This window comes from Grampus griseus, assembly GCF_964374135.1.
Source record: "Grampus griseus genome assembly, chromosome: 18".
Classification (NCBI taxonomy): Eukaryota; Metazoa; Chordata; class Mammalia; order Artiodactyla; family Delphinidae; genus Grampus; species Grampus griseus.
In genome coordinates, this window is record NC_139012.1 from 77,528,141 (window position 1) to 77,655,269 (window position 127,129).

At 42.5% G+C, this 127,129-nt stretch overlaps 2 protein-coding genes across 3 annotated transcripts; one reads left to right on the forward strand and one right to left on the reverse strand.

The window, feature by feature from the left end:
• Positions 1 to 51,117: 51,117 nt before the first annotated feature.
• SACS (sacsin molecular chaperone) lies at positions 51,118 to 85,629 on the forward strand. 2 transcript variants are annotated; one of them, XR_014298047.1, is made up of 7 exons: positions 51,118 to 51,308; positions 53,970 to 54,081; positions 56,797 to 56,943; positions 59,003 to 60,494; positions 61,109 to 61,200; positions 70,363 to 83,626; positions 84,558 to 85,629. XR_014298047.1 is itself a non-coding variant. In XM_082675460.1 (6 exons), the coding sequence occupies exons 2-6, from the start codon at positions 54,066 to 54,068 to the stop codon at positions 81,918 to 81,920; spliced, it is 13,305 nt and encodes a 4,434-aa protein (XP_082531586.1). In that variant the 5' UTR covers positions 51,118 to 51,308; positions 53,970 to 54,065; the 3' UTR covers positions 81,921 to 85,629. The 2 variants fall into 2 exon arrangements, 1 of the variants encoding a protein (XP_082531586.1); XM_082675460.1 differs by having other exon boundaries at positions 70,363 to 85,629.
• A 1,988-nt stretch (positions 85,630 to 87,617) lies between these two features.
• SGCG (sarcoglycan gamma) lies at positions 87,618 to 119,925 on the reverse strand. The gene is made up of 8 exons (XM_082675461.1): positions 119,786 to 119,925; positions 112,982 to 113,176; positions 112,270 to 112,371; positions 110,650 to 110,737; positions 103,513 to 103,632; positions 99,922 to 99,994; positions 91,051 to 91,174; positions 87,618 to 88,699 (listed from the first exon to the last, which is right to left on the reverse strand). The coding sequence occupies exons 2-8, from the start codon at positions 113,174 to 113,176 to the stop codon at positions 88,526 to 88,528; spliced, it is 876 nt and encodes a 291-aa protein (XP_082531587.1). The 5' UTR covers positions 119,786 to 119,925; the 3' UTR covers positions 87,618 to 88,525.
• Positions 119,926 to 127,129: the final 7,204 nt, after the last annotated feature.

A 127,129-nucleotide genomic window follows, 5' to 3' on the forward strand; every position in this document is an offset into this window, starting at 1 on the left:
TTAAATGGATGGAGCCATGTTCAGCGTATATTAAGATTTAAATCCTGTGTTTCAACCATTCCACTCCTTATTACCTGCCCTAGGAAAAGAGTCACATGGACATGAAGAGGCAAGTACTGTCTTATTTTTAAATACTACAAATTGGACATCATCTTAACATCTATCAAGAAAGGAGGAGTTAAATACGCTGATTCGTCCTAACTGTGGAGTACTATGCAACAGTTAGAAAGATTGGGGTACTGGCATGAAATTTAAGACTATTTACTGACAGATTATTAGGTGGAAAAAGCAATTTGCAGGACGGGGAATCTAATTTGCGCTCTTCAGAAGACTCGATACAACGCGTTGTCATCTTTGTAGTGATACGTATTATCGAAAGGATCTAGGTTTACTCTGGAAGGAGACGCTCGGCATGATTACGGTTATTTATTCTGAGATGAGAATCTGGCGGGATGTTCGGGTTATAAAGGAAGGTTTCTTTTAGCTGTAACATTTGAGTCATTTTCAAGAAGAATGCAATGATGTTACTTGTGTAATTAAAAATTAACACTTTGAGTGTTTAAGAAAAACAAAAAGAAAGAAATATATGAAAATGTCGACTATTTGATTTTTTTCTTTGATTATTGTTGTCTTTAACCTTACTAGGTTAAGAATTGTAACTCAGATTCTAAGCCTGAAAATTCTGTATTTTATACAGCTGGTATATGGTAAGAGTCCAGTAAATAGTTTTTGGTTCAACTGCTTCTCTGTCTGTAATAGCACCTCCTCAATGTCATCATTATCTCCTCATACTGCTGATTTTATGTTTACATATATGTTTATTTGTATATATTTGGTCTCTCCCCGCTAGAATGTAAGCTCCACCTGGCAGGCCCCCCCCCCATTTGTTTACTGCTGTTTGTTTGCCGCAGCGCATGGAACAGGGCCTTACACATACAGGGTGATCAATAAATAAATAGTTGTCGAACGCACACATACGCCTAGGAAATAACCTGGAATGATTTCCACCCACTAAAAAATGCCAGCAGTGCTTTTCTGAGTGGTAGGATTATGGTTGGTTTTTATATATTCAAAATGATATATTTTTCAAGTTAAAAAGAAAAAAAAAAACCCCGAAGAGAGTGGGAGGCTGACCTGAGACAACTCCTAGTTGTATAGACTGTGTTTCGTTTTGTGGCCTCAAGAGGTTTGGGTTATTGACAACAGTGTTCCTTTTCTAAGGAGCTGATGATGTTGTAAACTGGTGTGCTTTTTTTTTTTCTTTTCTGTTTTTTAGGTGACTAGGTTGGTTTCATGCATCACTGTAAACATCGACTGTAATTTTGCCTACACAGCATCAAGTGGCAGAATTGGGTCCCTTGTAATTAAGATGTGCAAAGTTTGTACTTCTTCACTGTGACACCGTTATATTTTGAAGCGGGGACAAAAAGAGCCCAATTTTAGCTTTGTACAGAAAGCTACTTACAAGGAAGCTGTGTGGCGCTGGCCTTTGTCTCTTTGTCTATATGACTGCGCCTCAGAAGGCCTGGTTATTCTGGAACATCACAGGACTAGGAAGCTGCAGGCTTCCTAACTCACAGCTGAGCTCCAGGGACTGACTGCTGAGAAAATAGTTCAGGGAACCAGTTACAAATCTGTACGCGCCAGAGAGCAGAAAACCTTCCTCTGCCCCCTTGGGTTCTGCTGGGACTCTGACATTAAACTGACAAAGGTCAGATTCACAAGAGTAAAGCCCAGAAGTTTTGATAAGCCATGCCCCGCGCCCATGCACACTGGAGAGACTCAAGGATGAGTCGCCAAGGGGTGGTTAGAACTTGGGGCTTACACAGGCTCGTCACAAAGGACAATGGCTGTGTAGGGGTATGACGAGCAAAGGAAAATGACAAACTGTGGGAAGGTACACACCAGGGGAAGCTGAAGGGAGGTGGGCTTTCTCAAGGTGGGCTGCTAGGAGCCCAGAGTCCTCTCCGGTGATTAAGAGGAGGACTTAAAGCTTTTCTGTGTCTGCTGCTTCTCAACTGTCGTCAGTTCGAAATAACCCTTAGGCCAAAGTGGCATATTTCAGGGTGCCATAGTCTGGTCCCCCACATAGCGTGCTCTGCCCCAAACCCCTGTTCAGCTAACGTTGGCCACACACCTAGATGTCCACCGGGGCCAGAGGCTGTGGGGACTTACAGGAAACCCACAACGTGGCTGGTGCCTCTTCCCTGCCGGCCTGGTTGTACTGAGGGCCACGTGCTTATGGGAACGTAGGTCTGTTAGTTTTTTCCGATGGCCCTCGTGTTCTCACAGTTCAGGGGCTCCGTGTCCTTCTCAGGTCTTGTCATGGGATCATTTTTCTGCTGTTGTTAGAAATGTAATGGGATTTTCTAAAAATTGACCTGAAGTAACATAGGTAGTTTTTAAGGGCAAGTGTCTTGCCCCCAGGTCTAAAGTTATACTTCTCAACTTGGAAAAGTGTCTTAAAGCAGGAAGTATACAAAACTAATAACCTCTACGATTTGAACACCTAGAAGTTACTGATTATATGCCGAGCACCGTGTACTCCCACATTGGAAGGTAATATTCCCATTTCACAGATGAAAAAACTGAAAGTCATAGGTGACTTGCCTAGACCCTGACTGGTTTTACAGGGGTTGAAGCCATGTTTGCTTGCTAAGCTGCTGAAAGCAGCTATTGGGATGGAGAGAGCCCTGTACACAGGTGAGCTAACAGAGACTGGGGAAAAGGCATGAAAGCTAAGACTCCAGAATGATGAGCAGGTGCTGAGATGGAGCTGACGTCTCTCAGGTTGAATGGCCATCTCTGAGTTGATAAAAATCTGACACTCATACAGCTTTGTACGAGTTGGACGGTGCAGGTCGCGTGGGCAGAGGGGTTAGGCCCCAAGACATGGCTGGAAAGGGAGAGTGGGCCGTGGTGAAAGCCATGGCTGGGAGTCTTCCAGGAGAAGAAGCCAGAGGCCTGGTGATGCCAGCTCCTTAAAAGCCCCAGACAAGTGGCAAAGCTCCTCTGGCTAAGCTTTTGTGGTTCCAGACAAGTGGCAGACAAAAGCCCCAGACAAGTGGCAAAGCTCCTCTGGCTAAGCTTTTCTGGTTCCAGACAAGTGGCAGACAAAAGCCCCAGACAAGTGGCAAAGGCTTCTCCTCTGGCTAAGCTTTCGTGGTTCCGGGCAAGGGTGGCTCTAGATGATACTTTATTATGCTATTTCCTAGGGTCAGCTTGAGGTGAGGTGGAGATACGGTGACCTCTAACCCGTGTGCATCAACAGCCAATCATGGACCGGAACACAGAAGATCCGGAAGCCTTTGACTTCCTAACATTGTTAGGACAAAGTCTAAATCTTTTGACAACAGCATTCAAATACCATGAACGGTACCAGGAATTTAACTGAACACGTGCAGTTTCTTGCAGGTGCTGGTGCACCTGGACAGTGCAGGCGGGGGTCACGGGGGTACAGGAACCTGCAGAACGAGTGTAAAGCCACGGGGAACCACGTGCGAGTGTCATGACAGTGGAAAGGCCTGCCTTGTGCAAGCTTGTGAAGGCGCTGAAACGTCGCTGGGTGACTTCTGCAGAACCAGTATTTCACCGGGTGCTTCCTCTCAGGTGAGTAGTTGGGGCAAATGGATCAACCTTTCTGAAAACCATGTACGTCAACCTAAAGTCCAACAACAGGGAATTGGTTGAATAAATTATGGCATCGCTGTAAGAAGGGTTATAATGCAGGCATTAAAGAGGATGTTCTCAAAGAATGAAAGAGGAAAATATTCTCAGTATAATTTAAGAGGGAAAACCAGAAACAAAATTGATACATGTATAAATATAGAAATAGGATATGTATCAAAAGATGAAGAGCAGCTACATCAGATGGTAGGATGATGGGCTGTGCTTGCCATATTTTCTCAAAGAAACGCGCATTGTCTTTCTAATTATTGTAAGGCAATAACTGCTATTTAAGACAAAAAAATCTGGGTTTTGTCATTTAATTGCAAAAATGTCGCCGAATGAGTGACAGCACAAGACCATGGGATTCGGTGTAACTGGCTGCATTTGTGTGGACACAGGTGGCAGGCAAGCCCACGACCCTTCTTGCTGTCTACACAGCCCTGAAGACCACTTTTTTAAAAAAAAATATAATATTATATATATAGTATTATACTATATATAATATTATATATAGTATACTATATATAATATTATATATATTATATTATATATATAATATTATATATAATATTATATATAATACTATATACTATATATAATACTATATAGTATATACTATATACTATATATAATATATATAGTATACTATATATAATATATATAGTATACTATATATAATATTATATATAGTATACTATATATAATATTATATATAGTATACTATATATATTATATATAGTATACTATATATAATATTATATATAGTATTATAAAAATATTAGATATTATATTATATATTATAATATATATATTTTTATATACATATGCGGAGATCGGGGGCTACTCTTTGCAGTGGCTTCTCTTGTTGCGTAGCACGGGCTCTAGGCACGGGGGCTTCAACAGTTGTGGCACGCGGGCTCAGTAGTTGTGGTGCACAGGCTTAGTTGCTCCGCAGCATGTGGGATCCTCCCGGAACAGGGCTCGAACCTGTGTCCCCTGTATTGGCAGGCGGATTCTTAACCACTGTGCCAACAGGGAAGTCCCTGAAGAGCCAGTTTTGATGAATGTATCCGAGAGATACCAAAGAAGCAATTGGAGCACGTAGGCCTGGGCTGGTAGACCTGGGTGATGGCATCACTGACCCAGAAGGAGGGACAGAAGTCAGAGGGCACGGAGGTTCTCGCTTAGGGGCAGGGGCCCCGAGGAAGAGGCCACGCCACGCGGCAGTCCTCACCCAGGGGGTCTCCACCCTGAGGCAGACTCCGCATCCCTCCCCAAATGTCTTCTTGCTCCCGGGCTGACGTGACTCAGCACTGTGGCAGGTTCGGAGGGATTCCAAACCCGGCAGCAGAGTGTCAGGGAGAAGTGGGAACGATCTTACTAAAGTTTGCTCCTGATGAGGGGACACAGGACAGAATGACACCGCACAAGCTGCAGCACGGCTTCCTGGAAATTCACTAAGTCTCTCCCCCAAATTTCACTCATCATAGAAACATTTCATCTCCCCTCCCCTCCCCTGCCCCTCCTCCAGGTCTCTCGGGTCCTCTCAGCCCCGCAGCTTTCCCTCTCCTAGGATTCCTGACACCTGGAGGACCTTCCAGCTAGGTCAGCACGACCAGGCTCTTCTCTGGGCTTCTGCTACTCGCATCCCCACACCCCCTACCCGGGATATTCTTAGGGACCCACTTTCCTTGACAGGTTGGGGAGTGGGGAGTTATAAACTTAGAACTTCTCTAATAGTTCAGAGTTACGAGCAGATAACTGCGCTAGGTGAACAAGAAATTGAAGATTTCCCCAGGGGCTATGGAGCCCGCGTCTCGGTCGACATGGGCTTCATTCACCTGGGGACCATCGAAACGGTGCTGTTAGAACTGAGGGGACAGGCTGGCCTCCACCTGCCACCAAGGGCCCACGCGGCACCATGTGAGAATCAGGGAAAGGGCTCCCCAGCTCGATTTCTCCCTGATGGAAACCTGTCGTTACATGGTGATTTTGCTAGAACAAAACACTTCCTTACCATCTCCTAGGACATTATATTTATACATCTAACTCTGTGAGGCTAAGATGCCAGGGAAACACCAGGCAGTTTAGTGTCCTGAGTGCAGCCCGCACAGGGCCATTCTGCAGAGGCGGGTGGCTTTGAATCTGGAGTGATTCTGACACTGGGGGCCTGGTTGGTCTCCCCAGGGGAGAGTTCTGGAGTTTGCTGAGCTGAGTTAGAAATTCTCCTCAGAGGTAAAGCAAGCCAGAGCTTCAAAGCTCCAGCCGTTCCCAGATAAGCCTGCAGTCCAGATCCACACTGGTGAAGCAGCCTCGTCCACCGGGAACCTGGATGAGGAGGACAGTGCACCGAAGGGTGAGGGGAGGTAGGGCTGTCTGTGAAAACAGACTCTCCCGGTATTTCACATCCTCCTCTTGTAGGAAGCAAGGAGATAGATACTACCTGATCTATCGTTCCTATCGTTTTATTATTAAATAGACAGTAACAATGAAAACTTAGAGCGTTTGACAGCTGTATAGCATTTCACAGTTTACAAAGCCTTTCGAGCGAATGCTCTTTTTAACCTTCGGAAACTCCTACCCAAATCCAAATAAAACACAAAAAATTCCTTGTGAGCTAGAACCTGCAAGGCAAACAGAGCGTATTATCGTGTTTTAGCAGCAAGTGTGTGGCTGCTCTTCAATTCTAGTAGATTATGGGATTTCCAGACTGGATGTGGCCGGTCACAGTCTCTGTTTTCCACCGGGAAAATGCAACCCACAACCGACTTGTCTAAGGTCACACAGCCTTAGGTATACCAGTGTCCAAGAGAGATGATCTCCTGGTAGGCATGCCTTCCTCCTAGGTGCAACTTTGTAATGTGAACAGAAGAGATAATGCACTTACTGTCCTCTGTACCACCAGTTGAAGCGTCCAAGCCGCATTTTGCAGCATTATTGAAACCGAAGGTTGGTGATGGTCCTGTCTCTTTAAAAAGAAAAAAAAAGGCGCGCGGGGTGTGGGCGGGTAGCTGCTGACTGCGGCACGGCGTCCGGTGGCCTGGACCAGTGCGGCTGCGGTGGCAGTCACGCTGGAACCTGCTGATGGGACACAAGGACCACAAAGGCCGGGGACGCGATGCTGGCAGCCACCGGTGAGTATGTGAGGGGCCGGCCGGATGTCACGGGAGCGGGCCGGGGCCCACGAGAATGCGGGCTCCGCGGGGGATGGGTCACCAGGTCCTCTGAGAGCGGGGCTGGGACCGGGGCGCCCGGGCCCTGCGGTCGCCTTGGGAAACGCCCTTGTGAGAGGACAGAGACGCTTCTTTAAAGCTCTGTGCTGCTGTAAGTTAGGGGTTCTTTTGGCGATTCCCACTTTGGGCCGCAGCCTGCGGTTTACCGGGGAGGCTCCGACTGCAGCCTTGCTAGAGAGATCCCCGCGGCCGAGATGCTCGGAGCTCCCGGCTTTGTCATTTTAATTCCCACCCCGTCCTGTGGGTTTGCTCACAAAGGGTCTGCTGCTGTAATGCAGAGTGTGGAGCGCAGAGTGCTATTGAATAATAAAGCGGGACTCCCCAAGTGCCTTCTAGGCTAATTTATAGTAATTGTTCTCCTTTAAACAGCATGCTCGTAAATGATGCCATTTATTGCAGTTATCTTAAGTAGTAATATCTGAAAATCCTGCTTTTAGTTGAAAACATTTTACTTAGTTATTAAATTTTATCTTAATAAGTGATCATTAAATTCTTAGAGTATCCCAGTTTTAACAGAAGCAACGAAAATCTCTCACTCTTTTTCTTAAAACAAGGTTGATACCTCGGTGAAGAGTGTCGGGTTTGCTTCTAACATGTCGATAGCTTGGACTTTAATTTTTATGTAGGTTTTGTTCTCACTGTGTGAAGAAAGCCTGTTCATTTGAGTAAAAGGCAGAATGCAGGTCAAGCCCATATGCCCCCGCAGCTGAGGAGAGCTGCCCTGAAGTTATACTGAGGGGAGCTCTTACCTTTCCTCCACTGCAGATAAACGACTGACACTTAATCCCATTTTATTTGTCACTTGAAAAGCAAATCTCTCACATTGTTTTCGGAAGTTATTCCTTGATAACCAGACACGTATTAGGTTAATGCATGGTTGTCATAACCCAGTGGTTTTACTTGTGACTAACCAGCCGTCTTTCCCTAATCTTGCTGCAGTCTTCTTCACATCATGGACAAATGATACCCAGTTCCTTTTCCTCCTTCCTCCGTGGCCGTCCTTCATCCTTTCTTTACCTTCCTGGCTTTTCAGCTGGCCAATTGCCTCCTTTTCTGTGGAGGTCAAGGCTCCTTCGGTCTCCCTTTCAAACAAACCATATTCCCATATTTTCCTTGTTCCTGGCCTGGTTTGTAAGATCTTTTCCATGCTGGATATGGTGTTTTCTATTCTTCACATAATAGGAAGGAAAACCTGACTGACAGCCTTATTTTAAGACTTTCGGCTTACATCAGCAGCGTCTGGTGTATTGCTGCTTTACCCTGGATTTGCTCTCAGAAGCCTTGGGTTCAGATCTCAGCTCTGCAGCCCCTGAAAACCCACTCAGCTTCTGCGAGCCTCAGTTCCTTCCTGTGTCAGAGATAATGGCAGTTGTTCACACAATTTTCCAGGGTTGAAATGAGCCAGTGCATCTGAAGGCACCCAGCACGGTACTTGGCACAAATGTAGCTGCTTCGCGGGTGTTCTGTCATTTTCTCATTCAATCCACCCCTCCGTGAGGAAGCAGGCGAAAGAGGTTTCTCAAACATTCTTGTAAATCTAGTGATCTGAATTGTCTTTGGGCACAATGAAATGTGGATTATTTTTCCTCTTGTAAGGGCCCCCGTCTTCTTTCCTTCTATTGATTCACTGTGACTGCTGACATCCCAGAGACAGGTGGATGGAAGAAATAGAAAGCATTTCGATAGGAGAAAGAAGAGACATTTTGCTTATGTCATTAGGTGATTGATTCCTTAATGCATAGGTACGTAGGAGCCAAAAAAAGTGTTGTCAAAATTTTAAATTATCTTTTTCTAAGACTAGACATTAATAAACCACCTTGATGAAAATGGCAATAGTGTCCTTGTTGACTAAATAATCATCCTAAGATGAAGCTCAGTTTTTCACAATTCTTTCCAACAGAACAATGCAAGCTGCTGACAACATAACTGACTTTCAATTATAATACAATTACAATTAGCATACTTTCAAGATTTTCTTTCCCAAATGGAGAGCCTAGGTAAAATAACAAAAGATTTATTCATTAAGCAAAGAAGAACATCCTTCGTTTTTTGACAAGCAAAAATAAGCAAAGCATAAATTGCTGTTCACACTGGATAAGGCCATGTTTAACAGTAAGAATGTACATATAGTGTTATACAGGGATTGGGTTCTCGGTAATTCTTTGTTCGCTGTTTTACTATTTATGCTTATTATTCTGTTTTGTCATTAATTCTTTAATAAATTTTTATTTTAAAAAATCAAAAAAAATGAAGGTTTCTCATACCATTTCCCTGAAGGTATGAATGTTGAAATGATCTTTTGACCAAGTGCTTCTTCCTCAGCTCTAAGTACAAAAAATATATTCAGTACTTGCTAAGGATCTCTTATAAACGTGATGCTGGTATTTCCATGTTGCCGCAGGCATGTTCTACTGGAAGAGGAAAGGCCAATTTCCTTTTTCTGGCTCCCATCAAATCCTGTATGGTGGCAGAATTAAGGATGATATTGACTGTCCGGCCATGAGTCCAAGTGGGCGGTGCAAAAGGCGCTGATTTGAAATTGGAGCAATTCCCGTGGCGGTTCTGATCTTGGACAACCTGGGTGGCAACTGGCTTTTCGTACTGCCAATGCCGTTACTGTTTTAGTTTCTATTTTGCGTGCCTTTCTCCTGGCCACCTTTGCTTTCCTTAAACTCTGCGCTTAGCACATAGTGTCAGATGTAAGTCGAGGACGGCGCCATTGTGCCAGGACACATAAGGAAGGTGGAAGAAACACTGGCCTGGGAATCGGAGGCGTGGCTCTGCCTCGGCTGTGGCTTCTCTTTGTGCTAATGGGAGAGTCTGTTAACCTCAGCTCTGAGATAAGAGGTATGGTGTAGACAGTCTTTACATTCCTTCAAGGCCTGGTATACTCCAGTTTATCACAATTATTGATCAAATAGCACGCTTTCACGTATGTTGTCTCTCTTCATTTTCACAACAGCCTTGTGAAACAGGCAACCCATTTTGCAGATTATAGAATGTAAAATTGAAAGAGAGTGGAGCCCCGACCATTTCTTATTTGTTGAAAGAGGGGGTTGACTGGGCGGTATCTAGATTCGCTTTTCTTGCTGGATATCAGTGAGCGCTCAGATTGCCAACCCTGAGCGGTGACCCCTGCACCCTGTGTGCCCTCTCAGGGCACTAAGAGGTCATTGGCGGTGTGAAGCCCAGGATGCCACGGGGCTTCTCGGTTTTGTAAGGGGAAATCTATGGTCCACTTACAGCAACATGCCATCCAGACAAGCATTCGTCTTCAATATTCCTCTCTGGATGAGACCACGAGTCTATCCTCTAGTCAAGAAAATACGGGCTCTGCAGTTCACATATCCTTTTCACATGTTCTGAAACGACAACATTTTAAAATAAGTCAAAGCCGCCTGAATATTTTTATGGGTGGTCATTTAAACTTCATAGATCTCCTTATTTCATTAAAGTACTAAGTGCTAGAGAGGAGTTTGTATTCGAAGTTTTGGGGCATCTGGAATTTGTGCACTATTTCACCATATTAATAGAGGTTTAGTCTTTTTTTTTTAAATAAAGAAAACATTTAGGAGATGGGGGGATGTATGTATGTGTTAGTTTCTGCTGTACAGCAAAGTGAGTCATAAACATATATCCCCTCTTTTTCAGTTTTCCTCCCCATTTAGGTCACCACAGAGCACTGAGTAGAGTTCCCTGTGCTATGCAGTAGGTTCTCATTAGTTATCTATTTTACACATAGTCGTGTATATAAGTCAACCCCAATCTCCCAATTCATCCCACCCCCTCCTTGTTTTTAATGCAATGATACATTTAACCATTAAAAAAAGTCCTAACAGGGTTACCAGATAAATTACAGAAACTATTGCATAAGATAAACATAACCTAAAAAAATTATTTGTTATTTGTTTGAAATTCAAACTTAACTGGGCATATTTTTATTTGCTAAGTCTGTCAACCTTATATAAACAGAATCTTAACTGATAAATTAAATAGTTACTTTGAGCGTAAAGATATTAATTTGTTAGGTTTTTAAACTCAAAATATAAGTTATATCTAATCTTTATCAATTTTCCATAACATGCCAAACATTTCCCTGGGTTTATTTATTGATACTTTTGTTTATTAAATGTTTAAGTTCAATGATTATCCTAAGAAAATTCTGATCCTGAGGAACGTATTATGTACCTTCATTTTCCCAAGAGGCCCGGCTAGTGACTGAAAAAAAATACCTGAGACTTTAAATACATTTATTAGGAGTCAGGTAAACGCGGTTTTGAAAACGGGCTCTACATCAGACTAGCTCTGATGCTTCATCTCTTGGAGCCTCAGTTTCTCCTTAACTGGGCCTGAGAATAGCTCAGTGACCCTCTCCCCTCCCCACCTCTGGGATCAGATGACTGGTGAACAAAGTCCCTGGCAGGCTCCCAGAGAAGCACTGGTTTTCAAGTGAATGAGTGAATGTTATTTTTCCCTTCAAAAAGCTAGATAATAATAATATTAGTCAGATAATATCAAAAGAGATGTATTTCAATCATATAATCTATTTTTAATATATTATTTTTAAAAGCTTTATTGAGTTATCATTCACATACTATACAGTTCACCCATATGGCATATTACTTTTATGTAAAATTTATCTTTGAAGATAATTGAGCTTTTAAAGGTAAACCTAAGACTTCAAGGAGTTTATTCCAGTGGTAGCCCTTCCAAACCCCTGCCTCCAACAATTAGCTCTGCCTGTCGACGGACCAAAAGTTGAGGCTAGATCAACTCAATTCAAGATATGCTATGACAGTATGTGTGTCTTTTATTACCTGGAAATGGGCCAAAATGACTAAACTATTCATTCTTTATTGAATACCTTCTGTATCCATGGCCCTGCATCTGACCAAGTAGGGGGGCAAAGATGAGTTAGACGTTCTTGAGGAACTTTTTGCAAAGTGGACGAGGAAGATTTGTACAACATAGAAGGGATTTGGGACAGTAAGGGAATAATTTATACATTTTTCTTATTAAATTTGAGACAGTATTTTTTCTGCTGTACATTCTACTGGAAATCTTCAATTACACACACACACGCACACACACACACACACACACACACACACACACTGATAAGTATCCCTTACCTTTTTTTTTTGCACTCCGCAGGCCTCTCACCGCTGCGGAGCACAGGCTCCGGACGCGCAGGCTCAGCGGCCATGGCTCACGGGCCCAGCCGCTCCGCGGCAACCCGTGTCCACTGCATCGGCAGGCGGACTCTCAACCACTGCGCCACCAGGGAAGCCCTCCCTTACCTTTAACTTCACTTCTCGGCTCTGTAAAGTGCATTTTTGTAAATCTTCCATTTCAGGGATGTTTACTTGAGGTCAAATAAGGCTATAGTGACCATGACCTTTTCTACGGTAGATTGTGCCCATACAGTTCTGTTAATTGACAGCCGCCATTCTTGCTTTGCCTTACATTTTGGTCTATTGATTTATAGGGTGAATTAATCTGACTTCTCTGTTTTGCAAAGATGCCATTTTCAAGTCTGTGCTGACTCATGTTTTGTGCTGACAGCAAGCAGAGCACGACCATTATTCTGAGGGTAATTCCAGTGGAGGCTTTCTGTGGGCCCGCAGTCTGTCTATATTGGTTCCTTGTTTCTGTAACGTCAGGGACTTTCAAGGGTGAATTTTCAGCACGTCACAGAGGTTTTAGCTGCCTGTGAATATGTCTGATCAAACATGATGAAGAGTAATATTGATTTTTAATTCCCAGCTTTAGAGGAATGTGTATCCTGTTGGCAGGAGATCGCTGAAGGCAACTCTGGCTCTAGGCTTTGCTATAAATAGGTGAAAAGACTGCTTCTAGGGAAACTGAAGCTTTCTTGACAGGTAGAGCTCAGGGGTCCATGTGAACTGTGAAGGGGGCGGGGCACCCTGGACGTCCCTGCTTCCTTAAGACAGGGCCCTTCGGCACAGCGGCCGTGAGTTAAGCCCTGGGTATCCGGCCAGTTTCAATTTCAAGTAGAGCAACTCAAAGAAATATTCACCCCAGTGAGTAAGTGGAGCCAGCGTGTTTCTTTCCTGCTCCTTAAATGAGATCATATATGGTGTCAAATCCGACTGCTCTGAGGGAAGCCCAGGTTGCCACAATAGGGTGTTTTTGCTGGGAAGGTGAAGAAATCACTGGAGGGACACACTGTGCTTGTATTAGCCGTGGGCGGTGGCTTCAGGAGTCAAAGCCGAACGCGGGGATTTCACAGCTGGTCAGGGTGGACGGCCAGGCCTGTTCCCTCATAGCCATCATAGGGCACTGACTGTTTAGCCCCTGATGCGTGAGAGAACAGGGATCAGTGGGCGAGAAGAGCATGAGCATTTCCTGTCCCTTGGTGGGTTAGAGGACAGTCCATGAGCAAAAAGACTGGCATCCCGTATGTGCAGGACCGGCCTGCTGTTCATTAAGTACTTTTAGACACTGTTCAGGCTGGTGTTCATGATGACTCTGTGTGTAGATGGGGCAAGCTGTCCCGTGTCACAGTGAGGAAGGCTGGGCACGGAGAGGTTATGTGACTCCCGGGTCGTGACCTCGATTGAATTACTCTTCCCCAAAGTGATATGACAGAAGTAGCTTTCTTCCCCCTTGGGGACCCTATGGGCAGAGAAGGAAATAATATTTGAGTGTCTGTATTGTGTTAGGTACTCAATAGTGGGATTAAGGTAAGAGATGGAGTAAAGACCTTAGTTTAAGTCCCAGCATGAGATGGTACTTGACTTTTCTGGACACCAGTTTCCTGATCTGTCAAATGGAATTAATAATTTCTTACCAAATCACGAGGCTGTTATGAGACTGAAATAAGGTAGTATCTATGAAATCACTTTAACAAATTAAAGATACCATACCTCTACAAGATAACCTTACCATACTGCATTACAGTTTTACTATCAATAACAATGCAACTGGGTACAAAGTTTAGGATATCCTAATTTTCTTGGCTGTGTTAATGAAATATGTAAACACAAAATTATCATGAAAGCAGTAAAAAAAAAAAAAGACCCAGTTTTATCATATCTTGATTAATTTGATTGTCTTGTTGAGGAATTGTCAATTTATCAGTATGGATAGTTTGAATGTTGACATTTCTTATTTTTTTAAATTGCATCAGACTGCTGTTCAATCATATTAGATGCCATAAAAAGGCTACTAGCTTTTATCTTCCATGCATTATTGTAAAGGATTTATAAAAGTAAATGTGTGGTACACTGAAGCACTCAAAAATAGATGCACTATCAGATGAAGATTTATACACAAGAGAAGCATTGAACACATAAGTATAAAAATCTATATAGTGGTATTCCTATAATCAGTAAGGAACAAAACATTTCTGTAGTTTAATACAATAAAAATGAAATAGAACTAAATATATGCTTAATTATAGGCAGAGATGTGTTCATATATCTGCATAGGTAGAATGGCCACAGCACACCAAGAAATGGATGTTTGTTGAACTGAATGAACGTGTGTGTGAAAGCATGTACTGAGAATCAAGAAAGACATTTTAATATTTCTTTGTCTACATATTTTGATCTTAAATTAGTACAAAGTAATCATGAGAATAAGTAAAAGAATATATAATAAAGGCTTGTTCATTATAAATATAATAAACAATATATAATAAATAAAACAATATACATAACAATATATAATCATGAGAATAAGTAAAACAATATATAATAAAGGTTATTATATATATAATAAACAACACATAATTATTTGTGAATGTTGATGTGCTCCACACATTTCAGTATTATTATATGAAAGCAGCCTGGTTTATTGTTGAAATCCCTTACCTGGGGGTCAAGAGGTCTGCTGGGGCTCTGTCACTTCCTAGTGCCCTAGGAGGCTCTGTGATGGTGCGCATAACCTCGCTCCTTCACACTCCGCCAGCAGAGCTAACATCTCTGTAAACTAACACCGACAGGTCCCGAGGACTTCTGTCATCTTGTCCCCATCTCTATGCCTGTAGGGTGTGGGCACATCCTCTAGCCTCTTATAGCTTTGGACTCTTGACCTGTAAAATGAGGAAGCTATCTGGTCTACCTCTTTTATAACGTTGTCTTGAGGATCACATGAAACAATGCATGTAATTGTAAGGACTACACATAGGTAAGGTACTGCTGGGGAAGAAGGCATTTTCCTCTTCCCTTCTAAGTTCTGCTGGCTGGTCTAAGGATGAAATTAACATGAGACAGATTAAGATGAGAAAATCAGACAAAATTTTATTAACGTGTATACATGGACAGACCCAGGAACTGGGTAACTCGCCAAAGTGGCCGAAGCCCTCATCTTAAATACCATCCTCAGCTAGAGACGTGAGAGGAGGTTGGGAACAGGGCTTTGGGACTTGAAAGTGGAGGAAGGCAATTGACATGAAGATGGAAAAGCAAGAGGTTGGTGAACAACCGTTTACTGGGCCAGGCAGAGACAATGGGACACAGAGAAGAATGGTAACAGACAGACTTAGTGCATAATACAGCTATGTATGGTGATTCTCCCTTCCTGGAACACGTGCTCTGTGTTCTTTTAGGCAGTTCGTGGGAAGGTCAGAGGTTCTCCCTGAGGCTTTGGGGCCTTAAACATAATCAGCCTAAGTTGTATTTTTTTTGTGTGGTATGCGGGCCTCTCACTGCTGTGGCCTCTCCCGTTGCGGAGCACAGGCTCCGGACGCGCAGGCTCAGCGGCCATGGCTCACGGGCCCAGCCGCTCCACGGCATGTGGGACCCTCCCAGACCGGGGCACGAACCCACGTCCCCTGCATCAGCAGGCGGACTCTCAACCACTGCGCCACCAGGGAAGCCCCATCCTAAGTTTTTAAAAAATTTATTTTATTGAAGTATAGTCGATTTACAATGTTGTGTTAATTTCTCCTTCACAGCAAAGTGATTCAGTTATACATATACATACATATTCTTTTCCATTATGGTTTATCACAGGATATTGAATACAGTTCCCTGTGCTCTACAGTAGGACCTTGTTTATCCATCCTATAGATACTAGTTTGCACCTGCTAATCCCAACCTCCAGATCCATCCCTCTGGCACCACCCCTCCCCCTGGCCAACCACAAGTCTGTTCTCTATGTCTGTGAGTCTGTTACATAAATAAGTTCATTTGTGTCATATTTTAGATTCCACATGTAAGTGATATCATGTGGTATTTGTCTTTCTCTTTCTGACTTACTTCACTTAGTATGATAAATGGCAAATTTTGCTCCCCTACAGTACTATTATTTAAATACCACGTGCAGAATTTCATACTAATGAAGAAGGATTTATTGGCACCAAGTGGATCTTGGGAACCCCAAGGAATACTTTGAATGTTTGGGGAATAAGTTCTCAGGGAGGTTTCACAAGGGGCTGGACTCATGCCCTGATAACAGAGAGGTATTTAGGGAAGGAGTGGGTGCTGCTCAAGTAGGCACCAAAAAATGAAGCCATGCTGGGAGGGGCGACCCTGTCTGCAAATCCCTTTTCTCTCCTTGCCTCCCCTCCCTTCCTTTCCTCTTCTTTTAAAATCTTATTACGTAGACTCTGTTATTCCATCTGTGCCTCATTTTTAATGAACAGCTATTATGATAATAAATGAAAGATATTAAAAATACTACTTCAGACAGAGCTGTCATTATATACTCTTCATCATGTTATAAACACTTTCAACATTATCCCATGTAGAAGACACAATATAGTACAAATTTACATTTTATCATTTTAAAACGGAAATGCTATGCATAGGAAAGAGTATATATAAATTGGAGTCTTTGGCTCACTTTTCTTTGAGGTTGTATCTTTTTTTACTTTCAAGTTTTTTTTTTTTTTTTTGATTGTGTGACAAATATGTTCTCCTGATTTATGTAGCTTGCTTTAGGTGAACAGAAGTTCTAAATTTTAATGTGGTTTGAATGTAGCCATCTTTTCTCCTACGGTTAGGGCTTTCTATTTGTTGTTTAAGGAGTTCTTCTGTACCCTGAGGTCATAAAGATATTGGGTTATATTTCTTTCCAGAAACTTTAAGGTTTGATTTTCTCACTTATGCCCTTAATCATCTGGAATTGATACTTGTATGCAGTGTGAGGTACAGATACATTTATGTTTCCAGGTGGATAAGCGCTTGTCCGGGTAACATTTTTTGAAGGGTCCAGCTTTGCGCACTGAACTGACAAACACCTCTGTCATGTATCAAGTTTCCATTAATGCGTGGATCTGTTTCTAAGCTCTCTGCTGTTTGATTGTTCCTGTGTGAATGCCATACCAACTTAGTTATTGTTTTATATTACAGTTTGCTATTTATAAAGCAAGTCTTTCCCCTCCTGCTTCTGAAGGAGTGTCTTTATTCTTATCCCCTTGTTCTTCCATAAAACTTTTAGAATTTCAAGTTTCATTTTAAAAGGTTGGGATTTTTTTTTAAACATCTTTATTGGAGTGTAATTGCTTTACCTTGTTGTGTTAGTTGCTGCTGTACAACAAAGTGAATCAGCTATACGTATACATAGATCCCCATATCCCCTCCCTCTTGAGCCTCCCTCCCACCATCCCTATCCCACCCCTCCAGCAGTCACAAAGCACCGAGCTGATCTCCCTGTGCTATGCGGCTGCTTCCCACTAGCTATCTATTTTACATCTGGTAGTGTATATATGTCCATGCCACTCTCTCACTTCGTCCCAGCTTACCCTTTCCCCTCCCCGTGTCCTCAAGTCCATTCTCTATGTCTGCGTGGATGGACCTAGAGTCTGTCATACAGAGTGCAGTAAGTCAGAAAGAGAAAAACAAATACCATATGCTAACACATATATATGGAATCTTAAAAAAAAATGGTTGTTGTGATTTTGATTGGAATTCCTTTGAATTAAAAGATCCATCTGAGGAGAGTGGACATTTCAGTGATATTGAGCCTTCCTGCCCATCATATACATCTCTCCATTTTTAAAAGGGTGTCTTTTGTTCAAGTTTATAGCTTTTCTATCTAAAATTTTTATACAAGTTCTTTTGTTATAATTATTCCAAGGTAACTTATTTTTTCGTGCTATTATAAATGGTTGTCTTAAAAACTTCCTTTTTTAAAAAAACTTTTGGGCTTCCCTGGTGGCGCAGTGGTTGAGGGTCCGCTTGCCGATGCAGGGGACACGGGTTCGTGCCCCGGTCCGGGAAGATCCCACATGCCGCGGAGCGGCTGGGCCCGTGAGCCATGGCCGCTGAGGCTGCGCGTCCGGAGCCTGTGCTCCGCAACGGGAGAGGCCACAACAGTGAGAGGCCCGCGTACCACAAAAAAAACAAAAAACAAAAAACAAAAAACTTCTGCTGGTGTGTAGAAGTGCAATTGAACTTTATCATGAATCTTGATAAACTCTATCATTAATTCTGTTAATTTGTCTGAAATTCTTTTCGACTGTCCCATCTGTGAATGGTGATTGTTTTGTCCCCTCTTCCTCCCCCCTCCTCCTGCCCCTCTCATTTTTTTGTCTTGTCCTGGCAGTGCCTGCAGTGAAATGTTTGCTAGAAGTGGAGATAGCCCAGTGTGAGGTTTGCCCATTAAGGAAGTTCCCATCTACTTCCTATTTACTAAAAGTTTTTTGTTTTCTTTCCTTTTTTTGAGAGGGGGGTTCATTAATGGATATTGAGTTTTATCCTCTGATAAGTCCAATAAATTGGTCATAAAGTATTATCTTTATTATACTACACATGCTCCATTCAACGTCCTAATACGTATTTGGAATTTTTGCACCTATGTTCATGAGTAAGATTGGCCAGTAATTTTCCTTTTTCAGGCTGTCCCAGTCTAGTTTAGATAACTGGATTTGGGAATATTCTCAGTCTCATGACATTATTGGGGCATATTGTCTGTTTTTAGGTTCTCTGGTAGAATCTGTAGCTTTTAGAGTTGCTTGTTTATTGAATATTTGGTACATCTTACCAGTAAAGCCATCTAACCTAATGTTTTCCCCAAGGGGAGATTTTAAATATCAGTGATTGAAACTATTTCATAGGCTTGACTTATTTCTTGAATTAGTTTGGTACTTTATATTTTTCTAAGAATTTGTCCATTTTCAAAATTTGAAAATGCATTACCTTAAAGTGTTTTTTTTTGGGAATTCCCTGGTGGTCCTGTGGTTAGGACTTGGCTCTTTCACTGCCAGGGCCGGGGTTCAATCCCTCGTCAGGGAAGTAAGATCCCACAAGCCATACAGCACGGCCAAAAAAAAAGTTTTTTTTAGAAAAAATAATGTTCTCTTATCTTTTTCATTTCTGATGCATTCCAACATTTTTTTTCTTCTTTGCTTTTATCTTGATCAGTCTTGCCACAAGTTGGCCAATATTATTAGTCTTTTTAAAGAACTAACTTTTCCATTGTATCTCTGTTTTCTATTTCATTAATTCTACTCTTATCTACTCTCAACCTTATTTTCTTTGAGCTTATCCCCATTACCTTTTTTTCGAAATTCTTGAAATGGATACTTAATTTTTAGCCTTTCTTCTTTCTGAATAAAATCATTGAAGGCAATGAATGCCCCATAAATTTACTAATCCCCATTTATAATGAGGAAAGAGCAAGTCAAAGATGCAGTGTTTTTCATGGACACTTGTGTTTTCAACCAGAATTTAATAAGATTCCTTTTGTTTATTTTTAGAGCTGCCTTCTATTTGTGGAACATGGTACTGGGTTTCCTTTTATAATACATTTATTTAAGTAGAGAGTCATTTAAAGAAAAAAAAATTAAGTAAATAATCAAACAGGTGGTACACAATAGGCCAAAGATCTTCAAAGTGGTATGTTGCATCTCAAATATGAGAAATATTATGAAATGACTATAATTTGGGACTATTGTTTGGGAAACTGCTGTTCCAGTCAACACACTGCCTTCTCTCATCCACATGTGTGGTCATTGGCATATAGTTATTCAACCGCAGATGGTGAGTTCTGCGCAATTAGAGGATAAGACAGGTCCTGGGGAGATGCACACACACAAACGATCCAGTGTCTAAAAAAGGAAGATGTTCATAATAGAAGCGATATTAAAATTGAAGATTGGATTACTAGCGAGAGGTCATGAGCTGTTAGGACACGGTGATCCTTGGGACCCAGCACAGGTTCATGAAAGGCACATCTATATAATGCATTTCTCCCTTTGACAAGATTATTAGACCAAAGTGAATTATAGCTGATTCACTTTGCTGTACAGTAGAAACTAACACAACTTTGTAAAGCAACTATACTCCAATAAAAATTAATAAAAAAAGCATATTTGGATTAATTCCTATTCTCACAATTGTTGATGAGTTAAAAGTACATATACTTGTCTAGATTCATAGAATTTTAGAGGCATTGATAACTTAGAACACATGCTAATTCTCTCATTCTACAGATAAAGAAATCAATCCTGTTCTTCCACTTTATTATACGTAATGTCTCTGAATCTGAGCATTTCAAATTGAAGAGTCTAATTTTTTTTTTTTTTTTTTTTTTTTTGCGGTACACGGGCCTCTCACTGTTGTGGCCTCTCCCGTTGCGGAGCACAGGCTCTAGACGCGCAGGCTCAGCGGCCATGGCTCACGGGCCCAGCTGCTCCGCGGCATGTGGGATCTTCCCGGACCGGGGCACGAACCCGCGTCCCCTGCATCGGCAGGCGGACGCTCAACCACTGCGCCACCAGGGAAGCCCCAGAGTCCAATTTTTAAAATCCATTATCATACCAAAGGTTTCCATTCTCTTGCTACTACAATTCCTTAGTTTAATTTTAATTCTTAAATTTTAATTTAAAATCTAGAATTATTCTAATTCTTGACAGGAGGCAGTCAAATGTTTTGATATATGATTTCCTATAAAAGAATAATAAGATTTCGGATTGGTTTGTTTCCGTTAGTCTCACTCATGGTGCCTAGGAATATTTTTATTTTAGCAAGTCACTAGGGAAGTGTTTGGGGAAGGATTTGCAGTGAGTTTTGAGTTTCTTCCCTGGATTTTAATGAATCCAAGAATCTGTAGTGTTCTAAATATAGCTTAGATTATTATCTCTACATTATTTTTGTCCAAAGGGAAACATGGCTGGGTAGCAAAAACAGAATAAGAAGTCAGGAACTGGTTTTCCCATTTTCAGTCCCTCACTTTCTAGTCGAGGGCGCTGAAGTACAGCGACCCACCTTCCAGACTCGCGCTTCTGTCTCTATCAAAGAACTGCGATAATGTCTAAGAGGGCGCCTCGAAAATTATAAAGAATTTGTAACCATGATACTTGTAGGAGTGGGCAGAAAATTCAGTTTCATTCATCCCTCTGGCTTACCATTGTTTCAGCTTGTCATCTTTTTCTTCTAGTTTATTTCTTAAAATGTTAGACTGTTGCAGGCAACAATGGTTATTAAGCATATGACCAGTAAAATGTCTTCTTTTTAAAACGTAGATGTTTCATTTTCAAACATGAGCTATAATGTGTGAAGTCACAGGCTTGGATCTAGGGGTATCGTTCCTAAAAAAAGGCACATTGTGGGAAGCACATATTCCACTTGGAAGAAGCCGGGGACCTAGAGGGATGCGTAGCAATGTGCAGGTAGTGAGAACATCAAGCTAAATTAAGTGGGCATGTCTTTATTTATAGAGACGGCCTTGTGTGGTTACGATGTGTGTCTGCCGGTGGTGAGGGGAAGGCTAAGTGCCATGCTACTTGGCAGGGCTGTGGTGCAACCAGCAGTTTATAATTACAAAGTCCCTGGAGCTCAGAACCGTGGCAGTCTTCCACGAGGAACTGCATTGTCAGTGCCTTTACTTTGAGTACTTTCCCCTACCCCTTCCTTTACCCTTCCTTGATTTTTCTTTCAGGAGCCCAAAAGTGATGCCAAGATGCAGGTATCACAGGAGCAAGAAGAAAGGTGCTCGCCAAGGAGTACTGCACGTCTGCTGAGATAAGGGTGAGGAACACGGAGCCCGAGAACGTCTACATATCTTCCCCAACTTCTTCAAAAAGAAATACGGAAGATTCTCAGATGAAAATAGCTTCTCTTTGCTTTGGGGAAAAGCCAAAACCCATTAGCTAATCAATACCATTTTACCTTAAGAACATCTGTGGGTTGTTGGATCAGAGGGCGTAACGCCAAGAGGCAACACTTTGAGACTGGAGAGTCATACTTTAAGGAACACAAACACAAAACACAGCAACGCTTTCGAACATCAGATGATGAGTGGATGCTGAGGGGAAAACAGCCTTTTCACTGGCCAGGCAGAGCTGAACTGGAGTACACGCTTACAGGAAACAAAGGAAAGACTTGGAAGAAAGAAAAATATTTTCATGGTTTTCCCAGACAGATATTCCAGGCCAAGTGATAATGGAGACCAAGGATAATAGGTAAATGAGTTAATGTTTTAAGTTACAACACTTTGCACTGTGATTTTAAGGCTTATTGGGTTTTCCCATATGAAACATATGTTGCCAAAAACAAAGGAAAGCTCTTTAGAGGTAAAAGTGACTCAACCGTAGATACACTGGTTCTAATGGGAATTGTGCAGATAACACCTCAAGCTGTGGTTGACAATCACTCCTTACATTTCTCTATACGGTTTTGGATTTTGTTTCCTGGTGTGGCTCTTACGATGGACAGTTGACTAGATGTATCCTATTTTCTCTTTCGTAAAATGTATACATTGGTGCCTTTCACTGGCCATATGATTATTTAGAAAATATTAAATAACAACTGTGAAGTACTTGGAGTTGTATCAAATAAGCTGAGAGAAGAGAGAGAGCGAGCTCTCTGCTTCTCCTTTATAAACTATGACGATAAAAGGTAACATTTGCTCCTTTCCTCAAATTTAGTTGCTCTTTTATGAGAACATATTTTATAAGCTTCAGGGTTTATGCAAAAATACAGTATCGGTGTATATTTATAATTACCCCTTAAATTTCTCTGTGCTCTTCTTTTTTCTTAAGCATATAACAAAATACTCTTTCATTGATTTTTGACGGCTGTATTCAAATAGTGTGTTCAGTAATTCAAACTTTAGGGCCACAGAGACCAGGTAGGGCTTCACATCTTGTAACCCAATGATGTCAATGAATACAAAGATTTTTAAAATTTGCCTTTCCAAATTTGAAATATTGAAAAAACCCAACATTTGGTTTTTTTCTTTACCTTTTGAAAATTTTTATTCATTAGACAGAGGAAATAAGTGTCACTTTTTCAAAAGAACTTAAATCGGGATTCATTTTGTGACTGACTGTCATTCAAATGTGTGGTTCACACAGCTATAGAGACTACTTAATGGGTCTGACTTTTATTGACAAATTGCAATATTTGATTATTTCTAATATTATAAGAAGTCACCTGAGATTAATTTTCTCACTATTTCTGATGCTAAATCGTTTAAGCTTGAAAGAAGAACCCTCATGTAGCATCGTATGTGTTATATCATAGTATTTCTTTGGAGTTTTTCTTTTTTTACCTTCTAAACTGCTTCCGTGTAGTGCCTTTCTCCATGTAGTTTTGAAAGTAGATTTTTTTTCAAGTTAAAGGTGACCTCATTTTCATTCAACTTATCAGTTGGCTGATTTGTTAGAAATAATTTCATTTATAAATTTATTTTAAATAGCAGTGATAACATAGACTCATTGATGCTGGCACTAAGTATACATTTTCAACAATCAGGATTGATTTGAAGCGTCTAACATATAGTGAAAAAAACCAACAGATTGGATGATCTTTGCAGTCACTAGGTGATAAAGTCTATTTACAGCTAGAACAAAGTGTCAACTAACTTGAGAATATCTTTGCAGAGATTTACATCCTATAGGCTTTGGGTACTTTAGAATTTCCGCAGAACTTATAATTTACTTAAAGTGAAAATGTCAGTGACTGGTTACAGCAACATTTATGAATACATAGAGCAGAGTATATGGGTTGATAATCAAAGCATCAACCTATAAACACACTTTTATTAAGACACTTAAAACCTGTCTTACTAAGACCAACTATGTAAAACTTGATTGTCTGGTCTTTTTGTCCCTGGGGCAAGATACTAAGTTTTAAAGCTAAAAAGGATGCAGGGTGGGCTTGATCTCTGGAGCACTGTATCCCGAGTTCTCAGGGGCATGTGTGGGCCGTGGGCCTTGCTCTGAGCCACCGCATTAACACACACAGCTTTCCCAGGGAACTGGCTTTAGGCAAGTTTTTGGGGAAAAGAAGTTAGATTATCTATGTGATAAGCAATATAGAATGTTACGCTAAGATAAGAGCAGATATATTATTGACTATACCATCTGAACATTAAACTAAAAATTGAGTTAGTCTCACTTGTTGAAGGCTGTTTTGGGATTGGTTCCCTTCCATTGCCTTCAGGGGGACTCTGGAGTGTCAGTATGTGACAGGGCAAAGAGCAGATTCCAGGATATGGAGGGGTGGACGAGATGTGGGGAAACTGCCCCCTAGGATGCTAAGGAAACAGTTCTAGGTACAGAACTTGCTAAAGCGCTTGGTCCATTTGGGGTTGATTCAGGCTGGTGACAGTGTCTAAGAGATCCTGTCTTAGTGTCTCATTTGATGGGTGAGAAGACTGAAGTTATGTGATTTGTTCAAACTCATAAGGTTGGTTAAAGAAAAAATTATGCTGATACTTGTTAAAATGGTAAGGAAGATTTTATTTAGGACTTGACACCGATTGCAATTGTGGAGGAGATCTGGCTTAACTCATAATACAGCAAAGACATCTAGGTAGTTATAGCCAGTGAGCCGAGAGAGGGGGCCAGTGGATGGCAAATTATTAAGAGGAGGCATCCAGGGTGGGGAACCAGCTAAACTGGTTTGACAGGATACTTGCTGAAGGCAGGCCAGGGTGATAAGGTATCCAGGCTCGGGAGGAGGACTTTGGTTAGCTGCGGGGGTTAATCAGATCTCAAGGGTGAGGAGATTCTTGCTAAACTACAGCAGGATTCTTGCTAAAACTGGGCTATGCAGTTCAAAGACAGAGCCTGAGGACAAGGCCTAGCTGAAAAGAGGGCTCAGAGGAGCCTTCTGAAGTTTGGCCAAGTGGAGAGCCCTTGTCAGGTTCAAGCCCGGCCACAACTGGACCAGTGCTATCTTCCTGCAGGGTCCATCCAAGGTGTCGAGTGTCCATCCAACCAGGGGATGGCAGTGCAGCCCTTTCAATTAGGATCCTCCAGACAAACTGTTACCCATCCAAACTTGGGTCCGCTCGCCCACACGTCGTAAAGCCAGCGTACTGACCCCGCAGTTGTGGTGAAGGAAACGTGCAGCCTTTATTGCAGGCGCCAAGCAAGGAGAACAGGCAGCTCAACGCTCAAAAGACCCAAACTCCCCGATGGCTTTCAGGGAAGGCCTTTTAAAGACAGGGGGAGGGGCTTGTGGAGGGCGTGATCAGCTCGTGGACGTGCTTCTGATTGGTTGGTGGTGAAGTGATTGGGAGTCAACATCATCAACCTTCTGGTTCCAACTGGTCTGGGGTCTCCATGCGTGTGGGCAGCATGCAGTTAACTGGTGGGGATTTCAGTATCTGCAAAACAGCTCAAAGGACATGGCTCAGAATATCATCTGTAGCCCTGGAGGAGGAACTAAAGGTCCTTGACTTTGTTTAATGGCTAAACTATTATTATTTTGTCTTGCTTGACTGTTTTCCTTTCCTTCTGCGTTTTCTCACTTCTCTGATTAAATTTACTCTTTGGAACTCAGGGAAGGCCTAGGAGGCTATAGTTTTTCTACAGACAAGAGGCAGGCAGGGGACTTGGTGGGGTTGGTCTGTTCCGGGAAGACCCCATAGAGTTCTGCTCGCTACAAAAGCTCTGTCCTTAAAGTCATTCATTCAACTAACACGTGTTGGGCATTTATTATGCCTGGTCTTTAGAATATGTAAGGGAATGAAATGGATGTAGATACCGACTTTTGTGACTTTTCCTTTCTAACAGAGGAAGACAGTACACAGTAAACATAATACATAACTAAATTATATGGTACCTCATGCAATGGAACAAAAGGAACAGTGGGCAGGAAAAGGAGGTGGGAGTGCGATGGGGTGTCGTAGGAACGTGTGTCACAGTTTTAAATAGGATGCTCAGGAAAGACCTCTTGGAGATGAAATTTGAGCAAACACTTGAAGGAGGTGAGTGAATTAGTCATAAGCTATTTAGGGGAAGAATGTTCCAGACAGGGGAGCACGTGCAGATCCCGTAGGTGGGCACTGCTTGGCACGTTCCAAGAACAGGGAGGAGACTGGTGTGCTGGTGGGGAGGGACTGAGGGCCAGGGAGTCGAAGTCATGGTTGAAGAGGAAGCTGTGAAGGGGATGGAAACCCACTGCAGGGGGTTGACACGGTCTGACTTACTTTGTAAAAGGGTCCCTCTAGCTGCTGTGTGAAGGGCAGGGGTAGAGGCGGGGAAACCCATTATGGTTTGCTGTCACAACCCAGGTGAGAGATGACGGCAGTTCTGGCCAGGAGGGCTGTGTGTAGGAGGCCCTTACCTGACGGCACTATGCTGGTTCATGTGTCAGTCTGTCCAGGGAGGCTGGGAGAATGTCCTGACCACCTGGCAGTGTTGGAATGTCGTTTAAGATGAATGTCGACAACCTGATGAGGATCTTTCCAACAACCATCGGTTCCCTAACTCTCCAGTACCTCCTGGGTGTCCAGCAATTCAAGTTGATTCCAACACTAACGACCCAGAGTTAGCACAGACCCCACGGTTACAGGTTCAGTCCTGCGGGATTGCCTTCACTCGAGGTGCCAGCAGGGACGGGATCCCCGGGCTACCCCCACTACAAATTCAGGGATTCCCAGGACCCCCGCCCTCAGGTTCAGTAATTCACTAGATTGACTCAGAACCCAGAAAGCTCTTTACTTATGACTATAGTTTATTATAAAGAATACAACTCAGGAACAGCTCATGACAGAGATGCATAGGTCAAGATTTGGGGGCAGCAGGTGTGCAGAGCTCCCGGGCCCTCTCCAGGTGCACGTCCCCTCCCAGCACCTCCATGTGCTTACCAGCCTGGAAACTCCTGCAGCTTGGTGGTCGTTCCAGAGTTCCCAGCTAAGTGTCATCATGTTGGCGCGATTGATTAAATCATTGGCCGTTGGTGGTTGAAGTCGATCTCTAGTCTATCTCCCCTCCCTGGAGATCAGAACGGGTGAGAAAGTTCCTACCCTCTAATCATGTGGTTGGTTCCTGGGGTGACCATCTCCCCTCCCCACCCCCATCTGAGGCTATTTGGGGGCCCTGCCATCAGCATACAGAAAACACTCGTATCACTCAGGAAATTCCGAGAGTTTTACGAGCTCTGTGCCAGGACCCAGAGGCAAAGACCAAATATTTATTTCCTACTATTCCATAATCGAAGTAACAAAGATTCAGATGAGAGAGCAGAGGCCAGTCTTCAGGAGAGCAGGCAGATAAGCTGAGTCCAATTGTATGAAAACTAAGCCCAGACAGGGAAGAGCAGGTGCGCAGTAGAGGGCGAAGCAACCCTGCCAGCCCTGACTTCTGATGGAGTCATGGATTTGGTGGCAGTAACCCCGGAATAGAGCCAGGGAGGTAGAGTCCAAAGAAGGAACAGTGGATTAGCAATTATTCCGCACCTCCTAGGTTCCAATAGCTTGTGAGTATAAATAAGGTCAATTAATATTTACACCCATGTCTCCATGGCTTCAGAGCTTCACCTGTTGGTAAGACCTTAACCTCCATGCTCTTCTTGTTGGCTTAAATTCCTCCCCAGCTACATCTGGGTGTCCTCCAAGCGGTGACATCTCCTATGGGCCCAGGAACGAATTTGCTCACATTCTTTCCACTTGAGCCTCTTGGTCAAGGGCACTTGTCATGACCCCTGCAGCTGGTGCCTCAGTAAGACTTTATCCCAATGGAACCCTTGGGACCAAAGTACTGCCACCTGTGGATGGTAGGTCGGGAAGAGGAATGGCTTCTCCTCAAGCCCGTGCTGATTTTGTGTCCTAGGAAAGAGGCAGTGCTGCATGGACTTATTCCCATTCAGTATTTCAGGGCACTGGTCCTTCACCTTCTGTCCTCATAGGCTCCAAACCGGTCTTTCGTGTGTGGCCAGAGAGGGGAGGATGTTTCCCATCCTGTCCCTTCTGTGTCTTCTCTTTCCTCTCTTCCTTAGACACCTACCTCTGCATCCAAACACAACAAGACCAACTCAACAAGCACCCTCCCAGCTCCTTTAGGAGAAAACAAATTGTGTAATGGGAAGAGTATAAACTTTTGAGCCAGACATAACTTGGTTTGAATCCCGTTTACTAGTCATGGAGCCTTGAGTAAGTCACTTCTTTTCATAATATGGGGAAGATAATGCCTATAATAATGTTAGATCAGAGACGGTGAATGTAAGACACTTGTGTAGTACCTGATGTGGAAAAGGGCACCATTGCTCTCATCCCTCCATCCTCCAGAAACCAGCCCTGATGGCTCACCCACAGTCCAGAGCATCTGTCATCACGCAGGCGCCCCAGGAACGGTGCTGCCTCCACCATCCCAGCCTAATGAGCAGTTGCAAACCCGTCTTTCTTGTCCTTCTTGGTTGGTGGTGGGGATTTCTGTCCAGGGGCCCAGAGCAGGGTGGAGAGTGGGCCCATGGGGCAAAGGGAAAGTGTTGGTGTATGTGGAGGGGTGCTCGGGCTTTCACCCTCCTTACCTGGAATTGACAGAAATCCTGTGCTTGCCCTTGGTACCCCTCTACCTTGTGATAAAAATTTTACCATGGGAAATTTCAGGCATCCACAGAAGTAGGGGGAACTATTGCAATGAACATCCATATAGCCAATGGGCAGATTCAGTGATGATTGAAATCCACCACATTTGTTCACGACCCTCTTTTTCTTTGCGTCGGTGTGTTAAAGCGAACCCTTAGACGTCTTATTTTTCCCTGGTCTTCGTGGCAGGGCCCTGGGTATACAGCTGTGTCGGGGGGCACTTCTAAAACTGCAGGGTGGTCCTCCGAGGAGCCCCAAGGGCTGCTCCGCTCCAGGCAGTTTCCTCTGGGGGAAGGAGGGACTCGTGTACGGAGCCGCGGCAAGTTCGGTGCAGTCACCGGAAGGCACAGATGGGAGAAGAGGAACAGTCAGAGCCATAGAAACACATGTGTTATTTACCATTCATGGCAGTTGGAATCATTGCCCTTTACACACTGCTTAGGAAGGTCCCCTTCGCTGAAAAATCAACTATAGCTTCTTCTTCAGAATAGTAGAAAATTAACTTATTACCCAGCATGAAACAGGATTTTAAATTATCTCATTTACTGAATCTCCTGGGGAGGGGTGCTGGGGGAAGGAATCTCATAGAGAAGTGATAGCATAGCGTCAAATTGACTCGAGATGATTTTTTAAAATTAAGCAGTAGGCAAAACCATTTATATGTGAAACTTTAATGTAAATGGTTCTCATTTCTAGTCTGTTACGATTGAAAGCAGTAGCCATCGAAAAACAGTACAGAAACAAAACGCTGATTCTTTTCAGAGGCAAACTCAATCTGAAAGCTGCAGCACCTCCTAGACCAAGTAAGTAGGTTCTGTGGAAAAAGCCCTCCAAGAGTGAATAGGAAAATACAAAATCCCTAGAACAATCGTAGAAAATATAAAAGACAGAAAAGCTGGATAAGTGATTGCATGTGATTGTGACATCTCGCCTCTGAAGGCACAGCTAAACCATTTGACATTTTGACGTAACGTTAAATTGCTACCTGCTCCCCACTGCCCACAAAAGGGAAAAAAACAGAAAGGAGTTGACCGTTCTGACGTTGCAAGGAAGTGGTGGCGGAGTGCAGAGTCCCGAATGAACGGATTTCAGGCAGTATTTAATTTGTTCCTTTCACCTGCATGGGGAAAGGTGAAGGCAAATGTGTTTTTTAAAAGACAGTGATGTGCTACAGACCCGTCACACACGTTTACCATACCTTTATTTTTAACTAGGGAGGGCTTAGCTTAAAGCTTCAGTCGAGCCCCAGAAGGAGAGGAGAGAAGGTTTGCGAGGAGGACGCGTGTCTTGCAGATACCGTGTTAAGTACGGAGGAGGCAACTGATGGCTTCTCTGTCCACTGCTCACAGCCACTGAAAAAAGGCAAACACTGGGACGGCCATCTCTACGTCTGCACTTTACTAATAGTACCTCATCATCATATTCTTTGGATCCATAGGTCATGTTACAATAAGAGCTGATTAAGAACCCTTGTTCCCTATTCTGGAACAGGAAATTTTGACCATACATTTTTAGAGTAAATACCATGAATGTTACCCAATTTACTTACAATTATTTAGTGAAGGCTGCTCAAAGGGTTAGGTTAGGATTAGCCTAGTCTTTCAATTCATAGCATGGATTCTCCCTGGATTGAGTTGTCTCAACCTTCTGCGTCCACTCAGTTGACTGGTTAAGCCGTGCCTAGCTGTTGGTGCTTTTTTTTTTCCCACTTTAACATCTTTAAAACAGAATGTCCAGGGAAATGTGCAAAAGAGGTACCCCGATATGAGCATGGCTGCAGGGCTCTGGGAGGATGCGCAGGAAGGAGGGCGGGACAAGGCAGGAAAGGTGAGCCTGTCTCTGAAGCCTTTGAACTTGAAGCACTGAGTGTTGTTATGCTGGGGAAAGGCTCAGTCATACTTCATTATAGATCAACTCGGTGGCAACAGGAAGGATTAGTCGGAGGGGAAACGATTTGGGGCAGTGAGAAGAGCTGGGACCCTGACCTAGTGGTCTGAGTAAAAGAGGGTAAGGGCCTGAACCAACAGGAACAGATGGAGGGACTGGATTCAAAAGGTGTTGATCAGTCGTGTCAGGATGGCCGAGCGGTCTAAGGCGCCAGACTCAAAAGGTGTTGATCAGGACTGAGCACTTGGACACAGTGGCCGACTGCATGTGTAAGGAGAGGGTTTGCAGAGAATGACCAGCATTTCTTTCTTGGAATACTTGTTTTGCATCTATAATATCGTTAGATTATTTAACCAAAAAGGGAAAATATTTAGAAAACAAGAAAGTGACCAAAGGCTTACAAGACAAATACACATATAACTTTCTTTGCTAAGGACATTATGTGTTTTCTGAACTACATTCTGTTGCCCTTAATAGTTTTCCATTGATGAGTTTTTAATGTAAATTACTTAGCCATTATAGTTGTAAAGATTATGGAAATAGTGAACAATCATACGGTTTGTTTAGATTTAGATTTGGGTGAATTCTGAAAGAAAAACTGTACATTTGAATATTATTCTACCCTTTCTCTATTTAAAAATTTTGTCCCTGGTGCTTCAGAAATATTCATTTTTAGAAGCAGTCAGTAAATAGACATCTTCTTTTTCCATTTTATAACTATCTAGTTTATCCAATAAAATCCTATCAAGAGAAAATTTGAAATGGTTCGGGAAATGAGCAAAAATGTAGGATTTTAACAGATGAAGCGTCTGTTCAATTGCAGTAATCATGTAAAATTCAGTCATTTTGGTTTTTTATGGATTCATTCCCAATTTTCCTTAAAAAGCTCTCTTGACCTATTTTTAACTAGCATTTCCTTTGTGTCCCCTCCAGTAGTGGTTGCCTGCCAACTACTATCATTGTTCTCCAAACAGCAAATGCATGAAGCTGTTAGTAAACCCTTCTGTGTGAGGACGGCTGTAGCATGCTCCTCGTTTTATATAAAGCAAAGGGAAAAAAACAGAACACTGTTTTCCACAAATTCACAGATCTGTAATTTTGTGGACACAGTCTCTATGATTCATATTTTCAAGTTACTGTGGCGCTGACTCTGCACAGAGATGAAACAATGGTCAGCTTTTGAAGTGATCATTCGTTGACATTATTACTCCAAGTCCAAATATTTAGACATTAGATAAATAAGAACATGTTTTTCTATTTTTAAAAATCTTTAATGAATGTAAGCAAGAAATATTAAAAATAAAATACGACAAAATAAAAAAGATTCCATTTTTCATAAATTCATTTCTCAAATACTTCTGATCCAAAGGATGTTAGTTTAATCAAATTATGGTCTAGGGATTCTATCTGAGACGCTGCTTAACAACTAAACATAGGGGAGTGTATTTTTACACAAGTGACTCAATTGGCTATAATTAACTGAACAGAACTAGTGAATTGTGAAATCTCACCGTTTGCTGTCTATATCTCTATAGACATATAGATCTGTCTATATCTCTATTCTGTAATTCATGCTTATATATTTATCACATGTATTTACTTATTTATCTTTAATTTTTATTGAACTGTAGTTGATTTACAATGTTGTGTTAGTTTCAGATGTACAGCAAAGTGCATCAGTTATGCATATACATATATCCACCCTTTTTTAGATTCTTTTCCCATATAGGCCATTACAGAATACTGAGTCGAGTTCCCTGTGCTATACAGTATGTCCTTATTAGTTATCTATTTTATATATAGCAGCGTGTCTATGTCAATCCCAATCTCCCAGTTTATTTCTCCCCCTGCTTTTCCCCCGGTAACCATAGGTTTGTTTTCCACATCTGTGACTCTATGTCTGTCTTGTAAATAAGTTCATTTGGACCATTTTTTTAGATTCCACATATAAGTGGTATCCTATGATATTTGTCTTTGTCTGACTTTACCATATTCATTCAAAAGTGTTTTCCAGCACGTGTGTGAGGGCTTTTGTGCTGCCTACATCCAGCCAGACTATAAAATTGTCATGTGCTTGAAAACACAAGATCGTAGTTAGCTCTTAGGAGAGATTTTAGGGCACTTTTATCCCTAAAGCATGCTGACTGTGTGAGATTTTTAGAATCTCAAGCAAAGTGTTTCCCCTTTACTTCAATTCTGGGGAGCAGCATAGAATAAGGAAGTTGAATGGAAACCTGGGTTCCAGTCTTGACACTTGGCATTTGCAAGGAAATCTTAGACAAATTACTTACCATCTCTGGGTCCTGAATCCTGGTTTATAAATGTGGTTGATAATGTCTTCTTTGTAGATTTACCTGGGAATGAAATATGACAGTGGGTGTGAAAGATTCAGCATGTGGTTGGTGATAAACGAATACAAATGAGTATTGTTCTAATCGGTGGAGTATTTTTCCTTAGAGTGAACCCCAAATCTGTCTCTGGAGCCACAGCAATTTTTATACATGAAAACCATTCTCTTATTTGAACAGTAGAACATGGACCCTGGAGTCATGTTTTCCCCAGGATATAAACATCTCTATTAGCACCAATAACAACCCCATATGGGGGTATGGACAGGGTATGGGTTTGCACGGAGTGGGGTTAGATCTGGGCCCTGTGTGTGGTCTGGGGAAGTTATAACCTTTCTGAATCTCTTTTTTAAAAAAATCTGTAAAATAGAAATAAAAATGCCTCATACGGCTTCCCTGGTGGCGCAGTGGTTGAGAGTCCGCCTGCCGATGCAGGGGACACGGGTTCGTGCCCCGGTCCGGGAAGATCCCACATGCCGCGGAGCGGCTGCGCCCGTGAGCCATGGCTGCTGAGCCTGCGCGTCCGGAGCCTGTGCTCCGCAGCGGGAGAGGCCACAACAGTGAGAGGCCCGCATACCGCAAAAAAAAAAAAAAAAAAAAAAAAAAAAAAATGCCTCATAGGATTTTAGGGAAGATTAAATTAGAAGTGTTTGGTGCCCAGTAAGTGTTTCATTATGGCAGGTATTATTATTATGGGTGGTTTTGAATTTCTCACCATCCCAATGACTGCTTTAAGTGAACAGTGGTCAGTGGTCTCTGTGATACGATCTTAGAGGCGGTTAGGTGACTCATCTTCCCAAACTCTGAACCTAGTGCCCACACAGCAACAGAAATATTCTTGAGAGACAGGAATAGGCTGCACTGCCTTCCTGCTGGAAGAAGCAAGTGGGGATCAGAGGAGACTGTGCCGTGGCATCGAGAGGGATACGTCTTGTTGAGAGTTAGCCCGTGTGCGTGGTCTTCTCCGAAGAAGGTTTAAAGAGACGAAAGAAAAATAAATTCTATTTCTAAACACACACAGACACAGGGAAACGCACCTGAAGGGAATCCCAGGGCACTTTGGAGTGGGACTCCTCGTGAGCAGGGGGGATGTGGCTGGCAGGGATGCAGATCCTCGACGGCGTGAGGGATGGAGCAGATGGGAGCTGACCTTGGGCACGCTTGGGAGTAAAGATGATGAAGGAGGAAAAGGAAGAACCAGAACTCAGTCCAGACACAGAATCAACCAGGAGGGCAGTCTCTTTCCTGACGGGAACTTGAGGCGGCCGTGCTCATCCAAGAAAACCTTTAATGGAAGACACCACCGTGACGCTCAGGAACTTTCCTTTATGTTAGCACTTTCCCTTTCATTTTTTTTTTTTTTTTTTTTTTTTCTTTGCGGTACGCGGGCCTCTCACTGCTGTGGCCTCTCCCGTTGCGGAGCACAGGCTCTGGACGCGCAGGCTCAGCGGCCATGGCTCACGGGCCCAGCCGCTCTGCGGCATGTGGGATCTTCCCGGACCGGGGCAGGAACCCGTGTCCCCTGCATCGGCAGGCGGACTCTCAACCGCTGCGCCACCAGGGAATCCCTGTCACGCATTTTTATTGTATGAATAAATGCGACCCTCCCAGGTCAGCGACAGCCCTTTTCACCTCACCGTAACCCTGAGGAAGGGTCGTACAGGTGAGGAAGTGAGCTCGGAGCGGTGACATCCCTCCCATGGAAAGGTGTGAGAGCGGGGCTGCAGGTGGGGTTGGGTCTGACCATCAGTTCACCTCCACACAAGGGGTGGAGGATGGAGACAGGTGGAAAGTGAAGAAAAGCAACTTGTGTAAATAAAGGACAAAACAGAAGGAAAATTATTAACTTCCTGAAAGAAAAGCACAATATCGATAGCTGGAAGAAACAGAAAAAAGGAAGAAGTGTATTAGAGTGTATTATGGTATTCATTGCTCATACCATTTCCGTTTTTTTATGTTCAATTTAATCAGTTTTATGATGGAGTGTTTTATAGGTTTATGTCGTAAGTTTCCTACCATTGATTGTGTCTAGGGCCGAGACTCCATTAAAACACTCTAATTATTAACATGCAGTACATTTATTTTAATGAACATACTGCTATAGTCAGCTCACTCTATCTCCGTATTTTCTATAAAGCATTCCAAGAGGATGTTTAATCAAGGTCGTCATAATGGAAGAGGAATTCAGAAACCATATGTGGTTTTATTATTCCCTGAAATGGCTAATATGGCTCAAGATGTGTCACCTTTACAAACTCTGAGGGCCTGAGTCACTGTTTTCCTTTCTAATGCAAAGTTCTTTCGTATTACCCCATTGCTGTGTATAACCATGACTACACTTAAGGCCCTTCCTGGTTAATTTCGCTTTGGCAAAGCTATCTTTGAATCATCTAGGATTTTTGGCAACCAAACAACTACCTCGCATTCACATTAACAATAGATTCAAAAGCATCATGTAAAGTCTATACAATCCTATTTTCTCAAAACTTTTACAGCAGTTTAGGGAATTCGTAGTCCCTCTTTGGAAGGAGGAAAGGGAGGAATGTTCATTCAGAAACATGACATCATTTTCCAAAGCATGTTTAATGGAACTAAAAATAAAAGTTAAGGCACCGTCTCGTCTATCTCCATTTTCCTTCCTTGTGTAGAAGGGAAGAATAAGTGAGAATCTGAGATGATCATTCAGGCTTCCTGGGCCACCCCGACTCCCATCCTGAATGGGGTTTAAAGAGCCTTGCTGGATTGCTTTCACCTGTTGGCTAGAAACCAGATGCTCCAGTGGATTCTCATTCATTATGTGAAAATGCTGAGTCTAGAACCTCACCTTCAAGTTAAATGGATAATACTTTAAAAAAAAAAAAAAAAGAAGATGGGAAAAGCTAGCATCTAGGAGCTATGTTAAAAATGAGCATCTTTATAAAATAAATAAGCCATGGGGATTTAAGGTACAGCATGGTGAGTACAGTTAATAATACTGTATTGTATATTTGAAAGTTGCTAAGAGTAGATCTTAAAAGTTCTCATCACAAGAAAAAAATTGTAACTGTGTGTAGTGATAGATGTTAACTAGACTTATTGCGGTGATCATTTTGCAATATATACAAAGAGCCGATCATTATGTTGTACACCTGAAACTAATATTACATGTCACTTACACCTCAGAGAAACAAACAGAGGCATGGACTAAAATCTAATGCCTCCATTAAACAAAATTAATTTTGCTTAAATGCCAAAAACCAAAAACGAATATTAACATATTCTGTGCTAACTCCAGTTATTTTTCTTACCTGCATCAGATTGATTTATTTTCTGTCTCCTTTCATCAAATATTTTGTAGTTACTAACATCAGATAAACATGGAGATAGAAAGATGAGTAAGGCAATATTTCATAACTCAGGTCACCAAAGATGATCTTATGAGGAAGGCGGACTTGCGATGATTTAGAATAATTTCACTGAGGAATATGCAGGATGCCATGGGATCATGTAGCAAAGAAGCCCTATCCTGTTTGAGATCATACATGTTGGTGACATGACTGCATAGATTCAGTTTCCCGAAGACAGTTTTTTCCCTGTAGTTGATTGATTCTTATTTGATCACATGAGTTTGGATGGCCAAGATGGACAGGCTTAGTGGTCGTCTCAAGGGTGAATAAATAACTAAAACAGATTTTAGCTCTTAAGCACTTTTCATACATAGATATTGGAGAGGGACGCATACATTTCCTCCACTTGGAATGTTAAGTAGGTAACTGGTTGGGGCTAACAATGGCATCTTAGTGAAGTACACAGGTTTTCTTTTAGAGCAACATAGAGGGATCCAGAGGAGAGAGAGACAGAGAGAGTAGCAGAATAGAGAGAAAGATGTTTGTACCATACCAAGTCTAATTTGAGATAAACTCACGAGTGTTCCATTTTCCTTGTACACTGAGCTGAGCCTCAGTTACTTGCAATCACAAGAGTTCTAGCTGATACAACATTAGGACATTATCATTAACTAAATTCCAGACTTTATTTGTAATCACTAGTTATCCACTAGTATCATTTTCCATTCCAGGACCAATCCAGGATACCATACTATATTTACTGAGCTTTTAAAGAACACTATAAAATATGTCAAAAGCATTCAGGGATAAGATATCATAGTCAAATCATTATTATTAACCCTGCCCTTATCCAAGCTCTCAGGTTCCTTTTAATCACGGCAATATGAGATTTCAGTGCCAAATTCTTTGATGTTCTTTGTCAAAGTTATAAGCAAATATATACAATTACAAATAAAATCAAAGTTATTTCAAAAAAAAAAAAAGTTAAGGCACCGTGTCTCCATTGGCACAAAGAGAAGGGAAGTTCTGTCACTTGTCTGGCTTGTTGTATTGAACGTGGCTTGCCGGATAAGCTCTGCCTCACTGGTTGAAGCCCAGATCCTCTGTGCAAAGGATCACTGTGCGTAAGGCTTTGATGGTGGAGTTGTGGGTTCCATGGGGGAAGTCATCTAGAAGGTGAGCACCAGGCTTCCCAGCGAAGGATACTTGGGGTGCATCTGAAGGAGGAGTGGACATCGGGGAAGGAAGGGGAATACAGGCAGAGACCACGTGAGAGAGCTGGGGAGTTAATTTCAGGAGGCTGTAGCAGAGCCCAGAAGGGTAGGTGGGAGGGGTGGGGGAGAGTAAATTGGGGCGAGGGCGGGGAGTGAGAGATGAGCGTGACAAAGTAGAACTTGAATGTCCTTCTAAGGCGTTTGTATTTCATTCTGTTCCTGTATGTATCTGAGGGCAAAGATGTCAGTTCCGAACATTCTGGAAAAAGACTCAGAGCATCTTAAGAAGACGGTTAAATAGACAAACCACTGGACTCACCAGAAAAGTCAAAGTAGCCACATTCACAAATGTTTGTGCCCAGAGGGACTCTACACACTGTGGTACAGGGAATGCCTTTGCCTTCGCATCAACTACAATGTTATTATTTTTAGATATAATTCACATACCATAAAATGCACCTTTTAAAGGGTCCAACTCAGTGTTTTTAGGATATTCACCGGCAGTGGAGGCTGTGGCAGGCAGGGGGCAGGTGCTGGATGCCCCAGGAAAGCATGGAGACAAAACGAGTGGAAACCAGCAAGTCTGACTCAGGACGGTGGACTTCCCATGCTCCTTCAAGGTGAGGCGATCTGATGGAAAGCAGGAACGGGGGGAGGTTTATCAAACACAGAGGCTCAGTAACACAGGGGTAAGGAAGAGAAAGGTGACCGCAATCACCTGCCAGGCCCACAGGGCTCAGGTCCACCCAGCCAAGTAGGAACAGACCACCCTCTTTCCTTTCCTGTCTCCGGGCTTTGGCCTGTGTGGGCTCAATCGCAGCTGACTACTTGGGGGAACAAGGAGAGAAGAGAACCGCCCCCACCCCCACCCCTTCCCTCTAGGAAGGCTCTGACCACCCGCCTTAGTGTGGGGTGGTGATGGCTTCAGTGAGGAGAAAACTGACCTTCGAATGAGGATTGAAGGTTGAATTTTTACGTAATGATTTTGGCTGAACTTCTTCCAATCATAGAATTGAAATAACTTAAAGTGACCTCAGGGCTGCCATTATATTAGAGTGAGCAAAAAAGTCATAGGATCTGCCCAAATTCCCATCCCAAGGCCAAGAAAGATTACTTGCACGCAATATCACCCCTCCCCCATCCTTCAGAAAAATGTACCTTGGTATGTTACTACACGGCATCTTCTAAAATCTTATCAGTTGCACTGTTTTCTAAGATTTCTGCAGATTATTTGAACATAATTTTGCCATGTAGATTAGAGCAATGCTGCGGGCTGATCCAGTGATCACTCACAAATCCCTACGATCTTGCTGGAACCTACTATGGAGGCTTGAAGAGCTAAATAAACCTGTGGAAACTCCATATCCAGAAAGTTCCAAAAAGCAAAACGTGAATTTGCCAGGAGCCGGCAACTGCTTACAGAGCATTTACATTGTAGTAGGTATTATACGTAACCTGTAGGTGATTCAAAGTACGCAGATGTGTGTAGGTTACATGCAGATATTATGGCGTTTTATATAAGGGACTTGAGCATCTAAGGATTTTGGAAACCACAGGGGTCGTGGAACCAATCCCCCCTCCCTCCTGCTCCTTATACCGAGAGACAACTGTGTCCACTTTCCTTCCTTCCTGGCGGCTATGAGGTGGCCATGTGATAAAGTTCTGGCTAATGAGAGAGAAATAGAAGTCTGCTGGGAAGATTCTTCTTTTCCCATAAAACAGGATGGGTGTCTTCCCTCTTCCTTCTTCCTACACTGAATATGGACATATTGGAGCTGTATTAGCCATTTTATGAGAAGGAGAGAAGGTCCCCACGTCACTGGGGTGCTGGTCCTGACACTGCAGAAGAGCAGTCTTCCTCTGCACGTGAGAGAAAAACAAACCCTTATCAGTTTAGCTACTGCTAGTCAGGTAGTCAGTTACTTGCAGCCAAAAGCATTTTGAACAGAAGTAAAAACCAAAATGAAACCTTATTGACTGATCTTAGGAGTGGAGTGAATATCCACCTATATGCAGTCATTCACTTAACCCTAAACGTCTGAGTAACATTTGTTGAATAATTCTGTGCGCTGGCCCTTGAGATTCAAGGAAAAATGCATTGCAATGAATAGAAATGAAATATGATTAATAAAAATGTGATCAGCGCTATAGCACCAATGTGAATATACAATGTTCAGATTATACAGAAGGAAGCAGCCTGGAAGGGTTGAGGAAAGCTTTGAGAAGTGGTGACTCTAGGACTATGACTTAGGGACTTGTCAGATGGAGAGGGGTGGGTAGAGGATGCAGGCAGGTGGCACAACGCAGGTGAAGCCCACGAGGAGAGCCAGGCAAAGTGAAGTGACTGCATTTTATAAATATTGTAGTTTAACACTGAACAGTGCTGGGGCTTTGGAGTTGCACGACCTGGGTTCAAATTCTGGCTTTCCCATTTATAGCTGTAGATCTGTAAGTAAGATATTTAGTTTCATTTTCCTTACCTGACAGTTGAGGTTTTTATGTACTTCACGGCATAGTTGGAAAGATCAAATGAGCTGAATCACAGAAGGTTTTTAGTAGGTGCCTGGCACGTAGTGAGTATTCCATGAATGTTACATATTAGTATCAGCTGGTCTCGGACACAGGCTATAATATGGTTGGCAGGGTGGCCTGAGAAGACTCTGAGAAGGTTGATTGGTGCTCAGCTGTGATGAGCCTTGTATGCCACGCTGAATAGCTTGACCCTGGATCCTACAAATTCTTGTAGGCTTTGGAGCAAAGAACTAAGTCAACAATGGCCTCCCTGGTGTCAGATCCTATGGGCACTTCAGCTACTTGGCATTGCTGACGCCCTTTTTGAAGCTTTTTACTTAATCTCACGGATACAATTTTTCCCTTGGTTTTGTTCCTAGTTTAAGTCTTGTCTCCTTAAGTCACCCTCAGTTCTGCTGCCTGAGGAATCTTTGTAAAATGTAGCTATGATCGCCTAACCTGATAAAAATCTGAAAGGGGTTCCCCATCCCCTCCAGTCACTCCATATGCGGCATAGAGACTTCATGACCGCGTGGTCATATTTTTTATGCCCCAGCACGAATTTTGCCCTCTGACCTTTTCGTAGGGAACTATTAGAAGTTCCTCAGCTTTATTGCTATTTTTGACTCCATGATTTGCAGGTGCTGTTTTCTCTCCCTTAGAGATCTTTTTCCTCTCCCTCTTTCGTTTATGGTTTGACTTATTCTTAAGGACTTCACTGAATGGCATGCCCACAATGTCCTCATCTTTTTATTTCCAAGCTAAACAGCCTTGTGCTGACTCATGAAACAAAGGAATAATGATTTGTTATACTTTTGTCTTTGTGTAAGTGGAGAACATTTTCCAGAAGGGGCTAATTAATTGTTTCCCTCTGATCAAAGATATGCTATCAGGCGCATACCAGTTTGTGAAATCACAAAGCATTGTTTCAGGGGAAGTTAACCTGAGCCTGGAGCTATGCTTCTAAACTGCAGTGTGAGATTGCAAATGGACCAGAATAAAAATTTAAGAGTTTTTACCCTGGATTGGCCTGGCATTTTGATGATTACCCTGGATAGGATTTTCAGTTACTAAAACGTGTCCATATTAGGGACTGGAAGATTTTCATCATCTAAGAGTGATGGGGAAGCTGGGGCCCATGCAATGCCAGATTACGTCATCCAGGGAAAGAGAGAAAGCACCAGGGCAAGTTAAAACAGGGGTCATTAGAAGGAATAACATTGTTCTCTGCGTCCTGCTGACTCCAGCTTGTCCAATAAAACAGCTTCATTTGCCCGCCTCTGTAACTGAAACAGGCTCAGAGGGTGGTCCCATGACCCCCTCCTATCTTACTGATTTGGACTCGTTCTAAAAGAAAGGACTAAAGCTTGGGCTTCTTGCTGTTCTGCATTTGATAATAGGTTCCTACAGAACGAATATAAGGCTCAGCTTAACACTTCTTAGAATACATTTTGCAGATTTCCTTCTTATCATACGTAATGGTGACGTTTCATGAACAGATATTCAACAGTTACGAAGTCTGTGCACTTTTGAAAAATTAAAATACCCATACTTATTAAAAATTAAACTACCATACTTATTCATCGGGTTAAGTAGCCTAAGATATTTCTTCTCAATGGAAAGTTAGGCAGTTAATAGAAATGAGATTTACACAGTGATAAAAACATTGAAAACTATGTGTTCATGGTATAATTACCATCATATTAAAAACCCTTAAATTTATGGCCATGTATAAAATTGTTGTTTGTATTAAGGTTGGTGTTAGAATTATGAATAATGTTTGAGTTTACACTTTTCTCTATTTTCCAGATATTTATTCATTCCTTCTTTTCCGTCTCTCCCTCTTTTCCTCCCTCCCTCCCTCAGTCCTTCCTTCCTTTCTTTGTATATATTTACTGAGCACCTATTCTGTGTTAGGACCTTTTCCAGGCCCCGGGAAGCCACCAGTAACAGGAGACACTAATTCCAAATCTGAGTTTGTGTTGGGTTGGGCATGGATCAGAGAGAGAACTGGAAGAGGGGGAAGAATTAGGCAGCGACACCAAGTGCAGGTGAAAGAGGAGGGGAGTGTGAGCTGCACCAGTTCTCTGCCCCCTTTGTAAGTTCTCTTTGGATAAGCTCATCTTCCTGTGTTTCACCCAGGTCTCTGCTGTCACTTCTTAGGAAGAAGTTCTGCGACCATCCGAGTGCCTTTCCTGTCCCATCTTGCACTGCCCCAATGCCCTCCCCTCACTTAAACAGAACTGGCTGACCTCATAGCGTGAATTTATGTATCATTTGTCCACTTGTTTATTATTGTCTTCTTCCTCAAAATGTAAGCATGAGATAGGGACTCTGTTTTGTTCATTGCTGTATTCCTGCAGTTTAGAAGTGTGTGCCTCTAGAGCACAGGAGAGGTTTAACAAACGTCAACAGAGTGATTAAAAGAATGATGCCCTAATCTATATCCTTAGCTTTGACACCTCGCCTGAGTTCCAGATTTGCATTCCCCGTGCTGACCAACCCTTTAAAGGATATCCTGAGTGTACTTTGAACTCCAGGTGTTCAAAGTTTTTTGTGATCAGCCTCCTTCCCCAGCCAAATCTGCTTCACTTCTTGTGAAATCCTCTCCCTTCAGATCATTTCTTTGTCTCTCGAGTCTTCACTGTGCACCTTTGTTCCTTTGCCACTACACCCTGTTTGCCTGGCTCCTTAAGGAAATCAGAGATCTGAGGGTTATCAAAGGATTGAGGTGTGAAAGATTTGTCCTGGCACTTTAGCAGAGGGCTGAGCGCTCACAGTCTTTCTACTTGTTATTGATATTCTAATGCACTTGCTTGCATGGCCTCGTCTGATTGAAGAAGTGAACGTGAACGTTCATCCGTTAGGGTTTTCTGGCCTGATCTTTATACTGAATTTGCACGTTCTCCTGTAATTGATTGAACGTGCTTACTTGTTCCAAGTAGGGAAAAACCTGCATGGCTTATAGCAACTTCACTTTTAAATACGGTTGGAAGGAAGGGATGGAACAGCTGTAAGGGTGTTTTGTATCTTTATTACTGATAGTGAGTTCTGAGTAATATTTTCTGGGTAAAATTGAAAAACAGTATTTAATACCATTTTTGGGGTGAACATTAAAATTTAATTCTATTAAGGGTATTTAAACAAGAAGCACACAAGTTTACCTGTTCACGACAGAGCCTTTGAGTTGCCTGAGTAGACGTTGCCTTTTTTTTTTGCAATGTGTCTCTTCCACACCTACGAGAGACTTAGCCGGAAGAAAGGACTGACATGTTCTGAAGCGTCAACAAGCCACATACACTTTCAAATTACAAGGCAACGTTAGTCACTCTGGGGCGATTCCATCAACTCTGAGACTCGTGCTTCTGATTTCAAGGAGCTTGCAGGTGTGATGGGAAACGGGCCACAACAACGGAAGACAATATTGCCAAAATAAGTTGCATATGTTTTAACGCGTCATAGGATACGCTCGCGTGCATTCTCATCTATCACTTTCCTGCTGGCAGTCCTTACTCCATCAGGAAACCGAATCATCGATCCTCCTTTTGTACCTTAAAAACAAAGAGGAAACGAATCCGCGGGGACACTGTTCTGCGGCCGCCTCGTTCCCCGCCGGTGCCCGAGAGGCCACCGTCAACCTCATTTGGAGATGCTTCCAGAGACTCAAATCACTACGGTTGAAGGAGACGTAGGCCCTGCAGGTCTAGTTCTGCATGTCCTGGCACTTCTGAACTCGGTCAAGGAAAACACAAGTCTTCTGTAAACCTGCGTCCCGCGTTTCCAGCGAAGTGTTGCTGGCGGTCCCTGCCTGGCATTGTCGCAGACGGAGGGATGGCGGGCGGGGGCGGGGCGTGAGGGAGGGGTGGGGCCAGGCAGCTTCTCAACTACAGATCCGGGTGGGGTGGAGCCTGTAGGCGTGTCGAGTCCTGATGGGCGGGGCGGGGCCTGAGGGGGAGCGGGGCCTGGTGGGTCTCGGGTCTCCTCAAGGAAAGGTGAGGGAGACGCAGGGCTTGACGGGAGGGGCATCTCCTCCGGAACGGTCCATGGGGGCGGGGCCTTCGGATGGGCGGGGCCCGGGGCCTGCGGGTGGGCCTTACGCGCAGGCCAGGCGTCGCCTCAGCTAACGGTCCTGGCGGGCGCGTGCCCGCGGGCGGCGCCTCCGGGGCCCTTGCGGCCGAGAGCGCGCCGCCGCCTCTGCCGGCCCCTGCTCGGCCGAGGCTTCCTCCAGCGGCTCCCCTGTCGGCGGGCCGGGCCGGGAGGCGCGGGCTGCGGCGGGAGCATGGTGCGGGCGCGGCAGCGCCGGCGGTGAGGACAAGTCATGGGCGACAGGTGAGCGCGGGTCGGCCCAGGGCACGGCCCCACGTGGCGCCCGCTGAGGCCTTTGCCTTCACACAGGTGGCTCCGGGTGACCGTGCTTCCCGGCTGCGTGGGCTGCAGGACGATGGCAGTGCCCGCGATCTGGACGGTGCGCGACGTGAAGCGGCGCATCGCGGCCGAGACGGGCTTCCCCGCGTCGGAGCAGCGTCTGTGGCTCGGAGGCCGGCAGGTAGGGCGGGGACGGGGTCCCGGGGACGGGGGTAGGGCCTGGGGATGGGGCGGCTGGGGCGCGGGGCTTGGGGACGGGGCCGGGGGACGGCAGGACCGGCGACTGGGCCCGGGGATGGGGCCTGGGGACCGGGGACGGGGACCCGGGGCCGGGGCGGAGGACGGGGTGTACCGGGGACGGGGTCTGGGGGGAGAGGCCGGGGATGGGGCGGCCGGGACGGGCGACCGGGCTCCCGCTCGCCTGGAAATGATCATGCCTGGTGGATACGGATCGAATGACGGGGCTGTGTGCCTGTCACTGCTGTGAATCTGTCGATTTGCCGTTTCAGCATTGTTTCCCCTTCCCCCCTTTTGTCTGAATCTTCACTTCCTGAAATTAAGATACTTTTTTGATGGACGTTTTAGCAAGAGGGTTTTTTTTTGTTTGTTTTTTTGGTTTGCTTCTTCGGAGCCATAACCACTGAAGTGACTTCATCATTACTCATATATTTCTGACTTTGTTATGCATTTAACTGGAATCCTGGTCAGTACTTTTTTTCACCTTTTATGTCTTGGATGTTTCTACCCATCTCTGAATCACAGAAATTTAGGACCGAGAGGCTCTTCAGGCATACTTTAACACGGAAGCTGTTATTTTGAGGAGTAAATTTATAGTAAAACTTGTAAGGTGCAAATGAATGATTTAACAGATCAAAACTTTGGAAAATTGGAGTATTTCATGTTATATATAACCTTTAAGCCTGGTGGAAATACTACAGTTTTCTTAAAGGAGGTGTTAAATGGAGACGTTTTACTAGAAATTAACTTATTATTTTATCCTAGTAAATATCTTCACTTTTTAAGTGATAAAGAGGTAAAAAAGAGTTGAACCAGATACACAAGGACTGCTTGAACCACCCAGGATGGCATTTCAAGTATTGGATTTCCTTACTACACAGTACAAATATTGGGGACATGCTCGGTACCCGTGATTTGTAACCTCTCAGTGTACTCTTGGCCTTCTGTGTGCCTGGGTGCACCCTCTGGTCTCTTGCCCTCTTTGACAGATTCTTGTGTTCTTGTGTTCCTCCAGGGATCAGTTCTCCTTACTCCTTGGTTCCCCAGGGTCTTTGGTGTGAGACAGTGGCTTGATTGAGGGCTTTGGGCAGGGCTGAAGAGGAAAGCTTGTCATTCTTACCTCTTCATCTGTGTCTGCCCCAGGCTCTTGACCTTCCTGTGTACCCACCCGGGTCCTCTACCTACTTCTTTGGTTGTTCCTCTGGTCCTCCTTTGTCATCTTATCCCCTAGATGTGGTCAGAGCCAAAGAGTCAGTTGGGGCTCTGTCTTGCTATTGGAAAGGTTTCTGGAAGTGTCTCTGCAAAGCACTGCTGTGGGATGGTGGACGCGGGCGTGGTGTGCAGCGTGTTTCAGATTGAGTGGGTGCGCGGCGGGGAGTCTAGTTAGGAAGCTTGTGCTAGAGCGAGGGGTGAGCTTCCAGCCTTCGATCGTGGAGCTGAAACTGAGAGGAAAGGATGCACAGCGGGCTTTGTAAAAGACAAAATTATGGTGGTTTGGTACCAGACAGGGGTGTGTATTTGTGCAGACCGAGGGAGGGGTGGTGGCGGTGTTGGATGTAGAATAAGGGAGAAGGCCCGGCCAAGCATGTTCACAGGCCTTGAGTCAGACCAGGAAAAGAATGCTCAGTTAGCAGAGATGAACAAGTTCCGGGGGATCCAGGTTTCAGTTCGCTTTTGCATGTGTTTGAGCTGGTGGCAGAGTATAAAGCGTCTAGGAAAATGCATGAAGAGGTAAATGACCTAGATGCTGTTCCTGTATTACCAGCGGGTAACAGAGGCCAGGTTAAGTGACATGTTAGAATCTGTTTTCCTGTTTCTGGTAGGAATGGGATAAAATGAATTCTAACCAGTTCTGAGGTCCCTGCTGTGTAAGAGTCTAGGGCATGATCGTCAACAGGCAGCTACGGCTCTGGCACTGAAGCTCAAGGGATAGCGGTCAGGGCTGGGGGCATGATTTTGGGAAGCAACTTGCTTAGTGCGTTTCTCCTTCTGCACCTTGGTAAACTCACTGGGAATATGATTAACATTTGCTGAGCACTTAACCATGTTCCACACACTGTTCTGCTGGGGACTTTCCATGTGTCATCTCATTTACTGCTCAGAACAGCCAGCCTCATGAGATGGTTGTGACTAGTCCATTTTGTAGAAGAGCAAAGCTAAGATTCAGAGAGATAAAGTATCAAGTCAGGATTTGAACCCACGTCTGTCTGATTCCAAAGTCTATGGACTTCTGACTATTCCACATCAGAGAGAACCTGTCAGGCTGTCTATTGCGAATAAATAAAAGTTCTTTAAAACAAAGAAGAGCTTAAACCATTAAAAGTGAACTTTGAACTCAAGGATGGAGCTCTCCTAGAAAACAGTCAGAGGGCACAGTTCTCTCCTGATGCAGAGGACGGGCCGTGACTTCTACTGAACTGGTGAACTTAGTGATGCTAACGCGTGTCATCAAGAAGGGTCTCCTTTTTACAAGCGAATCTTTCACAGAAGTGGTTTCCCTCCGTTTTTATTCAGTGCCGCTCAGAACCTCTTAGATTGGAATCATTGGTGAGACTCCTGCATATTTCAGGGTAAAAGAAACAAAAGCTGCCGACACCTCGGTGTCACTCGCTGGCTCTGGTTGGTTTTGGACTTAGCATTGGGCACTTACTTGGTCCTCAGTCTTTCCAGGTCACCTACCATCCTTCTCCTTGTCTCTTGCTTTTCCTGGTCCGGAAGAGGAATCTGTAAGTTCTTCTTCCTGTCCTGTGAAGAGAGTGAAGCTGTTCGTTAGAGCTGCGTATCTTCCTGACACTTTCTCCTCGAGCCAAATGTGTTTGAGCCTCAAACCCGGAGGTCTGAAGTATCGCTTACCTTTCCTGTCTTTTAGTTGATCAGCAATGTCCTGCCCATCAGCTCTTGAATCTTGAGAACCTCCTTGTGTTCTTGACAGCTGAACAGAGGAAGAAGTGTTGGGAGATCCAGACTGCAGTTAATATTATACTATTGGCTTCACAATTTGGAGAGAGTTATTGTTTCCTAGTAAATGAAAGTGAGCGTCTCTGAGGTCCTTAAGGGAGGCTTAGGCTGGCCTGAACAGAGACCCGGCGTTCAAAGTATTTTGTCATCATTCTGTTTGAAACAAAATATGAAGACTGAAATGGGCAACGTTTAAGGTTTCGTTGCCTCTGGAGATGAACACGACCAGTGTCACTTTGCTTGGTTGAATGATTTAGGGTCCAAGGAGAGAGGCCCAAGCAGAACTCCCAAGTCTTGGCAGGCTCGGGGAGAAAGCAGGTAGCACTGTTGAGGTTATCTCTGCTGCTTGATTTCTCTTTGGGAGAATCACCGCCTTGCTATGGGCCACTGATTACAATCTACCAAAAGCGTTCAGTGTCAGGCTCACACAGCGGTTAGGTGTGTTGTCACCAACAGGGTTCTACTCCGTGTATTCTTCATTTTCAAGTCCTCTTTAACACCTGGAGACATCTTCCTGCGTTACAGATTTCCTTCCTTCCTCCCTCTTGCTGTTCTTTAAAAGTACCTTAGCTAACTGAACTGGACTACTAGTCCTTGGCTTAAGCATAGCTCTCTTTTAGTAATCAATTCATTAGTTAATTAATAATAGAATGAACAACCTTGATGACATCATCCAACTGGAGAACTAGAATGCTGTTGCCGGTTTCCTTTCCCTCTGTTCTTTTCCTCCCCAGCCTGTATGCCTGTCTCTTTTGCCTTACCTCTTCGCGTGTTTTATTCTGTTGCCTTTTTATAGTTGTTTCGATAGTTTTATCGTAAATGTGTGTGTGTGTGTGTGTGTGTGTGTGTGTGTGTGTGGATACCTGTGTTTGTATGGATGTGTGTGTATAAGCTAAACAATATACTGTTTACTTTTAGTTGTTTATGAACTTAACAAGAAGCTTATTATGCTATATGTAGCAACTTGGATTTAGCTTTTTTCACTCAATATTATGTTATGAATATTCACCCCAATTTATGTACAGTTTAGTTAAGTCATTTTCATTGCTGTATAATATTCCACTGTGTGAATATGTCATAGGATTTGGGTTGTTTCTGAATTTTTGTTGTTAACAACAGTACTGTTGTGATTATCTTTGTCCGTATTTCCTGCGCACAGAGGTTTTTTTTACAGGCTTGCCTTAAGATTCAGTGGGAACACGTATATGAAAGTGCTTTATAAACTGGGAGCTGTAACAACTGTTAACAACCATGTTCAGATTTGTATTTTAGAAATGGGGACTAGAATGAAGATGATGTGCAGAAAGTATGGAGACCAGATGGGGGATGGTTGTAAAAATCCAACAGAAGTTGAGAGTCTGAACATTTGGAAGTGGAGAAGACCGAGACAGATGTGAGGGGAACTGGGAATGGACACGCTGGTGCCACTGTCGGTGGAGGAGGGCCACTGAAGCACCTTTTGGCAGGCCAAGCTCTGGGAGCCTGGAGGGCAGCCGTGTGAGGTGGGGGGTGGACTATGGAGATGGCGGAGTCGTGATATGGAGAGCAGTGTCCTTCAGAACCCTGTCCTCCCTGTCAAGGAAGGGTCAGTTGCAGAGGCAGTTCTCACCTCTTCTACCAGAGGCGAGAGCCGGGGTAGCGTTTGCAGACTGTTGCCTGAAAGTCACTCCTCAGTAGCATGAGTGCGCTGCTGGGGAGAAGTGGATCTGGCATTTTTTCAGAAAAGCAGTCCATACCTGCTCCTGTGGGTCATGATCACACACTGTACCCCACCTTTGTGGGAAACAGAGCAGTCACCGAAAGGAAAACGAATATTGAGGCATTTTTCAGGAAAGCCAGTTGGGGAAATCATAGACCCAAGCAGCTTCAGAGGTTGGAGTCCTCACTTATCTCTTCCTTTCACATCATAGCTTTTTTATAACAACGTCTATAAGCAGTTTACCGAAGTGTATTTCTAGGAACAGTATCTTATAAGATGCTCTTCAAAATAAATGAAAAAAAATTACTGCTAAAATTTGTGAAATACCACATAGTATAATCCTTTTAAAGAAGGTTACCATAATATTAATATGTTGAATGCCCTAAAAACCAAATTATTCCAACAAATTAAAGCTTTTTTTTTTTCTTTTTGGTCCTCTAATATCTGTCGAATCCCATGGAGCTCTGTTCTGAGTAATACTCTCTGGAAATGCCGATCAAAAGAATGATTTTGTTCATGTTGATAATCCTGATTCACCATAAAATTTTAAAAATTATTCTAAAGCAGAATCTATATATCTTTATCTATTTGTAATTATTTAAGGAAAAAGCATTTACATTTTTAAATAAAATTTTTGACTAAATTTTTGTTCTCTGGAATATTCACTTCTCCAGAACAACTTATTTCCTTATATGAACACTTAACAAACAATCTTTGTTTTTTGTTGTTATGCATATACATAAATCCACTCTTTTTTAGATTCTTTTCCCATATAGGCCATTACAGAGTATTGAGTAGAGTTCCCTGTGCTATACAGTAGGTCTTTATTAATTATCTGTTTCATATGTAGTAGTGTGTACATGTCAATCCCAATCTCCCAATTTATCCCTCCCCCATTTCCCCCCTGGTAATCATAGGTCTGTTTTCTACATCTGTGACTCTATTACTGTTTTGTAAAACAAACATTTCTTAGGTGAAAAAAAATGAGGTAAAGTTTTGAACTTACAGAATTAGGAACTATATTGCTTTTCATAATTTTATTTTCTTTTTTCAGTTATCTGACTGGATCAGGATTGGAGATCTGACTTCCCAAAATTGTCATCTTTTTGTAAACCTTCAATCAAAAGGCTTAAAAGGGGGAGGTATAACATTGACTTTACCAGGAGTAAATTCCATTTTTAGTCGCATAAAGATTATGTTTTAAAAATAAAATGAATGTACATAACATTTGGATGTCATGAGGGGCTGTCAGGGCCAGAGGAACACAGGTGTGGGTGGAGCCAGTGAGCTGTAAGGATGCGTTGGGTGGAGCAGTCTGCGGGCAGGGTCCTGTGGATGCTTGGTCGTGGCGGGTGGTTGTACCAAAATGGTGCAGATAAATTCATAGTGATGATTTTGTCTTAAGCACAGATTTCTTTTTCACTTATAAACAGATGTATTTTTATTCTGTGCATCTGAGAAATTATCTCCCGTCGCCCATGCTCCCTACGCTTTGCTGTCACCTGTCTGAAGGTGACCTGGTTGGTCAGTTCTGAGAATCTCCAGTTTAGGAGAGACTTCAGGGTATTTGAACTGGGCAGCCGTTGAGACATTGTGCCGTATTTCAAAACACTCAGAACATTGGTTGAGTTTGCGACCATTAAGGATGTCATAACAGGCACCAGAATCTCTGGCTTATTACTTAGTGGCAAAGCAGCCACAAAATAGCGCCATTTATTTCATTTGCTTCGGAAAATAGCAACACCCCACCATGTTCTTTATTTTTGAATTAATAATCTTATGTGACATTTGGTATATGTTTGAACATTTTTTAAAAACCTAATTTGTAGTTTAATTAAAAATCTTGAGCTTTGATAAAATTGAATCTGCTTTCCTTTGTACTGAATCTGTTTAGTGAGGTAGCCCTCGTACCAGAGGGCTGCAGTGAAGTGTGTGAAGTCAGAACTTGCACACCTTCATTGCGTCTCAGAACCAAGTAACATGTTGATAATAGGCCAGAGGACTGGACTTTCTTCTAAATTGTTTTACCCGTGTTCTCAGGTCGATTTGGTCAAACAACTCCCCCACTTGTTGATTTCCTCAAGGACATTTTAAGAAGATATCCAGAAGGAGGACAGATTCTTAAGGTGAGGTGTGGGTGTGTGCATGTGTGCATTTACACTGATACAGATGAGACAGAGTAGTATTACTCACAAGGCCTGTTAGTATTTACATTTTAGAATTTTGTCTAGATTTGAATGGCTGTGTCTGTTTCCCTCTGCACCTGCAGTGCATACGCTGGATGGGATGGCTTGAGATGCAGTCCATGTAAATATGTGAGGTTTCAGAGGCAAAGGAACCCCCTAAGCTGCAGTGTGCTGTAGTCATGCAGTGTTGCTCTAGGAACATTTATTTGGTAATTTTATGTAATTATATAATGTAATTTTATGTAAAACATTGTGCAGGGGCATTACAAACCAACCAGCCGACCAAATAAAATAAGACAAAACCCACATTCAGGGGCCATGCACCCATGCCTGTTTGACTCCCCTAGATTTAGAAGTTTGCTTTTTGGGAGAGTTTATTTAAAAGGATAATTGTTTTAGTTAAGTATTTCTATTTACAATATATTCTTTTAGTTTGAATACACTCATTAAAAAAACAAACTGAACAATCATAAAAGAATGCAAATGGAAGATACTGCAAAAGTTAGATTCTGTATTTAAGCTTAATAAGAAACTTCCTTAATTAAGTGTAAAAGTAGATCAGTTATTATGCATTTTCCTCTAATTATTTAGTGTTTATTATGTTCAATATCTTAGCTCTTATGATATTTTCTAGTTTAGATGGTAACATTTTAGAGAATAAGCACTAGGTCAGTTCAGCTTACCTTAGTATCAGTCATGCTCAGGCAGGCGCTGACTGGGGAGTGCTGTACCCTAGGGGGTTTAGTAATGATGAGGCACTGGGGCAGTTTAAGTCTGTCTCTGAGAACAGGATCGGTGGCTCACAGAAGGCTAATTTGAAAGCCATTTTTATATTGAGATATTAGGAAAGTGAAGGTGGGAAGGGTGTCATTATTGGGTTATGGGGGTAGAGAGAGGTGAACAGAATAAATTTAAGATAGGATTTAGTAGGGCCTCATCAATTCAAAAATGAGTGATAGAGATCCTGTTGGCAAACAAGGCAGTGGTCGTGAGCAAGGTCTTTGTACATTCTTAGGGTCAGCAAGCGCTGATGTGTAGTCCTTCCACTTTGCTTATTGTGTAGATATGTGTGCCAGCCAACTCAGTATGATTTTTGTCCCTTGGATATTTTAGTAGAATTCTACCACTTTAGATGTAATAGGAATCTTAGAATTGCCTAGACTTAGGCCACCACCTTGTGTGATGTTTGCTGAAATAGATCCAGAGAAATTTTAGTGACTAGCTCAAGATCTTATGCAAATTGGCACATTTATTGTGCCAGAATCAGTTTGAAAGAGATCCCCTGAGAAGAAGGGCCCCATCGTATTTTTTGTTCAACTTGGGACTGATAGTTGGAATCTGGGACTTGGGATGTTATCTTGTTTTCTTCATCTCTGTTGCCTAAAATACACATAAGTCTCAAGTAGCTATCCAGACGAAAGCAAGATCCAGCCTCTAAAGTGCTGTCGTCCTGTAAGTTAAACGTGCATCTTGCTACCTATTTAATTTTTATTTCTACCTTTAATATTATTTTATATTATACCCTAATGTAAATAAGAGTGCTAATTTTTAGGGATTCTACTAGACTAAATAGGGTGGGAGTGAGTCTTAAAAATCCCATGAGAAATGGAAAGTTGTGTAAACAGGAAGACTTTGCAGCTGATGAGGAGGTAGATAAAAGCGTGGTCAAGTGTTCGTGTTTGGGGTTGAACGGCATGTGGGATAACTGTCCCCAGCCTTCTGGTGTGCACGGGGTGAACTAACCACCCACCTGATGTCACAGCCAGCTCTCATTTGCACACTGCTCCCGCACTCAGTCTGATGCTTATCTTGTTGCGTGCAGGCAGTGCGCTGTGTCACCCGCTCTCATGAAGGCTTTGCTGTCGGCATGGCTGTAGTATCAGTGTACGCCCTCTGCAGTTCCTGCCCATCCCTGCCAAACCCCACCCCCGTTAGTGATTCCAGGGTGCTGGGAAAGTAAAAAATAGTGCCCCCCAAAGTTAGAGGTTCACGAGTGTGCTAATACAGGTGGATTATTCTGTGTCTAAAGACCCATCCATTTAAAATATAACCCCTTGATTTGGTTTGGTCTAACTCAGAGCTCATCCAGGAAATTGTCACCTGTTCTGTTTTTTTTTTTTTTTTTTTGCTGTACGCGGGCCTCTCACTGTTGTGGCCTCTCCCGTTGCGGAGCACAGGCTCCGGACGCGCAGGCTCAGCGGCCATGGCTCACGGGCCCAGCCGCTCCGCGGCATGTGAGATCTTCCCAGACCGGGGCACGAACCCACATCCCCTGAATCGGCAGGCGGACTCTCAACCACTGCACCACCAGGGAAGCCCTGTCACCTGTTCTTTACGTTAGACTAAACTAGATCGAATTGTACTAAAATATCCAAGGGAGAAAAATTATACTGAGTTGGCTGGCGCACAGATCTACACAATAAGCAATGTGGAAGGACTACACATCAGCACTTGCTAACTGTAAGAATGTACAAAGACCTCGCTCACGATGCAAATAGTGGGTTTCCTTTACTTATGTGTAATTACTTTTTAAATATTATAGGTAAATACAAAGATGGGCAGTTTTATTAAATATTATTTTTTGGTGTATTTCTTGACTAGGAATTAATTCAGAATGCAGAAGATGCTGGGGCCACAGAAGTTAAATTTTTATATGATGAAACTCAGTATGGAACAGAGACTCTTTGGTCAAAAGATATGGCACAATATCAGGGTAAGAATCAATAATTAGTTATGGACAAGTTTTATTTTATGTACTAACAAACAGGTGAATTTTAGTGATTTACAACTGAGTGTTTAATGAACAGTCAAGTTACCACCTGTCCTTCACTTCTTGGCGTATTTAACTCCAAGAGATGTTTTTCTCTGCTTTTTGTGGGCAGATGTCTCTGCTAGTTGGTATTTTTACAGAGCGAAGAATAAAAATCTTGAAACTCAGAGTAACAAGCAATGTAAATACATAAATCTCTTTTTCTGTTCAGTCAACTTGTGAGCATTTATATCATTAGCGAGACAAATAGAACACTTCTCTGCATTTGGAAAGAAGTTAGAGGCTGTGGCTTTGTGTATCACTTTGTGCTTTGAGAGTGCCCTTGAATTATTTTGAAGTAGGGTGAGAAGAAAGATTGAAGGAGAGAAGTGAGTAAGGAAAATGAAAGTAAAGACAGTAAGAAGCGATAACGAACGTAAAGACTGCTGAAGTCCTGCGCTTTGAAGTGCTGTGTTGAAAAGAACATTTGTAACTTTTAGTGCAGCTTTAAAGTCAGTAGGGTGATTGTGAATGACTGTGTGTGGTAGAAAGTTATCGAGAAAAGGGAGGGTCAGTTCAGACTTTCCTGGACATATTTTTAAGGAGATTAAGTCATATATTTTTTAAGAGGTTTCATGATTTAGGAGGGTAATCAACATTACTGTTAAACATCTAAATACTAAATATTTAGCATTTATGATATATTTATTATATAAATACATATATTTATTCTTAGGTCATATTTGTGATATGGAAGTTGCATTTTTAAAATCCTATAAGGAGATGGGATGAGACGTAGTATGGCAGGAGGTTTCCATTCTAGCCCTGACTCCTGCCCCCTTCATGATCTTGGGCAAGTCAGCTCGCCCCCATTGTTCATGTGTTCGGTGAGAGGGTGAAACCAGTCAGGTTTCCTGGCTCTGAGAGTCTGTGATTTAATGTAGTCATTGTTGAAAGATACCCCGTGTAGATATGAGGGACTTTTGTCTGAACCCTGATCCTGCACGGGGCTCCCCGTGGCCCACGTCCGTGGGGTGCTGGTGTGTGGCGTGTCAGTCGGGCCTGCCCCTCGTGTTTCCTCCCTGTGCCTGGGCGGGGCCCTGAGGCTGGCCGCCTGTCAGCCTTCTCCCCTGTGGAGCGGCGAGAACATAGTCCCCCCCCCCAGTCACTTTGAGGGTTCAAGGAGATTGTGTGTGTCACAATGCTTTCTGTCTGGTGTCATCCTGATTTGGGGAGTGTCCTGTAGAACTGTATACGGGAAGAGATCGGGAAGAGATCCTGGAAGTATTCTGCTTCACAATTCTCTCATGTCTAGGAGTTTTTCCTTCCAGCCCTGACTTCACCTCATTAAAAGAAAAAATTATGAAACAAGATTATTTAGCTGAGTTTATGCATAAGCATACTTAGAGAGAGGCTCTTTAAAGTGACGTCAGATTAGACAATTTTTTAAAACTTGCACATACAGAAGGAAGTGGACATGATCTTTGATCTCTTTAATTAACAAATGTTTGTTGAGGGCCCTCCGTGCTTGTGGTGTTTGAGGGTCTTTCTCTCGCATTCAGACATGAGCGGTATCTTGGCTGGTGTCATCTTCTTGGGTCACAGTTTTTTCCCTTTACTGACACTTAGTGTTGTACACGAGAACTCTTGAGTTCAACTTGTTTGTTATGTAATGAGATTACAAAAGACTCAGAATGTCAGATCCGATGCAGAAGACTCAGAGATCTTCCCCAGTTTCTCACTTTACTAAGGATTTCAAGGATGTGGTTAATGAAGAGGTACAAGTGAAGGAGTGTGGCGAAATCTGGGGCTCCCCCACGCCCTTTCCTGCTGTGTCTGAGGACACCCTGTGGCCTGGGTTTAGCAGAGGCAGCCTCCACGTGCTTGTCCTTCCTGCAAAAGCCTCGCGGTCTTGGCCTTTTCATATCCCCACTTTGACTGTTTTCCAAGTAGCAGCCACGCCATTTTTGTAAAGCAAACTGTGGCCAGCATCCCCATATCTGTGCTTGAATTCATAGGCACGTGAGAAGGGTTATTTTTCACCCTATGAAATAATATATTAACAGGGTTTCTTTAGTCTTCTTATACATTTACAGGTAATTCCATTCACAAAAATAAATAAATATTCTATTTAGGAACAAATTTAAAAGTAGTACACTGTGATTAATTTTCTTCTTTGCCCTGTGTTTTGAGTATCTAAGTCCATAATTTTTCCTTTTTGGATTTTTGGTCAACAATACTATATTTCTTCTGCTGGTAATTTTTACCATTAATTTGTAATTTCTGTTTTTTTTGTTTTTTTTTTTTGCGGTTACGCGGGCCTCTCACTGTTGTGGCCTCTCCCGTTGCGGAGCACAGGCTCCGGATGCGCAGGCTCAGCGGCCACGGCTCACGGGCCCAGCCGCTCCGCGGCATGTGGGATCTTCTCGGACCGGGGCACGAACCCGTGTCCCCTGCATCGGCAAGTGGACTCTCAACCACTGCGCCACCAGGGAAGCCCCGTAATTTCTGTTTTTAATGTGAAAACAACCAAACTGTAATGCCCAATCAGTCACTCCATTCATTTCTTTCCATCTTCCCATCAAATAAGCAATGTTGTGTAGGGGAAGTTATTGTAAGAGAAGTGAACACCCACGCTCCCTTCTTTCTCAACACCTGCATGTGCCTCTCGACGCCCAGGGCCAGCTCTCTACGTGTACAACAATGCGGTTTTCACCCCGGAGGACTGGCACGGCATTCAGGAGATAGCACGGAGCCGGAAAAAGGACGACCCTCTGAAGGTCGGGAGATTTGGAATTGGGTTCAATTCTGTCTATCATATAACAGGTATGGTGTTTGGCTTTTCAGTCTTGAGACTGAAAATTATTTTAGCCTATATTTTGTACTTCATTGGGTTAACTTCAGAGATGATACTGTTTTAAAAGGCATTTTCCCCAAATTCTCTGCCAGTGGCAAGAAGTATATCAATGAAATATCAGTGCGTCTTGTGTTTTCTCAGGTTACCATGGTAACTATACCAAATCTTCATCATGTGATGCAAAAGTTAATGCCATCATTTCCGGTGGAATCAGTGTAGTATATTAAGTCATTTTATGTGAGGTTTGAGATTTTACGTGAGCTGTTGAAAGCCTACACAAAATTGTTACTCTAAAAACTTTTACACTGCAAATCTTTAAGAGTCAGGCAAACTGATTTTCACAGATTTTCTTGTACATAGGTTTAAATAACAGGAAGAAGAAAGTATAATATCCAGTGGTATTGAATAACTGACAAGGGGAGGACCTTTGAAATGACTCTGGTTTCTCACTTTCCTCATAAAAATTTTACTCTCTTTAAACTTACGAGTATTTTAACCATTACTTTGAAATCATGCTTGTAATCTAGAAAGAATATGAGGTTTCTGATTCATAGTTATAGTAGGAAATACTTGAAACTCTTAGGGTAGACACCTCTAAGGGTATATGGCTGTTCTTCCAGAATCAGAGCTCTTAGTATTTACTATAGTTTTGTGATAAAACTTTTTTATGAAATTAGCACTTGTTATCGTTTAGTTTGAAACCGTTTGTGCATTTTGAACTTGCAGGAGAAGGAGGGTTGAGCTGGCAGAGCTGTAGCTGTAGCTAGAGTGGCACATAATTTATTGCCCAAACTGGGACACTGCTGAGAGTGAAAGAGGTGGTATTATTCTCAGACACTGGCCTGAATTGGGACTGCCCTGGGCAAGTGGGATATAGGGTCACCATCACTATGGCCCACTTTTAGTAAGCCTATTTTTTAAATCGCATTTACATTATTATGATATATTGTATGATATTGTGTTAAGTAATATTAGTTATGTGTTATGTAATAACAGTGATGAAATCATTATATAGCAATTATACGAATATTAATATTCATGTGTTCAAGCATTTGTGAGTTGCTCCTCACATCTGTGTCATGTAGTAGTCTTTAAATTTTATGGGGCACACACGTGAGTTGCACAAGCATGGAGCCAGCTGTACGGGAGTGAACTGTTTAGAGATTCCCCTGATGGTCAGCATCTGCTCTCACCGTGGATTTGTTCGCTATCGGAGAACGAGCACATTTATGTGGGACAGTGTTACCCGGGGTGCTGTTCTCTAATCTGAGGATCCGCGAAGTTCTTGAGTCCTGCTTTACAACCGTCAGGAGCCTCCCTGACGTAGTTTCAATAGTGGGAGTGGAACAGGGAGTGTGGACGAGGGGGCCGTGGACCGGCGTTGCTGGTGGACATGGTGGCTGGGCCGGTGGATGTAACGTTTCCTACTTAAAATACGCGAGAGCTTAGGAGTCGGCAGTTGTGACACCTGAGGCTGTGGTCAGTGACCATGCGTATTACAGGTGGACCTCACGGAGTTGTGTCTTGTGTGAAGGTTAGGCCCTCAAGTCACTGCCCATTTCTCACTCGCTCCAGGGCACGGTGCTTGCTGATCATCTGTGTTGTTCTTTTCCTTCCCTCTTTTCTCAGAGAATCTGTGGTTGAAGTTTTATTTTGAGCATAGGCTGCAACTCTGTTCTGTTTAATTGGGTTCACTTGGCTATGGGGAGCGTGTAAATATCCAAATTCTCTTTACGTATTTTAATTGTCTAGTAAGTGTTTGAAGATGTGTCTTAGGTTTTCACAACAATCATGTAAAGTCTCTCGATGCCTGGTACTTTCTGAAGCAAAAGGGAAATCATTTTTTGTGCTCAAAGAATTCTATTTCCAAAGCTAGATTTAGTTTGTTTTTAGATAAATCTGTGTAGAGTCATCTTGTGGCTCATGCTTTTTCGTGTGTAATATATGATAGTAACTATGTATTGTAGTTGTGCTTACAGTTGTCCTTTAAATTTCAGAGTTGATCATGACTTGAATTTTCCTTTACAGATGTTCCTTGTATCTTTAGTGGTGATCAGATTGGGATGTTAGATCCTCATCAGACACTTTTTGGTCCACATGAATCAGGCCAATGTTGGAATCTCAAAGAGGACAGCAGAGAAATTAGCGAACTTTCAGACCAGTTTGCACCATTTATTGGCATCTTTGGCAGCACCAAGGAGACGTTTATAAACGGCAGTTTTCCAGGAACATTTTTCCGTTTCCCCCTCCGGCTACAGCCCTCCCAGCTTAGCAGTAACCTCTACAATAAGCAGAAAGTTCTCGAGTTGTTTGAGTCTTTCAGGGCAGATGCAGACACGGTGCTGCTCTTTCTGAAAAGTGTGCAGGACATCTCCTTACACGTCCGCGAGGCCGATGGAACAGAGAAGCTGGTCTTCAGAGTGACTGCTAGTGAGAGTGCAGCCCTGACACAGGAGCGGCCGGATTCTATAAAGATCCTGGGGGCCGCCATCAGTAACTATTGTGAGAAGATTCCCAGCAACAGCATAACCTGTGTCACGTACCCTATAAATATAGTTTTAGAAGATGAGAGTGCCAGGGGTGCACAGAAAACGTCTTGGCTGGTGTGTAACAGCGTGGGTGGGCGAGGGATTAGTAGTAGGCTTGATGCGTTGGCTGATGAGTTGAAGTTCGTCCCCGTCATTGGAATAGCCATGCTGCTGTCAAGTGGAGATGAGCAGGAGGGAGGAGCAGCGTCCGAGTTCTCCGGGAAAGCCTTCTGCTTCCTTCCTTTACCGCCTGGCGAGGAAAGCAAAACCGGCCTCCCAGCTCACATCAGTGGCTTCTTCGGCCTGACGGACAATCGCAGGAGCATCAAATGGAGAGAGCTGGACCAGTGGAGGGACCCGGCCGCGTTGTGGAATGAGTTTCTTGTCCTGAACGTCGTCCCTAGAGCCTACGCCACTCTGATCTTAGACTCCATAGAACGTCTGCAGGCGGGAAGGAGCCCCGACCTGCCCCTGTCGGTGGACGTCATCTACAAGCTGTGGCCCGACGTCAAGCGGGCCACGGCGCACTGGCAGCCCGTGTTGGAGCCTCTGTTTCACGAGCTGTTCCAGCACGCAGTCCTGTATTCCCTCAGCGGCCACTGGGTCCCCTTGGAGCAGGCTTGCTTCTCGGAACTGGATGAGAGTCTGGAATGCACCAGGTCCGTGCTCAGCTATCTCCAGAGCTCAGGGAAGCAGGTCGTCAGGGTCCCGGCCCACGTGGCCGCCGCCGTTCAGCTCGCCGTGTCCAGCGCGAGGCCCGTGAGGAAGGTGACGCCCGCGTGGACCCGGCAGGTGCTGCGGAAGGCAGCGCACCTGGGCGGTACCAGCGCCGCTGAGAAGCTGCATCTGCTAGAGTTCGTGCTCTCCGACCAGGCCTACAGCGAGCTGCTGGGGCTGGAGCTGCTGCCCCTACAGAACGGAAGTTTCATCCCTTTCTCCTCGTCTGTGTCCGATCAAGATGTGATCTATATAAGCTCAGAAAACTATCCCAGGTATGCGCGGACCCCACCTTCTGCCCCTGCCCGCACTTCAGTTGGCTGCTGTGAAATTCGTCAGCTGTCAGTGTGGATGTTACCTTAGGGTGACTTTTGCAGAGCTGCTTGTTAAAATAGGAAAGGATACATTTTTACATTCTAAGGTGAAAGGCATCCAGATGTTTACCGGTTAAAGAGCGGGTCTAAGCAGTTGTTTTTCTTGGAAATTCCAATAACAGAACACAGAAAAGAATGGTTATAAAGAGCTAATAGTAACTACAGTTAGTCAAAAGTGAATTATTTTGATGAAGTTAATTTAAATTAATTAAAATACCACACTAAGTAATTCTTTATAACTCAGGGTGTGTATTGACATTTCAGAAAATAAAATGAATTTTATTCTAAGAAGTTTAGACAATTTCTGGATTTAGATATGGTCCATGATGTCCTCATGTTTTAAAGTGAAGCCTGGGTAATACTTGATCAAAACGTGTTGCAGTGTGATTAGATGTGTGCCTTATAATTGATGTAATATAGTAATTACATTTAACTGGCTTGAAATTATATGATTGAATTTCTGTATCTTAGAATTGTTAGAAGATTAACATTGCTGTGTTTCTTTCACTCTTTAGGTCCCTTTTCCCAGGTCTCGAAGGAAAATTTATTTTGGATAACTTGAAGCCTCACCTTCTGGCTGCTTTAAAGGAAGCTGCCCAAACCCGAGGTATTACAGCTGTTTAGTTGTTGTTGTTTTTTTAATATATGTATTGATAAAAATGACAGTTTATGTAAGTTTCCTATTAAGTTGAACCGTTACGAAATTATTAGTTATCCATTTTAGACGTTATCACTCAGCAGTTCCATGTGGTTCAACTTCACGTACTTGTTGTAGTTTAAGATGTGTCAGTGCTGGATTCTGACATCCAAAAGAATCCGAACGTGATACTGTATTTAAAAGTCTCTTGTCACGGTCTGGCGGTGTGCCTTTATGGATGTGGTCCCTGGCACGTGCGCAGTGCTTTGCAGGTTTCAGTGCTCCCCGTTTCTTTTCCATTTGTGCCCCCAGCCTCATCCCTTGTAGCCTATCTGGTGGTGAGGGCACTCTTGTGGGTTAGAGGGCGCATACGCGGAGAGAAGGTCATCAGCCTTGCTCTGTCCTCACACCACCTGCCTCCTCAGTTCTGTGTGGCTGTCCTGAGGCAGCGTTGAGGAGATGCAGGCTGACAAAATGACCTCTGCCGCAGGGCCAGGAAAGGGCACTCCTGGGGTCGTAGCGAAGGCTGGGTGTCCTTTATTGGGAATCCTTTTTGGGAAAAAAATCACCATGGTTCTGTTTAGTATTATCTTTCAACTTTCGTGAGCATCCTTTCTCTTGTAAGACTGTTGCCTGAACATTTTCAAAGTTAGATATTGGCCTGAAAAATTCTAGATTTGTCCTACTAGTTGAGGTTGTAAAGCATATTCTTTGTTATGTGTCTTTTATACTATATGCTGTTTTCTTTTCAAAGGTAATGATTGTGCATCATTCATGTAAACAGAAGGGAAAGGAGCTGGAATGGGGGAGGCGAGTTCAGGATGGAGCAGAGTGACGCTGAAGGGAGTGCGGGTGTGAACCGGGAGGGTGTCCCTGGGACACTGCTGTTCCCAATATCGAGATCCCTTCCTTAACTGGGAATTGTCATCTTCAGAGTAGCCTTTTTGGGGGTCTAAACATGGATTCCTACTACTCTGCCATTCTTTGCTCCAAAGTTTTAGAAATCCTTACTTTTCAAATTCTCTATTACATTCTTACATAAAAACGTCACGTTGAAATATAATGTACGTACAGAAAAGTATACATATCTTAAATGTAGGCCTAATGAAGTCTTATAAACTGAACATGCCCAGATCAAAACCAGAAGACTGCCAACACCCAGGGACTCCTGGCTGCCTTTTCTGTGACAGTCCTGTCCACTCAAGGGTAACTGTGACCCTGACTCTTGACAGCACCGATTGATTCAGCAAGTTATTGTACTCCCCGTGGGGGAATCACAGTGTGCACTCTGTCCGCTGCTTTCGCTTACTCCGAGCTTGTGAGATCCGTCCAGGCTGGTGCACGCAGTTGTAGATCACCCTTTCTCATGGCTGTGCTATTTCATTGTGTGGTTTTACTTTCTTCTGAAGACAGAGTTTTTGTTAATGGCCAGTAGTTTCTGAGGTAGCTAGGGGTTTGGAAATCAGTCAGAAGTTATTCAGAATCAAATCAGGTGGAAGGGGTAGAGAACCAGCAGAATCATACTGCTTTTACTCAACTGTTCCAGTACCCCGTAGCACAGAACATGGCCACAACTTGCTTCTCTGGCCTTAGATGGATGGGGTACCTATTGTAATATTTTTAGGGACAAATTAAATTTATATACTCTTAACTTTGGTAATTTGACATTGTTATAACGCTGAGTCTTTCCACTTTGTATGTCTTTTCATTTTCTCACCTACTGTGGCTTCTGATTTGTTATTGTAGGATCATACCAATACCATGTTTTATCTCTGGTTCCTGGTTAATTTTTTTGACTGTTAAACTAGAAGAGATGTCTTCACTGTGTGTGTTGCCCGTAACCTGTGGCTCAGTTACCCCAGAAGTTGTCTTCGTGGTCACTTTTCCTATCTTGATTAAAGTATTGGCCTGCCACCCTTGTGATTATTTAATAATCCTGATCTCTAGCCTTTCCGGTATTTTTATCTGGCCATATGGGTGATGGGTAACTGCTTCCTGGGTATCTTCTCTATTGCTTTTATACCATTGGTTCCAGACAAAAATTTGTTTTTGATACTACTTTATTGCCATGTTTTGGGAACATTAAACATGAAACATGTATAGGGACTGATGGGGACCCAATAAATGACACCTCTGCTTTCCTGAGAGCCGCGTCAGTGAAGAGATGCACAGAGAGGGATCCAGCAGGTAGACGTCGCCAGTCTCCCCTGTGTTACTGATAATCCTGGTAGTGGGGCTCCTGGCTTGCGGCGCGTGGTGGACTTGTGCTGTGACCCCTCCAGAGGCGGGTGAGCTCGCCAGGCCAGTTGCAGGGGCACTGGGAGACCTCGGGCTTCCTTCCTGGGTACGCCCTGCCCCACGAGTCTCCCTGGGCAGGGGCAGAGCCTCTTCACCCTGACTGGTTGATAAGTCATTCCTCTTTCTGGTGTGTGGGGCAGGTGGGGAACTACGAGTGGGGAGGGGAGAGGCCGAGAGTATTACGTCTGTGTAGCTCCCTGCCTGTGGTAGGGAACGTCCCAGATGTCTAACAGCACTGGGTCTTTTTTGCTCTAAATAATGACTGTGTGATTGTTTTGCTGACACAAAGCACTGTGGACTTCTGTTTACCAATTATCAGTAAAATCTGATTGGCCAATTTTGAAAGTACTGCTGCATACAATTGAAGTATGAAGTTTTTTTCCTCTGCAAGGGGTATTTCTCTAATTCTGTAGCCCAAGCAAAATCTGTCTCATTGTGTGGTAGTTTTACCTTTCACTTGCTTCACATTTAAAATCCTGAGCTCAGTATTAAGTTACTACTTGTACTTTCACCGTTTACCTCTGTTGCCTCTTTCCCATTTGCAATTACACGCTTCCGTCTTTTACGTTTGGGGGAAAACAAAACAGACCTTGACTTTGATTCGCTTTCTTGCATCCCGACATAGTCCAGCTTCTGGAAGGAGTGGCGTGTGTTTGTTGTCTGTACTTTCTCATCATCTGTTATCACAGCACATGGACTTTTGCTTCTACGTCATTCCAATAAAATTGCCTGACTGAGGTCACCAGTTAATGACTTTTTAAAAATTATAAAATCTAGTGGAATGTTCTGTTCCTTTTACCTGATTTCCCTGCAGCTTTGGTATTATTGGTCACTCCCTCTTTGAACTCCCTGGCTTTGATGATACCACTCTCTCGGTGTCCTTATACTTCTTTGCCTGCTTCTGAGAATTATTTGTGAATTCCCGTTCCTCAGCTTACCCCCTAAATGGGATTAGTTCAGGAACTCCTTGCTCAGCTCTCATTTTGTTCCTTACTTTCTTCGAGTATACTCATTCACCCCCAGGCATCCACTGTCACGCATATGTAATGGTCTCCATACCTTTGGTTATCACCCCAGTCTCAAGAGGGGCAGTGTAGTGCAGTGTAGTGGTTACAAGCCTGGGCTCTGTGGCCGCACAAATCTGGGCTCAGAGTCAACTCCTCCATCGTGTGACTTTGAACAAATTACCCGACCTGTCTGAGCCTCTCTTTCCTCATCAGTATCATGGCAGTACAGGAACATCCTTCCATTAAGAGTATATCAGGGAGATCAGCTTGGTGCTTTGTGACCACCTAGAGGGGTGGGATAGGGAGGGTGGGAGGGAGGGAGACGCAAGAGGGAGGAGATATAGGGATATATGTATATGTATAACTGATTCACTTTGTTATAAAGCAGAAACGAACACACCATTGTAAAGCAATTATACTCCAATAAAGATGTAAAAAAAAGAGTATATCTGGGGCCCTCAAGATTCAATTACATGAAATGCAAGATTGCTTTCTTACAAGTGGAATGAAATGAGAAAAAGGGTTGAGTGGAGGATGGCAGGCAGTCACAACTTACCAACTGAATTTTATCCAGTTTGCATTATCGCAGCGGGGCAGCTTATTGATAACCTCAATTGTAATGTTTTAGTCGTGGTAGGCGTTTCTCTGAAGATCGGATGATGTGTACAGAACGTGCACAGTTTAACACGCTACCTGCTCATAAGAAATGGTGATGAGGTGGCAGCTGCTATCATTCTGCCCCTGGAGTTCCTTAGGAGTCTCAAGGTCGGCATTCTCCCAGCTGGGGTCCTCATCCTCTCTCTGCGTCTGTCTCTCCTTTTGCCTGGTCCTTCCTCTTGAGAAAGGCACCCGTTACCATGCCCAGGAATGAACCCCTCGCTCGCCATCCTTGTTCTCCAGTCTCCGGGGTCTGGGGATTGCATTTTCTCTGGCTGTGCTGCAGGCCCTCTGTCTCGGGGACACGCCGTCACTGTGCCCACACCCCTCGTCTCATCACCGCCTGCCCCGCTCGCAGGTTTCGAGCAGATCCTGACGCGGGACAGGCGCGGTCTTGTTCGTGTGGCCTGCGGGGCATCCTGTGGTTGGCCCCTCGGTATCCCTCTTCTGTTCTTGTCACCACAGGCGCTTGCAGGTGCACAAACTTGAGTTCCCTGCACCCTGTGAGACCAGAACCCTGTGAGATTTGTCACCGCCGTGCAGCATAGCGCCCACTTCAAGGTGGGTGCTTGGTAAATTTTTTTTTACCTGAATTAAGGTTTTCTCATACCTGTGTTTTGCACACGGTGTTCCTTTTGCTTAGACTACTGGCTCCCTCCTCCGCTTGGCCCTGTGACTTTCCTTCACCTTCTAACCCTCAGCCCATGCGCCTCCTCCAAGCGGCTCCCTTTCCCACTCTCGCGTCTCCGGCCCTGCCCGGCACCGCAGGCCTGAGGGGCCGTCTCTGGTTCACACCCGGACCCCGTCGCAGTCCATGTGCTCCCCTTTGCCTGGTCACAGGCACGTTTTCACTGTGCCAGACTACGAATCCTTGAGAGCAGGGGCCGTCTGTTACTTCTTTTGTACTCCCAGTGCCTGGGTGACAAGCTAACGCTAAGCCCCCGCGGCTGGGCCAGGTGGGATGGTGTTGCACGGACAAGGACGAAAAGGCAGACCCCCCACTGTGCCTGTGAGTCAGGATTTCCTGTGTCTTCAGTATCTCCTTTGCTCTCCACAATCCTGAGATAATCGTCACCCTCCTTTGAGGGCTGGGGACATTGAAGCCGAAAGAATTTGAAGGATTTACGTGACCGGCTAGAGCTGCAGAGTTGGAACGATGATTCTGTTTTGTTTTGTTTTTCCTATTACAGATCGAGATTATTTCTGTGTTAGGCTACCTGAGCAAATGGGTGACAGTCAGAAGTTAGAGGAGCCGGTCAATGGGTTTTGAAGGAAATAAATAGAAAAAAAGTTGAGTCAGACAAATGGTAGGAATGCCTAATAGTTTGGTTTTAGTGCGTATTGAAATACATCTTTAAATCTTAAATGTACATTCTGCTACGTTTGGAGTTTTGTTTATGGCTTTTCTTTTACATAATGATGTGTAAGATTCTGCAAACTGTTATCTTAAGATACAGAACAATTCCTGTAGCCGTCACGTGAGAATTGTGACAATCTGGCCTTTTCTAAGAACGGATTTAATTGTATTCTAGCACAGCAACTTCTCTGGGGATACTCAGGTATGATGACTAAACGTGTTCATTTGTAGCCTGATGTTTTTGTTCATTTGATTCTTTGAATCCTGGTTTTTCGCTTACCTAAGTAGCTAGAAGTTATATCAGTATTTTTTTTCTGGTGGTAATTATTAAAGGAGAGAGGAAACTATACTAGTGGAGTATATAGGTGGTTGTGACACATACCACAATAAAACCATATTCAAATGACTTGGAAACATTCATTTCATCGGACATTTAGTCTCAAATGAAAGAATTATCTTGAAATTGGTATTTTAAGCTGTGGTATTTAATGGGAAAGTGTGAGAGTGCACACACCTATTATATGATGCACGTAAATATTGAGATTAAAAATGTCAGAGGGGATCCGTTCTGGGATCTGTGCCGATGAAGTGAGAGGCCCTGCGTGGACTGGCCACCGAGGAGCGTGGTCCAGTGTGCCTAGTGCCCCCGGGGAACAAGCAAAGGTAGAGTGGCTGCCAGCTCCCATTAGGGACGGCCGCTGACTGTTCGCACAATGCTGAGTGTCAGTTATTGACTGTCTTTTTTTTTTAATAACAAGTTTTGACTCAACTTGTATTATTTCCCCCCAGTTCATGTTTCACTTGGAAGATCAGAGGATGTAAGATTTGCTTTACAGAAATTGTTTTTCTAGTAAACATTATTTTTTGAGTCAGTCTCTTCCTTGAAGCTGAAATAAATTTAGAAACCAAGTCATTGTTATAGTGGTAATTCATATAAATATTAACTTTGGTTTCTAGCTTGTGTTAAAAGCAGCTGATCATCCACACCTGCTATGACTATATACTCTTATATTTTTAAGGTGTGAGCAAAGAGGAAGACAGGATCTTGATGTCAGCGGGCTGCACAGTTAGCACCTGCCCTGGGGACTCTGGGTTGTGTCAGCCATCTCCCCACTGTTGTCCGTCTCCTATTAGGGATGGAAACTAGGAAGCCGAAGCAGTGTCAGTGGTGACTTCTGGAGAGAAGTTGGTCACGAGTGCTGTTCTGAATGACGCTCGTGCCTTCTGAGGTAGAATGAGGTTTCCGCTGGCCCCCTTGGGGTGTTAGGTGCTGCCGCCAGGCTTGCAGAGAGCCCGAGGGAGTGCTGAGCCTGCCGGCGGGCTGTCCTCGCCTTCCCTGTGTGCTCATTTTCTTTCCCTTTTTTCCTTTTCCTTTGAAGGTCTGCCTGACTGATGGCATACCATTTAATTGGCCCCTCACCTTATTTTGAAGTAGACTGTAATATCCTATTTCCATTCATGATGAAAACCTTTCTCAAAGTTAGGACTGAACATAAACACATAAATAAACAAAAAACGTAGTGCAGTCCTTGAATAGTGATTCAGCATGTCGATGTGATTATCTTGAACCGATCTATAGGAAAGCACAAACTACCTTGAGAAGAGATATTTCTAAACAGACACATCTGTTGAGAGTTTAGATAAGCACTTTCTGTCTCCAGGGACACCTAACAGTACTACTTAACCTCTTTTGACAGTGCTGATGATTTTAAAGGCTAGGCCACAGAAACACAGGTCATTTATTAAAACACTGTGAAATTATTTTACTGATACTGTTGGAGATGCTTTACAATTTCAGTGGCTTTCTAATCCAGGGCAGGGAGACTTCTTTCTGTGTTAACATTTATATTTTAGGGTAAAAGCTAAAGGCTTAAATACGAAATAAACAGAAATCGGGACTTCAGATTGAATTGACTTTTGTGCTTAGAATTGTGTCCTACTACGTTTTCTCTCTCCTTTGTTTTCCCTGCTGTTTTTTCATTTGAGCATGACTGGTGTTAATCGCATGTTACGTGTGGTGTGCGGGTTTTATTGGCATTTTATTTATACACTGATATTAGATAACTTTCCTGAAGGTAGGCATGTTTTATAAGTTCCAAAGTTCACGCAAGGATATTGGATAGGATTATCTACAAAATGCATGTCATGTGCCAATTACTAACGTAGGACACAGTGTGGTGCATATTTGATTTTTTTGTTGAGTGTTCTGATTTTTAATTTCTAACCCTTTTTTGTATCTTTGGTATTGTATCCTTGCCTTACTTGTGATTTGGAAATTCTATTATAGTTAATGCAATTCAGTAAGCATTTTTTAGAATATTAAACAAATTAATTAAAACAATTATATCTTAATGGGACTCACAGACCGAGAAGGCTATGCTAGTCAGACTATTGACAAGATTTTATGACTTCTTAAATATTACTACTTGACTTACCCTAAGTCACACAATGTAGAAACTGATAATAATCAGAATGTGGGTATTGATGTCTTCAAAAGTTGCAAAAGTATGCCCTTGCTTAAACTTCTATGGCAGTAATTTTAAATGTCTTATTGTAACATGAAAGATAATTTTCTTGGTAGAAAGTAAGGTCATCTTCCTGATGTGTGAGTCTGTGGAACAAGGGTGTCCTTCCTTGGTTAACAAATGCTGATACAGAAAAATTTCAAGGGGCTTGAGGTGTGCCCCCTTTTATAACTTGCCAAAATTAGTCTTTTAAGAGTCTAGAAATTACGTGTACCTAGGGAGAAAATGGAATATTAGTTTTCCATAAGATTGAATTTGAGATGCTTTTTATTTCTCTATATGGGCAAATAACATACCTATAGGTACCTAGTGTTATTTTAAAATTTTATTACTTCTGGTATTGCAGATAAAATACTCTGAAACACAACATGCACTTAGAAATAAAATGTTATTTTCTAGACCACTGATTAAAAGTCAGCAAAAATCTTTTTTTCCCCAGAGAAAACCTTATTAGTCTCCTAGTTTATAAAACATCTGGGAGTGGAGCTGCCTTGTTGGGGGTAACCCTGCCTTCACAGCAGGGCCCGCTTCCCCTGTTGCTTGTCCCTGAAGCACTTCTGCAAAGCCCAGATCCCAGAAGAACACACTTTACTTTGTGCTAAGTACCAAGTAAGCGCTGCCTCGGAGGGTTGTGACTGTGCTCCGTACCCCGACACATGCACAGAGCAGTCTTAGAGCTAGAACCTCAGCCTCATCCTTTCTCCAGATGAGAGACTTCCAGTCCCAGAGAGGCTGTGGTGGAGAGGAAACTGGTGGAGAGGAAACTCCAGTGTCCTGGCGGCCTCAGCTCCTGGCAGCCTTGGTCAGCTGGGACAGGGTGCTAGCCCCCGTGCGCTCACTTGGGCCTTGCTTTATCCTGTGGCCACCCGGCTCCTGGAAACCGGGCCTCCTTATAAATTACTTACCCTTAAATAAAAGGGTATTTATTTAAACTTTTCTTTGGTGCTTTTATTTGTGAACAAATCACCACTAAAAATTATTTTCCATGTTGATTCTATTTGCAGGGCGTTATAGGATAATTTTTAAAACACATCTAAATGCATTTTAGATATTTATTTAAAATGAGCACTTTCTCCAGAGAGAACTATCACTCCCACAAGCTATTATAAATACGGATTTACGTGTGATCAGCCCAGTTATGCCCTATTTTTGCGTTTTCACAGTGTACTTAAAACTCTCAAAATGACTTTCTAGTACTATTTAATCTGTCTAATCTGTGAGAATAGAAAGTTAAATACGTTACAGTAGAATTGTATGTATTCATAACATTTCTTTATGTGCTTCACAGGAAGACCGTGTACCCAGCTACAGCTTCTAAACCCAGAACGTTTTGCACGTCTTATCAAAGAAGTAGTGAACACCTTCTGGCCTGGCAGGGAGTTGATTGTTCAGTGGTATCCACGTGATGAAGACAGAAAGCACCCGTCTATTTCGTGGCTTAAAATGGTGTGGAAGAATCTCTACATACATTTTCCGGAGGATTTGACTTTATTTGATGAGATGCCACTAATCCCTAGAACCGCACTAGAAGAAGGTCAGACGTGTGTGGAACTCATCAGACTCAGGATCCCCTCATTAGTCATTTTAGATGATGAATCTGAAGCACAGCTCCCAGAATTTTTAGCTGACGTTGTACAAAAACTTGGAGGGATTGTCCTTAAGCAATTAGATGCCTCCATACAACATCCACTTATTAAAAAATACATTCATTCGCCATCCCCAAGTGCTGTTCTGCAGATGATGGAGAAGATGCCTCTGCAGAAGCTGTGCAACCAGGTTGCGTCGCTCCTTCCAACGCACAAAGATGCCCTAAGGAAGTTCTTAGCTAACTTAACTGATAGCAGTGAAAAGGAGAAAAGAGTAATTCAGGAACTGACAATATTCAAGCGCATTAACTATTCATCCAGTCAGGGGATCTCCTCCTACACCAAGCTGAAGGGCTGCAGGGTCCTGCACCACACATCCAGGCTCCCGGCTGGCCTGCGGCTCTCCATCTCAGTCGTGGACAGCAGTGACGAGGCCACCATCCGCCTGGCAAACCTGCTCAAGGTGGAGAAGGTAAAGACCACCAGCTGCCTAAAGCTTATCTTAAAAGACATCGAAAATGCATTTTATTCACACGAGGAGATGACACACCTTATGCTGTGGGTCCTCGAGAATCTATCCTCTCTTAAAAATGAGAATCCAAATGTGCTTGATTGGCTAATGCCATTAAAATTCATTCAGATCTCACAGGAGCGGCTGGTGTCGGCCAGTGAGCTCTTTGACCCTGATGTGGAAGTGTTAAAGGACCTCTTCTATGATGAAGAGGAAACTTGTTTCCCACCCTCAGCTTTTACCTCACCAGATATTCTTCACTCTTTAAGACAGATTGGTTTAAAAAACGAAGCCAGTCTCAAAGAGAAAGATGTTGTGCAAGTGGCTAAAAAAATTGAAGCTCTACAGGCCAGCTCTTGTCCAAATCAGGAAATGCTCCTGAAGAAAGCCAGAACGCTCTTACTGGTCTTAAATAAGAACCACGCCCTGCTGCAATCACCTGAAGGGAAGATGGCCCTGAAGAAAATAAAATGGGCTCCAGCTTGCAAGCAAAGGCCTCCAAACTACCCAGGATCCTTAGTCTGGAAAGGGGATCTCTGGGATCTCTGTGCCCCCGCGGACATGTGCGACGCGGCCCATGCCATTCTGGTCGGCTCATCACTTCCTCTTGTTGAGAGTGTCCACGTGAACTTGGAAGAAGCTTTGGGTATCTTCACAAAACCTGATATCAATGCTGTCTTAAAGCACTTTAAAATTGTTGTCGATTGGTATACTTCGAACACCTTTAGTGATGAAGACTACTATCAGTTCCAGCACATTTTGCTCGAAATTTATGGATTCATGCATGATCATTTAAATGAAGGGAAGGATGCTTTTAGAGCCTTAAAATTTCCATGGGTTTGGACTGGCAAAAAGTTCTGTCCTCTCGCCCAAGCTGTGATAAAACCGTTTTATGATCTTGACCTTCAGCCTTATTTGCACAGTGTGCCTAAGACCATGGCAAAGTTCCATCAGCTGTTCAAGGCCTGCGGTTCAGTAGAGGAGCTGACACCAGATCACATTTCCATGGTCATTCAGAAGGTGTACCTCAAAAGCGGCCAAGACCTCAGTGACCAAGAAAGCAAACAGAATCTTCATCTGATGTTGAATATCATCCGATGGCTTTATAGCAATCAGATTCCAGCAAGCCTCAACACACCAGTTCCTATACATCATAGCAGAGATCCTTCCAAGCTTATCATGAAGCCAATTCATGAATGCTGTTACTGTGACATCAAAGTTGATGACCTGAATGACTTACTGGAAGATTCCGTGGAACCAATCATTTTGGTGCATGAGGACATACCCATGAAAACTGCAGAGTGGCTGAAAGTCCCATGCCTCAGTACAAGACTGATCAACCCCGAAAACATGGGCTTTGAGCAGTCAGGACAAAGAGAACCACTGACTGTAAGAATTAAAAATATTCTGGAAGAATACCCTTCAGTGTCAGATATCTTTAAAGAACTTCTTCAAAATGCTGACGACGCAAATGCAACAGAATGCAGCTTCATGATTGACATGAGAAGAAACATGGACATTCGAGAGAATCTCCTGGACCCGGGGATGGCAGCGTGTCATGGGCCGGCTCTGTGGTCGTTCAACAACTCTCAATTCTCAGATTCGGACTTTGTGAACATAACAAGGCTAGGGGAATCTTTAAAGAGGGCAGAAGTTGACAAAGTTGGGAAATTTGGTCTTGGGTTTAATTCCGTGTACCACATCACCGACATTCCCATCATCATGAGTCGAGAATTCATGATAATGTTTGATCCCAACATAAACCACATCAGTAAACACATTAAAGACAGATCTAATCCCGGGATCAAAATTAATTGGAGTAAACAGCAGAAAAGACTTAGGAAATTTCCTAATCAGTTCAAACCATTCATAGACGTATTTGGCTGTCAGTTACCTCTGACCGTGGAAGCACCTTACAGCTATAGTGGGACTCTGTTCCGACTGTCCTTTAGAACTCAGCAGGAAGCCAAAGTGAGTGAAGTTAGCAGTACCTGCTACAACACAGCAGATATTTACTCTCTTGTGGATGAATTCAGTCTCTGTGGACACAGGCTTATCATTTTCACTCAGAGTGTAACCTCAATGTATCTGAAGTACTTGAAAATTGAGGAAACCAATCCCAGCTTAGCTCAAGATACAATCATAATTAAAAAAAAATTGTGCTCTTCCAAAGCATTGATTGCACCTGTCATCAGTGTTTTAAAAGAAGCTGCTAAGCTCATGAAGACTTGCGACAGCAGTAACAAGAAGCTCCCCGCTGATGCACCCAAGTCCGCTTGCATCCTTCAGATCACAGTGGAGGAATTTCACCACGTGTTCAGAAGGATTGCTGATTTACAGTCGCCACTTTTTAGAGGTCCAGATGATGACCCAGCTGCTCTCTTTGAAATGGCTAAGTCCGGCCAATCCAAAAAGCCATCGGATGAGTTACCACAAAAAACAATGGAGTGTACTGTGTGGCTTATATGTACCTGCATGGATACAGGAGAGGCTCTCAAGTTTTCCCTGAGTGAGAGCGGGAGAAGGCTGGGAGTGGTTCCTTGTGGGGCTGTGGGAGTTTTTCTGGCTGAGATCCAGGACGGGAAGTGGGCTGTGAGACCACAGGCTGGGGAGGTGTTCTGCTATTTGCCCCTACGAATCAAAACAGGATTGCCAGTTCACATCAACGGGTGCTTTGCTGTTACTTCAAACAGGAAAGAGATCTGGAAGACAGATACAAAAGGACGCTGGAACACCACCTTCATGAGACACGTGGTTGTGAAAGCTTACCTAGAGGCACTCAGCATCCTGCGTGACCTGGCCATGAGTGGGGAGCTGATGGACTATACTTACCATGCAGTGTGGCCTGACCCTGATCTGGTTCATGATGACTTCTCTGTAATTTGTCAAGGGTTTTATGAAGATATAGCTCACGGGAAAGGGAAGGAATTGACAAGAGTCTTCTCTGATGGATCCACATGGGTTTCCATGAAGAATGTGAGATTTCTAGATGACTGTATACTTAAGAGAAGAGATGTTGGTCCAGCAGCCTTCAAGATATTTTTGAAATACCTCAAGAAGACTGGGTCGAAAAACCTCTGTGCTGTTGAACTTCCTTCTTCAGTAAAATTAGGATTTGAAGAAGCTGGCTGCAAACAGATACTGCTTGAAAATACATTTTCAGAGAAGCAGTTTTTTTCAGAAGTGTTTTTTCCAAATATTCAAGAAATTGAAGCAGAACTCAGAGATCCTTTAATGAATTTTGTTCTGAATGAGAAAGTTGATGAGTTCTCAGGAATTCTTCGTGTTACTCCATGTATCCCTTGCTCGCTGGAGGGGCATCCTCTGGTTTTACCATCAAGATTAATCCACCCTGAAGGACGGGTTGCAAAGTTATTTGATACTAAAGACGGACGATTTCCTTACGGCTCTACTCAGGACTACCTAAATCCTATTATTCTGATTAAACTCGTCCAGTTAGGTATGGCAAAAGATGATATTTTATGGGATGACATGCTAGAACGTGCCGAGTCAGTAGCTGAAATTAATAAAAGTGATCACGGTGCCGCTTGCCTAAGAAGTAGCATCCTGTTAAGTCTTATTGATGAAAAACTAAAAATAAGGGATCCTAGAGCAAAGGACTTTGCTGCAAAATATCAAACAATCCCCTTCCTCCCGTTTCTCACAAAACCAGCAGGTTTTTCTTTGGACTGGAAAGGTAACAGTTTTAAGCCTGAAACCATGTTTGCAGCAACCGACCTTTATACAGCTGAGCATCAGGATATAGTTTGTCTTTTGCAGCCAGTTCTAAACGAAAATTCACATTCCTTCAGAGGCTGCGGTTCAGTGCCACTGGCTGTTAAAGAGTTTTTGGGGTTACTGCGGAAGCCCACAGTTGACCTGGTCATAAACCAATTGAGAGAAGTTGCAAAATCAGTTGATGATGGAATCACATTGTACCAGGAGAACATCACCAATGCTTGCTACAAATACCTTCATGAAGCAATGATGCAAAGTGACATCACTAAGATATCAATTATTGAAAAGTTAAAAACGTTTAGCTTCATTCTAGTTGAGAGTGCATATGTTGACTCAGAAAAAATTGCTTTTCATTTGAATTTTGAAGCAGCCCCATACCTTTATCAGTTGCCTAATAAATATAAAAATAGTTTCCGTGAACTTTTTGAAAGTGTGGGTGTGAGGCAGTCTTTTACTGTTGAAGATTTTGCCCTTGTTTTGGAATCTATTGCTCAAGAAAAAGAAACAAAACAAATAACAGAAGAGAATTTTCAGCTTTGCCGGCGAATAATCAGTGAAGGAATATGGAGTCTCGTTAGAGAAAAGAAACAAGAATTTTGTGAGAAAAATTATGGCCATATATTATTGCCAGATACTAATCTTAAGCTTCTCCCTGCAAAATCTTTATGCTACAATGATTGTCCCTGGATAAAAGTAAAGGATAGCACTGTAAAATACTGTCATGCAGATATACCGAGGGAAGTGGCTGTGAAACTAGGAGCAGTACCAAAGCGGCATAAAGCCTTAGAAAGGTATGCGTCCAACATCTGCTTTACAACACTGGGCACTGAATTTGGACAGAAGGAAAAACTGACCAGCAGAATTAAGAGTATCCTTAATGCCTATCCTTCAGAAAAGGAAATGCTGAAAGAACTTCTTCAGAATGCTGATGATGCAAAGGCTACAGAAATCTGTTTTGTGTTTGACCCTCGACAGCATCCAGTTGATAGGATATTTGACGACAAGTGGGCCCCCTTGCAGGGGCCAGCACTGTGTGTGTACAACAACCAGCCTTTCACAGAAGACGATGTCAGAGGGATTCAGAACCTCGGGAAAGGCACCAAGGAAGGAAATCCGTGTAAAACTGGACAATACGGAATAGGATTCAATTCTGTGTATCACATTACAGACTGCCCTTCTTTTATTTCCGGCAATGACATCCTGTGTATTTTTGATCCTCATGCCAGATACGCACCAGGAGCCACATCTGTTAGTCCTGGACGCATGTTTAGAGATTTGGATGCAGATTTTAGGACACAGTTCTCAGATGTTCTGGATCTTTATCTGGGAACCCACTTTAAACTGGATAATTGCACAATGTTTCGATTTCCTCTTCGTAATGCAGAAATGGCAAAAGTTTCAGAAATTTCTTCAGTTCCATCATCAGACAGAATGGTCCAGAATCTTTTGGACAAACTGCGGTCAGATGGGGCTGAACTTTTAATGTTTCTTAATCACATGGAAAAAATTTCTATTTGTGAAATAGATAAAGCTACGGGAGCCCTAAACGTGCTGTATTCTGTGAAGGGCAACATCACCGATGGAGACAGGCTGAAAAGGAAGCAGTTTCATGCATTTGTGATTGACAGTGTCACTAAAAAGAGGCCGCTCAAGGACATACCAGTTCAGCAGATCACCTACACTATGGATACGGAGGACTCTGAGGGAAACCTTACCACCTGGCTAATTTGTAATAGATCAGGTTTTTCAAGTATGGAGAAAGTATCTAAGAGTGTTATATCAGCTCACAAGAACCAAGATATCACTCTCTTCCCACGTGGTGGAGTAGCTGCCTGCATCACCCACAACTACAAAAAGCCCCACAGGGCCTTCTGCTTTCTGCCCCTCTCTTTAGAGACGGGGTTACCGTTTCATGTGAATGGCCACTTTGCTCTCGATTCAGCCAGGAGGAACCTGTGGCGGGATGACAATGGGGTGGGTGTTCGGAGTGACTGGAACAACAGCTTAATGACGGCCCTGATCGCTCCCGCGTACGTCGAGTTATTAATCCAGTTAAAAAAGCGCTATTTCCCTGGTTCTGACCCGACGTTATCGGTCTTACAGAACACGCCTATTCATGTTGTAAAGGACACCTTAAAGAAGTTTTTGTCATTCTTCCCAGTCAACAGGCTTGATCTACAGCCAGATTTATACTGTCTGGTGAAAGCACTTTACAGCTGCATCCACGAGGACATGAAGCGCCTTTTACCCGTTGTGCGGGCTCCGAACATTGATGGCTCCGACCTGCACTCTGCAGTTATAATCACCTGGATTAATATGTCGACTTCAAATAAAACCAGACCATTTTTTGACAATTTGCTGCAGGATGAATTACACCACCTTAAAAATGCAGACTATAACATCACCACACGCAAAACAGTGGCAGAAAATGTCTATAGGCTGAAACACCTGCTTTTGGAAATTGGCTTCAACTTGGTTTATAACTGTGATGAAACTGCTAATCTGTACCACTGTCTGATAGACGCCGATATTCCTGTTAGTTATGTCACCCCTGCTGACGTGCGATCTTTTTTAATGACGTTTTCCTCTCCCGATACTAACTGCCATATTGGGAAGCTGCCTTGTCGTCTCCAGCAGACTAACCTGAAACTTTTTCACAGTTTAAAACTCTTAGTTGATTACTGTTTTAAGGATGCAGAAGAAAACGGGATTGAAGTGGAGGGACTGCCCCTTCTCATTACATTAGACAGTGTTTTGCAAACTTTTGATGCAAAACGACCCAAGTTTCTAACAACATACCATGAACTGATTCCATCCCGCAAAGACTTGTTCATGAATACATTGTACCTGAAGTACAGTAATATTCTACTGAACTGTAAAGTTGCAAAAGTGTTTGACATTTCCAGCTTTGCTGACTTGTTATCCTCTGTGTTGCCCCGTGAATATAAGACCAAAAGTTGCACAAAGTGGAAAGACAGTTTTACAAGTGAGTCTTGGCTTAAGAGTGCATGGCATTTTATCAGCGAATCCGTAAATGTGAAAGAGGATCAAGAAGAGACAAAAGCAACCTTTGACACTGTTGTTGACACCCTAAAAGACTGGGCATTGCTCCCTGGAACAAAGTTTACTGTGTCAGCCAATCAGCTTGTAGTTCCCGAAGGTGATGTTCTGCTTCCTCTAAGTCTCATGCACATTGCAGTCTTTCCAAATGGCCAGAGTGATAAGGTTTTTCATGCTCTCATGAAAGCTGGCTGTATTCAGCTTGCTTTGAACAAAATCTGCTCCAAAGACAGTGCATTTGTTCCTCTGCTGTCATGTTACACAGCAAACATAGAGAGCCCCACAAGCATTTTGAAGGCTGTGCATTATATGGTCCAAACCTCAACTTTTAGAACTGAAAAATTAGTGGAAAGTGACTTTGAAGCACTTTTGATGTATTTCAACTGCAATTTGAATCACTTGATGTCCCAAGATGACGTAAAAATTTTAAAGTCACTCCCATGCTACAAATCCATCAGCGGTCGCTATATGAGCATTGCGAAATTTGGAACATGCTATGTGCTTACAAAAAGTATTCCTTCCGCTGAAGTGGAAAAATGGACACAATCATCGTCCTCTGCATTTCTTGAAGAAAAAATACACTTAAAAGAACTATATGAGGTGCTAGGTTGTGTGCCTGTAGATGATCTTGAGGTCTATTTGAAACACCTCTTACCAAAAATCGAAAATCTCTCTTATGATGCAAAATTAGAGCATTTGATCTATCTTAAGAATAGACTCTCAAGTATTGAAGACTTGTCAGAGATCAAGGAACAACTTTTCGAAAAACTGGAAAGTTTATTGATAATCCATGACACTAACAGTCGACTAAAGCAAGCCAAACATTTCTATGATAGAACTGTGAGAGTTTTTGAAGTTATGCTTCCCGAAAAATTGTTTATTCCTAAGGACTTCTTTAAAAAATTGGAACAACTTATAAAACCCAAAAATCAAGTTGCATTTATGACATCCTGGGTAGAATTCTTAAGAAATATCGGACTAAAACACATCCTTTCTCAGCAGCAGTTGTTACAGTTTGCTAAGGAGATCAGTGTGAGGGCTAATACAGAAAACTGGTCTAAAGAAACACTGCAAAATACAGTCGATATCCTTCTCCACCATATATTCCAAGAACGAATGGATTTGTTATCTGGAAATTTTTTGAAAGAACTGTCTTTAATACCATTCTTATGTCCCGAGCGGGCCCCTGCCGAATTCATTCGATTTCATCCTCAGTATCAAGAGGTAAACGGAACGCTTCCTCTTATAAAGTTCAACGGAGCACAGGTGAATCCAAAATTCAAGCAGTGCGACGTGCTCCAGCTGTTATGGACGTCATGCCCTATTCTTCCAGAGAAAGCCACCCCCTTGAGCATCAAAGAACAAGAAGGGAGTGACCTTGGTCCACAAGAACAGCTGGAGCAGGTTTTAAGTATGCTGAATGTGAACCTGGACCCCCCTCTGGATAAGGTCATCAATAACTGCAGGAACATATGCAACATCACAACTCTGGATGAAGACATGGTCAAGACTAGAGCAAAGGTCTTAAGGAGCATATACGAGTTTCTCAGCGCAGAGAAAAGGGAGTTCCGTTTTCAGCTGCGGGGCGTTGCTTTTGTGATGGTGGAAGATGGCTGGAAGCTTCTGAAGCCGGAGGAGGTGGTGATCAATCTTGAGTACGAGTCTGATTTTAAACCGTATCTGTACAAGCTGCCTTTAGAACTGGGCACCTTTCACCAGCTGTTCAAACACTTAGGCACTGAAGATATCATTTCAACCAAGCAGTATGTTGAAGTGCTGAGCCGCATATTCAAAAATTCTGAAGGAAAACAGTTAGATCCGAATGAAATGCGCACCGTTAAGAGAGTCGTTTCTGGCTTGTTCAAGAGTCTACAGAATGACTCGGTGAAGGTGCGGGGCGATCTCGAGAACATCCGGGACCTTGCACTCTACCTGCCAAGCCAGGATGGGAGGCTGGTGAAGTCCAACATCCTGGTGTTTGATGACGCCCCGCATTACAAGAGCAGGATCCAGGGCAATATCGGTGTGCAGATGCTGGTGGATCTCAGCCAGTGCTACCTGGGGAAAGACCACGGGTTCCACACGAAGCTGACTATGCTCTTTCCTCAGAAACTCAGACCACGTCTGCTGAGCAGCATCCTCGAGGAGCAGTTGGATGAGGAGACTCCCAGGGTCTGCCAGTTTGGAGCGCTGTGCTCTCTTCAGGGCAGGCTGCAGTTACTCCTGTCCTCTGAACAGTTCATCACAGGCCTGATCAGAATCATGAAGCATGAAAACGATAACGCTTTTCTGGCCAACGAGGAGAAAGCCGTGCGACTCTGCAAAGCTCTAAGAGAAGGCTTGAAAGTGTCCTGTTTCGAGAAGCTTCAGACAACATTAAGAGTTAAAGGTTTCAATCCTATTCCTCAGAGCAGAAGTGAAACTTTTGCTTTCCTGAAGAGGTTTGGGAATGCAGTCATCCTGCTCTACATACAGCATTCAGACAGTAAAGACATTAACTTCCTGTTAGCCCTGGCAATGACGCTTAAATCAGCGACCGACAATTTGATTTCCGACACTTCATATCTAATTGCTATGCTAGGATGCAATGATATTTACAGGATCAGTGAGAAACTCGACAGTTTAGGAGTGAAATACGACTCTTCAGAACCATCGAAACTTGAACTTCCAATGCCCGGCACTCCGATACCTGCTGAGATTCATTACACTCTGCTCATGGACCCAATGAATGTCTTTTATCCCGGGGAATACGTCGGGTACCTCGTTGATGCTGAAGGTGGGGAGATCTATGGGTCGTACCAGCCGACATATACATACGCCATTATCGTACAGGAAGTTGAAAGAGAAGATGCTGACAACTCTAGTTTTCTAGGAAAGATATATCAGATTGATATTGGTTATAGTGAATATAAAATAGTTAGCTCTCTTGATCTGTATAAGTTTTCAAGGCCAGAGGAAAGCTCTCAGAGCAGAGACAGTGCCCCTTCCACACCCACCAGCCCTACAGAGTTCCTGGCCCCTGGTCTACGAAGTATCCCTCCTCTTTTCTTTGGTAGGGAGAGCCACAAGACCTCATCTTCGAAGCATCATTCCCCCAAGAAGCTTATGGTGAATTCTTTACCAGAAATTTTAAAAGAAGTGACATCAGTGGTGGAGCAAGCTTGGAAGCTTCCAGAATCTGAAAGAAAAAAGATTATTAGGCGGTTGTATTTGAAATGGCACCCTGACAAAAACCCAGAGAATCATGACATTGCTAATGAAGTTTTTAAACATCTGCAGAATGAAATTAACAGATTAGAGAAACAGGCTTTTCTAGATCAAAATGCAGACAGAGCCTCGAGGCGAACGTTTTCAACCTCAGCATCCCGATTTCAGTCAGAGAAGTACTCATTTCAGAGATTTTACACTTCATGGAATCAAGAAGCAACGAGCCATAAATCTGAAAGGCAACAACAAAATAAGGAAAAATGCCCACCTTCAGCCGGACAGACTTACTCTCCGAGGTTCTTTGTTCCCCCCACCTTCAAGTCAGTCGGTAACCCAGTCGAAGCACGCAGGTGGCTACGACAAGCCAGAGCCAATTTCTCAGCCGCCAGGAATGACCTCCACAAAAACGCCAACGAATGGGTGTGCTTCAAATGTTTCCTCTCTACCAAGCTGGCTCTGATCGCCGCCGACTATGCTGTGCGGGGCAAGTCCGACAAAGACGTGAAGCCGACTGCACTCGCGCAGAAAATAGAGGAATACAGTGAGCATCTGGAAGGCCTGACGAATGACGTCCACACCTTGGAAGCTTACGGTGTAGACAGTTTAAAAACAAGGTACCCCGATCTGCTGCCTTTCCCACAGATCCCGAATGACAGGTTCACTTCTGAGGTTGCCATGAGAGTGATGGAATGTACTGCCTGTATCATCATAAAACTTGAAAATTTTATACAACAAAAAGTGTGAACGCATTTAAAGAAGAAGCAGAGCTAGGTCTCGAATGTGTTGTAGCACAAGTATGAATTGCTGTCCGTAAGCTTCCTTGCCAGTTGTTTAGGAATTGCGAAGCACACTGCAGACTGTTTGGGGAGAATTTTGGAGTTGTTATTAACATGAATTTCAACAGAAGACGTTAACTGGATCTAAGAACTATTTTGAGGCTGGTGGTGAACTGTGGAATTGCTGGAGGCAGCTGGCCGGCTGCGGTGGCGGCTTGTTGGACTGCACTTTATACAACCAAAGCTCAGCAGTTTGTTAGATAAGAGTCTCTCTGTCTCTGGTTAGGGTGAAGTTAGTTTTATGTCTTCCATGTAGGAGCTAATGAAACACTGGACATATCATTGGTTTAAACAAATAAGGGGAATTAAGTCTTCGGAGCTTATTATCTCTTTACGTGGATCCTCTTGGGTGTGTTATTTTCTTATCAGCTGGATCCGATCATGAATTTTTTGCAATTTTACCTATTGGACCCTCAGTACATGTATAACATGGTACAGTACTTTACTCCTGAATATTACTTGATTGAGACTCTGCAGACGGTACTGCTGGGACGCACTGAGTACACTTTACATCCTTGTTCTGGATGTCCTCCCGCCCTGGGTTTACAGGCTTCCTGGTTCGTGAAGGTAGCACGTGGGAGACCCCAGTGGTGGCCGTTTTGGCCTCTGGATGTGAATACTGCTTCCAAGAACCGCCTGCCAAAGCGACATCTGTCACCTGTTAGAACATTTGCTTTATGTTTGTTTGTACATATTTTCCACGAACGTCATAATTTATATAGTGTGGCTGAACAGGATGTGACCTTTCGTTGTCTAAAGGTGCTGCAGTAAACATTTTTTGTCCTTCAACATGGCACTTAGTGGAGTTTTTTGGATTTCACTTTGAAGGCATTAAAAAATTGTAAAATCATGTGACAATATCTAATAAGTTATAAAATAGGAATTATCAGCTTGTGTTTTCCCCATGAACGATTCAGAACTGGCATTTAATTTTTATCATGTTTGAATGTCCTACGAACATACTTCTTTTGCAGAATGTAAAAGAAAGGTGATGATAATTAGTTTCTATAAGTGTGCTGGCTGTAAATGATGCTAAATATAATATTTTATGCAATTAAGGGCTTATGGAACATATTAAAACTTTTTTACTTTTATTGGTAATAAGGAATGTTTGTGCCTCCACTATCGTATTGCTTCTGGATGTGAAGCCATGTGATCATTTCTGCTATTATATTAAGTGCCACAATTTTAATAAAGCAAATGTACATATGAAATCATTGTAGCTGGTATTTCCTGAGAAACAGTTCCTTGAAAATCAAACTTAATATCTTCCTATATGAAGTTCTGACCTGTGTGTATTTGTGTGTTTATTGGAAATATTAGGATAGAACTTTCCTATATATTTTATAGTGGAATTTTAATAGGTTCATTTTCTTATGATTGAATATAAAGTACTTGACATATACTAGGTTTATTAGGTGCTCACTGATTTTGTTAAGAGTTGATTTTATTTTGCCTTTCTAGGGAATAAAATTAGTTGACATATGTGGTATACATATGTATTTGGAAATACGTTAAATATGGTTCCTCTCTAGGTAGAGGCTGGATTGATACCGACCTTACCTCAGGGGAGGGCTGTGTGCCTGGGGCCAATTCACACTTGAGCGCTAACAGGTAGGACATGTTCATCTTTACACCTCAGGCACAAGGCTTCTAAATCTGGCAGACCAGGCTTGGAATTCTCTGTTCCAGGGCGACCCGAACGCTGGGTCTCCAGCTGCCTGGGACTTAATCTTAAGTTCTTGCTACTTTAAAACTCAGATTCGACACTTGGAATATGTTTCATTGCTTTTGGATATTAAAATGTACACAGAACACCCTGTCTGGCTTTTGTGGTATGATCTAGGTGGAGTTTTGTGTTTTTTTCTAGACTTCCTTTAAAAGAAAAAATACAGGTCCACAGTCCCTTATATGAAACCCTTGCATCCAAATGTTTTTCAGAATTTGGATTTTAGAACATTAATACCAGTGCATATAAACTGGGTTTAATGAGGCTTTTCCATCAGAGTTGGGCAGCTCCCTTTAATCAAACACATTAGTATTTCTGCAGTGAGACCATGAATACCCACCCACAGTAAACTACACAGACGTGAGAAGTAGCCTCATCTAAATTTAGGTCAGGTTTTGCCACCCATAGTTTGCAGTAGATGTATTTGGAAAGTTTTCATTTTTTGGAACTTTTTAGATTTTGAAATTCAGGGTAAGGAATTTTGGACCTGAACTATTTTTTTGTATTAGGCTCCCCTATTTTGTTTTTTTATTAAAAAGAAGGTGGAAACTGCCAGCCGGTGTGTGCGTAGCTGCTCCTGAGAAAGGGGTTGGAACAGGCCTTCTGCACTCGGGAGCGGGTTCTGCGCTTCCCCGTGAGCGGAAGGGCGGAATGCTCCACAGCCTCCGGGGGGAGACCAGTGACGAGCCTGAGAATGATGGGAAAATGTTCAAATAGCGTTCAGTCAAATAAAGAGAACAGGTCTGCTTTGGGGACTGGTGGGGTTGTCTTTCATTAGCGCCAGCTGACATCTTCTGTCCTTCCAATATTTTGCAGACCTCAAGGATAAAAGCTAGTAGAAAACAGCAGTTAGATGAGATTTTAATGAGTCATGTATGACTCCGGCTTCTACCAGAGACAGAACCAGCAGAAGACACACGGACACAGACCTGGGAAGAGATGTCCTTCCAGGAGCTGACTTGCCATCGCGGGGGCCGGCAGGTCCGCGACCTGCAGGGCGCGCACCCCACAGGCAGGAGCTGCAGTCGGCAGGTGGAATTTCCTAAAACTCTGGCTTCTGACGCTTCTTCTCCATTTATCTTGTTTTGACAAGTTTGGCCTAAAGTGTCATCACTCCTTCATCGGTCTGGAAGCCGGTCCCGGGCCCCCCGTGCTGTCAGGTGTGGGCGAGACTGGGGAAGACTTGGATACCAAAGCCAACGCGAGGTACATTTTACTGAAAAATAAGAGCTGTGTTTAAAATTTGGGCTTGTTTCTCCTGTAGCTGCTAAGTGGCCCGGGAAGTGCCCTCATTTATTCTGGATACAAAGCCCAGGACAAAAGGTGAAGCCGCACTGACTGTTAGCTCAGAATCCACCTTTTGTCCTCGGTGCCCTTAGACCCGCTCGTTCCACCCGCTTGTTTATACGTGACCCAAAGTTTGTTCGGTTATTAAACCACAGCCAATTTGCAGTGGCATTTACAATACGGAGAAGCCAGCTAAAGCCAAGGGAGAAGAGGCGTGTTGGATCAGGGAAGGGAGGGGACGAGAACCAATACAAATCGACCCAGCCTCGTGGGAGCTCCCACCCTGCTTCCCTGTCCGCGCATGAGTGGAGACTGACCTGGGGGTGCCCGGGAGGGCAGGGGGACCTGAACTCGTGTAGGGGCTGCGGAGTTGGAGCCTGCAGGGGTGGGAGAGGTTCGGGGTTGTTCTGCTGAAAGGTCTTAGCAAGTCCATTTTGCTGCAAATCCAACTTTACTATTAAAGCTGATATTTTGATCTTCATCTTTTTCACTTGTGTCTGCTTCTCAGTCGGTTCGGAAATTGGAAAAGAAACAAGGGCTGTTTTGCGAGGTCACTAAAATTATGAGCACTGGACGGTCGGTAAGCACTTAGGGTGTAGGGCTATCGTGTGTATGCCTCATTGGGTACATTCATAAGCATGGCCTTGCACCTTTAATGGAAATTTAAGTTACACTGTATAATGTACTTAAGAAGACAGGTTTATGTAACACATCTTAGAATACAGCCCATCTAAAAGTTCTTATTCTAAGCAAGGAGAAATTCCTGATCACTCTGTAGAATGAAGCTAGAAACAACTTTAGGGATGATTCCATTATAGCAGAGGAGCAAAAAGATCTGATTTACACCTTTTGTTTAAAAGGTTCTATTCCCCACACTTTCTCTTTGATTGTTCTTCTCGACCTCACTGTATCATCGGCGTCATTTTTTTTGACATGTACACACGTTCTATGAGAACCAAACTAGTTTAGCAAAGTTCCATGGTGATCCTGTGTTCCATCCACATCAACTGGGCTGGAAGACATTTTTCTTCTGCACAGACATGGTACAGGAAAGTACATATGACACAAAAACGGTGACATTATTTCCTATGACAATAGGAATGTTAGAGCAAGAAAGCAGACATTAATTTTAAAAATCAGGACTCAACTAAATGGAAAAGGCGAATACCAATTTATAATCTAAAGCCCTCCCCCCGCCCCCAGAAACTAGGAGCATTATATTCAGAGTTGAGTTTGCCCTGAACTGCTTAGGAAACACTGTACTTTTGTTTTGTAATCTCAAGTGTTTATGACACTAGTAATTTAAAAGTCTCGGAGTTGTCAGAAGTGGGCTGCACTGTTAACACCTTGTCAAAACAGCACTGGAAATACTCACTTTTCTCTCAGTTCTGAGACTGTGGAAAGTGAAACTGAAGTTGTGTTTATAGTTATAAGTCCTTTAATTAGAAAGTTGCAGTGCTGGGCTTCCCTGGTGGTGCAGTGGTTAAGAATCCCCCTGCCAATGCAGGGGACATGGGTTCGAGCCCTGGTCCAGGAAGATCCCACATGCCGTGGAGCAACTAAGCCCGTGCGCCACAACTACTGAGCCTGCGCTCTGGGGCCCGTGAGTCACAACTACTGAGCCTGTGAGCCACAACTACTGAAGCCCACACGCCTAGAGCCCGTGCTCCGCAACAAGAGAAGCCACTGCAATGAGAAGCCGGCGCACCACAATGAAGAGTAGCCCCCGCTCGCTGCAACTAGAGAAAGCCCACGCACTGCAACGAAGACCCAGCGCAGCCAAAAATAAATAATAAATAAATAAATTACAAAACCCCCCAAAGTTGCAGTGCTGTTGGTCCCACCACGTCTTGTGCCATGTGGGGATTCTAATGCTAACAACTGGTAAACCACAAACCAAAACCGACACCCATGGCTCTGTGTGCCAAAGGGCATTTTACAGAGTGAGTGAGTGGCCTCTACAAAACCAACGTGCTCCTGGGTTCAGTGTGCCCACCGGATGCAAACACACATCACACAGCCGACGGCGAGTGTGAGAGGCTGACTCCGTGAGGGCCCACCTGGTCCCTCACCCGTCCCGTCAGCTCCTGGGTTCAGTGTGCCCCCCGGATGCAAATACACACCACACAGCCGACGGTGAGTGTGAGAGGCTGACTCCGTGAGGGCCCACCTGGTCCCTCACCCGTCCCGTCAGCTCACGGGTTCAGTGTGCCCCCCGGATGCAAACACACACCACACAGCCGACGGCGAGTGTGAGAGGCTGACTCCGTGAGGGCCCACCTGGTCCCTCACCCGTCCCGTCAGCTCATGGGTTCAGTGTGCCCACCGGATGCAAACACACATCACACAGCCGACGGCGAGTGTGAGAGGCTGACTCCGTGAGGGCCCACCTGGTCCCTCACCCGTCCCGTCAGCTCCTGGGTTCAGTGTGCCCACCGGATGCAAACACACATCACACAGCCGACGGTGAGTGTAAGAGGCTGACTCCGTGAGGTCCCACCTGGTCCCTCACCTGTCCCGTCAGGTAAGCATGCCTGCTGGGTACCTGGGAGCCCCTGCCTACCCGTGGTGCGATTATGGTGGATGACAAACCCCTTTGGACTTTAGTTTCTCCACTTGTCAAGCGAGCACCAGCCCATCTGCGCAGGTATCAGGTAGACTGGTGCCGCGGATGAAATGAGACACAGGTCAAAGTTGTCTGAAGTGAAAACCGATGTGGAAATGCAGGGTCACAGTTTAGTTTAATTTTAACAGATACTGTGTGACCTTGTGACTTGTCTCATCTGAACCTTTTTTATCACCAGTAACTGGGGGAAAAGTAGTACCTACCCCAAAGAGTTATGAGGATTAAAGAAAGTAAGACAAACTGTGAAGTCTGTGAAAAATGTAGGTTGATTTTCATCGCTCATTGACTATATAAAGAAAGCATGGTTTTGTATAATTTATTCCTCTGACTACATATTGAAAATCAAATCAGCCTTAACGTCCCTTCAAAACTTGAAGATTTTCTTGTGAAACCTGACACACGTTGCATTAAAATGAAGAGAGCACTTACAGGTTTTACAGAGGAAAACCTCATGGAACTCTCGCGGCACCTCAGCAGGACCACAGCTACTCTCATGGGGAGTCAGATACCCACAGCTGATATTCCACACAGCAGTTCAATATTTCACTGTAGATCGACGCGTACAAGAAAGGGAAAGTCACAATGGTTCTGATGGAAATGAATCAGTCTAGTGGAATCAACACATTCTCCTGATAGTCCTTTGACTTTTGTGTCTAAGGTCCAGCTGCCACTTTGAGATCATGGAGTTTCACGGGAACACTTGCACTGGTACATTTTTCTTTCTGAGCTCCTTTCGAAAGCAGGTCCTACTTCCTTCCCATGTGCCAACTCAGCTTTACTTTGTCGAGTTGCTCCAGGTGTGAAGGCTTGAGGTCAGCACTCCGAAGCCCACCGAAACGAGGCAGGTAGCTCCGTGGAAGACGCCCCTGGTTTAGAGGCAGATGTGACTGTTCTCGTGGCATGTGGTACCCACGCCGGCCACAGACAGGTAAAGCTTCCCATCTGGACACGCACAGATTTCGTAGAGTCCCTGCAAGCTGCTTGCGGGACCCTGAGTCCCCTGAGCCAACTTGGGTAAACACATGGTTTCAGCGTCGAGCACAAGCTGCTTGAGAGAGAACGAGAGATGAAGTGGTCAAGGAGGAATGGACGCAACAAGCACGAAATTAAATGCTCAAATCGTTCCAAACAAATTCGCTCTTCCTCTGCAGAGAAAATGAAGTAGGCATCTGGCTTGACTGAAATCGTATTACAATTAACCTGATTCTTTAAAAGCCTATTTCTAGTTTACATCCAGGCAGGGGATAAATAGTCCTTAGGAACTGGAGGAAGTCATTTTTTTCTTTTACTCGTTGTGCTAGGCGAGCTAGAAAAACGTATGATGCGACACTTTTATGCAGACCTTTCAGAATTATTTGACCCAAATAATACAATCTTTGCCTGATTCACATTTACCTTGTGTTCCACTTTGACCTTCAGCTTCTCCTCCCTATCAGGATAAAGTATTTGATACAAGCCACAGAAGTAGATTCATCTTAGTCATTTTAACCTGTGATTGTTGGAATTTCTCCTGATTTTATTTTCCTGTGAGAGGCAATTAAATTCATCCTAATAGCTGTCAACCATTTCCCCAGCTTTTAAAATACGATTTGAAACTCTACTGCCTTCTATGAAATGCAGGAAGGCAGTAGACACACAGACGACTAAAATAAGATGAAAGCCACTGGATGTTTTTGTTCCTGTCGAGGTTTAGTTGAACTGAAATACAAACAAATGGCCATTTATTGAGATCTGGTGATCTGACAGCTTAAGGCAATAAGTGTGGTCACACAGAGCAGACAAGCCTGACCAGGGCGCTCACTTATCAGAAGGAATTAAACCCTGTTTGGGGAGGTTCCACATTCTTCGTCACCAACAAGGTCGGACCCCTCCTTTGTTTCACGTGGCTCTCATCCTGTATACTCCAAGCTCTTAATAAACTGGCGTTTGCGTCTGCGTCCCCTCTCGGGATGCTGACCTCTTCATGGAAGCGGTGGGTGACAGTACACATGCGTGATAGGCAGGCTTTGCCCTGGGGTCTGGGTCACTGTCAGAGGAGGAAGTCAAGTGGGTCTTATTTTTTTAGAGCAGAACCTATTCAGGTTATTATCTAATGCTTTGGGTTCTGCCCAGTTCTTTGCTTTTCCCTAACTTGCTGGCTTCTCCTCTCTCCTTTTTCCTGGTTAATTGGTTAATTTTTTTCTAGCTATTTTTTTTTCCTGTCCTTCCAGCAAACTCTGATCACTGATGGTCCATATACTGCTTTGTTGTTCATCTTCATTTGCCTTTTTGGGAGAATATTTTCTGGGAGGCCAGACATCTCTTCACTTTGAACTAGCTCCCAGTAAGAAGGGGCATCAACTCCAAGTACGGGTCGGGCTGACTGCTACTTGTAAAACGACACCCAATTCATGAAAATAAGTAATATTATTTCAAAACTAAGATCACTATAGATTTTTTTCAAGGTAACACGCTTTCAGTACGTAGTGACATTATGATTTAGTAAAAAGATTCCAAAATTCCTGGCTTCCACTTTTGCATTTACCTGCTCCATGCATCAAAACTTTGTAAGTTACAACCTGCAGGGGCTTCGCCTGATGACTTTGGTTTCCCACCAGCGGGCTGCCCTCGAGGGTCCTGTGTACTCAGGGGCTGCCTTAACAACACCTCCCTCTTACTATTAAATTAGTATCATTTCAAAGCTATCTTACCGCACTGGGGTCTCATAACCCTGCGACACTCTGATGTAAATACTAGTTCCTGTACTTGACCATTGAGGGTGTAGGCCCAGAGAGGCCTGTTAACGTCCCTGAATTCACACAGTAATTGGCAAACTGGTCTCGCACTAGAAAGGTCAATAGTGGGGAGCCTGTACCCTGCTGCCCGTTATAGCCACAGTTCGTATCAGCGATGTTTTATTTCTGGACCTGAGGTTCCGGGTTTTTTCTTCCTGTAGCTCTTACTTTTCATATTTAATTTTCGCTTACCCAGAACTTGGTGCGAGCGAGCACCCCTGGCAGTAACAGATGACGGTTGTCACAGGTAACTCCTAGTGACAGCCCTACTGAGGGCAGTTGGCTCACCAGGAAGTGACAGCACTGATGTTCTCTGTAAGCTCTGAGAGTCTAGTACTTTTTCAAAGCTGACAACAACAAGAGACTCGACAGCACAAATACCAAACAAAGCAGTCTGGATCCAACACAGAATGATTTTAACCTTTCTTGGCCCTTCTTTCAGTGCTAAATTGTCTTCTCCTTCCTTTCACATTTTCTGTGCTATGCCTTTCATGACGTTTCTTTACAAACTACCATAAATTTACTATGCCGATGCCTTAACGGACAAGCGTGTCATTCGTGCTCAGGGGACGTGAGGCTTGTGCAATGGGAGGCCCACCCCGCCCCCATCTATTGGACTCACTGTCCCATCACTGCTGTGAAGAACGATGTCCATCTGGGAAAGGGCCTCGATTTTCCCTGCAGCAGCTTGAATATGAACGCCTTTCGGGGCGTCCATGCTGAGACTCCGTGTCGGGGATTCTAGTCTGAAATGAGGGAGAGAAACCAGGAAAAATAGCATAAGAAACAGCCACCCCAGGAATCCCCCAACCAAGGGCTTAGCATAGAAAATATAATCAGTAAAGTATATGGTATTTTCACTCATTCTTGAATGCTAACATAGGGCACGTTACTCATTGATAAATCCAGAAATAAAGTGCAGTAAAGAATTTTAACTTCCCATCAATGGAGTCCATGAAATTAGCATCCTCTGAAGATAGATGCAAACATTAGACAGTCCTAGCCCTGTGCAGTAGCTTTGACGGCGTGGTTAGCACTCTGGCACACCACAGCAGAAGAAAATGCTATTGGTGAATATCTCTGGAAAACTATTTTTTAGCTAAAATACAAACTTCTTCGGGAAAAAGAGAAATTTAAGCGCAACGCGTACATCTGCTAACACGTTCACAAAATAGGATGTAAATCTGGACTTTAGGTGTTGTTTGCTTTTTTTTTTTTCATTTAGGAAGATTACAGGGCAGATGCAAAGATTTCTTTTGGAAAAATACTGAATTAATGGAGTTGACAGGGTGGAGACTGGCCTCTGCTGGCGTTGTTTTTGTAAAACGTCTCAGCATCTCCTTGTGATGTAGTCAAACACAGATACAGAACCAGGAACACAGGAGCAGAAAAATTCTCTTATTTGCCTCCGCCTGGAAAAGACTGAGTTTCCACCAGATGGCACAACGTGATCACTGGACAGGTTTTTCAGCTGCTCCAACCTGACTCAACCAAAAGCTGAAAGGGCGACTTCCTTGAAATGTGTAAAGCTCCACAAGAAGGAGAACACAAGGTGGAGGGGGGCAGGAGACAGAAAGGGTGACGTTTAAGAGGAGCGAAGGGCCTGGGAATGAATTTGCTGCTGAACTGACTGAGTGATCGACTTTCACAATTCTTTAAAATTGAAGTCTAGTTGACTTACAATGCCGTGTTAATTTCTGCTGTACAGCAAAGTGACTCAGTTGTACATACGTATATTATTTTTGCTATTCCTTTCCATTATGGTTTATCATAGGATATTGAATATAGTTCCCTGTGCTATACAGTAGGGCCTTGTTTTTATCCATTCTATATATAATAGTTTGCACCTGCTAATCTCAAAATCCCAATCCCTCCCTCCCCCACCCCCCCATCCCCCTTGGCAACCGCCAGTCTCTTCTCTATGTCTGTGAGGCTGTTTCTGTTTTGTAGATAAGTTCATTTGTGTCATATTTTAGATTCCACATACAAGTGATATCATATGGTTTTTGTCTTTCTTTGTCTGACTTACTTCACTTAGTATGATAATCTCTAGTTGCATCCATGTTGCTGCAAATGGCATCATTTCATTCTGTTTTATGGCTGAGTAGTATTGATCGACTTCTAAATCAGGTGGATTGTTCCCTTTGATCAGCAAGTTTCTTGTCTACCACTATTTGTTATGGAAAACAAAGCTTCCTTATGTACGTCTCAGTATGTAAGACCTGATCTGTTACACATTTTAAAATATTACTTTGAGTGCGAGGAAACAGACATTCCTAGAATTTATTGGTCAAATTCTGTTGGGTTTAGGTGTTGGGGAAACACGCTGTATCTTCATGAGCCTGGTCTGCTGATCGCGGGCCCCTTCTGACTTTGCTAACTGCCTGCATTCCTCCTGCCAGAGAGAAAGAAAGGAGAGGGGAGGGAAGGCAGGGGAGGGAGGTGGATGGGTGAGCAACTGCACAGGTCGGGCCTGTTCCAGCGACCGTGGTGAGGGTGAGTCTGCTTCAAAGACCAGTTCTCAAACCGCAAACGACCTCAACAGGCCCTGTGACTAGCTGTTAACGGCATTATACTGCGATACTCCTGGGAGAGCAACCTTCGTCCCCTTTGCGTCATTTCTATCCTTGAAGATGAAACGTTTCAGTGCAGCACAGGTGTAGACACATTTTACCCAAACGGCTGAGATTAGAATGCTCTGAAGTGCACCTCTCTGTGAACGCGTTCAACAGTGGCCGGATATCAAAGACCTCACGTTCATGTGGGAAAATAAGCAACAGCAGACAGAAAGCGTGAAAGGGAAAAGCTGCAAGAGTGTGTGTATTGTGTGTTTGTGTGTATGTGTATGTGTACATCTGTGTGTATGTATGTGTATGTGTGTTTATGTGTACATGTGTGTATGTGTGTGTGTGTATGTGTGTATGTGTACGTGTATGTGCGTATGTGTGTCTGTGTGTGGCTAGCCCTACCAGACACTGAAATATCTTTTAAAGTTTATTTAAGTAACAAAGTTGGTACTTGGACCTGAATAGACAGCTGAGCAGGATAGAGTAGAAACTGCGGAAACAGACCCAGATGCACAGGGAAATCTTATATATGATAAAGGTTGCATTTCAAATTGTGGCGGCAGCTACATAATAATGCAGTTGCTGGCACCTGGTTGGCCAGCTGGAAGAGAGAAAATTAGACCCACATTCTTGTATCTGTACCTCATACAAGAATAAACTCCAAGTGGATCAGCGATCCAAATGTAAGAGAGAAAGCCATACAAGAAACGTGGCTGGCGAGTTTCTCTTCCTGTAGGGAAAGTCTTTTAATTATGGCTTAAAATCCAGAAGTAAGAAAAGAAATGATTAATAAATTTCAGTACATAAACATTAAAAATTAATAGAAATATAATAGGAAAAAGGCTAATATTCTGAATATGTATATATTTTAATCCCTACAAATCCATTTTGAAAAGTAATTAAAGAAGCAAAGAGATGAAGAGTCAATTCACAGAAGAAGCAACCTTAATAATAAAATAAAAATATGAAAGATGCTTAACCACACTAGTCATCAGGGAAACAAACAGTAAAATAACACAATATAACACACATCAGATGAAAACTATCATAAACTCTGACAGTGCCGAATATTGGTAAAAACGTGAGGAAAGACCAACTCTTACTGCTCATGAATTAGACATCATTGCAAGCACTCTGAGGTGTATGTTGGCCAAGTTTGGTAAAACAGTTTGTTCAGGCCAAGTTAGTAAAACTGAGTATGTTCATCCCCGAAACCCGCACATTCCAAAACTTGGTAGAACAGAAAACCAAGCAGTGCGCTTCATGGCTGTTCTAAAAGAATTTTGAAAAACGAGGCACCCATTACATATTTTAAGTTAACATCTAAATGTTTTATCATACATTTAAGTATCTGCAAAAGATGTAATTTCTTCCATATTATAAACATTGTTATTTTTTTAAATGAATCTAAAAATCATGGAGATTTGATACCTGCCAACCTAGAGTTGACGCCTGTGTTCCTTCTGACATACCCTCATTGTTTGGGTTTTTGAGCATTTCTTACTTATTGGCTATAAGATGCTCTAAGTTCATCTATATTCCCAGTCCTAGAATGAGCCAAGGATTTCTCCAAAGGATCCTGATTCCTTTTGTTGGAGAATGGTATGAGAAGCCAAGTTCTGGCTGCCACTGATTTTAATTACTCAATCTCTCATTCCTAGAACTTCTTTTTGTTATTTTCCAAATATTCTGTTTTCATCTTGTCTTTGCCTTACCTTTGTATTCAAGTTTTTTTTTTTTTTCTCTTTGAGCCTTTTATTCATACCTGTTTTAAAATCTCTTCGCTTTGCTCTACTACTTGGAGTTTCAGGGGTAACCTGAAGTGGCTGCTAATTCTTCCCCACGGTAGTTCAATTCCTTATTCATTTGCCTTTTTCTTCTTCTTTTAGTAAGCTCATCTTCAGCAAGATTTTTTTTTTCCATGAGTGTTTTTATGCCATTAATATCTTCAATGTAGTTTCTCTCTCTCTCTCTCTTTTTCTTTTTTTTTTTTTTATCACTATTGGTTTATAGACTTGGTGCAATTTTTTTTTTTTTTTTTTTTTACGGTACGCGGGCCTCTCACTGCTGTGGCCTCTCCCGTTGCAGAGCACAGGCTCTAGATGCGCAGGCTCAGCGGCCATGGCTCACGGGCCCAGCCGCTCCGCAGCATGTGGGATCTTCCCGGACCGGGGCACAAACCCGTGTCCCCTGCATCGGCAGGCACACTCTCAACCACTGCACCACCAGGGAAGCCCTTGGTGCAGTTTTTAATGTTAATTTTCCAGCTTAGAGCTCCTGCACAATGAGGTAGTGTGGATTTAGTCCTCCTAATGCTTGCAACCCATGATTTCTCCTTGGTAACTTTTTCAACCCATAGCCCAAAATAGCAACTTTCTTGCAGCATCCTTGGGCTAGTAGGTAAATTGAAATACCTGTTTCACAGAGGCCAAGATTTATGAGATAGCTCAGTTTGGGCATTTCATATACACTAGGCTATACGTTAGAATCTCAGTCCCCATAAAATATTAAAGTCCCAGCCCTTAACCTCTATGGGATCCTGACTTCTCCCTGAGTACCCTTGACTTAGCTTCTGCTGTGCTCTGACCATGAATTTCCTCTTTATTACTGGGACCTGGGAACTAGCTTTCCTTGGTTTCTAGTTGAGCAATATTTATAAACTCTTATTAAGCAAACCAATATTTACAAGTGTTTGAAACAGGAACAGATATTTCCATGTCTGCTCATTTTACTTAACTAATGAGGACACATATATATTACTGACTATGTGCTAGGCATTGTTTCCACAAATTTACAAATAATAACATATTTAATCACGTCACATCCCTATTGGGTTGCAGAGGCTTTGCCATTTACCCTACCGTATCCACATCTACTGATTGCTTAAGTTTCAGTTCACGTGCCTCCTTATCTGTGATTTCATCTCAGATCACCCTGAAGAATTCATGCTCTTTTTCTTATTCTCTCACTATAATTTGTACCTTCATCATAGCAAAGAATTATGTTGTTTTAACTTGTTTGCATGTTTCTTTTCTCAATAGACTTTAAACTCACTAAGGTCAGGGACCATGCCTTTTATCACTGTAGAACCAACATCTATCATAGCCTCTGGCATATAAATACACTTAATACATTTTCACTACATTAAAAAAAAAGATGGAATTATATCATGTGTGAATGAGAAGTAGCTTTAAAACAGTATGTCAGAGTTCACACTTTTTTTGAGGATGATTTTGCCGTAAGAAATGTAAATCTAGCTTAAATACAAGTTAATTATATTTTTGTCTTAACTAAAATAATAATTGCTACCCTTTCATGACTACAATTTGAGCAAAGACCAAAATTTGAATTGTGATATTTAAACGTGTATATTTCAGAGATCTTTTTATAAATGCCTCATGATCTTAACCCAACAAAATCCACATTCAAAGTTTTCATGGGTCAGTTATGATATTCCAGGAATATCTTTTTACTTTACTCAGGCCAGCAATAGTAATGCTACTGGACAGAAATAAAAAGGGAAAGACAGTTTACGGCAAGAACTTACAGAAGAAAATACGACTCTCGTGTACTCAATCAGTGGAGGCTGGTAGTAAATCAAAGAATAAATCATGACGGGTTCACTTGCGTGGTAGAAAGAGGGAACAGAGGGTATATGGATGGGCTTTGGGGTCAGAGCTGAAGTTAAGTCATGAGTTGGTTACATGTTTTTCCTTTGTGCCTTAGAACGCGCTACTATCTAGAGCTCAGTGTTCTCTTTTATAAGATGGGGATCGAGTTGATACTTTTCAGGTCGAATTGATGAGTAAACGAGATAAACTATGTGACCGCACCTTTCCTGACCGTGGAAGGCGTTCAGTACATATTAGTTCACGTCTTCCATCCAAACCTCATTCCTTATTGTAAGCAGTTCCTTACAATTTCGTTACATTCTCAATCACTTTTGTTGTAACATTTGGGTTATGTAATCCTCGCTTAGTATCACCCTTTAGAAAGCCAGAGAATAATACCCTTCTGCCATTTCTTTTTTAGTAGATTTATTTCCTAATGGGAAAACGTATGATGAATTGTTTAATTTTGAGACCTGTAATTTTAAAATAGTGACATTTATTTCAAAGAGTGGCTTGGCATCTCTACAATTTACATTATTTTATAATTCCAAAATGGTTTTAATGGGATTATTTTTTAAAGATATTGAATCATTTTCCTCTCCTAGGAAAATAAAATGTTCTTTTCCCCTAACTATAATAATTCTGTAATATTAATCTTATGGTCCTTTATCAAAATCAATGAAACTGTTATAATTTAATTGTCACAATGTATTTTTATGCTGCCAGTGTTCTCTAAGTGGGTAAGATGAATTGAACTCTCATTTGCTTTTGATGAATATTTAATTAGACATTAAAATTAAGAGAAATGCTGAATTTCCTAACCCCAATTCCATTTTGTGTGAATATCTACTTGATAATAAAAATGATTATTTGTATTCCACTTTCAGTTTAGAAAAAATATTTTAAACTTAATAGCTTATTAAATCTTTCCTAGAACACTCTGAGATGTGCATTACTAACAACTTTTTTTAAAGATTTTTTTTTGATGTGGACCATTTTTAAAGTCTTTTATTGAATTTGTTGCAATATTGCTTCTGTTTTATGTTTTGGTTTTTTGGCTATGAGAGATCCGTGGGGATCTTAGCTCCCTGACCAGGGATCAAACCCACACTCCCAGCATTGGAAGGCGAAGTTTTAACCACTGGACTGCCAGTGAAGTCCCTATCAACGTTTTATATATGAGAAAAGATAGCCTCAAAAGGTTAGTTTGGCCAAGGTCACCAGGCTTGTCTGTAAAGCTGGGATTCCTACTGTACATTATTCCCTATTATACATAATATGTTAACATGTTAATTGTCTCCTGAATATTTTTCAAGTTCAAATTCTAAACGTGATTTTAAGTGACATTGTAGACTTTAAGACATTTGTTTTTAAAAATATTATTTGTTTTTGTTATAAAATACAAATATACTATTGGAATAAACAGTTACAGCAGCAAAGAACATTCAGTAGCCTAGTAATAAAGTGAAATACACACAGTCACACAGAGACTCTGTATAAAGAATAAACTTATATATGGAACTGGGTGATTTTATATATTCTGCTATGATGTAAAGATATACCAAAGGTTGAGGATATTGTGCTAAGTGAAATAATCCAGTCACAGAAGGACAAATACTGTTTGATTCCACTTAAATGAGGTGCCCAGAGTCCTCAAATTCATAGAGACAGAGACTCGGATGGTGGTTTGCAGGGGTTGCGGGGAAATGGGGAGTTAGCGTTTAATGGGCACAGAGTTTCAGTTTTGCAAAATGTAAAGAATGCTGGAGATGGAGGCGGGGGACGGCTGCACAACAATAAGCGTAGCTTAGACTTTTGAACGGTACACTTGAAAGTGGTTAAGATGGTAAATTTTATATTATGTGCATTTTGCCACAATTGAGAAAAAGATGTATCAACTTTTTTGCGTATACGAATCCGTCAAGCTCTCGGTTTTATAACATTCTTGTCTCTGCTAACAGTGCACATATTTAAAAAATGTAATGTAAACTGAGAGTTTTAAGCATGCCTTTTGCAAATTTCAAGCCCATATAAGACACCGTCCTCTTTCACTAAAACGTGCAGTGTTTGCCTCAGCTGATGCTCTCCAGGGAAAAACGAAGGGTCTGTGGACCACATGAACCATAGCCCCATGCGTGGCATGTGACCTGAAGCGTGAGGACAAGCAGATATTCGTGGGGTCTCCAAGGGAAGGAGGGCACCCCAGTCAGGTGGGACAGCGTGTGTGGAAGTGTGGAGTCCGGGCCCGGCAGTGGCTCAGTCTCAGGACGGGTGAGGCAGGAGGCCCCAGGGTGCCAACCTAGAGAGCCCCAAGGAGTCTAGGTCACAAGCCAAGTGCCCCAGTAGCATTCTGGACTTTACTCTGGCTGATGTGGAATCAATGAAACATTTAAATTAGCTGCATTTACACCCCCACGTTCATAGCAGCATTATGCACAATAGCCAAGACATGGACGCAACCTAAATGTCCATGGACAGAGGAACAGATAAAGACGATGTGGTACCTGTAGACAATGGAATATTACTCAGCCATAAAAAAGAATGAAATAATGCCATTTGCTGCAACTTGGATGGACACAGAGATTATCATACTAAGTGAAGTAAGTCAGAAAGAGAAAGACAAATACCATATAATATCACTTATATTTGGAATCTAAAATATACACAAATGAACTTATCTACGAAACTGAAACAGACTCACAGACATAGAGAACAGACTTGTGGTTGCCAAGGGGCAGGTAGGGTGGGGGAGGGATGGATTAGGAGGTTGGGATTAGCAGATGCAAACTATTATATATAGAATGAATAGACAATAAGGTCCTACTGTATAGCACAGGGAACTGTATTCAATATCCTGTGATAAACCATAATGGAAAAGGAAAAAAATTCTTTTAAAGTGTGTAAAGTATAAATATGTTCTGAACTGTACACTTAAAAATGGTTAAGATGATAAATTTTATACGTGTATTTTACCACAATTTAAAAAAATCGGAAAAAATAAATAAAATAGCTGCATTTAGCCAAGTCCCTCAGATTTTCTGGAGGCAGGAATAGCTATTGGAACAGTACAGGCTGCACTGGGGCAGGGGCAGGGCTAGTAACGAGCTCAGAGACAAAAGGACGGGACATACAGTAGGACGTCTAACCTCCTTTGGATTTTTGTAAGAAATGACTTGTTATGGGCGGAAGTTCATCAGAGTAAAGACAACTAATGGAATAAGAAACAACCTGGTAATATCTGCTAACGTGTTATTCTAGCACATAACCAGGTATCTTCTGTAAGAGAGTTTGTTTATATTTGAACAAAATTCTTACCTAAGGTCCTGGACTGGGTCCGGTTTTATGAGGGGCGTCTCCACTGAATGTTCAAAGAGAGCCCCTTCAGGCCCTAAACACAAACCAAAGAGGAAGCTTTTACAAGAGTAAAATAAACAGCAGCCCACAAATCGAGCATTTACACTGCATATCACAGGACACGTAGGCTCTGATCGTTGCTGAATTCGTACAGATGTTTGAGTTGCAGGAAAAAAATAGGTATAACTGCTTTCCTGCTTTTCCAAGGATACCACGATTTCATTAGATGGCTATAAACAAAATATGATTTTTAAAGCAGTTACAAATACCCAGGCTTATTTTAAAACCAGAAAGCAATATTAGCCCTCAAATTGAAAGAAGTTTCAGTTGAAAATTGCATTAAGTCCATATATTTTCGGTAATAGTAATTTGGTTCATTCTCTAGATTTTACGTGTAAAAATTGTATCTTGTGTCATCTGTTTCTTAAGGCACATCAGGAAATTTATAGAAAAATCCAGACTTTGAATATTTAAAATTGACTTTCTAATTTGCACGAATCAGTATGTTCCCAGTTGTCTGGCTAGTCTGAGAACCTAATTATGTGCAAGGCATGGTGTGGGTATCGGGTTAGGGTGCAGAGATTCGAAGGTGATATAGCCTAACTTGGTTAGTACTCAGAACCCTACAAGGCAGGTATGATTATTTTCCCATTTTACTGAAGAGGAAACTGAGGAACAGAAAGGTTAATTAACTTGCCTAGAGTTACACAGCTAAGTGGCCGGACTGTGATTTGACTTCAAAGCCCACACTTTTCACCTATGTACAGCAGGGTTATTCACAGATGAGTGCTCATCATGATTTATCTAGGTCCTTCTGCCTGGCCTAGACCACACCCCTGTCTTGGGCTCCACCCGTCAGTACAAAATGAACTTTCAAAATTACAAACCAGGGCTTCGCTGGTGGCGCAGTGGCTGAGAGTCTGCCTGCTGATGCAGGGGACACGGGTTCGTGCCCCGGTCCGGGAAGATCCCAAATGCCGCGGAGCGGCTGGGCCCGTGAGCCATGGCCGCTGAGCCTGCGTGTCCGGAGCCTGTGCTCCGCAACGGGAGGGGCCACAGCGGTGAGAGGTCCACGTACAGAAAAAAAAAAAAAAAAAAAAAAGAGAAACGCAAGCAATTTAACATGAGGAAAATTTAGGCTGGAAGGACAACTTAAGGGGCACAGACCCCCTGAGGCCATCAAGGTCCTCTTATGGAAGTTTGGAGAAGTCACTGCACAAGGAAGTGACCCTTGGAATTGATGGGACCATTCACCACCACTGAAAGGGGAAAGTCAGGAGAGAAGCAGAGCTGGGGGAAAACACCGAATGAATCAGCCTGGAGACCTCCTGTGGGATCATGTATGTCCTTAGAGTTGAAGCCAGTTTTAATTGGGCCTTTTGTTCCTTTCAGCTGAAGGGCTGTTAACTGATGGAGCAGGTCATCAACTGTCCACAGGGCTGCATGACTGGGTCCGGAGCCGGATGTGTTGAGCGTGTGCTTGAAGGGTGTGGTCCTCTCTGAGCAGCTGCTAGAGATCCGTCTTCACATCTGTAAGGGACATGGACTCCCCAGCTGTGTTTACCTTCACTTCTTCAGTGGCTGAAACCTTACTTTCCGGGTCCTCTTTTGTGGGTGGCTTTGTGGGTGCCTCCAGGATGTCTACGTCGTCACTTGTGACACATGCAATCCCGTTCAGCTAATCAGAGAAGGATGAAGGGACTGAACTGCCTTATTGCTAGATTGTGTCTTTCCCCTTAGTGATGAGACTGGATACTCTTACAGGGCCCTGTTTTCCTTCCTAAATGTTGGGGAATGGACCCCGCCCAGCGAATCACTACCAAGGAACCGAAGTACCCAACCGTGCATCATCCTCCAGAAGCCAGTTCTGGCGACGGGATAAAATATTTTTTTTGAAGATGACATTTTGACGCTGCTCCAATACCATGTTCTGCGACTGGGGTTAGTAAAAGAGGCATGCTGATTTTGGTCACTTGGTGACAATTCTATTTTTAGGGGGAAAAATGAGACTGCTGAAGGCTGAGATCAATTTCAAACTGGGGTGGTGAAATTGTTTAATCTCCTCCATGAATTTGGTTTAAAAATGATTTTTCAGTTTCCCCGTTGACTAGAGTATATACGGCAGCTGTTTAAGAACGGACGAGGGATTTCACGTGACTCTTTGAGTTCTTGAGACAAAGGCAACGGCAAGAAAGCACTTCTTGACGTGTGTTCAGGTCAGGATGTCCTGCAACTCAGGAATCTGGCGGGGCCGCCTTAAAGGAAGACCACTGAGTCCCTCCCCTTACGCCCCACGCTCAGGGCAAGTGGCCAGAGGGAAGAGTGTATAGCCAAGCATTGAATTCTCTTTCTCTGCCCCCAGCATGACCTGGTTCTCTGTCGCTTCTCACTCCTCTTTCCTTGGCTGTCAACTGCTGCTGCTTTTGCTGATCCAAGAAACTCCAAAGGCTACTTGAAATCAATCCATTTAACACAGAGATCGAACGTTTATAGTACGTAGTGGAGAAAAGCGTGAATGGGAATTTACTTGGAAAAATTAACGTTTATAAAAATATTCTTCTCGTATCTTATATATTTAACGAAACTTAACCACCATTGTGGCAACTATGGAGTCGTATGACATAAAGAATAAATCAAGTTTTGTTTTTTGGTGCAATTTTCCCAACACAGTTGGAATTATATGATGGCTGTGGTAGTTTTCTATTTCTGTGTAAAGCCTTTGGGTTACACCAATTGGAAAGAGATAAAAGGAAACAATATGGTGGGGGAAAAAAGTGGGTAAAGATTTGTGAGGAAGATTTCATTCTTCTAAGAGAGTGTCAAAGAATTTCAAAAGAAATGCCATGAAGAAAAGTCAACAAATTCTAACTACAGTAACTTTTTCTTATCGGTCTGAAATATTCCACAGTAAACTTGCCAAAACTGCAATTTGCTTTTGCAGAAGTGCCCTCCATGTGATACTGTTTTTCTTAAGAGTTACTACAGATGAATGGACACAGAAGATGTGGTATATACACAATGGAATATTATTCAACCAGAAAAAGAAGGAAATCCTGCCCTTTGCCACAACATGGATGGACCTCGAGGGAATTATGCTCAGTGAAAAAAGTCAGAGAAAGATAAGTACTATATGATCTCACTGATATGTAGAGTCTAAAAAACAAACAACAACAAAACAAAACCTGAACTCACAGACACAGAGAACAGACTGATGGTTGCAAGAAGTGAGTGTTGGGAGGTGGACGAAATGGGTGGAGGTGGTCAAAGGTACAAACTTCCAGTTGTAAGACAAATAAGTCGCGGGGATGTGATATACAGCATGGCGACTACGGGTACCCCGTATTGTGTACTTGCAAGTTGCTAAGAAAGTAGATCTTAAAAGTTCTCGTCACAAGAAAAAAGTTTTAAGTATGTGTGGTGATGGACGTTAATTAGACTTACTGTGGGGATCGTGTCACGATATATACAACTATTGAACCCTTATGTTGTACACCTGAAACTAATGTTGTTTGTCAATTATTCCTTAATTAAAAATAAAGAGCTACTACATACCAGTTACTCGAAGTTTATCTGTACCAACCACAACTGCCTTTTCATCAACAGTAAACAGTGGCTTGCTGTCCTTGGAGTTGATCTGAAACTGCTGACTCTGGACCTCTACCATTTTGGGACCTAAAGAATGAATGAAAGCATTTTATTATAAAGTGTGTAGTCTCTGCAGTGTTAAAAGCTCTACTTCTGCACATGCCATGGCACCCAGCAGTACCAAATCACTAAACATTTAAGATTTGTTACCGGTAATTTTTTTGATTCTGTGATTAAATTTTAAGTCCTAAGCCAAAATCTATTATATTATTAAAATTAATGTAGGTCACATGTATGTAGATCTATATCAAATATATGTATGAATGAATTATATAAAAATTAATTTTTTCAGGTTTTTAAGACTTGCCAAAAATAATATGATTCTTCTATGCAGATTACTGAAATTGGTATTCTTTTGAGTATTAACCAACTGAGGGTTTTATATTCTGAAATGTGAGATTTGTGAAAGACCATCTTATGAATGGCTTCCTTCAATGGCCAAAGTTAACGCAGACAATGAATGAGTCACACTCAGATTCTTGCCTCTGCCCTAATCCTCACCTCCTACTCCATGGAGCAAACAGACATCACCATGGAAACACACCCTCAAGTTTCTGCCCTTCACCTTCATCTCAGCCATTTCTGTCTTCTCCAGCCCTTCTTTCTATTTCAGGGACAGGGCATCACTTTCTCCTCCAAGCTTACTCCTTTCACATGAACTTTTTCTGTTTGTTTGTTCGTTTTTGCTATACAGCAGGTTCTTATCAGTTATCTACCTTATACATATTAGTGTATATACGCCAATCCCAATCTCCGACCCACTGGCTTTTAAATTACGACTGTACTCAGCACATGTTTAATGTGTGCTTCTGTGTGCCAGGCACTGGGGACGCTGTACCTTCAGCGTGTGAGATTTTGTTCAATGTCTCTCATTGGTACAGTCGGGTATCCATCATTTTATGTTTTCTGATTTCTCTGTGTTTCCTGTCCTTCTAACCTTAGCAGCATAATGGCTTCATCTCTCTAGAACATAGCGTTCAGCATTTGCTTAAGGAACTACAAGTGTTCCTTCATTCTTTTGTTAGTTCTATTTTCTTATCTAGAAAAGTAAGTTTATTGTGAAATGGATACTTGCAGATTTCGTGTATGTGTCCCTGTGTCTCTCACAGTACTATTTCAAGTTGACTGGTACCTGCTAGAAATTAAATAGAAGCTTTTCAACTAATACATTAATCAGTTTTGGATATTGTCAGCAACATATTCTTATGTTTTTTCACTAATTTGTACCTCAGATCCCTCCAAAGATTCTTCATTTAAATGTGCATGTGTTCACATGTTACAAAGTGGAACACATTTTTTTCTCTATGTTTTATCTCCTTTCTCTTAAGGAAGCCTGGCTTTGTTTTGTGATAGTTGCCTTTATTTTTGCTCTCCTGAGCTTTCACCCAAACTCAGTTATCCTGTGATTCGGTGTCACTATTTACCTCTTCTGGGTCACTGATATATCTTACATATTTATCATACAAACACTGATTTGCATTAAGTGATGAATTTGAAGTTGAGTTTAGAATCAAGAGGAAAAAACTGGAGTAAATTATCCAATAAGAGTTCACTGTTTAGCTTATTGGACGTTCATATAACAATTCGAGGAGAATTTATCAAGTGAAAGTGGTTAAACTAAATGACATTTTTTCTGTAACCATTGTTTCATATACATTGATGAAATATTCAACGAATGAGTTTAGTTGCATAATTTTCATGAGTAACAAAGCTACATAAATCCTCAAATCAAAGAAAATTCAGGAAAGTGAGTCTCTTCCATTCAGCACAAATTTATTGTATGCTTTTATGTTCAAGGTTTCGTGCTAAGAATTGAGGCTACATGAAAGAGGAGATGCAGTTCACAACTTATAGGATTTCATAGTCTACTGAAGAAAAAAGCATATAAATCTAGTCCCAGGGCAATTTGATAAGTGCCGTGATACAACCATGGACAGTGTCCAGTGAGAACCCTGATAAGGAATTCCTGTCCCTCCTGGGGGGTCAGGGATGACACCTCAGGGAAGGGGATGTCTGGGCTGACCTGGAAGAGTTCATGTTTCCCTGATGAAGGGAGAATGCGAGATTCCAGGTAGAGGGGCTACTCAAACAAACGCACAGAGGCGGATAAAATTCCATCTTCACTTTATAAAAAATACATAGAATGTTCAGTTTAAATATGTTTTCCACTTCAAAAGAAACTGTGCTCCAAGTGATAACAAGCCCACCACAGGAATAATCATCTCTTAAAGTAAGTGAGTTTATAATTAAATCTTTTAACTTTCATTAATATTCTACTAGTCTTTATAACCTTGCTGGACATGCACTAGAGCTGAGTAAGTCACCCTCATGTGCAGGAGAGTTCTTTAAGAAATAAAACTCAGGGCTTCTCTGGTGGCACAGTGGTTGGGAACTCGCCTGCCAGTGCAGGGGACACGGGTTCGAGCCCTGGTCTGGGAGGATCCCACATGCCGCAGAGCAACTAAGCCCGCAAGCCACAACTACTGAAGCCTGCGTGCCTAGAGACTGTGCTCCGCAGCAAGAGAGGCCATCGCCATGAGAAGCCCGTGCACCACAACAAAGACCCAATGCAGCCAAAAATAAATAATAAATAAATTAATTAAAAAAAAAAGAAAACTCAAATACTTTCGTTGTGATTAAAAAAGGAGCTATCTGGTAAAATCACACTTTTAATGAAAGGCTTTGGTACAAATAACGAGGGAAATAAATAAAGGAATTAGGGCTTCCCTGATGGCGCAGTGGTTGAGAGTCCACCTGCCGATGCGGGGGACACAGGTTCGTGCCCCGGTCCGGGAAGATCCCACATGCTGCGGAGCAGCTGGGCCCGTGGGCCATGGCCGTTGGGCCTGCGCGTCCGGAGCCTGTGCTCCGTGACGGGAGGGGCCGCAGCGGTGAGAGGCCCGTGTACCGCAAAAAAAAAAAAACAACAAACAACAACAACAACAAAAACAAATGTCACAGAGTCCTTTGAGAAAAGGAAAGATTTATTCTGCTGCTGCAAATATCGTATCACAGAAGATACTGGACTGGAAGTATAAAACTGTGGTTAAGTTCATTCTACTAATGCTTTGGTATCATCTAGGTTCACCTTTATAAGCCTGGAGTCAGTGACTCTTATCTGTATAGCTTGACTCTGTTCTTTAGGCTAGTCTGTTACATCCAAGCACATGAGTTCATGGACCTATAATAACCAGGAAAGGGCTCCAGTGCTGTTCACAGCAATTGCCTTGGATGAACCCACTGTTTTTTAAAACTTTATTTTATTGAAGTATAGTTGATTTACGATGTTGTATTAATTTCTGCTGTACAGCAAAGTGATTCAGTTATAAATATATTCTTTTTCATATTCTTTTCCATTATGGTTTATCACAGGATATTGAGTATAGTTCCCTGCGTTATATAGTAGGACTTGTTTATTCATCCTATATATACTAGTTTGCATCTGCTAATCCCAAATTCCCAATCCACCCCTCCCCCACCCCCTCGGCAACCACAGTCTGTTCTCTATGTCTGTGAGTCTGTTTCTGTTTCATAGATAAGTTCATTTGTGTCATATTTTAGATTCCACATATAAGTGATATCATATATTTGTCTTTCTCTGTCTTACTTCACTTAGTATGATAATCTCTAGCTCCATCCATGTTGCTGCAAATGGCATTATTTCCTTCTTTTTCATGACTGAGTAGTATTCCACTGTATATATACACAATGTATATATATATTATGTGTGTGTGTGTGTGTGTGTGTATACCACATCTTCTTTATTCATTCATCTGTCTATAGACACAGGTTGTTTCTATGTTTTGACTGTTGTGAACAGTGATGCTAACCCCTTGTTTTTTACTCCTTTCTTTGTTAAATTTCTCTCTTCTGTTTTACCTGAGAAATTTTGAGTTTGTTTCCCCACTTATGACCCCAAATCCCTCAAAGCTGTGGCTCAGGCTTATACTTGAACCCTTGTCCACTCTGGAGCACCCTGGACAGGCCATCTTCCCCCACCCCATCTCCTAGAACTCTCTCCCACACTTAAGCTGGCTTTCCAGCCCATCCCTTCCTACACAGTCTTTTATTCATTCCTCCATTCATTCATTCAACAAGTATTTATTGAATACCTCCTAAATATATGAGTGGCCTGAATTAAGAACTGTGTCATTGACTGAATGGAATAACCTAACTCCAATTTTTGAGTATTACATAATCAAATTATTGTGTGTGTGTGTGTGTGTGTATATATATATATATATATATAAAATATGCAATAATATTATTGTATATTGTATTTCCAATAAATATATTTATAATATAATTTTATAATTAGATTTACAATTATATATATTCCTTGGACTATTATGTAGCCATTAAAATAATGCCATTGAAATGGAAGAAATTAAAAAAACAAAAAGAGAGTACTATGTGGACTTCTATGCAAATAAAGTTGAAAACCTAGATGAAACAAAATATCAGGGAACTAGGAATTGCCAAAATTGACCCCATTCAGCTAAAAAGTCTTATTTTGAAGCTAACCAGAACTGGTTTCTATTATTCGAAGTCAAAAGAACATTAACTGTAGTAACCAGAGCTGCATTTACAACTAGAAGGTTCCACTGTCATTCACAATTTGTTGTCTTTTAGTCCCAAGATTTGAAATGCTAGCTGCTGATGCTTGCTTTCCCATGTTTGATTCCTTTTGGAATTTAAGACTTTTGGCTTTGATTGTATTGGTTGCCAATTTTTTCAGTGGTCTTAGTAATAAACAATTATTCATTTGATTAAATGGGATTACTTTGTCTAGTTCACATAAATCACATTTTAATATCCAGATTGGCTAAATTTAACTTCTCCCAGGAAGTGTGAGGCTGGAATGAGTGTGATTGTGGGAAGTCATTTACTGAAAATCGTCTTGGATTTGGTGAGCTGAATATTTCCGAGTTCAGGATTCTCAGTATAGCAGAGGCTTTCCAACCAAAGGTTTAACAGAAATCACTTATTTTAACTCTACCTCAGGTATGAAACACTAAGGTTAAAACTCAAAATTTGAGGTTAACAGTTTAAAGTAATTCTGATGGGAAACTTTTTTTTTTAAAGTGAATTCCTTGGTGACAAAAACAACACCATATTTGCAGCAACTAGGACAGTTCCCGGTGTGCCATGATTTAATGAAATCTGTGTAGAGAGGGAGGGTGGTGGAAACACCCCTGTTGGAGAAGCAAGTCCTAAGGTGACTCCTGGTTTGGCTTCTCTACTAACTAGCTGTGTGTTTTTGAGAAAATTAGCTTTTCAGTGCTTCCATTATTTCATCCACAAAAGTGGAGACAGATTTATGTTATCTTTAACTCCTCTATATATGAAAATCCACACTTAGCAAAAAATTAAATGTGAAAATGAGTATTTGTGTTAAATCATTTTCAGAAGAATATAAAATGAATCTTTTACTTTTGGAACTCCTAAAAAATAATTACACACTCTAAATGTTATTAATTACTTGACAGCATATAGAAAGTAGCACATAGGCATTCAATAAATGTTTGTTGAATGAATGACAAAGGATGGGTAAAAATCCCTCAAACATTTTTTTTTTTTTTTGTGGTACGCAGGCCTCTCACTGCTGTGGCCTCTCCCGTGGCGGAGCACAGGCTCCGGATGCGCAGGCTCAGCGGCCACGGCTCACGGGCCCAGCCGCTCCGCGGCACGTGGGATCTTCCCGGACCGGGGCACGAACCCGTGTCCCCTGCATCGGCAGGCGGCCTCTCAACCACTGCGCCACCTGGGAAGCCCTCCCTCAAACATTTAAAAGCTACAGTCAGTTAAAAATTTTTAAGAAATTTAAGAAATGGTAGACACAATTCATAATACAACATAATTTATAAAGAAATATGATTTGGTTTAGACAGGTATCATGAACATGTATGCTGTGTAAGCTCAGGTTCATCTCTAGATTTATTGAGAATTTCACTGGACTTGGTGATAAAACAAGCTTCTAAGCAAAGGAGAAATACAATTTATCATTTAGAAAAAGTTATAAAGATTAAATCAGAACACAGACTACGGAACTCATGTGTTACTGTCATAAAAGGAATCATAAAGTTAAGCTATGGCTGTACCTTCCAATGTCACATTATTGTTCTGTAACAACAGCCATTAAAAAAGGGGGACACGGAAAGCTACCTGCCTGTGTTGGTAGTACACTTGTCATCTTTCCCCATAATCTGGAGAGCCATCCAATTTCTTAGATTTAGCAAATCTATAAAGTGTTGATGGCGTAGAGAAGGTATATTCCTTTCACCAGCTGTTTGCTCTTTTGTTATTTCTTCCATCGATATTCTTTCTTTCTAATCCTTTTGCTCTCTGCGCACAATTCCAAAGGACCTCTCTCCCACGTGACCATATTCTTTGGTCTTAGCTGATCGGATGGGTGTACATGGCTCAGCTAAGGGCAGTTGGTTGAACAGAGTAATTGGGCCAATTAGAGTACTTTGCTGTGAATTGAGAATTCATGACATTGAAGACCAAGTTGGCTGGTGTTGAGAACTATAGCCAATCGGATGAAGAACCAGAGAGTCCTGTAGAGTTAGAACCGGTGCAACCATGCTACCAAGTGAAAATCATGGACAGAGATTCACGGAAAGGAGGGGAACATGGTAGAGAGAAGGAGAAAGGGAGGGGGAGAGAGGGAGAGAGAGGATGAATACTTTGATTCTCCGGCCCTGGTCTTTCTTTTCTTGAGGGCAGCTCCTTTGTTTCCTCTCCTCAGTCTCTGTGAGATTATTTTGTATCCTGCCAACAATCATTGTTTCTTGTACTACCTTAAATGGTCCTCTTATTTCTTGGAACCAAAATAACTTCACTTAAAATACTTCAGACTGTCCTCCCACCACCTGAACTAGTCTCCGTGGTCCACACAGCATGATAGTTAGAAAACTCATACTTTGATTGCTCATAAATAACTCTGAATTCTCTAGAAGAAAAAAGAAACAAATGGATGCATTCAGCACAACTGTTCATGGACCACACACACGCAAAGCACTGTTATGAAGCTGGACTCACCCACTTTTAACCTGCCTGTAACTCCTCCTTCCGGGTTGCGTGCATTTACAGTCACATTCTGCGTGGACTGCAGAAGCAGAGATGAGTCCTAAGGACAGATTTACAATGTCAGCCAAATACAGACTATTTAAAATGATTAGACCTTTGAATTTGTATATAAATTGAGGATTTACACAAAAGAATTTCCCCCATGTCATAGATCCTGTGAACCTATCAATTTGTGGCTAAAACTATTGTTTAAACTTGGATTATATTGTGTGAAGGGGGTGAATGCATTTTTTTTCCCCCACAAAATATAATAACCTCCTGGGTTTACAGAGCCTGTGTGCACTGGTTACAATGGACCAAGTCCGTTCTCAAGGTGAAGAGCTGAAACAATGAAGTTTTAATCAGTGTTTTGTCTTTTCCAAGGAATTAAAATTTCATTTCTCATAATTTATGTCCAGGACATGATATCTTTTTAAAAGGTAAATCAGAGAGCGGTTAGCTCTTCTATAAATAAATACCATATTATCTTCAAAACGCCAAAGGCTTCTCACAATTTCAAAAGAGCTTTTAAAATCTGTTGGATGCCTACGTTTTTAGAGCTTTTTGTTGGAAGATACAGTGGCTTTGTGAGCACGTAAGTGGGGTCACAGTCTGAGCGGAGGCTTTGTCTCACAGAAGATTGCTGGCTCTTCTGTAACAGTTTTCTTCAAAAGGAACACAGCAATTTGGCTACTGGATTCAGGCGGGTTTATGCCACTCAGAGGGAACCAAATATCTTCCCAAGTTGGGGGTATAATACGATTTTTCAGAAGGAAAGAAGTTTCAGGAGTGCTTTGGAACGCTAGCAGGTCAGAAATTCTCCAACTTGCTTTGTGGAAGCAGATGGATTTGCCATTGTCTCACCTTTCATCCAATGGCGTGACCTTACTCCTTGTCTTTGCTGTGTTTTGAAATAACCAGCAGGATAATAAGAGCTAAAAATTCACCAGAGATTTTTTACCATCCAGCCTCTCCTTTCATCTCCACACTTTGAAGGAGGTAGCATTACTCCTCACATACAGATGAGGAAATTGAGCTCAAAGAGATTAAATGACGGCTCTCCCAAAGTAACAGCCAGCAAGGGACAGTTCCATGACGGAACCGTCTTCAGGCGCCAACTTCCAGGCTCTTTTTTTTTTTTTTTATCATTTTCCCTGAAAGGGAGGACATGGCCCAGGTCAGAGCTGTGAGGCCCACTCCCGGGCCTAGACAATAAGTTGTCCCAGGAACCACTCTGGTCGTCTGATCCAATGGATTCTCTCCAACACTATTCTTTTTCTGGCTTCCACCGCAGGGGCTGCAAAGGCTAAATGCTTTCTCAGCCTGTCCTGCAGGGAGGGAGACCCAAGTGATACAATTCCGGTCAATGAGATGTAAGCAGAAATCCGCTGGGGCGGGGCTGGGGGTTTCCAGGCAAGGTTTTGGGTGTGACCATGGCGGTCGCTCGCTAGGGCCCACCCAAGGCATGTGGCCAGGGAAACATGCAGTGTCGACGCGTGCACACCTTTCATCAGAAAAGCAAACTTTCTGTGTTTCACCGTTATTTATTTCTCATGAAACACAAATTCTTTAAACGTGTCCTCATCTGCTTACCACTCTGGAGTGTATTTCTTTGGCATACAGTGGGAATAAAAACTCCGATTCCCCCTCCAGGCGAAGTCCATCTTCTGTAACATGCAGGTGACCCATCCCTGTCTGTTAAAGAGAGATGTGTTATTGCTTTCTTCTTCACTTCTTTTAGTACCAGCTGAAATCATGTATGCCTTTTCATACGTTTCCTATCGGCACTTTACTGTATTTCTCTTAAACACTTTATTTAAAACTTTGTTTTTATTCAATATTCAGTATTTTATTACGTCTTGTGTAAATACAAAGGACTTTTTAGGAAATGCATATAAGATTTAAGTAATCACTTTATAAGAACATGCAAGAGCCCACCAACATGTCAGAAAAAAAACATCTTACCATTACTATTTAAAAATTTTAAAAAATTAAGATGCCATACAATGGACTCTTCAGGCTTATAGCTCTATGGGTTTTAACATACGTACAGATTCGGGCAGCCACCAACACAACCAGGATACAGCACTGCCATGAAAACCAACACGCTACAGTTCGCAGTGAAATTATTTAAAAAAGGTAAAAGAGAAAAGTGAATGTTATATTATTTTTTGCTACTGAAAATTCTGATCCAGACAGGAAACCAACATTAACTGCATGAAAGGAAGCTTCTGTTGATACAATGTGGATGGAGTGACCGCACAAACAAAACAAGAACATGTTTATCAGGAAAAAAAATACTTACTGGGGAAAACCACATCACTTTAAGAATCCAAATTGTAAGAGCAAGATTCACAAGGAGGATGATGAGCAAAAGAAGAACAAATAAGTAGAGGCAACGCTTTCTCCAGCCATAGATGCCGATTTTGTAGACAGACTGGTTCTCTGGCCGCTCTATGTGGGTGCCTTCTGTGGTCGTGGTGTACTGTTCACGTACCATCTGCCACCGGGTGGGGGGCAAGGGAGGGGGGATGAAGGGGGGGGAGGAGGGTAGAGGGAGAGAGGGAGAGACACATGGCCAGAAAGAGGATTTGTTTGTCAATATTGATTGACCATTAGTCCCACAAAATACTTTTTACCCCAATAACAAATTTCCCAAATTAGTGATGTTTAAAATGAGCATTGGCTATTACTTTGAAACATGTCACTGTATTTCAACCACAGCGATAATCTGTCATGCAATGTATTTAGATATGACAAATGCATTTGAAATCCAGTGATTATATTTTCAGATTTTGATCAATAAAATCAATACATATACAGCTTTCAAAATTCTGCAAGATTAAGCTTGCAATTGAAGCACCAACCTACAACAATCCAGTTATCACATTCTTAAAAGATTCAGTGGGAGGAAAATCAAGCTGGTACCCAAGAGCCTTCTGAAGAAAAAATCCAATTACTCAATTTTGTGCCAAATGATTAAATTACATCTTCCTTCAGCTACTAAATTATTCAGAATTAAAAAGGCTCTTTTCAAGATACCTACCACACCAACTCTGGCCTATAATTAAGCTCCCAAGTACGGACCTAGTTCAAGAAAGATCAAAATGTGCACGTGTACAAATGTTTACAAACATTCCCTGTTTTATGTAAATGAGGTTAAGAGTTTTAGTAACAATTTCAACTCTATGAAGAGATTTTTAAAAGTTGCTCAATTTTCCCCTTTCCACAAAGAAAAAAAGAACATGGTTTTAACTGTTTAAATTAAGATTAGAAATTATGATGACTTTTCTGATTGTAAATGTAGCAAAATGATGAATCATATAAAATATTCTCCTCTGAGGGTTTTTATGCATTTATTTTTAGGAGTGATTTGGAGCTGTCCTTATTTAAAATGTTATGGTCAAAATAATTCTATAAATTTCTTTCCAACCAAACAACAGGCATTTCCCCGTGTTCTAGCTGATTGTATAAAATGGTGCTATTCATCGCTCAGTATTTTCAAACACTCAGGACTGACAATCTGCATTATTCAAAAACTAAGGGGTTAACAATTTCATGAGGGCATTCTTCACTCACTCACCTTTGACCCCCTCCAGTCTTTTTTTGGATTAGAAAGTCCATCACCACCCACACAGCCCCACATCAGCTCTGCCTTCAACCTGCATCCCAAATCTGTCTACTTCTCTCCATTGCCACGGCTACCGCGCTGGTGCCAGCCACTGCGAACTGTCATCTGCACCACTGCAAACCTGCTTCCCTTCCTTCCCCTCTGGAAACCCCTCTCTACCCACAAGCAGACATGTGAAATGTAAGTCAGTGCCTGTCACTCTACAGTTTCACACCTTCCCGTGATTTTTCCCCACTGAGAACATCCAACCTCCCCCATCACCTCCCAGACCCTACGTGAGAGCCTTTGCTCACCTCTTCATCTGCAGCTGTTGGTCTTTTGCTCACAGCGCCCCATTCACTCTTTATCAGCCCAGGTGAACCCTCAGGTCAGGACTCACTCCTGGGCATCCCTTCCACCTGAAACCCTCTGCCAGCTCCCTCCTCAGCTTCAGACCTGCTCACATGCCACCTTCTCAAAGAAGTCTTCCCCAGACACCCACTCACTCCCAACACAGCACTCTGTTATATTTATTTCAAAGCACTTGTCATCTAAATAATGGTGGCAAAACCACACTTTCTGTAAAAGATAGGCTAAGAGTCTGCGATTGGATTGGGAAGGGTGGCCAGAGAATCTGAATTTAAAGCAAGTGCATTAATTTACAGTATTGCTACAGATCGATAAAAACAGCAGTTTTCTAAGTGTGTGTGTATACACGTGCACATGCGCGCACGCACACGTATGGTTTCCACTTGCTACATATTTCTGTTCCTATCTAGAGATTCCTATTGCTGGTGTAAAGCTATCACAAACCTAGCTTAACCCAACATAGTTTTATTATTTTATAGTTTTGGAGGTCAGAAGTATGAAAATGGGTCTTCCGGGGCTAAAAATCAAAGTGTGAACAGGGCTGCTTGAGCGGCAGGCACCTGGGCCTGAGTTTGGGTAACAAAGCCACGTTTTATCATTGCCCCCCTTAACTCTTTTGGTTAACCTGCCATTAACCAGTGTTAGATGTGTTGCACTGAACAAGGATCTTACTCTAGACAGGCATGATTTAAAATGATGAGGCAGAACACTCCAGTTTTTTTTTTCTAAAAAGTGGATGTTGTTATTTTAATAAATTATTAGCTTATATTCTAACGGTGACTCATGGTGGCTTCCATTTTTATTTGACACTGTATATTCAATTTTTTCTGTTACAGACTTTCAGAGGCTATCAGGTTCAGCTAGCTTCCTTCAGATATGTGTTAAAATTAGCATTGGAAAGGACACCAGTTCTTTATCACTTCGAGGTCAGATAACTGTAAAGTATTAGTATTCATGCTGGCAAGAAACTGCTCTGGAACAACGCATTATGCTTTAAGATCTACTTATAGACCCTTGACAAAAAATTAATAAGATAACATTTTATGTCAGAACTTAAAAATCTATACTCCAAGGTAAATAATTTTGAGTTTTACTACATCTTGAGCAAAAATTATTTTCATAGGCTCCTTTATTTCAAAAACAATTTATGGGGACTTCCCTGGTGGCTCAGTGGTTAAGAATACACCTGCCAACGCAGGGCACACGGGTTCGAGCCCTGGCCTGGGAAGATCCCACATGCTGCGGAGCAACTAAGCCCGTGCGCCACAACTACTGAGCCTGCACTCTAGAGCCCACGAGCCACAGCTACTGAAGCCCACGTGCCACAACTACTGAAGCCCGCACGCCTAGAGCCCGTGCTCCGCAACAAGAGAAGCCACCGCAATGAGAAGCCCACGCACCGCAATGAGGAGTAGCCCCCACTCGCCGCAACTAGAGAAAGCCCGCATGCAGCAACGAAGACCCAACGCAGCCAAAAATAAATTAATTAACTAAAAATTTTCCCACCCCTTTCCCTGTTAACCATCTTTAAAGTATGTTGATGGTATCCTTAATTTTGATTAGCTTTAAATGCTTCTCTCTAAATATAGTTATCAATATTTTAATGCGTAAGGCTCCAGACATGGAACATTATAGTATGTTTTGCAAAAATATAAGTTTTCATACGCTCTTGAATTCATGGTTACCTATTTATTATCTAAAATAAAACCATCTTAAGGATAGAAATGCTGCCTTCTACATTCTTTGATTCTTGTCATAGTACATAGTATAGTAACTGAATACAGCGTCCACTACATAAATGTTGTTAAATGACATTGTTAATTTTAACTAACATTTACTGAATGCCTGGTCTGGATAGGCTGTTGCCAGGAGTTTGAGACACGGAAATGATAAATACATGGCTGATGCTCAAAAGGAACTAATATAAAAGGATTTTTTTAAAAGGTGGGTTTGAAAAAGAACTAAACAGACTCCTCAGAAATGAGTTCAGTTATTTTTTATTTCTATTTTTTTTGTGGTACGCGGGCCTCTCACTGTTGTGGCCTCTCCTGTTGCGGAGCACAGGCTCCGGACAGGCAGGCTCAGCGGCCGTGGCTCGCGGGCCTAGCTGCTCTGCGGCATGTGGGATCTTCCCGGACCGGGGCACGAACCCGTGTCCCCTTCATCAGCAGGCGGACTCTCAGCCACTGTGCCACCAGGGAAGCCCCAAAACTGTGGTTTTAAAAGGCATGTTTGCTTAGTTCAGATAGAGGCTTATTTTAAAGCAGTGTTAAGTTTATAGAGATGGGCAATTCAAATATATTTTCTTAGTGTTTTATTCTTGGTTTTATTAAAGAAACTTAGAAATTTGAAGCTTTTACGATGTCCTTATATAGTATTTGACTAAAGGGTAATATCAAGGTCCAGAAGTTGAAGTTGGTGGAAATAAGGCCAAAATAAGGATGTTTTGTTCACTGTTTTGTTCACCACAATATAACCAGCACCTACAGTAGTGCCTGGAACTGAGTAGGGACTCAATTATACGTATTTGTTAAAGGCAGGCAGGCAGAATGAAGTATGTTCTCATTTACGATGTATCTGTGGAATAGGTCCCCACGTCTAGGTCCAATGTTATGATTGAAAACCGAAATCATTCCCTCCTTACCACACTTCATATGTGTCTCATACCAACTTTAACAGAAACTCCATAAACTGCTAGGAAAATAACCGGAACCCACAGAGCAAAAGGGGAAAATAATAGATTTACACATTGCTATTTTCCTGGCCCTTTTATTGCCATAATGATGTGATTGATGCATAGGTCATAGATTATAGGCTGACAGTTCCTGCATTTCACATCTCAGTGACCATCACACTACTTCATTCTCTACTAGGAATGTTCATCCATTAGCACTCTGTATTTCAACAGTGTATGTTAAGGTTCAAGATCACATAAAGTTCTACCTTGATAGATGAGTTGGATTTGGGAGGAAATTAGCATCAGAAAAGCACTGTTCCTACCTTTGCTTTTCAACCATACTATCTTAGGTATTTCCCTTTCGCTACCATATAAACCAGACTGAGTTCCAAAGTCATGCCTTCTTAGCTCTGTGATATGATCAATTCTGTCCACCCATCAACAATCAGTTGGTCAATTGACCAACTCAAGTGGTCTATCAGGCTTCTTGACAGTGTGCTTTTTCAGAGATGTTTCACATGTAAAACTCACTGCGAATGTTTACAATAGAGTTAAAATAGTCACAAAGGTGAGGCTGGGTTTTAGGTACGGTCTCCATGGCAACTTCTTCCTGCTGGTTCTCCCTCGGGGTCTGTTTTCCAGGCCTCAGCTGAGGCCATCTGTCAATGTTTTACATTGACACGCCCCTTATCCAGTCTCCATGACAACCAGAGTGACCTTCCCCAAGACTAATTCTATCCCAGCAGCTTCAGGACAAAGCACAGATGCCTTGGGCACATGCAGCCCTTGGGAAGCCCATCTCCTTCACCAGCGTGCACAGCACACCAGCCGGACCAAAGTCAAGTGGACTCGGGCACTGTGAGGGGCTTGGGGAGAAGTCTCAAGACCGACCCTTGCAAATCCGCAGATGGCTAAACACTCCTGCATCTATTTTCCCATAAAATTCCCCAAGGCACAATAACATGTGAAATAGGAGATGAGCTTGGAGTCTGGAATGGCAAGGACAGTGGGTGAGGAATTCTACAAAGCTCATGAGAACACCAGAGAAAGATCTGGTCCCGAAGTGGGTCCAGAGAAGAGCAACACCGGATGCTTTTGAGGCTGGGAGGAGAAGGAGGCGGGAAGGACAGAAAGAAGCGGGAGGCAGGTCCTGAGGGTTCCCCACCGGGAAACCACGTTCATGGTGGGTGAGCAGGGCTGGGCTGGCTTGAGAGAAGCCACGGAGAAGACCCTACCCGGGTCCAACAAAATGTGCAAAATTCAACCAAATGGGCATCCATTCATAATTTACAATTATTCTTTGAGTTTCATCTTCAATATAATAGCAATCTAGTTTAGTGACTAGAGTGTGTATTTTTTTTAAAGGACATTATAGAACAATTTTATTTGCAGCATTTTAGCTGCAAGCTTAGCCAGCATGTTTGGGAAACTTGGATTTGTTAGTCTTTGGAATTTGATATTGAAATATATTGAAATACTACTTTTCCTTTGGCTTTGAAAGAAACCTCAGATAAATTCGAGAACCTCTAAGACTAACACCGACTTGAACCATAAGGCGGTTAAGTGGCTCTATGGATCCAAAATGTTTCCAAGAAAATAAGCAAAAAATAAACACAGTATGTTTTGTAGTTCCTTTCCTACCTAGTGAGTTACTCCATCCTGCTGACACATCTTCCAGCCAGCTGAGCTATTTTTTCCCTATTATCTTTCTTGACGACTTTCTTTACAAACTTGTCTTCTAAGGCCCCTAATTAACTTAGGATCCACCAGAATCAACAGACACTTTAAACAAGCTGAAGTTTACCTTGATTCGACTTCTTTTTACTTTTTCATACATATTTTGAGCAACACGTTATTTATTCCAGATTTAGGGAGAGATACATTCTTCCCTCTTCATCCAGGGAGGGCTGGGCAGCCACACTTGGTACTTTACTCTTGCTTTGCTTATTCTCAATGTATCAAACTACCTGGACTTCTGTTCTCATGAACTTTACCCTGTTTTTAAATGTCTGTAACAAAACTATGGACAACATGTAGATCAAACGTAATTCTGCCACAGAAGTTTAAGAGTAGAATTAGCAGCAGGTGATCTTAAAGATTATCCTTTGTCTAGATTAATTACAGTATAACGATTGAATGCCCGATAATACAGAAATGCTATCATGGTATTCTATTGATACAAATTAAAACTATTAGAAAGGGCATAATCCTGATAAAAACAGGTGGCATATTAGTAGTCGTAATAACTTGAAAGAAACTTGAAATGAGACGTTAAGTACAGTTTGTTGATACTTAATACATAATCATTTTGAGCTAAATTTATTCAACATTTAAAATTCATTTTCTATTATGATACTATGAAGGTAAAAAATAATCAAGAAGCCTCATACCTATTTGGTTTTTAAATTGAACATTATAATTATATAAGATCCAAGTAAAAAACGATTACTTACCTTAGATGTTGTAAAAAGCACGCTGTGAATTAACTGCACCGCTCCAGATCCTTCTGAGACAAGAGTGTTTCAGGCTGTCCCACGACTCGCTGAGTGAGAGGGGACACTTCAAGTTCACCAACCAGCCTGGAAGAAAAGGCTCCCTGGCCTGGCCTTGTCTCAAGTTTCATCCCCGGTTGTTAGCAACAGGCGCATCTAATTTTACTTAGTGACACAAACAGCTCATATACCACACTTAAAATTGTTTGGGCACCAATTCCAGAACACAGCACTAAGTGTGCCAAGAGGGAAAAAATTCCTACGAAACCACCAGTTAAACCCCGAATCAGGACAGTCTTACGTAATTGTAACTTTCTAAAATGAACTTTACCTTAAATGAACAGCAAAAACTTCTGGGACACGTTTCCAGTAGAATCTAATGTTGACAAAAATCTCATAAAAAATCACTTCAAATTCACAGGCAACATTGAGAACTCGTAACTTTATTGGTATTAAATGTATACTGTTCTCCTCCAAGTAAACTTCATATTCTCATGTAACAGTCACTCTTTAAAAACCACTTTCCTTAGGCTTCTTTTTAAGTGAAAAAACTTTAACATTTGAGAAAACCTTAAATAATGATCATCATAATAAACAGAAGGTAAACTCTATGCTAAAATTATCACAGTTATTTTCTAAGTAAACTAAATTTATATTTTGTTTAACAAATTATGTGAATGTAACAAGGTGATGTTATGTTGTCTTACCTTTATTTAAAAAGGACGATAAGTAGATCATTCAATTTTTATAAGGTGTAAAGAACACAGAACAAATGTCAAAATCTCAAATACCCTTAATCTTTTATTTTGCATTACTTTTAGAGTCTGAATTAAAACTGACTAAATTATACATTTAAATTCCCATTTTAGCACTAAACCTTGATCATGAGAAGCAATGTAATGGTAATCCATACAGTTAATTTTTATTTTCTTCTCAGGAGACCTTTCCTCTTATTCTATTCATTTATGCTGGAACTTCTTTTGAAATCTGATGCTTCTTAATACCAACAGCTGCAGGTCTTACAGGAAAAGCTGATACAGCTTTAACTAATCGTACATTTATTTATAAGACATTTGAAAATCTTCCATGAATTCTTCACACGTTACTATTCTTCTCATCATGGCAATTCGTTTAGACATAAAACCATGGCACAACTACCGATTCTCAACAAAAATATCTACTATATTTAACAGTGATGTTACGAGAGGTACTTCTGTATTACTGTGTGTCTGAAAAGTCAAAATTTGAAACTCCTAACTCAATATTCTGGTTGAAATGTCACACTGAAAGGTTACTTACTGAGGGACCTTTCCACCATCAGTTACCTGGTTTATAGCAATTAACTGTTCAGCATTGGGGGCTGCTCTGTAAGGCCATTGGTCAAGTTGTACGTTGGATCTCCATTCACGTTCACAGATTCATTTAACACTATTGACTTCTACTTTTGGTCCTGCTGGAGGATGACTTCGAGAAAAGAGAAATCTTTTGATTTTTTAGCATAGTTGAGATTATTGAAACGAGATCTTCAAAGTTTCCACTGTAGGTCTAGTTCGGGTTTGTAACTCACATACACGTCTCATCTGTTTTCAACAGAATCATAACATCTTGAAGCTATAAGGGTCCTTAAAGAAAACTGGTCTAACCCTCCACTAGATGTAAAGTAGTTTGTTCAAGGTTAGAGCTGCTAAGGGCGTGGAGAGAAGTGACTTTCAGACAAGATAATTCAAGGGCTGGAGAGAACCGAGAAGTCTGGTGCAGTTGCCTTGAAGAGTTGGCAGGAAAGTTACTAGTGAGACCTATTAGGCCGCGTTCCGGGCCCAGCTGAAGTTGATGAATACAGAGTAGGCCCATTTTAAACGGCGCCTGTGGCTTTATACGCTAACTGCAGCTGTGAGCACCTGTATGGCAGAATCTCCCCAGACCAGGCCGCACTTCCGTCATCTGCCCAGACCCGCTCTTTCGTCCATCCTCCACAAAAACCAGGGGCGACAGATCTGGGAATCTCCCTCGCTAACCAGCCTGCCAGTCCCTAAGCTCCCCAGTTCCTGCTGCCTTGCCTCCCTCTCCACCCATCAGTGCCCCCGACTGCGGGACCTGGTCTGTGTGTAGCCGACCTGCTTCCCTGCTTCTAGGCCCCGCTGTGCTCACCTTATACCTGGGGCTGCCAGAGAAACGCTGAGGACACGTAATTCTGTCCTTATCACCGCCCTGCTTCAAGCCCTTCAGCAAGCCGTCAGGATATGGTACCAGGTTCTGGACAGGCACACGCACCTTTGCGGTGGAGCCCTGCCCATCTCACCTGTCCCCTTCCTTTGGGCTCCATAAGAAACCACGGGAGTCACAGTGCTGTCGGCTGCCTGGTTGTACCTCGGATTAGAGTCACCTCTCATCTTTTTCTCATCTTTTACCTTTTCAGAGGCAGCCTTGTATATGGATTTTTTTTTTTTTTTTTGCGGTACGTGGGCCTCTCACTGTTGTGGCCTCTCCCGTTGCGGAGCACAGGCTGCGGACGCGCAGGCTCAACGGCCATGGCTCACGGGCCCAGCCGCTCCGCGGCATGTGGGATCTTCCCGGACTGGGGCACGAACCCGTGTCCCCTGCATTGGCAGGCGGACTCTCAACCACTGCGCCACCAGGGAAGCCCCCGTATATGGATTTTTAAATGTATTATAATTGTCTGTATTTACATTGCCATCATTGGTTTATCGACCTGTTCTCTCTACTGGACCATGAACTCCCCGCTCAGCACCCGCCTAGAGTCAACCCTCAATTAGTTGAACTTTGTAGTTACACCAGACTCTGTTTTTTATGATATCAATTCTATAGTGCACAGTTAACGTTAAGAAAAATAGAGCTAACATATACAATCAGGATGACATTACAAGAATTATCCAGAAGAGGTCAGTATAACAGCAATAAGGGATGGCTTTCGGGGCAAATGAAATGTGAAATCAAATTAAATTCCTTTGTAAGTGATAAACTTTAAACCTTTAAAAAATACCATATGAATTATTTGCACTTTCAACTGAAGCTATACGTCTTCAAAATAGGTGGCCACAGACTTTTCAAGTAAGCAAAATGAAGCGATCAAATGATTCCATACACAACTGAAAACTCAGTTTTCATCTGGAATGTAATTAATGTAATTACCTGGACGATTCTCACCCAGCTTCTCACTGTTAAATATAGTAGATATTTTTAAATAGGGATGATCCAAGTGTATGCATTTTAACAAAGATAATTCATATTCCCTTCAGAGTTGCCATGTCAATAAAAAATGAAACTGATTACTAGACTACTGAATGTAGGTATTTTATGTTTTTCATGGTACTCTGGGGGAATTTAGAAGTCAATATTTAGTATAAAGGGCTAATTCAGTGTTTTCAGGGAAGACAGAGGGGATAAAACCATCGGGATGCTGGAGAAGTAAGAGGTAAGAAAAGGAAAGACTAAAAGCAATAGAAAACTTTTAGATTTCAGAAGAGAAAACGGAGCATGATCTGAAATTTCAAAAGTTATCTGATGGTAATGTCTGAAGTGAGTCATAATCATTAAAAAGTATTATTCCATGAACATATAACTTTGTATAATTATAGGGAACAGATCTTGCAGCTCCAGTAAGTATAGAGTTTTTGGGCAGAGAATGGAAGTGTGGCGTGTGCCCATCAGAATGACAGGAAACCCACTGAGTAATTACCAACGCAGAACCGGCTCACGCTGGAGAGGAAATCCATCAGAAGGGCTTGGGATAAACCCCGACGTCTCCCGCTTCTCCCTGCCATCCCCACGTCCACTGCTCTGAGGTCACTACTTACATCTTCCTCCCCATACTTACCTCTGACCTTCAAATAACTTTATATTGCTATAGCTTGATTTACTAACTCCAGACTCACCCTGTGGGTTGAGTTCATATACGTTATCACCCAGTAGCCTTTCTCTCCTTTTCTCTATTGTTGTTTTACCCGTGGTCACGTCTGAAATTCCAGTCTGTGTAAGCATTTGTTTCTTGGTCCCTAATGACAGAGCATCTATCTCTCCACCCTTCTGCTCTCCAACCGAGGACATCAGCATTTCCCCTGCCTACTTTGACATGATCAAACGGATCACATTCACATTCCATTCTGAAATGATCATCTCCTGTATCTCCTCCAATTTGACCAGATGGATTCAAAATATAAAAATGCAAAAAAAACAGTGTTCGCATTTTTTACTCCTCTGGAAGAGTCTGAGAAGAAATTGCATTAATTCTTTAAACGTTTGGTAGAATTTACCTGTGAAGCCAGAGCTGGTCTCTGGCTTTTCTTTGTTGGGAGATTTTTTTATTTTGATTCAATCTCCCTACTTGTTATTGGGCTCTTCAGATTTTCTGTTTCTTACTGATTTGGTCCTGGTAGGCTGTATTTTTCCTGGGAATATATCCATTTCTTGCAGGTTATCCAATTTGTTGGAATGTAATTGTTCATAGTAGTCTCTTATGATCTTTTGTATTTCTGTTCTATTGTTTGTAATGACTTTTTTTTTTTTTTTTTTTTTTTTTGCGGTACACGGGCCTCTCATTTTTGTGGCCTCTCTCGTTGCGGAGCACAGGTTCCGGACGCGCAGGCTCAGCGGCCATGGCTCACGGGCCCAGCCACTCCGCAGCATGTGGGATCTTCCCGGACTGGGGCACGAACCCATGTCCCCTGCATCGGCAGGTGGACTTTCAACCACTGCGCCACCAGGGAAGCCCTGTAATGACTTCTTTTTAACTTCTGATTTTGTTTATGTGAGTCCTCTCTTTTTCTCTTAGTCTAACTAACGGTTTGTACATTTTAATTACTTTTCAAAAAACCAGCTCCAAATTTCATTGATCTTTTCTATGGTCTTTTTAGTTTCTATTTCATTTATTTCTGCTCTGACATTTCTTATTTCCTTCCTTCTGCTGACTTCGATCTCCTTTTCTAGTTCTTTGGGCTATAAAATGAAGTTATTTATTTGAGACCTTTCTTTTTTCTTAATGTAGGCACTTTTGCTCCCCACTTTCCTCTTAGCATGGCTTTTGCAGCACCCCAAAGGTTTTATGTTGTGTTGTCATTTTCACCTGCCTCAAGGTATTTTTTCATTTCCCTTTTGATTTCTTCTTTGACCCATTGGTTGTTCAGGAGCGTTTTGTTTAACTTCTACATATTTGTGAATTGTCCAGCTTTCCTCCTGTATTGATTCATAGAGAATATTTTTTACCTGCCCCATTATCCTCTGTGCTGTCTGTTCATCTCTTTCACACCGCTTCCCTGCATCTGGCAACCTCTGCTCTTTTTTCATTGTCTCCATAGTTTTTTTTTTTTTTTTACATCTTTATTGGAGTATAATTGCTTTACAATGGTGTGTTCGTTTCTGCTTTATAACAAAGTGAATCAGCTATACGTATACATATATCCCCATATCTCCTCCTTCTTGCGTCTCCCTCTCACCCTCCCTATCCCACCCCTCTAGGTGGTCACAGAGCACCGAGCTGATCTCCCTGTGCTATGCGGCTGCTTCCCACTAGCTATCTATTTTACGTTTGGTAGTGTATATATGTCCATGCCTCTCTCTCGCTTTTGTCTCCATAGTTTTGACTCTTCCAGAAAGTCATATTATTTTAATCATACAGTATGTAGCTCTTTCAGATTTCTTCTTTCACTTAGTAATATGTATTTAAGTTCTTCCATGTCTGTTTGTGGCTTGATACCTCACTTCTTTTTATCACTGAATAACATTCCATCGTCTGGATGTACCAGTTTGTTTATCCATTCGTTTATGGAAAGACATCTTGGTTGTCAACAAATTCTGACAATTATGAATAAGGCTGCTATAAACTCCTGGGTGCAGATTTTTGTGTAGACGTAGGTTTTCAACTCCTTTGGGTAAATACCAAGGAACACGATTGCTGGATCATATGCTAAGAGCGTGTTTAATTTTGTAGAAACTGCCAGAGTGTCGTCCAAAGTGGCCACACCATTCTGCACTCCCACCAGCAGTGAATGGGAGTTCCTCTTGCATCACATCCCCGCCAGCACACTGCTCAGGTTTTACGGGACACTCTTGCTACTCTAACTTACACACAGAAATAACAGAGGCACGTGAGCACCACCACACTGAAGTCATCTGCCTTTGGAACAAATAGGCTATACCTGTGGGATTCTCTGGGTTCTGCTGTCTTCTCCTGTCCTACTCCTAGTGAAGCACACCTGCAGGCCTTGCATTTACTTTCTAAATCTAATAAAAGTAGCTTAGGGCTTCCCTGGTGGCGCAGTGGTTGAGAGTCCGCCTGCCGATGCAGGGGACATGGGTTCGTGCCCCGGTCCGGGAAGATCCCACATGTCGCGGAGCAGCTGGCCCCGTGAACCATGGCCGCTGAGCCTGCGCGTCTGGAGCCTGTGCTCCGCAATGGGAGAGGCCACAACAGTGAGAGGCCCGCGTACCACAAAAAAAAAAAAAAAAAAAAAAAGTAGTTTATTTGCAGGAAAATATTCTTAACCAAAGTATATACAGATACCTTCCCTTTCATCACCCTGGGCATCTATTTTATTTGAAAAAAAAATCTACAAATAACTGAAATCTGTAAGTTGGAAAATATCTCCCAACTGTTTAAGGTGTAGCAAATAAAGGATAACACCACTTTTCAATATGTAGCTAATATTTTTTAAATTAAGCAACATAGAAAAATCTGGACTCCTTTCCAGTATAAACTAAGAATATTTAGTCTAATGAAATTATAAAATCTTACAAATGCCAAAAAGGCAAACTTTATAAAATATTAAGTTTTTTTTTCTTTTTCCTATTTCCAATTCTTATTTCTTGTTTATTTTCTTAAAGAACAATTACTCATCTGGCTCACCTCATTTGATTATTGTATGAAGTAATAAAAATATAAAATCAAAACCATGCACATGACCATGGTTTACTGATAGGTGCAATGCAACCTCCCCTTTAAAGTACGGGTCACTCATATAGTTTTCTACGCTGTGCATTGTTGCAACGGTTTTGCAGAGTGAGGGAACTCAGGGATGATTCTTACTGTAATGCAACACGTAGAGTATATTCTCAGTGATGCAGCTACTACAATATTATTTTTCAAAAAAAGAGAAACGCTTATTTGTATTAATTTTTACAACCTGGACATAGTTTACAAACATTAATTTACTCAGTTTGAATTCTTAGCTCCAGCGAGGAAAGCAACGTTTTTTTTTTTTGTTTGTTTGCTTTTTGCAGGGGGCACAGGGGTTGTGTATTATCTCATTCCCTGAAGCAAGAGGTGAGAAGAGAAAGCAAAGTCAGGATAAA

Excerpts from the sequence above, each read along its gene's own strand:
- SACS (XM_082675460.1), top strand. Across the intron at positions 56,944-59,002 it reads TTCTGTCTATCATATAACAG|ATGTTCCTTGTATCTTTAGT; the intron begins GTATGGTGTTTG and ends TTTCCTTTACAG. Across the intron at positions 60,495-61,108 it reads AGCTCAGAAAACTATCCCAG|GTCCCTTTTCCCAGGTCTCG; the intron begins GTATGCGCGGAC and ends TTCACTCTTTAG.
- SGCG (XM_082675461.1), bottom strand. The coding sequence starts at position 113,176 with ATGGTACGTGAACAGTACACCACGACCACAGAAGGCACCCACATAGAG. Across the intron at positions 103,633-110,649 it reads TACAGGCAGGTTAAAAGTGG|GTCCCAAAATGGTAGAGGTC; the intron begins GTGAGTCCAGCT and ends TTCATTCTTTAG. Across the intron at positions 88,700-91,050 it reads TTCACAGCAGTGATGGGACA|CTTGTGCTCGACGCTGAAAC; the intron begins GTGAGTCCAATA and ends TCTCTCAAGCAG.